The following is a 138,159-nucleotide window of genomic DNA, read 5'->3' on the forward strand; positions in this document are numbered from 1 at the left end:
GCGGCAGCAGCGGCGGCGCCTACGAGGTGCGGGGCCGGAGGGGGGGAGCTGCCCTCGGGGGTCCCCGCGGGGCCCGGCCGCGCTCCTGACTCGCTCTCTCGTAGGTGTTCGCGGCCGAGAGGGGGGAGCTCCTGCAGCCGCTGAAGCCCGCAGCCTCCCTGGGAGCCCCCGCCGCCTTCCTCTGCACCCCCGAGGCGAAGGGTAACGCGGGCCGGGCTGCGCACCGAGGGCTCAGCCCCGGGGGGGGGCCGCCGGGGGGCCGCTTTCGTTTGGGGGCTTTCGGGAGAGAAAACAAACGGGAATCCCCGAAACAAACGGGATCCGGGCGGGGAACGGGGCCGATCCTCCCCACCCCGGGCCCGGGGATGCCGCCGGGGCCGCGGCCGGTGCGGCGGGGATGGGCCGGCGGGGCCAAGCTCCTGCCCGCAAGCTACTTTCCAACGGCAAAGCGATTAGGATGTCCGCTAAGAAGGTTTTTATCGAGGGCTTTGTCCGTAATTATGTAATTAAGGATATATCAGGACCATACTTTCATTGCTTACGGTCGAAAATCGGTTTATTAACTTTAAGAGCAAGATAAAGAAGACAATCACTCCGCGGCGGAGGATTTAGAGGGCAGAAAATCCTATCAGGACCAAAGGAATGTCTCTCATCCCAGCCCTGTAAATACCGACAGAGGTAAGCACCGCTCCGCGGGGCGATGCGCGGCCCCTCCGCGGGGCCCCCCCGGCGGGGCTGACGCCGCTCTGGCCCCCGCAGGCGAGGAAGGGCTCGCCATGGATGTCACCGGGACGCAGCTGGTGGAGAAGGACATCGAGAACCTGGCCCGAGGTGAGGCGGGGGCGCGGCCCCGAGCGGGGCTCGGGGTGCGGGGCGGGGGTCGCGACACCCCCCGGCCTGTCCCCGCGGCTCGAGGTATTTGTGTTTTGTGCAGGAGTGATTAACTCCTGTGATTAATGTAACGTAATGCGATTAGCGCCGCGCTGAGCCGCCTCCAGATGGAAAAGTGCGGGCTCCCCTCAACCCCGCCGTGTATTTTTAAACAGATGAGTTACAAAAACTGGTCCTGGAGCAAATGGAGCTGAGGAAAAAGCTGGAGAGGGACTTCCAGAGCCTGAAAGGTACCGGTGCCCCATCCCCTGCCCACGCCCCGGCCCGGCCGGGCAGCGGCTCCCGCCCCGGGCGCGGCGCTGACCCCGGCCCCACAGATAACTTCCAGGACCAGATGAAGCGGGAGCTGGCCTACCGGGAGGAGATGGTGCAGCAGCTGCAGATCGTGCGAGGTGAGGCCGAGCCCATCAGTACTTTTGGTTTTGTTTTATTTATTTTATTTCCCTTAAAAAAATTTTATTTTATTTTATTTATTTCTGCTTTTTTGTTTGATTGGCCGAGGGGTTTTCAGTTTGATTTTTTTTGTTTTGTTTGTTTGGTTTTTTGTTTGGCGTTATTTTCGTTTTGTTGCTTTGGTTTTGTTTGTGTTTGTTGTTGGTTTTGTTTGGGTTTTTTGTTTCGTTTTGTTTTCGCTTTTGTTCCATTCTGCACCTTTTCTTGCCCTCCACCTCCCCTCGCGATTCCGAGCTGCCCCGCGAACGCCTGCGAGGCATCATCGCTCCCACGGCAGCGAACGAACCTCCGCTCCCGCAACCGCTTCCACTCGGGCCAAATTAAAAACCCGGGCCGTGAAACGATTTACCTGGCGAGCCGGGAAAGCCGCGCCCGGCTTCGCGCCCCCGTCCCCCGGTCCCCCGGTTCCCCGGTGCCCCTGCCCTCGGCGCCCCCGGGGCGGGCTCAGCCCCGTCAGCGCCGCTGCCCCCGCAGACACGCTGTGCAACGAGCTGGACCAGGAGCGGAAAGCGCGCTACGCCATCCAGCAGAAGTTGAAAGGTACCGGGGAGGGGTCTCGGAGGTCTCGGGGGAGCCCTCCCCTCCCCGCCCGGGGGGCTGCGGGGGTGACGGCTCGGTCCCTTGCAGAGGCTCACGACGCGCTGCACCACTTCTCCTGCAAGATGCTGACCCCGCGGCACTGCACCGGGAACTGCTCCTTCAAGCCGCCGCTGCTGCCCCAGTGAGCCCCCCCGGGCCCCCACCCCGAAGCCATGCGGGCAGAGCCCACACAAGCCATTCCCACGAGGAGCCACCTGTACATAGAGGACTCGGAGCCCGGCTTTGCTCGGACTGGCGCTAGGGCGGGGGGCGGCCCCCGCTCCGCCTCCCCCTCCCTCCCCGTGTGTCCGCTTCTTCCACCCTCGTCCAGACTGGAAACAAAAGTGGCTATGTGCAATGGATATAAATGTACTGTGATTCTCTTGGTACAGTATTTGTCGGATTTTTATTTATTTATGATGTATATTTATCTCCCCCCTCCCTTCCTTTCCCCCCACCCCCGTCAATTCTGGATGTAACGGCACTTTAACGGGCGGCCCGCGACTCCCGAGGCACAACACCGCTCGCCCGCTCTGGGGACAGCCCCCTCTGTACGCGATCTTGGTTCTTTAATAAAAACACGCTGGAAGAAGCCGCCTGGTGCGTGGGGCTGGCCCGGGGGTCCCCCGGTGCCGGGGATGGGCCGGGGGTGCCGCCCCGCCGGGCTGCCCGCTCCTCCCCGCGCAGCCGGAGCTCATTAATGCCCATTTATATGCTCGCTTCACACATGAAGGTATCGCGTTAATGAGCTCGGAGAGCGGGCGCGGAGGTGCGCGCACACCTATTAGCCCGAAATAGCCGTTTTTAGCCCAGAAATAACCTGGCACTGCAGCGGGGCCGGGCTGGGGAGCGGAGCGGGGTGAGGCGGCACCGGGGGAGCGCCGGGGCTCGGGGGGGATGCAGCGAGCACCGCGGGACCGGGACCGGGGGAAGGGATGCGGGCCCGGAGCATCCCGGGGATCAGGGCCGAGGGGGCAGCGGAGGAGCCGGGGCTGCGCTGCCCGCCGCGGGGTGGCTGCGCCGCGGGGCGGCCCCGGGAGCCCGGCGGAGAAGGAGCCGCTGTTAATTAGCTGCGGGGCTCATTAGGCCGTTCCGCGGCCTGGGCCGCCACCGCGTGGGCGCAGCCGGAGCTGCAGCTCCGTGTTCGCCCCGTAATCCCGACCTCGGGATCGGCTGAGCGGGAGCAGCATCGCCCACCCCGGAGGGGGAGGAGGCGCCTCCCAGGCAGCGCAGGTGGGCACGGTAGGGTGGGATGAAGGCTAAAAACCCTTGGGGCGGAAGCCCCGCTGAGCTTTTTGGGGTTTTTGTCCGTCTGAGTCTCAGAGAGCGTTCTCAAGGCTCCCCTGCTCCATCCCTGGGGTGCCCAAGGCCAGGCTGGACGGGGCTCGGGGCAGCGGGGGGCTCCCTGCTCATGGCAGGGGGGAACCAGATGAGCTTTAAGGCCTCTTCCCCGCCATTCTGGGACTCTGGGATTCTTCCTCGGGTCCCAGCCACCCTGCCCAGGACATCCCGAGTGTGACAGCAGCCCCTGAGCAGAGCAGCGGGGCTGGTGGCACCCCCAGGCAGGTGAGGGCAGGGGGATGTCACCGTGCAGGACACGGAGGGGACGTGTGACCCAGGGAGGTGAATTACGGGTCTGAGTTGAGCTGAGAGGCCCTCGCTTGAGGGAACGAAGCATTTGGACATTTTGGAGCTTGCAGAGGGGTGGCAGAACCTTTCCCTTTGCATTTTGTGCCTCTCGGGGGCGTTGGTGCCACCTCGCAGAAGTGACCCCGCAGAGGAGGTGCCCTGGGTGTCTCTGCAGCCCATCATTTCATCCAGGCCCCCCTGCGCCCACCTGCCCCGGCGGTGCCTCCCGCCACGGGCACAGAAATGAGCCATTCGGTTGTATTAATATTGCCCCACCACTTAGTGCTCATTAAAATGCGCTTTGCAGAATTTAATATGCGGCTTGAAATGACACAACGTATTAAGTGCTTAATATACTAGAAATTATGAAACTATTACAGTCTAAGTAATATGAAATAATTAGAGTGAATTAAACTTCACCGGCAGAATGAGGGAAAGGCTTCCAATTTTTTATAGATTTTTTTTTTAAACTGTTGTTTAGTCTCAAAACAGTTGAATGCGATAACAGCCCCCGAAAACAAACAGCCAGAGCCAGGACTTTTAAATAATTAAAGCAGGAAGGAGCCCGTGTGTGAGGAATCGGGAACGGGGGGAAGCAGAAGGTCTGCTGGCCGCAGCTGATGGAGCTGCTCTTTCGGAGCGGACCCGAGGAGCGGCTCGGCAGCCCCGGCCCCATATGCTGCTCCCGCCGTGCCCCGCTGGCCGCGGCGCGGCGGCTCCCGGGGCCGGAGCGGCTCCCGCTGCCGCACGGCCCGAGCCCGCGGTGCCCTGCCGGGGGCTGCAGGCACCGGAGACCCCCCGGGAAAACCCCCGCAGGGATCTCCCCGCTTTGGGGAGCGCTCGGAGCCATCGGAGTTGAATTCCAGGGGCTTTTCCCGGCGGGAGGCGATTCCCGGGGCCGGGGGATGCCCTCTGGAGCGGCTCCAGCGGCGATGCCAAGGGCCAGGTTGAAACAGGGGGTGGGAATGGATGGGACTGCGCCGCTGGGCACCGAGCGTGTCCCGAACCTCTGCTGTTCCCCGCGTGGATGGGTTTTAGATGGGATGTTGGGATGGAATTGATCCCTGGGAGAGTGGGGAGGGCTGGGCTGGAATTCCCAGAGCAGCTGTGGCTGCCCCTGGATCCCTGGCAGTGCCCAAGGCCAGGCTGGAGCAGCCTGGGATGTGGCAGGTGTCCCTGCCCGTGGCAGGGGTGGCACTGGGGGGGCTCTGAGCTCCTTCCCACCCCAATCCCCGATTCCAGGAAGGCGCCAGGAGGTGGCGGCCGCAGCGCCGCTCAGCCCGGCTGAGCTGGGACCGAGCGGAGCTTTGGCGCTCCTGCCCCGGGAGGTGCCAGGGCTGCCCCCAGGGCGCGACACCTGCCCTGCCGAGGTCCCTGTCCCCGTCCCTCGGGATGTGCCAGCGCTGCCCGCTGCCCCCGGCTCGCTGTCCCCCCACCAGGGCAAGGACAGCATCGACCCGAGGGACGGCGCTGCCCCCGGTGCCAGCTGGACTTGGTGCCTCGGACACAGCCCGGCCACTTCTGCTGCTCATTCCCCTGTCCAGTCCCCAAATCAGCGCTGTGGCCACGAGGATCCTGCGGACGCTGTGCCAGAGCCACGGTAAATAAACCCTGCTGTCCCATCCTTCCATCCTTCCATCCTTCCTTCCATCCCTGAGCGCCTCAGGGACGATCCGTGCCCGGGAGGCTGCACCGCCTGTTCCCAGCCGCCAGCGCCCGGCCCCTGGGAATGCATCCCGGCAGGATCTGCTCCATCACCTTCCCAGGGCGTCCTCTGGCCATCCTCCTCCTCTCCCAGACCTGCGAGCCCCAGGGGCTTTTGCCCAGCGCAGCCCTGGTGTGACCCTCTGGGGATGTTCCTGTGGTCCCACAGGGATGCTGGCAGGATCCTGCCCAGCCTGGATGTGTTTCTCCAGGATCTGAGGAGGATCTGGAAGGTTCAGGAGCGACCAAAATGGTCCCACAGGGGTGCTGGCAGATTCCCAGGATCCTGCCCAGCCTGGATGTGTTTGTCCAGGATCTGAGGAGGATCTGGAAGGTTCAGGTGTGACCAAAATGATCCCGTGGTCCCACAGGGGTGCTGGCAGATTCCCAGGATCCTGCCCACCCTGGATGTGTTTCTCCAGGATCTGAGGAGGACCTGGGGGGTTCAGGTGTGACCAAAATGATCCCGTGGTCCCACAGGAATGCTGGCAGGATCCTGCCCACTCTGGATGTGTTTCTCCAGGATCTGAGGAGGATCTGGAAAGTTCAGGAGTGACCAAAATGGTCCCACAGGAATGCTGGCAGATTCCCAGGATCCTGCCCACTCTGGATGTGTTTCTCCAGGATCTGAGGAGGATCTGGAAGGTTCAGGAGTGACCAAAGGGTGCCGAGAGCTGTTGGCTGCCTGCAAATCCAAAAAGATCTATCTTGGGGTAAATCCCAGCTGTCCCAGGGTCTGGCTGAGGACAAGGCGATGTTTAGTCCTTGCCTGGCTGGAGGTTCCTTCTGCCTTCTCTTCATTTTTTTGGGAAACCCATTTCACTTGAGCAGTGATGTGTCTGGCTGGCGTCCTTCGGGCTGAAATCCAGCAGTTTAGGGGTGAGTGTGAGCAGGACAGCAAGGAGCAGTGCGTAAACAGGGGCGTCCACGTGTGAGGAGAGGCAGGTTTAATTAAGCTGATTGAGTTTCAGGTGCTAACACGACTTTTTGTGTGTTGCTGTGTTGTGAGCAGGGCAGCCCTGCCTTGCTCATGGAATCACTTTTATTTTCACATAGCAAAGCGAACCCTGTGATTCTCCTGGAAACTTAAACCACGTTTTCCTGGAAACTTAAACCACATTTTCCTGGGTTTTTCCGGCCCCTCAAAAGCTGACAATCCCTCCCTTTGATCTCCTGACTCCTAACGAAGCTGTGGGATCTGCTCCTTTTGGAGGGATTGTTTTGGGGATCTTGCACCTTTAGACGCAATCACAAAACCTTGTTTGATGTTATTTTGGAGATCTCCAGGCTGAGCAGCTCCATCTCCTCCTGCTGCCCTCACAAGGGGGGTGTTCCAGTCCCCCCACCCTCACAGTCACCCCCTGGGCTGCTCCAGGAGCTCCTCCTGTCCCAGGACTCGGGACACTCCTGCAGCTGAGGGCAGGATCCCCTCCCTGACCCCCTGGCACGGGCGGGAGCTGCTGCAGAACTCCTGCCCCGAAGGAAAAACCCTTTGGAAAGAGGCCAGGAGCACATTTTGGGAATCCTTCGGAGCTGCCCCGGCTCTGGAATGGAGCTCAGCCCTGGGCTGGAAGGGCCATTACTGTCACCCTCCCCAGCCCGGGGCTCGCAGGGCCCTGCCAAGTCTCGCAGGTTTTAATTTGCTCCTTTCCCAAGCATTCCGGGGTTTATGGCTCTGCATGGAAAGCTCCCTCCAGAGGGTCACTCCACGCCACAACCTTTGCGGGCTCCCTGGAGGAAGCTGATGTGCGATTCCCTGGAAGGTTTCCAGCTGAACAGGGGCTTTGGGCTGGGTTTTGAGGGAATTTGGGCTTTGGAAGCTGGCAGGAGACGCGTCTCTGGTGATTCTGTCTGAAGCTGGGGCCGTTGCTCTGCTGCCTGCTTTAAAGGCGTCCTTGTTTTCAGGTAGGATGGATTTGGGAACGTGCTAATTGTGTAAAAATGAAAGGGAAAGGGGAGGAAAAAAAGGAGAAAATGGAATTGAGAGATGTCTGCACCACGCTGAGGAGCACATTTGGAGCTGGTTACCATCCCAGCACATGGCCAAAGCAAACACCACCAGCCCGCCCAGCTCTGGCTGCGTGATTGCCATAATCCACTGCAAGGGCATCCAGACTAGCACAGCCCTGGAACCACTTCTAGGATTAGGTCTCACTCCCTTGAAAAACAAACCTTGGCAAGAGCTCCGCTCTCCCCAATAAAAATTCCGTTTTCACAGCTCTAATCAAGTTTTCCAGAGCCGTGGTCCAAATTAGAAACTGCTCACAGAGTCTCTGACCTGGGAGAAGGAGCAGGAGCCTTGCCTTTTGAGCTGTGCCAGGCTGGAAATTTCCAAAGTTCTCGGCGTCTCGCCCGTGGCAGAGCTGTGGAGCGTCCCAGGAAATCTGCTCCTGGCACAGCAAAGCTCTGCCACAACCAAATTCCTGCTCCCAGGTGGGCGAGGCTCCTCTGCAGGGCTCTCCAGGGAGAGCTGGCATTGTCCAGCCTGGAGAAGAGAAGGTTCTGGAATATCTCAGAGCCCTTCCAGGAGAGCTGGAGAGGGACTGGGGACGAGGGATGGAGGGACAGGACACAGGGAATGGCTTCCAATTGGAATATGGGAGATTCGGGTGGGATTTTGGGAAGGGGTTGTTCCCTGGGAGGGTGGGGAGGGGCTGGGATGGAATTCCCGGAGAAGCTGCGGCCGCCCCTGGATGTTCCCAAGGCCAGGCTGGACAGGGCTTGGAGCAGCCTGGGCTGGTGGAAGGAGTCCCTGCCCACGGAAGAGGACGGTTCCAGAATTCCAGGGTTCCACGAACTTGTCCATTGCGCCTGCCCCTGACAGGAGCATCCACGCCCCGCGTGACCTTCGTGTCCGAAGACGCTCAGGAACAAAAGCCCCGGCTGGGATTGGGGCTGCAGAGCTCTCGGGGGCTCCCGGCTGCGGCAGCACGCTGGGCTCCGTGGCACCGGGGGCTACGGAACACCTTCCAGGGAGCTCTTGGCAGCGGAACAAGGCGTGGAAATAACAGATGTGGCAAATCACAGCCAGGCGCCGCGAGCTCCCTCCGCTCGGCTTCGGGCAAACGAGGGGCTGGGCTTAAACTGGTTTGGTTTTCTGGCTTTATCTTCTCCCAGGAAACGTCCACAGGGAATGAAGTGGTTGAAAAGAGGGAAAAGGCTGGAAGTGCAGATGGGGATTTGCCTAAAGGAGCTGAGATGGGATGGAGGGCTGAGCCTCGGAGAGCTCCCTGGTACCTGCAGTGAGGTTTTCCTTCTGAGGCCGCCGAGTTCCTGGGATGATCCCAAGGGAATGAGGTCATCCAGTGTCCCCATGAGCAACTGTCCTCCTGGGACATCCCTGTGGGAATGTGGCGCTGCTGAGGCTGGACACGCAGGGTGTGCTGGGGGTGTGTGCTCTGTCCCCATCTGCCAGAGCCGGGGCAGTTCTCCTCTGCTCATGGGGCAGCTTTCTTCATCTCTCCCACAGCCCATCCTCCCTCCGGGAGATCTCTGCTGTTCATGGGCCATTAATTATTAATTATCTATTAATTATCATGGCCAGTGAGTGTCCCTGCATGGCTGATACAATTCCATCATCCCATGGGGAGATGCTGCACCCAGGGGAGGAGCCAAGAATTCCTGCCTGGGTAGAATCTGACTTTGGGACACCAGAGACAGCCACTCCCACTGCATTCCCAGAGGAGCAGCTTTCTCCTGCCCCGCATTCCCAGAGGAGCAGCTTTCTCCTGCCCCGCATTCCCAGAGGAGCAGCTCTCTTCTCCCTGCATTCCCAGAGGAATTCCAGGCCCATCTCCAGCAGCCCTGGAGCTCCAGAGGAAAACTCCAGCCTTGTCCAGGATCCCTGCTGCAGCAGAAGCACAGCTGGCCCCGCAGGAGGGCTGAGCCACCGTGGAATGGCACTGTGCACCACCCTGAGCCACAGGGGCCAGCTCCTGCTCTGACTCTGGCAATGTTGCTTTGTATTACTGCATTTTAAATTTTATTTTAAATTTTATTTTAAATTTTATTTTAAATTTTATTTTAAATTTTATTTTAAATTTTATTTTAAATTTTATTTTAAATTTTATTTTAAATTTTATTTTAAATTTTATTTTAAATTATATTTTATTTTTAATTTTATTTTTAATTTTAAATTTTTAATTTTATTTTTAATTTTTTAGTTTTATTTCTAATTTCATTTTTAATTTTTAATTTTTGTTTTTAATTTTTTATTTTTATTTTTATTTTCAATTTTATTTTAAATTTAAATTCAAATTTTTATTTATATTTTTAATTTTATTTTAATTTAAATTTAATTTTTTAAAAAATATAATTATAATTATAATTTTATTTTTTTAATTTTTCCTGATAAAGAACTGCTATTCCTCCTCCCACATCTTCGCCTGAGAGCCCCCTAATTTCAAAATGACCATCATTCAGGGGGAGGGGGTGTCCATTTTCCATTTCAGGGGCGGCTCCTGCCCTCCTCAGCAGACACGCCTGTCCTTTCAGACCGGGACGGGCAGCGGGGACGCGGCTGGCGCTGCGGGGCTGGTGCCCGGACCCTTCAGGGAGGGATTTTCCAGCCTGACGGTTCCCGGAGGGTCCCTGCTGCAGCGCCCGCGGGTTGGGGAGCTGGGGCCGCAGCCGGGAATAGCCGTGGCGGTGTTCCCGGGCTTCCCGGGGCTCCCGGGACGGGCTGGCTCCGCGGCTCCTCGGGTTTTGCCCCAGAGCCCTCCCAGGGGAGCAGGGCAGAACGGGCTGCGCCTGCCCGGCTGATAAAGAGGAACAAACCCAATTAATGAATAACCACCACCCAACCCCTCAGCTGGGGAGGGACACGGTGTCCTGAGCCCTCCAACCCGACCCAGCCCTTCCAACCACAGCAACAATGGGATATCGCTGCCGCTTGACTGGTTTTTTTTTTGTTTTAAACCCATTTTTAAAAAATTTAAACCCCTTTTTAATTTTAAACCCCCTTCCTGGCCATCATTTTCCAGCTGATTTCTCCTTGGCCCTATGGGAACATCGCTGGTCCAGCAGGTCCCTCGTAACCCCGCTTCCCAGAGGGGAACTTGGCCTCCAGGCTGCTCCAGGATGTGCCATTGATCCGTAATTTATTGTTTGGGAGAGCCCAGATGTGAGCTCGGGAGCAGCCACTCCACAGCAGTTTTGGCCAAGAGGTGCCAATTATTCCTTGGTATCATTTGAAAGAATTTTGGGTCCCCAGACGGGAGAAAACTGCAGGACATCTTCAACGGGAAGGGAAAAAGCAGCGCTGACGGTCTGTCTTTATTAGCAGAGAGAAGAAAGAGATTTTAGCTCAAGGCTTCCAGCTTAAAAAAAGAAAAGAAAAAAAAAAAAAAAAAGAAAATCCAACTGGAAGAGAGAAGTTACTGTTTTGAAAGAGTTCTCTGGGTGGAGGCATCAAACAGAAGGGATCTTGTGTAATTCTGCTCTTTTGGTCTAATGCTAAATTCACCCCTTTATTCCTTGGCTTGCCCACAGGGAGGTGGCTGGGGAGTGCCCAGGGAGAAGCTGATTTTTGGGGAGGCTGGAGGCACGTGGCACCTCCCAGGACCAGCCCCAGCCACTGCTGTCTTTGCCCAGACTGCTGATATTCCCCAGCTCTTCCCATCCTCCGAGTCCTCTGCAAGTGTTAAAGTGTTAAGTTTTTTTTTTGTTTTGTTTTTTTTTTTTTGGTTTTTTTTTTGCATCCAGCAAATGGAACAATAAGGGAGGACTTAATTTTCCCATCTGTCAACTCATCCTGAACAAATTGTACGTCTTTCTCTTCGGACTGAAATCTCAGCTAAATTAAAAGCTTTACTGTTCATTTTCATGTAGCAGAGGCTCCGGAGGAAATTCTGTCATCACATTTCTACCTGGGGTTTTTTATTTTGTTTTGTTTTGGTTTTGTTTTTTTTTTTTTTTTTTTTTGGTGGTTTTTTTGGTTGGTTTTTTTTGTTAGTTTTTTTTTTTTTTTTCATTTTTGCTTTTTTTGGGTTTTTTGTTTTGTTTGTTTTGGGGGTTTTTTGTTCTTTTTCTTTTTTCTTTGATTTTTTTTTTCTTTTTTCCATGTGTTAGGAATGACGGATGGTTTGGTCCTGGACCTTGGGTGGTGGCTCTGTCTGAGGTCTCTCCAGCCTTAAACTGTGCTGCCCCAAAGCCATGCTGAGCAGCTCGAAGCCAGAATTATCATGGAATTCTGGAAGGATTGGACCTGGAGGGACCTTCAGTGCCATCCAGTGCCACGGCAGGGACACCTTCCCCTGTCCCAGGCTGCTCCAGCCTTGGGTGCCTCCAGGGATCCAGGGGCAGCCCCAGCTGCTCTGGGAATTCCATCCCAGCCCCTGCCACGCTCCCAGGGAACAATCCCTTCCCAAAATCCCGTCCCTCCCTGCCCTCTGGAGTGGGAAGCCGTTCCCTGTGTCCTGTCCCCCCAAGTCCCCCTCCTGGAGCATCTTTGGGCTCTGCCAGGAGCCTCCTTCTCTTCCCCAGGCTGAAATTTTGGGGCACAAACGCCGTGTTAGGGGAGGTTTGTGGCACTAGCAAGAACAAATCCTGGCTGAGGTTTTTTGGTTTTTTTTTGGAGATATTTCAGTGCTGCTGCAGAGCCCGAGGGCCACCAGCCCGTGGTGACACCCCAGGTGCCACCCTGCCCTGCTGAGGGCACAGCCAGGCCGGGCAGTGCTGCTCTCTTCTCCCTCTGACCCCGGGTCTGCAGCAGGGGCTGGCACAAGAAGCATTTCGGGTGTCCCAGGAGGGGTTTGGGGTGGCACAAGAAGCATTTCAGGCATCATGGGGGGCGTTTTGGGTGTCCCAAGGGGCATTTGGGGTGGCACAAGAGGGGTGTTGGGTGTCCCAAGGGGCATTTGGGGTGGCACAAGAGGGGTGTTGGGTGTCCCAAGGGGCATTTGGGGTGGCACAAGAGGGGGTTTGGGTGTCCCAAGGGCGTTTGGGGTGGCACAAGAGGGGGTTTGGGTGTCCCAAGGGGCATTTGGGGTGGCACAAGAGGGGTGTTGGGTGTCCCAAGGGGCATTTGGGGTGGCACAAGAGGGGTGTTGGGTGTCCCAAGGGCGTTTGGGGTGGCACAAGAGGGGTTTTGGGTGTGACAAGAGGCGTTCTGGGTGCAGAAACCCCTTTTTCTCTCACAGTTTCATCTCCTTGCAGATGCTGTCTGTCCTCCCCTCGTCCTGGCCCTCCTGCTGTCCCAAATTTGCCCAGCTGGCCGGCTCAGATAAGGGCTCCAGGGGCAGATAAGAAGTTCCTCCCCTTCTCCTCCCTCTCCTGGAGCAGCAGCAAAGGGCGAGGCTGAGCTTTCACAGCCCCTGAACACCCAGGAAAGTGAAACCAATCCCACCCCCTCCCAGGCTCTGGGAAAAACATTTGTCAACGCAAATCTTTGATGAGAGAAGTGAAATAATAACCCAAAAAATTGGTTCCCCTTCTCCTCGGCAGCCCTAAGCCACCCTCGAGGTTCCAGGGCAGGGTTACTGGAGCAAAACCCTGTCCTGTGATGTGGCAAGGACACACCCTGCAGGAGACAGGTAGGAATTTGGCTCCCGAGCTGCTTTCATGGGAAAACAAAAGGGTTTCTGTGGCGGTGCAGAACAAGCGGCAGCTCCAGGCTGAGAACTCTCTCCAGCCCGTGGGAACTGCAGGATGTTCCTCACAAGGTCCCTCCAAGGCAGCAGCAGCTTCTCCCACCCTTCCTAATCAGGCAGCTTGAGAGCAAGGTGGTGACAAATCCCAGGGAATTGGGAGAATTTCAGGGCAGATCAATGACTTCTCCTCCTTGGCTGGTGCTTGTCCCTCAGCGAGGCATTCCTGGGACATCCATGGATGCGGCAGGGCGGAGCAGCAGGGGCAGGAATCCTGCTGGGACACTCAGAGGAGCTGGGGGAGCTGCCCCACACTGATCGTGAGGTACAAGAGCGATGCCTTGGGCTGAGCTGGAGCAGAGGCTGGGCAGAGCTACAGAATAAAGCAGGGATTCATCCAAAGCATCTCCTCCATGGATCCACCTTGGGCAGCACCAGAGCCCAGCCAGGGCTGCCCCAAGATGAACCCAAATGGTCCCAAAATGCACGAGCGCTGCCGGGGTCTCTCCCCTGGCTCAGCTCTGCTCCATTTGCACCTTGCAGTTCATTGTCCCGTTCCAGCTTTAGCCCAGGCACTCCCACCCTGCTTGTTTTCCTCTCTGCAGCCCACGCTGTTTGTGCTCCTGGGCTGAGCTTTGGCTCATTTGTCCTTGGTGCCCAGCTGGAGCAGGAATTGTTTTGTGTCCCTGCTCTGTGCAGAGCTCAGCATCCCCTGATGTGAACCCAGCCCCACACACTAAAGCAGCACAGAGTGTGAGAAATAGAAAAGCCAAACCTGAGGCATCCTCAGGAGTGTCGGGAGCTGCTGGTGACCCCAGGCAGGATCCAGGCAGGAGCTCTGGAGCAGATCAGGTGCAGGAATTTGTTTTTTGCTGGCCGGTGCTGCAGCAGGGAAAGTGCAGGTGTCAGAGCAGGGGATGCTGGTGTCGTGTCGGAGCAGGGGACGCTGTCACACTGGTGTCAGAGCAGGGGATGCTGGTGTCAGAGCAGGGGACACAGTCACACTGGTGTCGGAGCAGGGGACGCTGGTGTCGTGTTGGAGCAGGGGATGCTGTCACACTGGTGTCAGAGCAGGGGATGCTGGTGTCGTGTTGGAGCAGGGGACGCTGTCACACTGGTGTCAGAGCAGGGGACACTGGTGTCGGAGCAGGGGATGCAGGGGATGCTGGTGTTGGAGCAGGGGACACTGTCACACTGGTGTCGGAGCAGGGGACGCTGTCACACTGGTGTCGGAGCAGGGGACACTGGTGTCGGAGCAGGGGACGCTGTCACGCTGGTGTCGGGGCAGGGGATGCTATCACACTGGTGTCAGAGCAGGGGACACTGGTGTTAGAGCAGGGGATGCTGTCACGCTGGTGTCGGAGCAGGGGACACTGGTGTCAGAGCAGGGGATGCTGCAGCAGGGGACGCTGCCACACTGGTGTCGGAGCAGGGGATGTTGTCACGCTGGTGTCGGAGCAGGGGACGCTGCAGCAGGGGACACTGTCACCCTGGTGTCCCCTGGGGGTCACGGCTGTGCGGGGCAGCCAGCAGCGGGTGCGAGAGCGCAGGGCCAGCGAGGGCAGGAGAGGCTCCGGAGGGTTTGGGTCAGAGCTCGGACAAAAGGCTCTTTGTGCCCAGAGCTGACAATGACAAATACAGAGGAACCTGTTGATCTAGGGGAGAAATAAATGGAGGGTTATGGAGAGATCACACGGGGAGGAAAGGACCTTGGCTGCTTGTCTGGCTGTCAGTCTGCCCTTCGTTGAAGCGCTTTGCTTAACTTAAATTTAAAAAAAAATTAAAATCTAAAGTGCAAAAAACTCCTCAAATTTTAAACCTATAAACTAAAACTTAAACACAAAATTTATTATAAAACCTCAAAAAAACTTTCTAAACTTAAACACTAAAAATATACATTTATAACTTAAAATAAAAAATAAAAACATTAAAAACGTGACATAAAAGCACATTATACTAAATAAAAATATTAAAATTAAAAAATTTAAAAGAGACAAAATTAAATAAGTACAAAAATAAAGAAAAATTAAAATACAATACTGTATAAATATTATAAATATGTATTGTATAAATATTATAAATATATATCTATATTTATAAAATATTATATTATAGCATGTATTATAATATTTATATAAATATTATAAATAGAAATATTGTAAAGGTATAAATATATAAATATTATATTCATAGATGTAAACAATATGTAATAATAATGTTATTATAATTATAGAAATAATACATAAACAACACATAATTATAAAATATTTGCAAATATAGGAATATTATGTATCTTATAAATTAAAATACAATAAATTTATATATCATAACACAACTAAGTAAAAACCCTTAGACTATAACATAAATACAGCACCAAAACTTAGACTCTAACACGTAACAGGAGCTGCTGAGCTTTTTTCCTCAGCAGAGGTGATCTGCTCCTCGCTGGCTCCCAGCCAGCCCGGGGGCATCAGGAGAAGAACCGAATTATATTTTTAATGATGAATTATCACTTCATACTTTTATTAAAATACTTTAAATAATATTTTAATGAAATACTTTTGCAAACCCCCGTGATGGCAGCAGCACGGCTCAGCCCCGCTGCCTGCCCAGAAATCCAGGGCACAAAGAAAAGCCGGGAACAAAACGCCTGTAACTCAGCAAAGTTCCTGGAAGGAGCCCAAAAGCCGTGTCTAATGCTAATAATAAGCGTATTTCCCAAAGGTAACATTTGATTTCTCTCCAAAACGAAACATATTTGAAGCTCTGCCTGGCCGGGGCTGGGGAGGGGATTAAGTGGGGGCGCTTGAATGTGAGGCTGGGTTTGTAAAGCCTCCAGCCAGCTCTGGAGGAACTGCCCCAGTCCTGAGCAGATCCACAAAACGCTTCCCAGATAATGTGGTGTTTTCCACGGCGAGCCTGGAAAAAGCCGGGGCAGGGCTCTGGGTTCGTGGCACGCACATCTGGCGAGCCAGGGCCCGGGCTGGTGTGCACGAGAGGCATTCCTGCTGAGCATCGATGGGCTGCCCAGAGTGACCTCCAGAGCCCCAGCAGAGCACCGCGGGCTTCTGAAAAATCCATCCCGGCCCATTATGTGCTGGAAAGCATCCGAGTGCACCAGCGCCACGGAGACCGATGGAAACGGGTGGGATTTGGGATAAATCAGGGTTGTGGGGGAGGAAATCACAACAGAATGCTCTTCCCCGGTTTTATTTATTTATCTTGATTTATTTATTTATCTTGATTTATTTATTTATCTTGATTTATTTATCTTGATTTATTTATCTTGATTTACTTATCTTGATTTCTTTATCTTCCCAGCTGGGGGAGGGGAGGTGAGCCCAAGGGAGGGGGCCCGGGCTGCCCTGTGCGTGTTTGCAATCAATGCAGATAATGCACTTGGAAGTGCTCTCTCCTTTCCTGGTTTTCCAGTAAATTGCTGGGCACAGCTTCCCAGTGATAATGGCAGAGCTGCGCCTGTGCCAGCAGGGATTGACTTCCAAATCGAAAGGGAGAGAGCGATTCCTTGGGGTGGTTTAGTCTGGGAGCTCCCCCGGGGTTCCACCTCTTCTTCCCGCGGAACAGAGCGTTCCTGCCTTCCCTGGAGTTTATCCCAAAGACACAACAAACCCAAACGTCCTCCTCCTCCTCCTGGAAGTGCCAGCTCGGGGAGGTCTGGAGCTCAGCCCTGGATGCTCAGCTTCCAGAGTCCTGGAATGGTCTGGCTTGGAAGGCACCTCAAAGCTCTCCTCATCGTCCCAGGTGTCCAAGGAATTCTGGATGTGGCACTCAGGTGACAAAGTGGGGATGGGGCACAGCCTGGACTCGATGACCTTGGAGGGCTTTTCCAGCCTCAGGGATTCTGGAATTCCTGCTCACCACAAGCACTGCTCTTCCTTCCCCCTCTGCCATCCTGATTTTCCACCCCGGCTGTGGGTGATACATTCCCAGAAGAGCTGGATTAGGCCTAGGGGTCAATTAGCCTCATTAAAAGTATAAAATGATAATTCCTCATAAAAAATATAAATTAAAAATTCTTTGTTCAAAGTGTAAACTAATAATTCCTACTTCCAAGTTGGTTTTCCACGGACAGCCCCACCAGGGGTTTAGTGCCTGATACTGGAGCTGGGGCTCAGCTTTTCTTTTAATACAATTTTTTTAACTGGAGGGTAATTTTGGAGGGTAATTTCTGGGACTCGATGACCTTGGAGGGCTTTTCCAGCCTCAGGGATTCTGGAATTCCGGCTCACCACAAGCACTGCTCTTCCTTCCCCCTTTGCCATCCTGATTTTCCACCCTGGCTGTGGGTGATACATTCCCAGAAGAGCTGGATTAGGCCTAGGGGTCAATTAGCCTCATTAAAAGCATAAAATGATAATTCATTGTTAAAAATATAAACTAATAATTCGTCGTTTCAAGTGGGTTTTCCATGGACAGCCCCGCCAGGGATTTAGTGCCTGACACTGGAGTGGGGGCTCAGCTTTTCTTTTAATGCTATTTTTTCACTGGAGGCAGCTCTGTTTATGTTTTTTTGGGAGGGTAATTTTTGGGACTCGATGACCTTGGAGGGCTTTTCCAGCCTCAGGGATTCTGGAATTCCTGCTCACCACAAGCACTGCTCTTCCTTCCCCCTTTGCCATCCTGATTTTTCACCCTGACTGTGGTGGCTTAGGCCTAGGGTCCAATCAACCTCATTAGAAATCAAAATTATTAAACTAATAATTCCTCATTAAAAACATAAACGAGCAGTTCCTCGTTCAGAATATAAATAAGAATTCCCGGTTCCAAGTCGGTTTTCCATGGACAGCCCCACCAGGGATTTAGTGCCTGGCACTGGAGCTGGGGTTCAGCTTTTTTTTAAATGCTGTTTTTTAACTGGAGGCAGCTCTGTTTACGCGTGCTTTGGGAGGGTAATTTAATGGGTAAATATAATCTTTATTAGTATTTTCTTTGTTAACTCATTGATGTTGGTAAAGAGCTTTGAAGATGAAAGCGCTGCGTGCAATAAATATTAACGTTATTCCAAACTTATTTCAGTGTTGCCAGCATTCCAGCTCCAGCATCTTTCATCCAAGAATCTCAAAGTGCTTTTCCAAACGTTAATTAATTTCCTCTCAGCAGTCCGGGGAGACACCTTTCATCAGCAGCATCTTCCTTTCCCCGAGGAGTTGTTCCGAGCGCATCCCACCCCACGGATTTGGGCAAACTCGGGGAATACGGCAGGAGATTTTTGGGATTGATCCAAGAATTCCTGCCTCCTGTTTTCCCAGCCTTGCTGCCCGACAGCATTCCCTTCCTGGGAGCGGGGTGTGACACTCAGCTGCTTTTATTGGTGGCTCTTGGGAGAAATAAAACCAGACAAGCCCCACCCAGGGCAGGGGGGGAAATGGAACTCTTCCAAATCAGGATGATCCCGATCAGGAATCCAGGAATCTTTCAGGATTTTTGATGGGAAGGAGGAAATGATGGGATCTTGAGTCAGAACCCCGTAATCCTTATTTGAAAGATCATTCCAGTGGAAATATTTTCTGGAAATGCAGCACAGGGGAAGATCTGAGCTGAAGGAAAGGGAACTTTTCAAGATCAGGATGAGCACAGCCAGGAATCCACGAATTTCCAGGATTTTTCATCTGCAGGACGAAATCTTGATGGGATGTTGAGTCAGGATCTTGTAATTCTTACTGGAAAGACCATTAAAAGGGAAATATTTTCTCAGGTGAGGATCTGAGCTGAAGGAAATGGAACTCTTCCAAGTCAGGATGATCCCAGTAAGGGATCCATGAATTTCCAGGATTTTGAGGTTTCATTTTTTGATTTTTCAGGAGGAAATCTTGATGGGGTGTTGAGTAGAATCTCACAATTCTTATTTAAGAGACTATTAAAATGGAAATATTTTCTGAAATGCAGCACAGGTGAGGATCTGAGCTGAAGGAAAAGGAGCTTTTCCAAATCAGGATGATCCCAGTCAGGGATCCCCAAATTTTTAGGATTTTTGATGTGCAGGAGTAAATCTTGGTGGGATGTTGAGTCAGAATCCTGTAATCCTTATTGGAAAGACCATTATAATGGAAATATTTTCTCAGGTGAAGATCTGAGCTGAAGGAAATGGAACTCTTCCAAATCAGGATGATCCCAGTCAGGGGTCCACAAATTTTTAGGATTTTTGATGTGCAGGAGGAAATCTTGATGGGATGTTGAGTCAGAATCTCATAATTCTTATTTAAGAGATGATTAAAATGGAGATATTTTCTCAGGTGAAGATCTGAGCTGAAGGAAATGGAACTTTTCCAAATCAGGATGATCCCAGTCAGGAATCCATGAATTTCCAGGATTTTGATGTTTCATTTTTTGTTTTTTTCAGGAGGAACTCTTGATGGGATGTTGAGTCAGAATCTGGTAATCCTTATTGGAAAGACCACTAAAATGGAAATATTTTCTGAAGTGCAGCACAGGTGAGGATCTGAGCTGCAGAGCAAATGCTGCAGGTGAAACTTCCCCTGAAAAACCCTCGCCAGCGCAGAGGTGAGTGAGTGATGAGCCAAAAAAAGAGGATTTCGAGACAATGTGACTCCAGCAGGCCATGAGAACAATGAGAAGTTCAAAAATAGCACTATTGACTGGTGGAAAAACAACATACATATAATTTTCAGGTAATTACTGCAGCATAATTAGCTGGGTTGTTTTCACATGAGCCATCTGAAATGAACTCTGCTTGCTGCTGGAGCTCAGCTTTATTTGCAGCATTCCCATGACTCAGGGGATGCTGGAAGAAGAGGGATTGGGTGAAAAAAGAAGATTTTTTTTCCTAGCTGAGCCCATCTCGGGGCACAGCCGGGCTGCTGCTGCTTTATCCTGAGTTTATCCTGCTTTTTAGGCAGAAAAAAAAAAGGAAATTTGGAGCAAAATCTACTCTGTAGGAATTCCACGCGTGGTCCACAATGGGAATTATAGCCCAGGAAACTCAAATTGGAACAGGGCTTTTTCTAGATCACTCTCTGGGAGAAATGATTATAAATTCAGATTATATGAAAATATCAGCATTTTACGTGCACTGTGTGAGTGGAGGGATGGGGGAACATCATAAGGACTCACCCTCCAAGTTCTGGAAAATGTGAATTATTTTTATTTCTTTGTTTTATTGCCACAGGCTTTGCTTGTTAAGAATCATTTGCTATCTGTAGAAACAACTGCTCACTTAAGCACCGGGGCCTTAAAAAAAATCACTTTTAATTGGAATGAGAGAGTTCCTCCCAGTGAAGCCCTGGGTTTGTTGATGCTGGGAGTCTGGAGAGTGCAATTAAAAGGCTCCCTCACCTCTGAGATGATATTTGGGAAATAAATGCAGCTTTCTGGAGTTCTTCTGCTCATGTTCCAATAGCTTTTTGGCCAATCTGAAGCTTCTGGAGGACCTGATGTTGTAAGTTTTGCCTGGCCTTGAGTTTCTCAGCTCCCCAGGACCTGCTGTGGCTGCTTTTTACTCTTTCTTCTTGTGCTGCATCTGCAAATTATGAAAATGGGTGCTAATGACCAAAGGAAAAAAAAAAAAAACAAATCCCAATCGTGATTCATGGAAATGGAATTTTGTTGACAAAAAAAAAGGGGATTTAGCTTGGCCAAAGGAAATGCTTTTCCAACTGGAGATGAATATCTCAGGAATGACCATTCCTTCTCAGAGGCAGAACTATTCCAGTTTAAATTTCAGAAACAAAAAATATTGAATAATTCAAATAAAAGCCTGGAGAAAAGCAGATCCACCCAGAAGGGGCAGTTTTTCCAGGCAAAGAAGCCCCAAAAGTGAATTTTAGGTGAGTGAAACGAAGGTGAGGAGGATGCTGGGGCAGGAAACGCTGTCACCTCCCCTGGGCTGGCCACACCTCGTCCCAGTACAAACCAGAAGCTTCCAGAATCCTGGAATGGTTGGGCTTGGAAGGCACCTCAATGCTCTCCTCCTCCACGTCATCCCAGCTGTCCCCAGATCTGCTCCCAAGGTCCCCAGGTGTCCCCAAACCCTGTCCAGGTGTCCCTTAGACCCTCTCAACCCCATTCCCAATGTCCCCAGGTGTTCCCAGCCCTGGTCCTGGTGTCCCCAGGTTTCCCCAGGGCTGGTTTTGATAGTCCAGGTGTCCCCAACCCTGTCCCCAGAGTGTCCTCAGGTGCCCCAGCCTCGGTCTTGGTGTCCCTTAGACCCCCCTCAATCCCATCCCCAATGTCCCCAGGTGTCCTCAACCCTGGTCCTGGTGTCCCTAACCCTGTCCCTGATGTCCCCGGGTGTTGTCAGCTGGTTTTGATGTCCCCAGGTGTCCCCACTGCTGTCCACAGTGTCCCCAGCCCTGTCCAGGTGTCCCCCAGCCTGTCCCCAGGTGTCCTCTGCCCTGGTCCTGGTGTCCCTAACCCTGTCCCTGATGTCCCTCAATGTCCCCAGCCCTGGTCCTGATGACCCCACGTGTCCACAGTCCTGGTCCCGGTATCTCTGGGTGTCCCCAGCCCTGTCCCCAACATTCCCAGGTGTCCCCAAACCCTGTCCAGGTGTCCCTCACCCTGTCCCTGATGTCCCCAGTGCTGGTTTGGATGTCCCCAGGTGTCTTCAGTGCTGTTCCCAACATTCCCAGGTGTCCCCAAACCCTGTCCAGGTGTCCCTCACCCTGTCCCCGATGTCCCCAGTGCTGGTTTGGATGTCCCCAGGTGTCTTCAGTGCTATTCCCAACATCCCCAGATGTCCCCAAACCCTGTCCAGGTGTCCCTCACCCGTCCCCGATGTCACCAGGTGTTGGCAGTGCTGGTTTTGATGTCCTCAGGTGTCTCTAGGTGTCCTCAAGTGTCCCTGGTGCTGTCCCAAATATCCCCAGGTGTCCCCAACCCTGTCCCCAGGTGTCCCCCCATCATCTGTGGGCAGGTGGCCCAGACCAGTACAGACATGGATGGGGGACTGGGGGATCCTGGGGGATCCTGGGAGCCCCTCCCACCCCACGGTCATCCCGAGGATGCAAATCCTGGGCAAGAAGGGGCTGATTGTTGTGGCCACGGCCATTGTCCTGCAGCTGCAGCGCCTTGCGGGGCTGGGGAGTGACAGGGGCCGGGCTGGGAATGCCGTCACTCTGGGCTGGGAATGCAGCTGGGAATTCTGTCATTCCAGACTGGGAATATGGGCTGGGAATTCTGTCATTTCAGGCTGTGAACACAGCTGGGAATTCTGTCATTCCAGGCTGGGAATATGGGCTGGGAGTTCTGTCACTCCAGGCTGAGAATACAGCTGGGAATTCTGTCATTCCAGGCTGGGAATTCTGTCACTCCAGGCTGAGAATACAGGCTGGGAATTCTGTCATTCCAGGCTGGGAAAAAGGGCGAGGAATGTTGTCATTCCAGGCTGGGAGTTCTGTCATTCCAGGCTGGGAATACAGCTGGGAGTTCTGTCATTCCAGGCTGGGAATTCTGTCACTCCAGACCGGGAATACAGCTGGGAATTCTGTCATTGCAGGCTGGGAGTTCTGTCACTCCAGGCTGAGAATACAGGCTGGGAATTCTGTCATTCCAGGCTGGGAAAAAGGGCTAGGAATGTTGTCATTCCAGGCTGGGAGTTCTGTCATTCCAGGCTGGGAATACAGCTGGGAGTTCTGTCACTCCAGGCTGCGAATACAGGCTGGGAATTCTGTCATTCCAGGCTGGGAAAAAGGCCTAGGAATTTTGTCATTCCAGGCTGGAAATATGGGCTGGGAGTTCTGTCATTCCAGGCTGGGAATACAGGCTGGGAATTCTGTCATTCCAGGCTGGGAAAAAGGGATAGGAATTTTGTCATTCCAGGCTGGGAGTTGTGTCATTCCAGGCTGGGAATTCTGTCATTCCAGGCTGGGAATACAGCTGAGAATTCTGTCATTCCAGGCTGGGAGTTCTGTCATTCCAGGCTGGGAGTTCTGTCATTGCAGGCTGGGAATTCTGTCACTCCAGGCCGGGAATACAATCCGGGTCTGCAGGGCAGTCCCACAGCGAGGTGAGCGGTGTCAGCTGCGGCCAAGGCTCGCAGAAGTGGCAGCGAGGCAGGGTTTGTGCAGAGCCCGGGTGCCAGCGGAGGGAGAAGCCAGGGAGCAGGGCAGGGAGGGATGTGTCACACCCTGACACTGCTGGCGGCAATGACACAAACTCATCTGCGTGCGCTTTCCACAGTGCCACTGCTGGGGTGACATTCCCAAGTGCTCCGGGATCGCTCCCTGAATTCAGGTCTGAACTCCCCCTCTGGGAGTTTCCCCCACAGGAAAGTTTCTTTTCTCAGCAGCAGCCCTCGCTTGGGCCCAGTCCGGGAGAGGATGGAAACACAATATGATATAATTTGGTCTGATATTGCTCTTGGATGTGGGTTTTGGGGAGACGTTTGTGCCAGCCCTCTCTACATCAACTTCCTGCTCGGCACAAGGAGCCACGTGTGTTGTTATAAAGTTAAAAATGGGTTCGTTTTATCAGATATTGGCCATTCCATTGTCTTCTCGTGCAGCCAAGTGATTTTCACTAAAACATTCCTCTTTCTGTCCCTCAGAAAAGGGTATTTCACACGTTTCATGCCTGCAACAACCTCAGCAAAAAAAGGGATTTTAATTGCTTGGTCATGTTTTCTATCAAGAAATAGTAACTGAGAGTCTCTCATTAAATCAGTTTTATTCAGGCTCAGAAATGCCCTTGTATTACTTTTAAGCAAAGAGTAAATGTGGATTATTAGGCAAAGAGGGAATTCTTGGATACTCAGACTAATGAAAACAACATGTTCACAGAAAAAATGCGTATCTTTTAAAAATATTATAGTGTCTGAACATGGCTTTGAGCATGTGAGCTATGTGACGCGATACATTTTTGGGGAAGTTACAGAATGGGAAAATGAAAGAAATGGGGGGGTAGGAGACAGATTCTCGAGTCATTTCTTTTACTGCGATACGGCCAAAAGGGGGAAATGCAACTTTGGAAAATAACATCTGAAAATAACAGAATTTTGGAGGGTTGAGGGAAATCTTGATCTTTCATTTTCTCTCCTCACCGAGGTTAAAAGTCAAAAAAATATGGTAGCTTTGTCTCAGAAGCAGGACAACTGGAGGACTGTTTAGGGGCTGTTCTCCCCTACTCCAGTTTTATCCCGGTAGTTTCTTTTGGAAATGGAGAGAAAGTGAAAGATTTAATTTTCTGACAGATCTGAGTGCTGCCATCACTGCCACAGCTGGAGCCACTGAGAGCACCTCTGGAAACGACTGCGTGTTGACAAAGGCTTTTTTTGGCAATAAACCATCATCTGAGCCTCGGGAGCAGAGAGGAACAAAATTTCACTACATGTAAATAACAGCCTAAAAATAGAAGCGCAGATTGTTTTTCTCATTAAGCTCCTTCTCCATCCTCCAGTATATTCTGCACTGAAAAGGGAGTGACTATCGAAAAGCCCAAACTGAAAAAAAAAAAAAAAAAATGAAGAGCCTGGGTGAGGTTTGGCTGTAAAAAACACTGGCAGGACCATTTTAAACCCGATTTTCTGTATCCCCTTTTTTAGTTTGCTTCCTTATTTTAATGCAGCCGAAGCCATTCTGGGGCTGTTTTATTTAAAGCAAGTTTTGAGAGAGGACGCTGTGGTTTATGGCCACACGTCAAGTTTGATAGTGTTGTGCCATGATTTAGCAAAACACTTGAAGCACATGTCCACATCCCACTGAATTTGGTAGGAAGTGAGGAAGCAGAGGAAAAGCTGTTTGGCTGTGCAGCAGCCTCATTCAGGGGGAAAAAAATACAGAAGTAATTGAAATAAACCAAGGATTTGTCTCCACACAATTACAGAGCTTTAAGGCCAAATTCTTTCAATTTGCCGTGAACTCATCGATCATATTAGATCATGATTATGACATGTATTTAATAATTTCAAATGAAAGGGTTCTGCACTGGGCTGCCTCAGACCACTGAAATAGACGGGCTAATTATGGGAGCCGTGGGCGTGCTGGAGTCATCTGACTTTTATTTTTTTTAGCAATCTCGCCGAGCACCCTGCCCCCTCCCCAAATCAGCCTCTCAGACACCGAGAGAAATCTTCATTACGCGCAGGATTGTCGGAGTGCTGCTCATCAGCCTCCTCTAATTGCTGCTCATTTTCCGAGCGCTCCCTCTGAGCGTGGCACAGCTCCAGGAGCACAGTGGCCATCGATGGAATTGGGGTGAGGGATGAAGAAAGGGGGGTGCCAGCCAGGAGTTCCCCCGATTTTCTGCCAGTCTGGAGAGTGTTTCTGGGTGAAACGCTTGGGAATGAGAAGTTTGGACAGAGATATGAGTTGTGTGCTTTGCTTGGTGTATCAGACTTAATTACATCCTTACCATAAACAGGATGCCATCAAAAATCTGTTTATTGAACATATGATTTATATCTATGTTCGTATCTTTATTTATTTGTGTTCATGTAATTGATATATGTTGTTTTTCTAGGTTAAGTATGTGTCACCTTGGCCAAAATCCATACAGTTTTGTCCTGGACTGATGGACTGTGACACATCCTGATGCCATTCCACTGTCATCCCTATTTACTAGGAGTTGTTTTCTTCAGGACTTCATATAAATATTCTTAGCAATAAACAGCATTGTATCAAAAAGCTCCTTTACCATATTTGACACCTCTCTCCTATTCTTCCCTTAACACAAACTACCTAATTTTAAATCCTGGGTAACCCTCTGAGTCAAATGTTTTAAATTCTGTAATTACCACTCATGGTTATCTTAGCCCAGGTTCCCTGCACGCCTTGTTTCAATCTGCAGAGTTGAAACATTGAAGCTTTATTTTCTTTTCAGTGCCCATAATCTAAGTGCTTTCTGAATGCAGGACAATGGATTTTATTGCAGCTATGGAAAAATAGGAAATTTTCCCTTCTTTGTTCCGTTCTGTGCATTAAGGTGAAGGCCAAGGAGAGACATTGTCATGGTGATCTATATTTACAGAATAACACACAGGTAGAAAGAGGCTGAATAAAGCTATAGTGACTTAAATACTAATATTTAATCTACCCAAATTCACAACTGATGCTGTCATCTTGCCAGGCAGAATTTTGGTGGATATTTTCCCCTCTGGCTTGCAGTTGGAAGAGCACAAAATTATTCAAAATTGACACGAAATGGGTGTATTTGCATCCCAACTCTCTGCTCTTTGGGGCTGCTGGAACACCTGCACTGCTGCTCCTCGGTAGCAGGAAAACCCGGGAGAACTCACGGTGATTCCTGAACTTCTCCGCACTAGCCCAGGGAAATAAAAATTATAATTCCCCGAAACAAAACTTGTAATTCACCGAAATAAAACTCCTCATTTCCCGCTTGAGGCAGACCAGGAGCCGGAGGCTCCGCCAGCGCCCGCTGAGGTACCCCGGCCCCATCCCGTTCCACTCCTAAAGGTCTTAAAATCGCGGATTAAGTAGCAGGGAGTTCCAAAACCCCATTTTAATCAATTTATTTATTACTGCAGGAACGCGCATCCGCCGCTCCCCTGTGGCGATCCGCGGGGCTGAGGGGAGCCGGAGCGCCCGCAGGGACCCGCGCCCCTCACGGAGCGCGCAGCGGGGCCGGCAGCACCGCGCACGGCGGAACTTTACGGGCAGGGCGGCGGCCCCGGGGCGGCTCGGGAGCCGCAGCGAGAGCCGGGCGGGCGCATCGCCCCCGGGGCTGGGGCTCGGAGCGGCGGGGCCGGCCCGGCGGGCTCGGAGGCACAAAATGGCGCCGCGATTCAAACGCTGCGCGCTGCGGGCGGGCGGGGCGGCGGGGGGGGGCGGTGTCCCGGCGGGGTTCACTGCGCCTGCGCGCAGAGTCGCAAGATGGCGGACAGTGCGGAACTAAAGGTAAAGCGCAGCTCCGGGTCCCCCCGCGGCGCCGCCGGGGCCGCGGCCGAGACCGGCCCGGGGCGAGACGAGCCCCGCCGGGGCGGCCGCGGCGGAGCCCCGCCGGCAGCGAGGGCTGAGGGGCGGGGTGGGTGGGGAGCGGAGCGCGGAGCTGCCTCCCCTCGCCGCCCCCCCTCGCCGCCCCCCCTCGCCGGCCGCGCTCCGCCGGGCGGCCCCGCCGGCAGCCGGGGCAGCGCGGGCGGCTCCGCTCCGAGCCCGCCGGGTCGGGCCGCGCCGCCGCGGGCTGAGGGCGGCGGCCGGGGGAGCCCCCGCGGGGGGCTGGCGCGGCCGCTGCCGGGGCGGGGGACGGAGCCCCGGGCGCCCCGCGAAGTTTGCAGGGGAGTCCGGCGGGAGCGACCCCCGGCAGCGGCGGTGCCCGCGGTGACAGCGGGGGCAGCGCGCCGGGGAGGCCGGCCCGCCGCCCCTCCGGTAAATAAAGAACGTCACAAGCAGATGTGGAGGAGTTCCGCGGTGTTGAGCTGGCGGCGGTCCCTGTCATCCTGCGGAACGCGTGGAAACGGGGCGCTCCGAGCCGGGCCGGCGCTGCCCGGGCGGGGGTCGCTGCGTTCGGGGCGTTTTTGGAGGATTTTTTGGGGGGGGTTTGGGCGCTCACCCGGGGGGGGCAGGAGCGGGAGGAGCTGTGCCGAACGCGGAACTTCGGGTTTCCTAACGCGCAGGAGAATCAGCAGTTTTGAGGAAGAGCAGCCGCAGGATGGAGGGGGGTAAGCATCCGCCCCAAAATCCGAGGAAAGGACCCCCCGAAACTTTGCGGGTGCTTTGGGGCCGCGCGTGGGTGCAGACTGCGCCCTGCACACCCTGCAGGGTGTTGAAAGTTTCCTCGCAGTTGTCACAGGGTCGATATATTCGCCAGGAGGGCTCCTGCCTCTTAAAGTTCGCAGAGGGAACGGCACGAATCAGGTGGATGTGAAATGTGTACGGGCACAGGCGTGTGAAATGTGTAGCATAAACTACAGAATATGTCAAGTATGACTAAGGAGATATTTTGTCTTTCCCTTGAGGTTTGGTCGATCTCAGTTTTCTGTGTATCAAAGGTACCGTGCGCTTTCATTTTTAGATGCTTAAGGAGCTGTCAGCAGGTGAAGAAATATCAAATCCCGGGTGTGTTCTGGCTTGTGTGGGTCAGGAGCCTTCAGATCCTCCTTTAAATCCTCCTCTGGCCTTCGTTTTTCTGGCTATCTTCAGACCACATTGTATTGCTTGAGCTGTGTAGTCCTTAAGCCTTTTTTTCTTTTCAAACTCTGCTTCCCACATAACGAGATCAAAGGGTTAAGATGTGATTCCAGTGCTCGACTTTTTGTTAATTTTAGCGTGGCAAATGGAGTAGTGTGTTTTGGTAAGTAACTGCGAGAGTTTCGTGGTGCACAGCAGCCAGCTTGGCTTTATGTGATGCCTTTATTAGCAAGGGGGACTCAAAAGGAGTTCAAAGAGATGGGAGACGGGGAATAAAGTCATTCCAAACCCTTCATTGATCCCCGTTAGAAATCTCCTTCTTGAGAACCAGCAGAGAAAAACCAGAGTTTTTAAAATTCATGTTTCCTAAAGTGCTGTTGCTGCCTCAGGGATGTGGAGGGTAAATGGCAAAGTTACTGTTTTATTCTCGATTTCAGCTTTCTGCTCAGGTTATGATTGGAGTGGTGCTTGCAGGCAGGGACTGGAGGGTGGCTCCCTGAAAAGTTGGGCTTTTTTCTGCAGCGACAGGAGCTTGGCTTAACAGAAAAGTAATTGCTTCACAAATTCATACTTGGAAGACCTCAGGACATTCTGGGTTTTTTTTTGTCTTTGGACCGTACAGAATTTAAAAGGTGTGTGGGTGGGTGCTGCTCTGTCAGGAGGGAGAGGGGGCACAGAATCTCCTGCTTGGGCTTGGAGCTGTCACCCTGCAGCTCTCCAGGCTCTCAGGTGCTCCTCAGAAAAATGTGGCTCTTGGAGAGCTCTGACATCCTGGCTGGGGACACTGGCTATTTTTTAAGCAGGAGTAAATCCCCAGAAAACGTGCTTTTAAGTTTTTTTTTGGGAGTTGAAAGGTAGCTAAGGGAGGGTTTGTGATTAAGACTCCTCTCTTTGAAGAATGACCAGTGAATTCCTTTAATTATTTTCTTAGGTAAAACCCTGTACGCTTCTCTGATTAATTAGCAAATGGGATTGATTTTCAGATTTAGTGACCTTTAAAAACTAAAATCAACTGTAGTACTTGGGCAGGGGCTCTTTTGCCTGGCCAGAAAAAGTTTGTCAGAAAAACTTACTCAAGTTTCTAAAACTTTGTTGCCTTCCTGTGCAAAGAACCCTGGGGCTATGTGTGGGAGCCTGTGGAAATTGGGGAATGTGATACGATGGGTGCTACTGCCAAAGGAAAATTAAAGTTCTTGCTCCCTCCAGAAAAACAGTGGTCAGTCTTGCTTGCCACAATTTTTCATGGAGTTTTAATCATGAAATTGCCTTTCCCGTAATGTATTTTCTTACCACAAGCCAGAGCCTTTCAGCCTTTTTTTTGCCCCCATTTGGGATTGTTTGTTCTGTGGGGGAAAAAAAAAAAAATCAGATAAGATGAAACACAACTTTGCAGATCGCAGCCTTGTGAGGTTCCTGAATTCCCGGGTACTCTGGAAGGTTGGGGTAAATTGAAGCAGTATGTTTCCCTTTCTGCTGCTGAAATAAGGTAATGCAAAGTTTGTTCTTCTGCGGAGTTCTCCCTCACTCCATAGGCTGAGGCATATGTGAATTTTCCTGATCTTAATTACTATTCCTGTCTAATTGCACCCAGACTCTAATTTATCTCAAGGTAAGCTATTTAAAGCTCTTTCTAATTGGAAGGAGTATACTTGAGTGATTAAATCTTTCCTTCAATATTTCTTACATCTCTTTAAATTGGTTATTAGATTGTTGTGATCTTTGCCTTCCACTCCAGCATTTTGGAAATCATTACACAGTTTGCAATAATCAATTCAATTAACCACGGATCAAAGAATGAAAAAGAAAAGCTTATGTTCAAGCATTGTCATTCTTGATACTGTCCTAAGGAGCTGGTTTGGAAAGCACATGCTGGGAGGTTTTCTCCTTTGTTCTCTCTCCTTTTAAGAAAGTGCCTTTGGGGATTGAAGAGATCCCTGGTGTGTTTCTTGTTAGACATAATTTATACTTTAAAAATAAAATTAAAAAAAAAAAAGTGAGCCAAGAGTTTGAATGAAAATTCATCACAGCATTTCCACACAATGGTGAGGAGCACAGACCACTTAGAAGTATTCTCAGTTGGGAAATACCCCTCCCTGAGATCCGGGGAGGCACTTCTGGGATAACAGTGACAAATGGACCTGTGGAATCGCATCCCTAATTTAATAAACATAATCTACCTGTTTCAGCGTTCAATTAGAATTTTACACTTCTGCATTACGAGCTCTTCCTGCTTAATCCTTTTCTAAGTTGCTGAGGTTGTGTGTTGCTGGGATTAAAGTAAATATAATCTACTTTTCATTGTTATCTGAGCCCCTGGATTACATTTGTTCATGCTGTAATTTGGACTGTGCCAGCACAATTGTATTTTTCACTGATTTTTGGGCTGGGTATCTTTTTTTTGAGCTTTAGGTCATCCGCACTGGGGTTGCAGATATCAGAGGGATAAAATTGGCAGCTGAACTGTCCAAGCCTCAATCCATAACCAGCTTTTATTGCCAAGAAACCCCAGATTGTTGCATGCACATAAATACAGTGCCAGAGAGCTTTGGGTAAACCTTCCCCGTCCCGGGAGGATCTCTGGCTCTGTGCAAGTCAAATTCACTCGAGGAGCAAGCCCCAGCATTTCGTAGTAGTTATTTTTAATGGATTTAGAGAGGATTTTCTTTGGGTTATAAAGGTGTTTAGGAATCTCAGTTAGAAGCAGGTAGGAGATGCACCTTATTCAGTTTTATTGCACGGGAAAAATGTTCCTGCAGGGAGGAGAAGTGCTCAGTGCCTGGCCATTGGTAAGAATATTCATGGATCAGGCACACGAGAGAAATAGTTAACAGCATCCCACGGAGCAGGGCGTGGGGAGCTCGGGTACCTCTGATATTGCAGTTATTTATAGGGATGGAGCCTGAGCGCTGCGGTTGATACCCTGCCCTGCATCCAGCAGAGCCTGGGGAGGGCAGGCTCGTCCCTAATGCGTCTGGCACGGTGGGATGGAGTTCCTGGAATCTCTTCTCGGGGAAATCAGCCTCTCATCAGTTCTCTTCAGTGCCATTAGAGTGAAAACCAAACCAGAGCTTCAGGCACTTGAGGCTCGAGTGCTCCCTGTAATTGTTCTGAGAGACCCCCAGCCCTGTCCTTTCTCTGGAGCATCTCTGGGATCCTTGCTTGTCCTAAAGCTTGGGGTGAGGTGAGGGCTGACCCTTTGGAGCATCTCTTGGAATCCTTGTTTGTCTTAAAGCTTAGGGTGAGGGTGGTTCTGACCCTCTGGAGCATCTCCTGGAATTCCTGTTTGTCCTAAAGCTTGGGATAATGTGGGGTCTGACCCTCTGGATCATCTCCTGGAATTCCTGTTTGTCCTAAAGCTTGGGATAATGTGGGGTCTGACCCTCTGGAGAATCTCCTGGAATTCCTGTTTGTCCTAAAGCTTGGGATAATGTGGGGTCTGACCCTCTGGAGCATCTCCTGGAATTCCTGTTTGTCCTAAAGCTTGGGATAATGTGGGGTCTGACCCTCTGGAGAATCTCCTGGAATTCCTGTTTGTCCTAAAGCTTGGGATAATGTGGGGTCTGACCCTCTGGAGCATCTCCTGGAATTCCTGTTTGTCCTAAAGCTTAGGGTGAGTTGGGGGCTTGACCCTTTGGATCATCTCCTGGAATTCCTGTTTGCCCCAAAGCTTGGGGTGAGGTGGGCTGCTGCTCTCCATCCTGTGGCATTGGGCTCTGCTGAAACGATGGAATTTGAAGCCCTCATCCCTTGGTTGCTTGGGAATCAGCATTTTGAGAGGGTTCATTTTTGGATCTCTCAGTGTCCCAGAGGATTTCTGGCTGGAGAATGGATTTTCTCTCTTGAGGCTTTTCTCTTACACGGGGTGTTGGTGTTTGGCTCTTGGCTCCACGAGGAAAGAATTTCACCTCCAGAGCTGAAGTTGTGTCAGAAATGTCCCTTTGCTTTTGCTGCTGTGCTTCCAGAGTAGAGACTTTTGCTTTACAGGTGCCCTTCTCATGGAAAACTTGGCTTCATCACCCTCCATAAAAAGCAGCAAAAGCCTTTTGAAAACCCCAGATTTCAGGGAAGAATGCAAACATGGCTTTTATGTGAAAAACTTCTCTGTAAATACCTTGTGTGCCTCAGCCCGTGCCGCCCCCCCTTCCCCTCTGATTAACAGAACTGTGCCTGCAAGAATCACAAATAAATGTTTGTGTTGTTCTTGAGCAGGAGAAAAGGGGAAATGCCCATCTGGAGTGACTGCTGGGGCAGCTGGGTTTTGGGATCCTCTTGCTGAAGCTCAGGTATTGATTGTGCTCTGTCACTGCTCCAGCTCTGTGCAGACCAGTAAGTGCTGAGAGTGTTGGTTTGGGCTTTTTAAAGTGGAGATGATTGGATTTTACGATGCAGAAATTGCACGTAGTACCTTCAATAGCAGCCTGTTCATGGAAACAAATGCCTTTCTTAAAAGTAGAGTGAGTAGAGAGAGCAGATACTCAAAAATCTTTTGCTAGGGAGGGGGATGAGGAGGAGAAAGGAGCTTATAAAAGACTGCTTATTTCTGTAATTTTACTCAACGCTATCAAAGCCATTTCAAACGTCGTCGCTGCCGTAAAATGTGGCTGTTTCAGAGTAAGTGAAAAGCTTGGGGGCTACAAGACAAACTAGAAGGTATTAAAGCTTTGAGAATGTATGGAGCTGAGGATGGGGCCAGGAGATGGTAGTTTCGTTCTGATCTTGCAGGTTTTTCAGGCAGCATTCCATGGAGCCAGGTGAACAGGATATTGTTGTCCCTTCACACCTTTTCTTCTCCCTCTTTGGCTGAGGCTCCCGTGCCTGGTGCAGCTGCATTGATCCAGGGGTGCTCAGCAATTTGCTTCATCTTCTTTTCCCTTTGGGATTGGGGCTGGCTCAGGATGTCCCTGCTGGTCTGCTGTGTCCCTCCAGAGTGCTCTGGAGATTGGATTCCAAGGCTAGGGAGGAGTGGGAGGGTATGACGGGCTTGTCTGGAATACGGGAAACAAAGAAATGAAAAGCCAGGGTACAATTAGACCAGAGGTCAGCCTGAGCTTGACCTTCACGTCTATGGGAGATGATATACAAGAGATTTATATGGGAAGTGGCAGGATAATTAATGGGAAGGAAGAGGAGCCTCCTAAAGGCTGTGCCTGGGGAGAAGGGAGCCCTGGGCTCTGCAGCAGAGCAGGGACTCCGTGGCCACGTGGAGGTTTATTTAGGGGACACAGATAAGTGCTGTCACCTCATGGGCTGCACTGCAGATGCTCTGCAGTGAACTTCCCGTGTTTGGGTTAGGAAATGGGAATGAGCTGGCTGGACACATGGGAGTAAACATGGAAGGGCCCTGCCTGGGCTGCAGGAAATGCTCCAGTGGCCACTTTCCATCCGGGAAGGACGCCTGACAGCAGGACAGGGAGCAGGGGGCAGCTCCTATCTGTGCCCTGCTCGGGGCTCACACAGCCAGCAACTCCTCCTGCACAGATGGTGGAGCATCCCTTTATCTCTGCAGAGACTTCCTTCCCTGCCCCTTATCTGTTCGTGGTGTATCCTGAGTGCTTTCTCCCCGTTTCCAGCCCCCAGATAAATTGTCATGCTGAATTCTTTACACCAGAGTTCAGCAGGGCTCTCCCATTGGTTTTTCATGGTGTTTCTTTCCGTTTGACACCTTCTTGCTCCTTGATCCTGACCACCCCGGCTGATTCAGTGATTCTGGCTGGGAGTGGGCAGTCTCCAGCCCAGGCAGGATCAGCTGTGGGGTCAGAACAGGTCGCTCAGGGCTTGGTCCAGTCTGCTCTGTGAAACCTCCAGGGGTGGAGATGGCACCACCTCTGTGGACAGCCTCTTCCCTGGCTTAGCTGCTGTCGTGGTGGAAACAGAGTTGGTTTGGCTGTTTTTGATCTCCGGCCTGAGCCTGCTGCTTCAGCTTGGGCTGTGTTCCAGTGGGAAGATCGTGGCTGTTTCCGTGGTGACCTCCTGGACACCCTGGAAGGTTGCCAGGAGGTTGCTCCGAAGCCTTCTCTCCACCAGGCTGAAGGAGCTCTGTTCCCAAACCTCCTGCCAGACCATCCTGCCGGACCTCACATCTTTGACAAAGAATTTCTGAGGATGGGATTTGGGCGGGTGATTCCCTGCCACGGTGTCGTTCTCGAGGAGTTTTTACTCCTGAGGATTTCTGTTCGTGCACATCCTCAGCAGTGTGCAAAAGCAGTTCCTGAGACTGTCCACTGATACCAGTGGAAAAGGTGGGAGTTGCTTCCAAAAATTAAAATTTCATGAGCAGTGAACCTTCAGAGGGGAGAAGGTGACACACAGCTCTTCACCAGGAGCCTCCATGAAATTATTGTCCATTTTGAAGCTCTCCCACTCCTTCCCCTTCTCCTGCTAAATCCATGGTTCTAAAGCATGTGGGAAACTGAGCTCAGTCTCCTCCTTGCTTGGCTGCAACACCTGAAATTGCATCTTTTGTGGCCACAGCCAGTGGAGTGTGCAAACACGTGAGCAATGTTCTGAGAAATTTGGGCTGGGCAGAACTTTGAGGCTTGGCTTTTCTAAGCTGGCCTTATAGAAGATATTCAACTGAAAAAATGGGATATACAGGATGGTTTATACAGGATATTCAACCGAAAATGGGATATATTGGATGGTTTATACAAGATATTTAACTGATAAATGATCAGTGTGCAAAATGGAATATAGGATGAAAATAGCAGCAAAGTGTTTGCCTTGGCAATTCAGCTTAGGTGCAGCTCCCTATTCTGTATTTTTATTGTGAAAAGCAGAAGCCAAATGCAGTAGGGATAATTTGGTTCAGGTAAAATCTGTGATCTGAGCTGCAGGAGAGTTGTGTGAAGAGTTGTGTGGATGAGAATGTTTTTGATACACTCATTCCTCATCGTGTTTCTCGAGACTCCCTTGACAAAATGATCTCACTTCTGTGCAGATGTTGTATCTCGTTTCCCTGGTGCAAAATAAGAGCCTTTGAAGCGGTCCAAGTATTTGTGGAGATTTTCAGCTTCTTGGAAAAGCTGTTGGAGGCAGCTCTGCTCAGGCTCTGGATGGAGCTGTGAGTGCACCTAGAAATGCACAGCACCAGGAACGTGGGACACAAACAAAGCTGTTCTTTTTGGTAGGTTCCGTGTTGATTTAACAGCCTCTCATCTGTGAATCTGCCGAGGCCACTCCATGGCAGGGCTTCAGATTTTTTATTTTATTTCAAGTATCAGAACTGTTGTTGGTTTGAATCGCAAGGATTTGAAGTAATATTTTTCTAAAGGGTGTCCACCCAGCTTTTCATTCAGTTAATTCCTACTTTTGCCTCTTTGCTGTTAAAATGTGTCTCTTTCTGTTCTGCAGTGACATTTTTTATTTGAGGCGCTCGACGATGTCGCTTGGCTTTTAGAGGAAATGGCTGAAAATAAACGTGTTAGAAACTGATTCCTAGGGATGGAAAAGTGCCTGTGGTGGGTCAGACCAGGGTCCATCCAGCCTGGTGGTGTCTCCTGCGGCTCCTAGAAATGTGTGAGGGAGGAAAACAGGGCAAAGTGGGAGAAATTCCTCCATCTGCAGCCACTTCCAGCTCAGCCCTCTGCATCCAGTGGGGTGCATCAGCCATAACAGATCTATTAAAGTGCCTTTCCAGGTTTCCTTGAACCTTTATAACCTGATTTTGTTCCCAGTGTTTTGGGAGGGATTTCTGACCCTGCTTGTGTTGTTTGGAGCCTGTTCCATCCCTGGGTGCTGTGATGGAGGAGGACAGTCAGCTCCTCCCTGTCCATCTCTGTGTGCTGCTCCTGGTTTTCCAGATTGGATCACAGCTGTCCCCAGGTGCTCTATTTTTAGGTTGAAAACTCTGAGCTTTCATTATTTCTTCATTAGGGAAGCCATGCTGGACTTCTGCCATGCTCTGACATTTCCACTTGTCATCTGTGTGTATATATGCATTTCTAATTATTTAATATGTTTTTTATGATGAGACCACCGAACCCACCCACACTTGGACCTTTGGGTGAAGCAGGAATTGACATAATTTAGAATAATTTTTTTTCTGCTCTCTGCTCCCTCCCAGCCATTTCTCCCAGTGGTTTGTGTGCTCGCAGCTGAGCTGCTGTTCTCATACCTGTGTTTATCTTGGGCCCAGCAGTGGCAAAGGTCACTCTGGGAAGCTCTGGGCTGGCTGCTCTGCTTTTCCCACAAGTTCTGGACGTGAAACTGGGCTCTGCCAGTGATGCTCCATCCTTCAAACCCTGCAGCTCCAGGCTTTTTTGAGTGTTCAGGAACAGGTTAAGCTGAGGATGCCGCGCATGACCTTCCCCTATTGTTTGCTCCTGGAACATTCAGCCTGATGGTAACAGAAGAACTTTGAATAGCAGCTGAGGATCCAGGGCCTGGCTTCATTTTCTTACCGGAGTTACTGATGCTGGAGGAATACTCAGCTTGTGTGTGCAGACTGGATTTTCATCCTTTCCTTTGACCTGTGCTGCTCTGTTGTTTTTAAACGCATGGAGGACTCTGAGGTGGTGCCAGGCTGCGTGGAGGGGAAGCTGAGATGTGTTGGAACTTGTTTCCCGTGTTCAGTTCACTCCAAAAGTTTGGTAGAATGTGCCTCTGTCTTTTAGAGGACATTCACACAGTTAGGTAAAAGGCTTGAGCTGATTGTTAATTAATGAACTGCATGGACCCCATTCCTTGGGCCCGCACGATGATGTCTCGATGTCTTTATTTTTATTTTTCATTTCAGTATAGAGGCTGAGCAGTATTGTGAAGCAATTAAAACATCCTTACCTGGAAATAGGAGCTGTTGGTTGTTACCTAGTGAGTGGGTCAGGAGGCACCAAGGTGAAGCCAATTCATCTCTGCTGAAACCCAGAAAATGCCTTGTTTTGTCACCAGACCCTAAATAATCCCGTGTGTGTAAAAGGGACAGGCGGGGTATAAATTCATGGACGTGTGAGAGTTTGATTCAGAGGCCATTAATGAGCTGCAAAAGCCTTGTCTGTATGCAAATTCCTATTCAGGGTGGATTTGGATGAGGTGGTTAATGAGGTGGGGCAGAGGTTTGGTCAGTCAGGATGGAAAGGAGCAGTGGTGGAACATCCTGCCCCCAGAGCGGGATGGGAATGGGGGGAGCAAGGCTTGGAAAAGTGAGGGAATGTTGAATCAGGAACTGCAGCTCTCTCGCTTGGTTGGGATTTTGGATTTTGATCATTTTGCCATCAGAGTTTTCGCTTTGGATCCTGGTTTATTCCTATGGCTGGAGCTTGGAGAAGTGAGGGAATGTTTGAATGAGAAAGATGGGAATGGGGGGAGGGAGGCTTGGAAAAGTGAGGGAATATTGAATCCAAAACTGCAGCTCTGCCTCTCTCACTTGGTTGGGATTTTGATCATTTTGCCATCAGTTTTCTCTTTGGATCCTGGTTTATTCCTGTGGCTGGAGCTTGGAAAAGTGAGGGAATGTTGAAGCAGAAACTGCAGCTCTGTCCCTCTCACTTGGCTGGGATTTTGATCATTTTCCCATCAGAGTTTTCTTAGGCAGCTCTGTGGATCCTGGTTTATTCTCGTGGCTGGAGCTTGGAAAAGTGAGGGAATGTTTAATTGAGAAAGATGGGAATGAGGGGAGCAAGGCTTGGAAAAGCGAGGGAATATTGAATCAGAAACTGCAGCTCTGTCTCTCTCACTTGGTTGGGATTTTGATCATTTTGCCATCAGAGTTTTCTCTGTGGATCCTGGTTTATTCCCAGGGAATGCAGGATCCTGTTGGAGTTCACTTGCAGTGGTTTTCATGGATTTGAAATCCTAGGTGTGGCTGAAACTTGGCTTCTGCAGATCCCCTCATTCCATCCAGGGGTTTGTTTCCGTGCAGGGTGGGGGTTATTGTGGGAATAAATTAATTGCATTCAGTCTGATTGTGAGGAAAAGTGTCTGGAGGATGAGGTGGTGGGTTTGAGGAATGAAATCTCCCTCTTCCCACCAAGCAATGTCCTTAGCATGTGCCAGAGTGCTGGGAAAATGTTCCTGAAGGCCCTGCTGAGCTCTGTGTGGGCCAGGAAAATATTGCATAGAGAATATATAGAATTTCCTAACTCACTGCGTGCTTGAGCCCATAGGTAACCCTCTGGTAATGCACATAAAAATGCAGTTTTCTGGCATGGACAGCTCTGGAAGCTGGAAGGACAGAATATCCCAGATTTTGAGGGCTGAAATAGGATTGTGGGGCTGGGATCAGCTTTGCCAGCCGTTCAGGCCTTGCTTAAGAGGCATCTTTGGCTGCATTTTCATTCCAATCCATTTTCTTTCTCCTCATTGAGGGCTGAAGAAAAGCAGGAAGATCTGCTTCCTCTGCCATTCTTCTGCCACCTCTGTGCATTTTGCACAGTGGGGAGAAACCCTGCCTTGAGGCTGATCTGAAAAACTGAATTTCCTGCTCCCCCTTTCCCTTTCCGTGTGCCCAGGGCTCTTGGAGCTCCTGGGATCTGCAGTCAGGCCTTGGCACGGGCTGCTGCCATACAGAATATAGAATTATTTTATTTATTAAATGTATTTATTTATTCATAATAAAGAAATAAATAAATGCAATTCTGTGAGGACAGGAGGTTTTCAAAGGGAGCTGAACTTTACACCTGGGCTTGAATTCACATCATAGAACTTCTTTTGCTGATTTCTCTAATCATAAAAATACGTTTTAGCACTTTAATATCTGTCAATATGTGATGTAAATATAAATTCTATACTATAAATATAGAATTTATTTATTTATTTATTTATTTATTTATTTATTTATTTATTTATTTATAATAAATAAATAAATAAATAAATTGCAATTCTGTCAGGACAGAAGGTTTTCAGTGGGAGCTGAGGAGCTCCCTGCCAGGGTTTTCACCTGGGCTTGGATTCACATCACAGAAATACTTTTTTTTTTTTGCTGATTTCTTTAACCATAAAATACATTTTAGCACTTTAATCAGTATCAGTATGACATGTAAATATAAAGCCTATACCATGTAATAGATAAATTGCAGTAAGTAAATCATTCCAGACTCATGGAAACATGAATTTCTTGGTGCAGGTAGCTGAAAACCCGACCCTGTGGATTCACAGGTGGATGCTTCTATAAAACAGAAAGGGACAGCAATTCCAATAAAACAATACAATTGTCTTTGCTGATTTTTTCCCTCTTCCAGTGTGAGTTGTGAGCTGATCACTCCAGTTTTGCAGTTTTCCCTCTCTTGGGGCATTAGCAGAGCCATTGGTTACTTTTCAGGGAAATGAGATTCAATTATGTGCTGCCTTCACCCTGCTGTTCAGCACTTTGCAATTCAGTATCCAAATTTAATATGATTCTTAATTAAACCTTCTTGAGATACCAGAATAATAGTCAGGGATGATGTCGTCTGTCTCCTGTGCTGCATCCTAGAAAATGGGACAAATGAGGAGAAAAAAGGGGGTAGTTTGGATATATTTGAGTGCATAATCTCATCTCTTGAAGTGTTAGCTCATTTGGAGCTAATTAATAGCAAAGTTTCAGTGGATAACTAATTTTTCACTTAGGCCACGTGGGGAATAAATCACTTTGCGAGGTACAGAAATAAGATTGTGTTTTCAAATCTTGGAGGCAAATCTGCATCTCTTTTGTCAATAATTCATTTTAATCAAGTTGGAGTTGACAAACACAAGCCCAGCAATGCTGGCTGTTGGTGCAGCAGGGATTCACGGAGTTTTACAAGCAAGCATCACCCCCTGCGTGTGGGAATGTTGGTCTGGGTGAGCGTGTCCTGCTGCTGACAGGCAGCTGCTGGAGTGCATTCATGGAATTCCAGGTGCATTCTTCTCCAGCTTTCCCTCCGAACTGACTCACAACAGCTCCCTGTGCTTCGTGCAGCTATTTGAGATATTTAGGAAGTGACCAGAGCTTATATCTGCTTGGGAAAGGATGGCTGGAAAGGAGTCTGACAGGAAAATCCCGTCTGGAAATCCCAAATCACTCCAAGAGTTGGTGGGACCATTTCTTTTGTGTTAATTGTGGATTCTAAAGTGGATATTTTATTGTTTTAAACCACGGAGGGGGGGGAAATCAGTGTAGATTTGTGAGCTCCCATGTGGCTTCTCGGTCCTGTCTTTTTTTACACACACAGCAGTTCAGACTATCCCTGAGTGCTCTGACAGTTGTTTTATTTTGGTTAGAAGCTGTGATCCTGAGAGGACACTGGCTTTAGGAAGCTCTGTGCACATCTGTGTGCATCTGCCCGGGGCTCCACTGCACCTCATCCCGCAGGAGCTCGCTCTTCTGGCAGCCAGCAAGGCTTTGGTGAAGAATGTTCTTCATAAAAAGTCAATTTGTCTGGCAGTGACCCTCTCCCAAATAATTGTCTTCACCCTTAGCCTCAGGTGTGTTCGCAGAGAGGCTCCTGTGTCAGATCCAGGAATTCCTGAACTGGAATTTCTGCCTTTGCTTGGTGTGGAAATCATTCCCAGCTGCTCAGAGAAAAAACACCAGGGACAATTAAGTTTAAGCGTGGCTGAAAAGAACCTGGAGTCTCCAAGAAAATGGAGATTACCACTGTGTCAGCAACCTTATTTAATACCAAGAGTAATAATATCCTTCACCTAGCAGGGAAATTCTCCTGGGCCTGGTAAAACTTTCGTTACGGATTAAGATAAAATGGGGCTTGCTTTAAATCAAACCTGCTTTAGACATGACTTAAGTCTTGGCAGACTTCTCCTAACAAATCTCTCTCACAGCTGGAGCAAATCCCTGCCCCAGCAGCTCTGCCCAGCAGGGTTGGTGCGTCCTCATTGTCACCAAACAAAACCCCACAGGGTTCAGTGGGGAAACTCTGAATTTGGGGGCTCTGGTCACACATTTGGGCTGGATCCCCCAAAAACCCCACAGGGTTCAGTGGGGAAACTCTGAATTTGGGGTGTGTGGTCACCCATTTTGGCTGGATCACCCTCTCAGAGGAAAAAAGTGTAGGAAAAGGGCTGGATTTGGGGTCCAGAAGGGCACTAAAGTGCCAGGTTTAGGTATTTCCCATCTCCCAGAGCACAGCAAAATCCCACAGGCATCTGCCAAAAGCACAGGACAGCCTTTAAGAGGTGGGGATTATGTTAAAAATTCCAAATTCTGCCTTTGCCCAGCAGCAGTTCGGGGAGCTGGAGCTGCCTCTGTTTGATTTCCAATGTCCTGTCACTCATCACTGAGTTTTGGGACTTTTATCACCGTGGGTTTTTGGGATCCAGGCAGTGACAGGCATCTCAAAGAACTCGGTGACATCACAGGGCTGGGATTAGCTGGAGAGCTCTGGCTGGAATTTACAGGCTGGTGTTTCAATTTATTGGTGTTCAGGTATGAAACAGCATCACTGAGCTTCCTAAAACTGAATTTGGGCATTTATTGGTGTTCAGGTATGAAACAGCATCACTGAGCTTCCTAAAACTCACTGAATTTGGGCATTTATTGGTGTTCAGGTATGAAAAAAGCCTCACTGAGCTCCCTAAAACTCACTGAATTTGGAGATAGTCAGGTTTTACCAGCATAATAGATATAAAGTAGAAGAAGTGCTTGCCAGGGAAATATTCCTTGGATTAATTACCTGTGGAATTCCGAGTTCTGTGCTTCCACGGGCTGGTACAGAAGGATTTTGGTGGGAGATCCTGTCCAGAAGCTTCCACCTCAAGTGCTGCAGTTTTTCTGATCTCCTCCCTGCCAGCTTCTTAATGTCAGCACCGAGCTTAAAGTTGGTAGGATCTGAGCTTAAAATGGCACAATCACAGAAAGGTTCAGGCTGAAAAAGCCTCATCGCTCCCAGGTTGGTTCAAGGGTCGGGATGTTTCTATAAATAGGATTGCAGCCATTGAATGGACAGGGAAATCTGCTGTTTGTGAGCCTGCGAAGGTAAATAACACCTGCTGGCTGCAGCTCTGTGGCAGGGAACGCATTACTGGGGGAAATCAGGAATGCAGGTTGAACTTAAGGAAGCCCAGATCTCTGGAGGTGCCATCAGCAGCTCTGCCCAGGTTTTTTTTTTTGGCATTTCCAGCATTGTTTTGTTGACTGATTTTTACTGTTTCGAGCCTGTTTTTCTTGTTAGCTGTTCAGTTTGCTCCTGCAGTTACAGCCTGGCCTTCCTGAGCGCTGATACCCTGTGTAAACAGAGCTTTCTTTGATGAGGAAATCCTCAATCCTCTTGTACGTGCAACAAAATCATATTTATGCCTGCTACTGCCCGGTTCCTTTACTCCTCCAGTTCTGCCTTCATCCCCAAAACCTTGCAGGTGCCACTGCAGCCAAAAAAGAGCTTTTCCTGGTGAAACCCTCCTTAAAGCCTGGAGGATGTTGCATATTTATGATTGTTCTCCCGTGCCTTTGCCTCTGCTCTGCTTTGAATTGCAGGGGCTCCAACCTGTGGCTGTTTTGGTTGCTGGGACAAAGGCAGGAAGTCCCAGGCTGTCCCTGCAGCTTCCCGGGCTTTGCTTCGCTCCCTCCTGCAGATTTTTGGGAGAACCAGCTCAATTTTTATAGCTCAGCCTTGAGAGTTTCCTTGGGTGAGCCTTGCAGGTGGGACGTAGGGTTAGGGGATGCGGGTTACTAAAAACGGGGATGTTTTTTACCTTTGTGATTGGCCAGGCTCACAAGTCTGAAATATGCAAGAAGCCAAGAGTTGCGTGTGAGTGTCGCTTTTCCAGAACATTCCTCTCAGGGGTTAAGGAGGCTGCTCAGAGCTTGCAGGAGCTGTATTTTTACAGCTGGGGCCTGGAGGTCGCTGGGATTCATTCAGAACCATTTCCATGCTCTTCTGACACTTCCTCGTTGCTTTTAGTAGAGAAAAAAAAAGATAAATTTCTTTTTTTTACCTGTCTTTTGGAAGTGATTACAGAATTCCTTTTTGATAAGGGGGAAATTTCCATTTGTGTTGTCCTTCAGCTTTGAAGGAATTTGCTGCAGAGCTTGCTCTCTTCTGTCATAATGACCATTAATTACTAGAAGATCACCGAAGCCAATCACTGTGTTTTTAATAACAAATTTACTGTCACTGCCTGAAATTCTTGTTTATAAATTGATGATCTCCCATTTCTTTTTTTTCTCTCTCTTTACTCGTTCTCTTCCAACTTTTCACTGGGGTTTGAGGTGATTTTTTTTCCCCATTCCTATTTCCCCCCCCCTTATCTCTCAGGTTAATGCTGGGAGGACCTGCTGGATTGCTTTAGGCACAGAATGTGGTGTGGGCCCAAGCCAAATGCTGCTTCTCGTGCTGGCAAATAATTGAAATATGTTTTGGAGCTTGTTCCCTGCTTCTGCTTATCATAAACATCCAGGAATAACTTGTTGGATTCTCCTGCTAGATCCTAGGGTTGATAACTGGAGAAAGGTCCTTTGTAAAAAACATGGATCAAACTTGGATTTGAGTATTTTGCTTTGAGGACAGTTTTGGTGCTGCTGGATGGGTGAAAAATGCTCAGCCTTGTCCATCACTCCGTGGATGCTGCTCAGTTTATTACAAATATAAATAAATATTGGTTTTTACCTCTCAGACAAGTCCCTCCTTTCTGAAAATGGGGAAAATAATTCAGGTTCACAGATTATTTCCCTGGATAATCAGTGCCTGTGAGACCAGCATCAGGTTATCCAGGGAATGTCCTATCCAGAGGCACCAACACTTGGATTTTATTTATTTTTAAGCTTAATTTCCAGTTTCCATAGGTCATGGAGACAAGATGCAGCTCCTGAAAATGCTCTGAGCTGCTAAGCTGTGCTGAGGGCTGGAATTCCTTGAGCTCGGTTTGGGAATGTTTCCTTGGCTGGAACAGCTGGGTCTGTGTGAAAAGCCAAATTTCATCTCTGCTGTTGCTGCTGCAGAGAAAATCCAAGTAAATGATGCTTACCTTCACCAGTTTTCACCTTTAATAGCTTAAAAAAAAAATCCTGATTATTTTGGGAAAGAGCTGTAGGTAGAAGATCCCTTCCCTGTGGATAATCGCCAGAGAGCCCGAGGGGAATGACACCAGTGCTGCCCATGGATTACTCCCATATATTTCAATTTTTTTCCCAAATCTCCTTGGTGGGAATACTCCTTGTTTCCAGGTGGGTTGTTTCAGAGTGCTTCCTCAACACACAGAAATTTGGGATGCTCCTGCAGCAGCAGGAATGGCATCAAGTGCTTGGGATGACACAGCGGGAAAAATGGCTCCCTGAAAACAGGGAGGTGGGAGAACAGCCTGGCCTCTTTCCCACCTCACACAGGCAGTTGTGGGGCTGGTTGGGTGGCAGCAAATCCCCGGAGGGGTTTGGGAAGGCTGCGGTGCTGGAGCTGGGATGCAGGGATAAGGAATCCATGAGTGATGCAGTTTTGGTGCGGTGGTTGGGTCGGGTTGTGGAGCAGGAAATGTCAGAGGTGTGTTCAGAGATCCATCCCTCACTCCAGGAAGGTCTTCACGGGCAGAGCAGAAATTGGCCACCACCCCCAGCTAAGTTGGATTTCTGGAAAGCTTCTTCTGACTTTCACTCTCTGAAAAATGTTTCTCACCATCCTCATGCTCTTTTTGAGCATTGAGTGTTGCCTCAGTACCAGAGCGCACAATACCAGTGTGTGCTTGATGCTGGGGTTTGTTGGAAACCACTTTGAAGCCAAGTGCCAAAACCTCGACCTTTTTAGAGCTAAACGACCTCAATTTGCTCGTGCACTGCCGTGCTGTTTGCAGAATGAATATTCCCACAACTGAGCACCTGGAATTGCAGCGTGCAGGATTTCTCTGCAGCCAGTCCTTGGGAGCTGGGCCTATCCTATCCTTTCATTTCTCTGCAGTTCAGCTTTTTGTTGTTGTTTTGTTACTTCATTTCCTGTTAGGATAGAGAAATCCCATCATTCTGGCAGTTCTGCTCAGCTGCCAGGGGTGGGGGCAGTCTTTGTGCTGGGGTTTGTACCTGGCAGGTGCCCGCGGTCTTTGTGCTCCACTGCTGCAGGCCACAGGAAAGAAAAGCAACATTTCCTGCAGCAAAACTCTTTGTGTCTTTGCCCTTCAGCCCTGCTGCTGCAGCTGAGCCAGCAGGAGCTTGGAGTTGAGACGAGGTGAGATGTGACAGGGAAAATGGGAGAAATGGAGGCTTTTTTGTGGATTTTCTGTGTGCGTTTGGCAGCGCTTGGGTTGTTTCTCTGCTGTGTTATCCTGCCTGTCCCGGGGTCAGGTACCATGGATCAGAGCATGGAGAGGGCTTGGATTTCTGCTGGTGCAGCTGGGTTGGTGTCAGATTATGCCCTTCTCTGACCCACAGATGGGGCATCTGAGAGGTGTTTTAAAACTTTTATTCTGTTCTGAGTCTCATGAGAAGGATGAGACAATACAGATGTTATAATTCACAGCATCACAATCAGAAGCCAACTATTTCCTAATTACAACACACTAGACGTGTTTCTTGGCCTATCAGCTTAGCCACACCATGCTGTAAGTGCCTTAAAGCTAATTATCTAAAATGACCCTCGTGGGTCCTGCTGCAATGCATCCTTCACAGTTCAGTTTCTCTGAAATTCCTAGTTTTATTTGTAAGGCCATCCTTTGAAACTTGTCTGCAATGTCTGTCCTGTTCCAGGGCATTTCTAAGTCAGCATTTCTTATCTCTTCCAATCCATTTCCCACAGGTTGGGTCCTGTAAACCACAGCCGGGTTGGAGGAGGGACAGGAATTCTCCTGTTGATGTTGTAGGAGACTTTTCCCAGCTCAGCTTCCCAGGGACACCGTCCCCTGGCAAAGCCCTGTGCAAGGTGGGCATGGTTTGAGGCATTGCCTCTCTGTGACGTGGACAAAAGGTTTATCTATAAATTATGCGAGTATAACAAACCCACCAGGCTTTATTGCTGGTTTTAAGGATGGATCTGTCAGTGCCCTGAACACTGCAAACAAAATTGTTCTTGTCCTCCTGTGCGAGGAATGCGCCGGGGTGGGGAAGATGTGGGGATTTTGTTTGTTTTGGGCTCTGCGTCTGGCTCCAGCACGGACCCTGCTCTCTGTGTGCTCATTCCAGCTCGCCTTTACCTTAAAAATGGAAATTATCCAGCGTGGAGCAGGAGCTTCTCCCTCGCCTCAGTTATTTCTTAATCCTCTTGTGCTCTTGGCGAGCCGAGCCCGTGAGTTTATCACAAAACAAGAACAGAGTGAAGCTCTGAGAGGTTCTGCCTGTTCAGGAAGTGACTTTTAATGGTGATGGCATTAAACCCTTCAGCTGTAACTACTCATTCTGCTGAAGAAGTGTTTGTATAGCATTATAAATAGTGTTTTTCCATGTTTCAAATCTATTTGTTTCACTTTCCTTTCAGCTGTCAACACTTCAGATTGGAGCTGAAATGCCTTATTCTTTTAAGACATCTTCATTTCTTACCAAGTACCTCGTCTGTTCTCATTAGTGGCTCTGTGACAGTCTCAGAGTTAAGTGTGAAGAAGGTTCTTGGGGTATTCAGGGAAATTAGACAACTCCAGGTCTATCCAAAGGGTTTGTGGAAGGCTGCAGCAAGGATTTGCAGCGAGGTTCCTGAGCTGTGGTTCAGCACAGCAGAAATCTTGTGGCAAATTTGACTTCAGTGTGGCTGCTGCAAACCTCATTAAAGACATGAATCATCTCATTTAGGGCTTGTAAATACCAGGAGCAGTTTCAGTGGAGGGAAAACCTCCCGTGGACACCAGGCAGTGAGGATCTCTTGCAGGTGCTGGAGCTCTGAGGAGATGATGGGAGTCTTGGGCTGGTTTTGTTAAAGCCAGGGGTAGCACCTTTCTAATCTTGGCACTTCAGGTTTGAGAATTAACGTGGAAAAAATCAGAGCAGTGTTTGAGAGTGACTTTGCACAGTTTGAAGGACCAGAGAGGATGGGAGCCTTTGTAGTAAAATTCAGAGATTCCAAATGCAAATTCTGGTTTGGGTCTTCACCCTTCAGTGGCTGGGAGATTGCAGAGCCCTCCCTCGCGTGCTGCATTAGCTGCTTTGGTCCCAAATCCATCCGTCAAGTGTTGTTTGGAATCAGATCTTCTGGGATTGACTGCAGAATATTCAGGGTGTTTCATGCTTTCTGCAGGAGATGCAGGCAGCTTGTCACGTCAGTGGGTTTTAGGCATTGTATTTCTTTATGATTCCTTGAGAATCCAAACTTCTGCAGGGATATCACCATTCCAACTGGTGTCTCAGGCCTTCTGATGATGAGCAGGCCCCTGCCGAGCACTGAAATGTATTTTTCAATAAAAACCAGGCCCTGAAGTTGATTTTCTGGCTCCTGGCTGCCCAGTTGATGCTCACTGCTGATGACTGGTTTCACTGGTTTGGGAAGTGTTTTTCTCAGTTCCGGCAGAAGTGGAACAGGTGACAAGTTGTACCAGTGTGATTCATTAGATCCTGTTGGGAGGCGCTAAATGGCTGTGTTAATGAAGATGCTAATTAACAGAGGGCAAAGCCCAGCTTCCCGTCCCAACAGGACACCCGGCTCTGGTGGGAGAGGAGCAGAGGTGGAATGGGAGGAAGTTCCCTTTGACCCAGGCATGGTGACAAGGCTCAGATGGGATTATATTCACTCTACTCTTAATGTCATTGCTCTCCTTTCTTTGAACCTGTGTGGATCAGTTCTGCATGGCAGAAGCTGAGGGAGGCTCTTGGAAGTTCTGTCTGGAGTTGAGGATTGGCACAGCTTGGATATTATCAGTGTACAACTGCTTTTACATCCAGCTAGAGCAAGAAAGATCAGCACCATCAGAGATTCCAAAAAGTGATTAAAAAATAATTAGAGTTACAACCTTTATTTTGCACCGAGCCCTTTTTGCCCACAGAATGGAAATGCCTTTAAAAATCTCTCATTGCAGACTTGCAAATAAACACTGAGCATTGTAATAAATACATGAGCATTGTAATAAATACATGAGCATTGTAAAAGGGGGCAGAGCAGAGGCACAGAGCCTTGAAAAACTTCATGTTCAGCGGGCTTCGCTTGGAGCCCTTTCTGGTGTCAGTCAGGGTGCTGAGGTCACTTGTTAACCCTTTGTTTTGTTTCTGGTGAGGGTGCTGAGGTCACTTGTTAACCCTTTGGTTTGTTTCTGGTGAGGGTGCTGAGGTCACTTGTTAACCCTTTGGTTTGTTTCTGGTGAGGGTGCTGAGGTCACCTGTTAAGCCTTTGGTTTGTTTCTTTGAAGCAAATGGTTCTGAGCTGTGGTGAAGGTGTTGAATTCACCTGTTAACTCTTGTTTTAGTTTCTCTGAAGCAAATGGTTATAAGCCTTGGCGAGGGTGCTGAAAGTCACCTGTTAACCCTTTGTTTTGTTTCTTTGAAGCAAATGGTTATAAGCCTTGGCAAGGGTGCTGAAGTCACCTGTTAACCCTTTGTTTTATTTCTGGTGAGGGTGCTGAAGTCACCAGTTAACCCTTTGTTTTATTTCTGGTGAAGGTGCTGTAGTCACCTGTTAACCCTGTGTTTTGTTCCTGGTGAGGGTGCTGTAGTCACCTGCTAACCCTTTGTTTTGTCTCTTTGAAGCAAATGGTTATGAGCCTTCGAGTTTCGGAGCTGCAGGTGCTGCTGGGCTACGCGGGCAGGAACAAGCACGGCCGCAAACACGAACTGCTGACCAAAGCCCTGCACCTGCTCAAGGCTGGCTGCAGCCCCGCCGTCCAGATGAAAATCAAAGAACTCTATAGGAGAAGGTTCCCCCAGAAAATCATGACCCCAGCAGACCTGTCCATCCCCAGCGTGCACTCGAGCTCCATGCCGGCCGCGCTGTCGCCTTCCGCCATTCCACAGCTGGGCTACGACGGCCACCCCGCCACGTCCCCCCTGCTCCCCGTGTCGCTGCTGGGACCCAAACACGAACTGGAACTGCCCCACCTCACCTCGGCCCTGCACCCCGTGCACCCCGACATCAAGCTGCAGAAACTCCCTTTTTATGACTTGTTGGACGAGCTGATCAAACCGACCAGCCTAGGTAAGGAGAGCTCCTGCAGCCTCGCTGCGTTTGGGGGAAAACGGTCAAATTCAGCTGCTGCTGCTGCAAGGGGTTAAATATTGCATCACAGCAGTGTTTAGAGAATTGCTATTTTGGGTAACTTTTGGAACAGATTGTTCTACATGGAGAGACGTCTTACCTAACACTCATTAGTTGCTTTAGCCGAGCCTCTAAATATGGTTTAAACATCCGTTATTTTAAGGGGGGGGCTCTGAGAAAAAATAAACTAAATCTTAGGGAAAAAAAGGGAAAAAAACCCCAAAAAAACAGTCTGCTTTCAGTAGTTCTTATAAACCACGGAGTTTCATTATTAAAAAAACCCCAAAGTAAACAGAACTGCCCCCAAATCTGTCAGGCTTCTAGAATGTTCTCATCCGTGCTGGGAAGGAGTGCCAGGCTGGAAATTTGCTGGATCCATTACAGCCTGAGCGTCTGAATTTAGGGTTCTTCTGCAGTTGTGGCTACTTTCCTTGCAGCTGATTTTTGTGTGAAGGCATAAATCACTGGTGGAGCTGCTGAGGAGAATGTGCTGCTCCCAGGGCATTATGTAATGTGTGATTTTCCTGGGTCCACTTCACAGCATGGTTAACTTTAATACTCCTCAATATTGCCTGAATGCACCAGGCCTGGTGATTGCTGTGTGGTGGAACCTTCTGCTGGCTTGAAACCCCAGGAAAGATTCCCTGCTGCTAGGAGGAGCAGATTGGTGAGAGGAGATCTGGGGAGAGAGGGTGGGTGAGTGAGAAAAAAAAGTCCCTTGCAGAAGAAATCCCTTGTAAACAAAGCTGAGCAGGTACTTTCCAGCGACAGTCTGGAGGGCTGGGGGATGTGGGAGGCCTGATGTGTGAGTGCTGAGGTTGTCTGTGCATTTCTGAAGGATCTGGCACAGTATTTTGCTTTTTTTTTTTGCTTTAGCTGCTGTAATTGAAGGAAAAGCTGAGAGATTTTGGTAATTTAATCTTCTGGTTCAGGTGTTCTTTGCAGAGGTGCAGTGTATCTGTTTAGCTTTAATCGAAGCCCTAATTGCTGAATAACCATGCCAGGCAGGGCTGGTGCTGGGAGCTAATGAGGTGCTCAGTATGTGTCTCATCACTTTACATCAGGAATCCTTCAGAGTAAGGCTGTAATTTCCACAAGACATTCCAGGGCAGGAGTGATGGTGTGCATTTATTTGTATTCCTGGATGTGGGAAGAGCCCTTTGCTGTCAGCTCTGAGTGGGACAGAGCACCCCAAATGCAGGGATCATCATTCACTCCCTGCCAGCTCTCAGGCCTCAGGAGCTGATGGACAATGGGATATTCCTCCCCTTTGTGGAGTGTCAGGGTGAGAAAATGGAAGTGCAATTCCAAGCAGATGCCTCTGGAAGCAATCCCTGTCCTTTCTGGTAATTGCAGGAATGTTTGGGGCTTATTTGTGTGGGAATTCTGTTTGTCTGAAGGAATCCTATTAAAGAGCCTTTGAGTTGAGTGTTTGGGGGAAGAGCTTCAGTATCCATCATAAAATTCTGGAATGGTTTGAGTCGGAAAGGACCTTAAAGCCCATCTGCACATCTTCCACTATCCCTGGCCTTGGACACTCCAGGGATCCAGGGGCAGCCACAGCTCCTCTGGGAATTCATCCCAGCCCCTCCCCAGCCTGTTCAGACTCAGATTCATTTTCTCCATTTATGCATTTACTGATACTTTGACGAGAAAATCTGAAATCATTCGTAGAATGTTTGCCCCAGATGGTCTGGGCATCCTTCCGTGTGCTGCCAGCAGTGTGGGTTTCCTCAAGTGTCCCATGTGTGGGTTGCCTGGTTTGTTTTCCACTGGCAGATATTACTGCAGCCACTCGGAGCTTGGAATTTAGCCAGTGTTTCAGCATCTCCTGCTTGCTTTTTCCCATCAGATTACTCATGGGATAGGGATAAAGGACTTTTGAATTTACTCTGCTTCCCTCCCCCACAAGGATGAACTGATGACCCGATGTGGGGTTTGGAATAATTCTCTGCTCGCTTGAAACAGAAGGGAAAGAAAATGTGTGTGAGAGAGAGAGTTTGTGTAATTCAAACTTCACAGCCCCCTGAAATGACATTAAACTGGGCAAAGCACATCCCTGGGTGCTGGGCTTGCCCCTGGTTGTTCCCAAGCGCAGGTGGCACAGCTGGGAAGGTTTGCTCCAGTTTTCTGTCCCTTTTGAGAAGTGGTGGTTGGTTGAAGAAGCAATAATTTGAGCAAGCCTCAGGGCGGGGAGTTGCCCAGCAGGGCACTTGAGCAGGCATTCTGTACCCAAATATTTCGTGTGGGTGGGTAGCACACAGCTAATGTGAGGAACAGATGAGGAAATGAAATCTGCTCGCTCTTATTTGTACCATCAGGAACAAAAGGAGGAAACAGAAATTCTTACATTTGACTGCAGCTCCAGCCTGGGATTCAGAGGGATGTGCTGGGCTGGGTTCGTGGAATGCAGGGATTTCTCCATCCCTGCCCTTCTCACCAGCAACCTGGGGTTCTGGGCCGAATCCCAGCATCCCTGAGGCTGGAAAAGCCCTCCAAGATCAGAGTCCGGCCTTTGATCATCACCTTGTCCCCAGCCCAGGCCCTGAGTGCCACGTCCAGTGCTCCTTGGACACTGCTGGGGTGAGACAAAGAGCCATTTGTTCCTTTGCAGTGGAGCTGTTGAATTTGATCCACGTTTATTAGTCACCCTCCCTGCCAAGTGCAGAAAGCATGGGGATGGGATGGGTTTGTGTCCCAGCCAGCCAGCAAAGCTCCTCGTTCTGCAAATGTGTGCTTGCGGCTCTCTGCCCCTGCTTAGCCACCATTTTCAGGGATTTTTAATTTTTTAATAAGGATTTTTTTTTATGTTTGGAGGAAAAGCTGTCCACTCTGGCTTTGATGGAATGTTTGCCTCATTCCTGTGCTTCTCTGTTGTTCTCCTAATAGGATCTAAAGAGGAGAATTGAGGTTGTTTGTCAAGTGAAGCTGCAGCTTAATTCCCCCATTTCCAGCCCCCAGAGCACAGACATTGCTAATTGGTTGTTTTTTAAGCACATTTTCTAAAAGTAACTCCTAACACACAGATAAGATCTCATTTGTGTGCTGAAATGTGTTTACTGTGAGTAGCAAGGCCCAGAATTTGCCAGATTATTGTGGAAGGGACATGAGATAGTTAAGCAGCATCTTAAAAATGCCTCTTGTTACAGCAAATGTCATTCCTAATTGCCAGAGCTGTGTAGTTGTTCCAAAAAACATTTTAACTGGCTTAGGGGTCTTTACTTACCTGTAAGGGAAATGAAGCTGTTTTATTTTTTTTTCCAATTGAAAGCATTAAAGAGGCTGTGAGCTCTCCTCCTGTTTAAAATCAGTCCAAATGGCACAAGGATCATCCTCCTGCAGTTTATTTGCTGTGCTTCAGCTCTCAGGGATACAAGCACAGCACTGGAAGTTGGATCCGAGCCAGAGAAATGAGAATTTTTACCTGCAGCCTCCTGGAAGGAGGAGGCACAGATCAGTCATTATCCCTCAGAGGCAGCAGAATTCCAGCTCCATCGGAGCTTCCAGTGAGGAGCTCTTGATGAAGAGCTGGCTTTAATTCCTTCATTTCTGTGCTCTGCTCCCAGGATTTCTGCAGGCAGCACAATTTCCCCCTCAGGGGTTGGTTCCATGATTCCCACCCCGCAGTTGTGCTCCCGCCTTGCGCTTCCCGTGGATTTTCCTGTGGCTGTGAGCGATCCTGGTGCCTCAGACGTGGAGCCAGATCTTGCAGCTGAGCTGCCTAAAATCTTGAGGGTGCCTGTAGTTCAAGGTACAGCCATTAAACAATTAAACAATTCAGTGCACGAGAAAGCTGGGCTGGAACCCATGAAAGTTTTGTTTGGCAAGAGTTTCTCCTTTTGCTCTATCAGCGAGCTGATCTCGTGCTCTGTGCAATTGCTATTATGGTTTATATGAAAGTCACGCTTTTACTGTCTGCTGTGTTTATTATTTTTTTGAAATGTACTTTGTGGGAGGAAGTTCAACACAACACTAAATTCTCAACTCGGCTTTGAGTTCTCTGACTTCCGGCCCTGCAGCTTTTAATTGTGCAAGATCGGGGTGAAATATTGGCTCTGTGCTGGGGCTCAACTGGAATTACAGCACTTTTGGGGTTCTTTATTTGGATTTGCGTGTGCTGGGCCTCAGGTTGGGGTTTCCGCAGTCAAGAGTTTCTTTTGAGGGAGCTTTAAGCAACTGGGTGACTCCTAAAAAAGGATTTATTCAGGTTTTCTCCAGCTGATTGCTCAATCTCCTCATGCGTGGAGCCGGGGTCACTGAGGGTCCAGGACATGGATGTCCCGAGATTCCAGGGCATCTCCCGATATTCCAGGCCCTGACAGGACACGGATGTACTGACATTCCAGGATGTGGATGTACTGAGGTTCCAGGCCATGGATGTCCCAGGATTCCAGACCCTGATGGGCCATGGATGTCCCAAGATTCCAGGCCATGGATGAACAAGATTCCAGTCCCTGATAAAGATTCCAGGCCCTGTCAGGACATGGGTGAACAAGATTCCAGGTCATGGACATACTGAGATTCCAGATCCTGACAGGACGTGGATGTCCCAAGATTCCAGGACATGGATGTCCCAAGATTCCAGGCCCTGACAGGCCATGGATGTCCCAGGATTCCAGGCCATGGATGTCCCAAGGTTCCAGGCCCTGACAGGACATGGATGTTTCCGGACACAGCTGGAATGGAGCTGGGAAGCCACTTGGCTTCCAGAGAATCGCAGAGAATATAAAATATCCTGAGTTCGGACAAACAAGGGACAAAACCCATCTCCCTGGCCCAACAATCCCATCCTGGCCTGAGGAAAAAACTTTGCTTGTTGAGAGGAAAACTTCTCCAGAGGCAGGATCCAGCAGGGATGTGGCAGTGCTGCTTTGTGCTGCTCCTTTCAAGTGGCTGACTTGGTGCTTTTAGCAATAAAAGTTAAAATATCGAAGCCTGAAGGCAACATTGGAGTTGTGGGACACAATTCAGGTGTCTGAAGGAATCAAAGGGCTGAACTGGAGTAAGGAGGATCCTGTGATGTTCCTTCCCTCTGGAAAAATGATGGGTCAGGCGAGGTGCAGGGATACAGGAGAGGAGAGCTGGGATCCATCCACAGAGGTGGTTGGGAGAGTGAAGAGTTTGGCCATGGAATGTTGGCGTGGAAGTGTCCCCTGATCTTCCTGCAGGTCTTCAGGAATGCTCCACCCCATGAGTGATTTAAAGAATGAATAATCAGACATAAATGTCTGTCCAATTGCACATAATTTCCAGCTGATCTCTTCTGTCTTCTGTTTATACAACATATCAGAAAGAGTTATAAAATCCATAATATTTATGGATTAATTGTAGCCCTTGGAGTATTTCCAGGCTGTTTTCATGTATATCTTTAGGCACAATTTCAAATAAGCTCTTTCACATCTCTTTACTCCCTTCCTTTCCCACCCCCGGGGTGGCTCTGCCTGTTCCTCCTGAGGATTAACTGTGAGTTGAACAGAATCTAAAATTGATTTGAAGGCATGAATGCAGCAACTGACCAGAACCAGGGTTCAGTTTTTCACCTGTTCCACGGTGGAGAACGTGGCCCTGGCACTTCCCTTTCCTCAGGGTGCTTGTGGGCACAGCTGTGACCTGTGGGGGTGCCAGAAGGGCTCACTGAAATGCTTCCCCTCAAGTGGTTTTGCAGGGTTGGGAAAGGTCAGGGGTGCAGCATCCATTGGGATAATGGGAATGAAGCAGAATGGCCAAGGTGGGACAAGAAGCAGTGGGAATTTGGGATTTCTCTTGGCTCTGGAGCTCAGATCTCCTGAATCCCACAGCTTGTGTAGGGCATGGCTGAGGGGTGTCAGCTGTTGGATTTTGGGGTGCAGAGCCCTGCTTTGGCATGGCCTGGGGTGGATTTAGTGGTGATTGAGGGGCTCCCAGCCCCATCCTGCTCACCCCAGCTGCATCTCATGCAGCAGGAAATGCAGGAATGGTGGAGGTGGGCTGGAAATGCTGCTGCTTCCAGAAGATGGCAGAGCTGGGGGCTCAGAGCTGGTGGCTGAGAGGCAGGAAGTGTTGATGGGTAGATAAACACTGGGTTACTGGGGAACTCCAGAATTTGGGGTGGCTTTAAAGGCCATCCTGAGATCGATGCCTCAGGTTTAGATTTTATATTTTTCACATTCTGTGCTGCTTTAGTGTGTAGTTCTGAGCTTCACATCAGGGGATGCTGAGCTCTGCACAGAGCAGGGACACAAAACAATTCCTGCTCCAGCTGGGCACCAAGGACAAATGACCCAAAGCTCAGCCCAGGAGCACAAACAGCGTGGGCTGCAGAGAGGAAAACAAGCAGGGTGGGAGTGCCTGGGCTAAAGCTGGAATGGGACAATGAACTGCAAGGTGCAAATGGAGCAGAGCTGAGCCAAGGCAGAGACCCCGGGAGCGCTCGTGCATTTTGGGACCATTTGGGTTCATCTTAGGGCAGCCCTGGCTGGGCTCTGGTGCTGCCCAAGGTGGATCCATGGAGGAGATGCTTTGAATAAATCCCTGCTTTGTTCTGTAGCTCTGCCCAGCCTCTGCTCCAGCTCAGCCTTCTCAAGGCATCACTTGCAGCTCTCCCATCAAGGTGGATTTTCCTCCCCCAGCCCCCCTTGGATTGTGCTTCTCCACAGCTCCAGCGCAGCCTTGGCTGCTGTTCCAGGGGCAGCTGGGGAAGGGAGCCCTGGGCAGGGGGATCCCAGGGGCTCCCCACGCCTGGGGTGTCCTGGATTTCCTGCCCTGCAGCAGGCTTTGCCCTCAGACCTCTCTGAACTGTCGCATTTTCTAAGCTCAGGTGTTTGCTGGGCCTTTTTCTAAGCAGTTTTGGTCTGGTTGGGAGGCCCAGGTGAAATTTTCAGCAGTGGTGTTTGATAGAGGATTGAGTATAAATTGATAATGATGCCTTCTGTTGTTTAAAGGGAAAGCAAAACGAGGCACCTCACCTGTCTGGGGAGGGAAAACAAGAACTGGGGAACGTCCTGAGCTGGGAAGGATTCTCCAAAGTCAGGACACCCCAAAATCCCCCCTGTGCATCCCTGAGAGCATTGCCCAAGTATTCCTGGAGTTGTTGGGAATGTGCCCATTCCCTGGGGAGCTGTCCCAGTCCTCCCCACCCCCAGGGGAAAATCCTTGTCCTGATTCCCATCCCAATCCTCCTGCCCCTGGGCACAGAGAGCAGAGCTCCCCTCGTGAGGAAGTCCCAGGAAATTCCAATTTCTGGTTAATATTGGGTCAAATTCGGCTAATCCAGACCATTAGCTAGTGAATAACCAATTGGGCATCTCTTGTTTTTCTTACAGCATGCAGCAACTTTCCTCTGCTCCTCATCCTCTTCCTTACAGCTCTTTCTGCCTTTGGAAAGAAACACAATTATTGGGAATCGTTGGGAATGGGCCCGTGCAACGATATCTTAGATGATTCTTGTGCAAAGTGCAAGTTTAATTTTAGTCCAAGCCTTTCTTTAATACGTTCCCTTCAGCATTGAATAATTGGTGATGCTGCTGGGAAGATGAACCCCAGCTTATTGCTCTGCAGGAAGCATCACCACCCCAACTCCTTGATCCCAAAAAATTCCTGCGAGATCTGAAGGTGTCTGTGCCTGAGTGGAGATTGAGAGAGTGGCTTTTTCTCAAGACAGCAAGAGGTATTTTACTGCAGAAAGATTGTGTGGCTATTTTTAGCCCTGGGTACTGGTGAGGTGGAACAGAATATTTTTAGAGCTGTAGAAAATGCAGCCACTCAAGCTGGGCTCTTTTCTGCACGCTGGTGCTGGAGGGGTTTTCCAAAATAAAGAGCAGAATTAGTAGGAGATGGCTTTTCTCTATCATTTCTATTTATTAAATAGGTGATCTGTGGATACACATATATATTTTTATATATATGTACATAAACAGTGTGTGTATATGTATATTTATATTTATATTTATAATTTTATATTTTATATTTATATGTTTTATCTTTATATTTATATTTATATATTTGTTCCTATACAATTTTAAGTGATTTGACCCTGTGAACACCATCTATTAAAAGAGTTTTCCCTCAATTTTGGGAAACTTTTTACCTCAGTGAAGTGTTTTAAGGAAATCCACAACCAGCAGGGCATAATTTCGTCCCTCAGTTAATCTGTACCGATCCTGGGTCGTTCCTGGAGTGAGGTAAGCCTGGAATAGTTCAGGAAATGGTGGTGAACTTTGGAAAAGTTAGGGAGAAAAAACTCTTAACTTTTTAGGTATTTTGACTTTTCCAAACTCTGTTGAATTCACAGTGCAAAATAAAATGTTTTAATATTTAATAAATCATAGTTCTGGAAAAGAAACAACAAGCCCAACCCCCCAAAAACATTCCTGGCATCTTTCTGAAGAATGTCCATATTAACTCTGTTGTCCTGGCTTGATTCCAGCTTTATTGGATTATAAACTCTATTTCCATCCTCCTGGTTTTCAATTGCAGATCTATTTTTACCTTTCTTTTGTTAAATAATAATCGCTGTTTGCAGGGCACAGTTGTGTTTGTAGCCATCAGAATGATTTTTTTTTTGTCTAAAACGATATTTTTCTAGTTTTAATCATCCTCCAGAACTTCTAAAAAGTAAATTATGTGCTTGATTTGCCAGGATCTGTTTGGTGTTTTAAACACAGCAGATACACCAGATGAATTAACTGAAATCTGTCAGCTTTTCTGCACTCTGAAATTCCAAATTCCCAATGTTCCTGCCTTGGAGAACAGGTCTTTGGGAATAGAGGAGTTGGAGCCAGAGATAAACGCAGAAATTTGGTGTTTAGGGGGAAAGGTGAGCTCTGTTTCGTGTGGTTTGGTGGGACCTGCAGGCATCATCTGTAGGGCAGGCAGATCTGGGAGGACTAGATGTGGGCTTGAAAAGATGATAAGGGAGAAGATCACAGAAAACCACAAAGAAAAATCAGATTTTGTCTCTTTTTCAGAGGCAGCTGCTCATGCAAGGGGCAGAGTAGTGTGCTGGGAGTAGCTGAGGAGCCTGACCATGGCTCAGTTGTAGTTTCAGGGAGCTCCTTGCCTGCCTCCCCGTGCCGCTCTGCTCCGTCTGTCAGGAGTTTGGAAATATTTTGATTGCCTTTTGGAGCATCTTTGCCTAATTAACAGCTTTTTTTTTTCCCTTCCCTCTTTGCAATCTGGCAATCTCAGCGTGGCTGCGCTCAGAGCAGGGCTGGGGAGCAGGGGAGGCAGAGCTGCTCCCCAGGGAATGCTCTGGGATCGGGGATCCAGCAGGGATCGGGGTTTGCTCACAGGCAGTGGGACACAGTCAGTCAGCACAGAATTCCAGGAGGGTTTGGGTTGGAAGGGAGCTGAAATCCCATCCCCATCCCATGGATCCCATCCCCATCCTGTGGATCCCATGGATCCCATCCCATCTCATCCCATGGATCCCATCCCATGGATCCCATCCCATCTCATCCCATGGATCCCATCCCATGGATCCCATCCCATCCCATCCCATCCCATCTCATCCCATGGATCCCATCCCATCTCATCCCATGGATCCCATCCCATCTCGTCCCCACACCCTCCACTATCCCAGGGTGTTCCAAGCCTTCTCTTGGACATTCCAGGGATCCAGGGAGCTTCTCTGGGAACTGCACCCCAGCCCCTCCCCACGGTCCTAGGGAAGAATTCCTTCCCAAATCCCATCCAGCCCCACTTCCGGCCATTTAAGCCCATCCCCCTGTCCTGTCAGTCCCTTTCCAAGTCTGCTCTTGGAGGCTGCAGCAGTAACTGCACAAAAGACTCTGAAAACACCAAAAACCCCAAATCTCAAGCAGGAATGTCAGAGGCCTTTTTGAATTTAGGTTCTGGTTCCAGCAGGGGCTGTTGTTTGCCCTGGCACGGCTCCTGAGGGGAGCTGGAGTAGGGAAGGCTCCCGTGGCAGCACTCAGGGACGTCCTTCCCCATTTTCACCCAAATAAATGTGTAAGTGCTTTAATTTGACCAGTACAACAGTCGGATGTTAGGAAGTATTTCTTTCCTGGCAGAGTGGATAAGTATTGGAACAGCTTTTCCAGGGAAGTGTGGAATCCCCATCCCTGGAAGGTGATAAAATCCAATTCTGATTTAATTGCCGAGGTGCTGCTCAGTCAGGAGTTGAACCTGGTGAACTTTGAGGTCTTTTCCAACCATAGTAACTCAGCGATTCTCTGAATATGGGAGTTCAAACCCCACTTTTCACATCCCCGTTTAGTGAAAATAAATCTGTTATCAACATGAGCAGAGGGAAAAGGATTGAATTCCAGAACCTTTGGTCCAGACTTTGTCACCGTCTTCCTGCTGCACACAATTCCAGTTCCTCCTGTTTGCCCGTTTCCCTGCTGGAGTCACCAAATTGGAGCTGCAAAAAAGATGGGAAAGGGAAATCTTGGGAAATCCAAGGAGTTTTGGTAGCTGCTGGTTGGCTTCTCTGGATGATTGAGCTTTAAATGAAGGTGGCATTAGTTAAATAGTCAGCAGATTTTAGTTAGTGAAGTGCTGGAGTTCACACCAAAGGTTCCCAAAAACCTTCCAGAACTTTTTTAATAAAGCCAAAATTGACAATTTCCAGGCTAAAGCAAATAATACCTGGGAGAAAAACCAACCCAGCAGAAAAAGCCACGCAGAAGCAGGAAATCACAACTGGAATTCCCTCATTTCTCTGCAGTGCACGAGCTTGGCTAATTCAGCTTTAGTTAATTAGAGTTTGTAATTGTGATCTTGCCGTTTATAGCTAAAAATAGGTGTCAAATTCTATGGAGGAGCAAATGTGAAAGCAGATTCTCATTGTTAATTGTATACATTGTGTCTGTTTCCTGCAGACATTGTGCTAGCAGGGAGGAAATGTATATGCATTTCAAAATCTGAGTTATTTATAAAACCCAATTCTTTCTCAAAGATTCCAAACAGCAGCTTCATGTCCCTGCTCCTGCTCATGCACAGCAGCAAGTAATGGGATAAGTGAAGGATTTTGGAGCAGTGTGATGCAGGAAAGATAAAAAAAAATGGAATTTTGGGAGGTTCCTGCTGTAATATTTACACTCAGTGTCTTTGCTATTGTTGGTTCCAACCCACCACACGCTGCTTGGAGCAAAATCTCAGTTCTCACCCTGAAATACTCACTCGGCTGTCACTCAGGGATGAGTCAAGAATGCATTATAGTAAACCAAGAAGTGGGAAATGTACCCAGTGTGTAGTGCCCAGATAATTCTATTGATTTATTCAGAATATTTCTATTATATTACATAATATTTATTCAGAACTTACAAATTCATTCAGATATTTATTCAGAACGTACAGAATTATGAAGAATAATGAGGTTGAAGTGCAGCTTACAAGCAGCTTTTCATTCATTGTGTGTTGGTGAGTGTGTGGAATCATTCTCTGGGGAGATGATGCTTTCTTTCAGTTTATTATTTAAAAAACCCTTTTCATTGCTGCAGTGGCCCTGTGAAAGGCTGGGTTTTAGCTAAAACCACTATTTTAGGGATATTTCACATCAGTTTCCAGCAGGAGCATTTTACTCTTGAGCACGGTTTGGTTCTGGAGCGCTGTGGCACAGAGTGGGAAGGCTTTAAAATCAGATTTTATGGCTGCAGATCTCACGAGTTCTTGGCTTATTCTGGATATATTTGGTGCATTGAAATCCAAAAACCCTCAGACTGAAATGTGAGATGTCCCACGTGCTGCGTTCAGCCCCTCTGTGAACTTGGACAGGCCGAGCCTGATCGGGTGCACGGAGGGAAATAAAAAAGTGATTGATGAGAAACCCTCAGATGTATTTTTATTTCATACCAGAGCACGTTTGACATGAAATTACAGCGATAAAAAGCCTTGATTTGCCTCAGCTCTGCTGTTATCTCCAGCCCTATTTTAATGTACACTTTATAGGCACATAAAGTTTTTTCATTGTATTTTTATTTACAGGAGGCTTCCAATGGCAACTTCCTCAAAAGCTCTTCAGAGCCAGATGTGTCTGATGCTGCTGGAGTTAAAAAAACCTGTGTTCTGACTTGATGTAATTATTTCCTAATTGTCCTGGCTGCTTTTTGATGCTCTCTGCTCTCTTGCAGCCTCAGATAACAGCCAGAGGTTTCGAGAAACCTGCTTTGCCTTCGCGCTGACGCCGCAGCAAGTGCAGCAGATCAGCAGCTCCATGTGAGTGGCTCCAGCAGCCCTGAAATCCAAATAATCCACCCCAAATCCACCCAGCTTCCCATGGCCCTGCTTGGGAACGGCAGGGAAAACTGCTCTGGGGAATTTGTTTGTCTCGTTGTATGGGGAGGAGAGAATTCAGCCCCACCACTGAGTTTGGGGTGGGTTTCTCTGGTGTTAAGCTCCCTGCAAATGCAGAATTCTGCTTCCTGCAGCTCTTCCTTGCCACCAGTTTCTCTGTTAATTCGTTATAAAGTTGGAACTTTAAGGTGAGCCATCAGAATTTTCTTTCTAATATACAAAAAAACCCCCCCAAAAAAACCCCAACAAAAACAACCTGTAAAACACATAACCCCCCCAAAACAAAAACCAAAACAAACAACCCCCCTGAAAAACCAGAAGAAATGCAAACAAACAAACAACAACAACAACAAAAAAAAAAATCCCCAAAACCAACAAAAAACCTCAGACAAAAACTCCCACAAAAATGGAGGTCAGACACAAATTTATTTATTTACCTCAAAAAATAAAAACTCTTCCTTTCAACCTCTCTTTTGGTGGTTTGAGCAGGAGCAGCAAAGTCTGGTGTGCATTATACATACCTGAAAGTGTGAATTTTCCATTTTTTATGTAAAGATGAAGTGTTTTCCATAAACTGAGCTTCCAGCAAACTCTGGGGGAATCTATATTGCAATACTGAGGGATCCTGTGAACAGCAGGGTATTTTAATCCATTTTCTCTTGTTTCCAGGGATATTTCTGGGACCAAATGTGACTTCACAGTACAGGTCCAGCTAAGGTAGGGATTTTGTTGCCTGTTGGTTTTTAGGATTGATCAGCAGGTCCTGCCCAGCAGCTTGGGAATTCCTGGATGGAAAAGAGCTGATTTTCCTCATCCTGGCTGATTTTCTTGTCAGTGAATCCTTCCTGTAACTCCACGTTGGTCATTCCGTGTCCTGGGGCTGGAAATCCATGAGCAGGGAGGGTTGTTTTTCCTAGCATGGGCATTCCTGCTTCTTCAGGCACTTTGGGAATCAGCAGCCTGGTGAATTTGGGGGTTTTTAATCAACTATAAATGGATTAAATCCTCTGTCTCAGCCTGGTGGGGTGGGATGGACCAAGGATGAGGAGGGAATGAGCCAAACCCCTCTTGGATTATCCATGGACAGGGATGGGGCAGGTCCCTGCAAGGAGCCCGGGGCAGCTGAGAGGTTCTGCTGCTCCTTGGAATGCTCATTGTCCTGCTGGCAGCAGGAAGGGTGTGTCCTGCTGGCATCCAGCAGCAAAAACACCTCTTTGAGCTGGAAAGAAAGAAACTCAGCAGCAGAAACTGCCTGGAACTGCAGCTGGGACGGGGAAATGTCACTTGTGACACCTTGGTCTTGTGTGGAGAGGTCAGGCTGCAGAAGAGGCAGAGAAGGAGCTGGGGGTGGGATGAGTCAGGCTGAGGAATTCCAGGGCTGCTGCTTGAAGCACTGTGATTTTGGGGGGTTTTCCTGCTCCGTGACATCTTTGGAGGGCTGTGTTTAGCAAGATCTGTCATGATTTCAGAGCTCAGTGGAAACACAGTTCCTTCTAGGAAGAGATGATCTTTAAATCACTTTGAAAGTGAAAGATGATGGCAGCTCTTTGCTTTCAGGTTTTGTTTATCAGAAACCAGTTGTCCACAAGAAGATCACTTCCCACCCAATCTGTGTGTGAAAGTCAATGGGAAACCATGCAGCCTTCCAGTAAGTAAAATCTCCTTTTAGTACTCACTTTGGGGTGCATTATTAGGAATTACCTGCCTGAAAATTTATCCCAATCTTTGTTTTCACATTCTGGAGCGTAGGAATAAACAGAAAAGATCAAAGAATTTGTTTTAGCCAGTAGATCAAGAAGTTCATATGGAAGTTAAAAACCCCTTTTCAAGATCACATATTTAATAATGCTAACACGAGCAGAGGAAAAAGGATTGAATTTTAGAAACTCTGGTCCAAAGTTTGGGGTTTTTTGTTTAGTTTTGCTGAGACAGGAGAGGTGGCAAAGTTCCCTTTAATATTCCGTGGGCAGGGTTAGGATTTTGAATTTCCATCAGGAGAAAGAGCTTCTGAAATGCTCAATATTTTATTGTCTGATCCCTCTCTCTTTGAATTAAACACAAAGCCTGGTCCAGGTGTACTGAGAGGGCCAGGAGACAAAAGCACTGTGGGATTCTTTTTTTTTTTGAGAGCTGAAATTTCGTTTTTCAGGGCTACCTGCCACCAACCAAAAACGGTGTTGAACCAAAGCGCCCCAGCCGACCAATCAACATTACCTCACTCGTCCGCCTGTCCACCACGGTCCCCAACACCATCGTCGTGTCCTGGACTGCAGAGATTGGCAGGGTGAGTGCCTCTGGGCCTCTTCTGCCTGCTTTAAAGATAATCCTGGGCAGAAGATCCTTTCTGGGGTGGCCGTGGATGTCCTCGCTCAGCTGGAATTCCGTGTGGGCGGGATGTGCTCCCTCCGATCCTTCCCTCACCTTCGGGGTGGGATCTCTCCCTCCTCATCTTTGTGACTCAGGGAGGGCCCAGATAAAGAGATCAAGGCATCCTCTAAGCCTTTTGTTTGTTGATCTGGCCAAACTTCAGACTTTGAAGCTCTTCCTGACTGCAGGGACTTGACAAAGCTTGGCTTGGACTTGCAAGGAGCGGGTGCCTTGAGCCCAGGGTGGCCCTTTAGAGCTGAGTGTGAGCACAAAACAGCACAGCCCAGCTGATCCCATTGACCTTTTCTACATTTCTCCCAGCTGCTCTCCTTATCCTTCACGTGTAAAACCTCACGTTTTTATCATTTTTTGTGGCTGTGGGGAGGAGGTTGCAATGGGTGTCAGAAAATCGCTGATGTTCCACCGGGCTAATGAAAGCTGGAACGTGCTGCAAAAAGTGACTTCAGTGAATCAGCCATGAATTACTGAGCTGCTTTCAGTGCTGGCACCAAAGCTGCTGGGTGGGCATTCCAGAGGCACCGTGTGCTGCTGCCACTGCCCCCATCCTGTTTTTAGAAGTGCCCAGAATTGTCCTGAGGTGAAACTTTGGCCAAGAATTTGTCAGCGTGCAAAGCCCGGCGTGGAAAAATGCTTACGCTCCAGTCAGGGACAATGGGCAGCTCTGAAACACCAGGGTGGGATTTCGTGGTGGATTTCTTGTGGAGCAGCAAACAATCTCCATTCAGATGATGGCATAAAGGATGGCTGAGTGATTCTGGGCCAGAAAATCCTCTTTTATCGAATGAGAGCTGCAGGTATCAGAAAGAAGCAGTTCCAAATCAGCCTGCTGGGGTTTGCGTGCTGAACTGCAGGTGGCTGGGTCCCAGATGCTGCTCTGGGGGATTCCCAGTTCAGGATTTAGGGACAAAAAGTGCCCCAGGTTTGGGTCAGTCCCTTGGGAACTGGCTGGTTCTCAGGTTTCACAGATTAATCAGGTATAAAGAACATTTTGGGGGACTTCTGGCATAAATAAGCATTAGATCCAGAATTGTAGGACAGGGTTGGAGCAGCCTGGGACAGGGGAAGGTGTCCCTGCCCACGGCAGGGGTGGAATGGGATGGGATTTAAGATCCTTTCCAACCCAAACCATCCTGGAATTCTATAAAAAACAATCCTTCCTGAATAGATTCTTTAAGACACAGTCCTTCCTAAATTGATTCTTTAAGACACAGTCCTTCCTAAATTGATTCTTTAAGACACAACCCTTCCTAAACAGATTCTTTAAGACACAACCCTTCCTAAACTGATTCTTTAAGACACAACCTTTCCTAGTTTGATTCTTTGAGACTTTGGCAGTGAAATGTGAAGAATTATTTTATATTTGGCTGTGCCTGTGTAGCACAAAATGTGAGTTCCCCTCTCCCCCTTCCCTCAAGAGCCAGTTCTGGTCCCGACTGTGCTCCCTACCTTTGCTGGAGTCCTCACTGTGATTTTTACACAATCTGTTCCAAGAGCCTTCTGTACAAGATGCCTTGGGCAAGCTCCTGCCTTTGTAGATTCAAGCTGTCGGTAAATAATTTCACAACGTTAATTAGCATTTTTCTAACTCCTCTCCTAATTGAGGCATTAAACAAACAAGTTAAGGCAGTAGTGGTTTTTAACGATGTGAGAAGCGTTCATTGTGAGAATAAAATATTGAGAATGTGGTGTTTCTGATGCTGCTCCAATTGGTGTGATTTTGTGGTGAGATATATCACTGAGATCCTGCCTTCAGATCCTGAATAAAGGATGGGGGGATGTCACAATTACATGGATTTTTTTAAAGTGGAAACGTGCGGCAGTTGCTGAGGGAAGCCTTTTATTTCTCAATTAAAATTGTAAGAATGCAGCTCCAGGTTTAGCCACTGTTCAAATCAAAATCTAATTGACGTACCCTAATGTGAGAGCACGGATTTGGTCCTTTCCGTTCTGGGGATGAAAGGTGTTGCTGCTGAGTCACATTTTTAGAAAGACATTTCTAACCTGATTTTTTTTTGAGATTATAAGAAAAATGAGAGCTTCAGAAATCCCAGGAATTTGGGCTCCATGGCAGGGAGAGCTCATTCCATGAGGGAAGGTTCCTCTGAGTTGTGGCACTTGACAGAGTTGGGTTCTGCCTCTGACCTGCTTTGGTGATGAAATTCACATTTCAGAGACAATTGAGTGCAGGAGGAGAAGAAAAAGATGGCCAGTGCTTGCAGATACTGCAGGTGATGCATCTTGGCAAGAGGCATCGCTGCTCCTTTTCCTATGTTGAAAACAAAACAGGCTTTTATTAAAAAAAAAACAACTTCTGATCATATTTGACCTGACAGCTTTCCTTAAATGCACTGACACCAGTGCAGTGCTGAACATTGTACATATAAAATTAAATATACTGACACCAGTGCAGTGCTGAACACTGTCCATGTGAAATTAAATATACTGACACCAGTGTAGTGCTGAACACTGTCCATGTGAAATTAAATATACTGACACCAGTGCAGTGCTGAATATTATCAGTATAAAATTAAATATACTGACACCAGTGCAGTGCTGAATATTATCAATATAGAATTAAATATACTGACACCAGTGCAGTGCTGAATATTATCAATATAGAATTAAATATACTGACATGAGTGCAGTGCTGAACATTGTCCATGTAAAATTGAATACTGACACCAGTGCAGTGCTGAATATTATCAATATAAAATTAAATATACTGACACCAGTGCAGTGCTGAACATTATCCATATAAAATTCAGTGTACTGATACAAGTGGAGTACTGAATATTATCAATATAAAATTGAAGTAGCTCTCCTCCATGGTTCTCTGCAATCCCATAACAAACTGTCGTGTGCTGCAGACAGGATTTTCCCTGATGTTTTTGGCATTTTCCCTGATGTTTTTGGGGTTTTCCAGAAGCAGCTCTCCTCCACAGTGCCCTGCAATCCCATAACAAACTGTTCTGTGCTGCAGACAGGGATTTTCCCTGATGTTTTTGGTGTTTTCTCTGATTTTTTGGGGGTTTTCTCTGTTTTGTGTTGTTTTCCAGAACTATTCCATGGCAGTGTACCTGGTGAAGCAGCTCTCCTCCACGCAATCCCATAACAGACTGTTATGTGCTGCAGAATTGGGATTTTCCCTGATGTTTTTGGGGGTTTCTCTGATGTTTTTGGGATTTTCCCTGATGTTTTGTGTGGTGTTTTCCAGAACTATTCCATGGCAGTGTACCTGGTGAAGCAGCTCTCCTCCACAGTGCCCTGCAATCCCATAACAGACTGTTATGTGCTGCAGACAGGGATTTTCCTGATGTTTTTTGGGGATTTTCCCTGATGTTTTGTGTGGTGTTTTCCAGAACTATTCCATGGCAGTGTACCTGGTGAAGCAGCTCTCCTCCACGCAATCCCATAACAGACTGTTACGTGCTGCAGACAGGGATTTTCCCTGATGTTTTTTTGGGATTTTCCTTGATGTTTTGTGTTGTTTTCCAGAACTATTCCATGGCAGTGTACCTGGTGAAGCAGCTCTCCTCCACGGTGCTCCTGCAGCGGTTGCGGGCCAAGGGCATCCGGAACCCGGATCACTCCAGAGCACTGAGTATGTGTCTGCCGGCCTTTTGTAAAAAGGGAAAAAAAAAAATCACTTTTGTGAGGGGAGATTTGGAATTAGGACTGTGCTAACCAAGCTTTGGACTTCCTACAGCCCTCTGGGCTTTGGGAATGTGATAGTGGTGCTCTTTGTGTTCAGCTGCAATTCAAAGACTCGGAGCCTTTGTTTGCACTAGGAGCCGGTCCAGGAACCCTGTTGACACTGCGAGGGGAAAAATGCAAGAGAATCTCTTTCAGCTCAGCCATCCTGGCTTTGTTTGTGCAGAATGGCACAACTGTGCTCTGCAGTCAAGTGGGCATTCAGTACCTCAGGAGAAGAAATCGGTGCAAGTTTGTGGCGTAAAATCAGCACAAACCGCTGCGGGTTTGGTTTTCAGGGAGAGGGGGAAATCCCAGCTCCTGATTGGGGTGTTACTCTTTAATTAATGCTCACATCAGGGGTTGTACCTTCTCCAGAGGGGAAAAATGAGTGCAGCAGTAAAAAATGGTGCAGAATGGCACAAGTTTTACAACATTTTACAGTGAACTTGGCATTTCTGGGCCTGGGTCTGGCATTTCTGTTCCCAAAGCTGTGGGGTGAGCTTGGGGACAGTGCCCAGCACAGAGCCCCTGCTCCCTCCAGAGTGAATTTGCTGCCTTTTTGTTCCCTCTGACAACAAATTGGGGCAAGTTTGTGGCATAAAAACAGTAAAAACTGCTGCAGGTTTGGTTTTCAGGGAGAGGGGGGAAATCCCAGCACCTGATCCATATAAAATTACTCTTTAATTAATGCTCACATCAGGGGTTGTACCTTCTCCAGAGGGGAAGAAATGAGTCCAGCACTAAATAATAATGCTGGGCATTAATTTTTCCTAATCCAGTTTGATGATTTATGCACAAAATGCATTAAAAATGCACAAAAATCTACGGGTTTATGCACAAAATGCACAAAAATCTCCCAAGTTCCAGGTGGCAGCTGCTGTGCAAGGTGAGGATGAAGGTGTAGGTCCAGTATTCCTTAGGGCAGGAATAAAAGGAGCCTGACTTGTTCATTTTACCAATGGCTGCTCATGAAACAGGCCTTGGAAATAAAACTAGAGGATGAAAAGCTGCAGGAATTCAAGAGTTCAGTATTTCACTGCAGTTATTTAAATCTCAGATTTTGTCAGGGTACTGCTGATTGCTCAATTTGCTTTTCAGTTTGAAGTCACTTGTTGAGGATTTGGGGGTTAGAGTGGTGCCTGTCCTTGTGAGAGTCGTTAACGAGTTTAGCTTGGAGTTGGAAGTGAAATTTATGTGATATTAAATACTAAATAATGGTCAGGTCCAAAATTGCATGCAAAGGAGTTAAGGCATCTCTGGATAAACACATTTTTAGGGGTCATGAATTCAAAGTTTACCACGCCATTTCAGACTTATTTTATTTCTTTATTATCCAATTCATGCTTGAATTTAATTAAAATAAACCTTTTCTTCTTTCAAATGCCAGTTAAAGAGAAACTAACTGCTGATCCAGACAGTGAAATAGCAACAACCAGCCTAAGAGTGTCTCTGCTTTGTCCAGTAAGTTGATTTTTTATTCCCTCAAAAGTGATTCTGATGGAAACGTGGCTGTTGTGGTGGAAATTACCTCGTGTTTACCTGGTGTGACTTTGTGGGGACAGAGAGCAGCTGAAATTCTCTGTCTCTGTGCTGAAAAGCTTCTGAAATGCCCCCGGGAAAATGAATATTCCATTAGCTGGGAAATGTTACTCAAAATAAATGTAAGCATACATTTAATGTGTCACTGGATCTTCTCAGAGTGCAGGCTGGGCTTGGGTTGATAAAAACTCTCCCAGAAAGGGGGAGAAGGGGAAAATCTGCTGTTCAAGGCAGCCAAAGGAGGCAGCTCCTCCTGGAATTGTGCAAAAACACACTTGGATTTAATAATCTGAATTTCAAACCAAAGCAGGGTCCTGGAGTTGTTCACACAGAATGTTTTGATCCAGTAGAAGTGAGAGGAAATAATTCCAGTGAAAATGCAAGGGGCAGAGATCTTGATGTTGGTTTTAACCCAGTAGATGCACTATTTTATTCCTGGATTTGTGTTACCAGTGATAAATCAGTGATAATTCATCATTTTAACATGATGTGCTCTTCTCTGAATCTCTGGGACTCTTTTCAGGTGCAGGGCACCTTCAGAAGATTGGAATTCTGCATTGATGGACAGAGTCCCTTTATTGCAGCACTGCTGAAATCCTTCCCAGCTCTGCATGGAATTCCATTTACAGCCCTGTGTTTTCCCTTGCTAATCCCCAGTCTTTGGGCTCAGGGAGAAGATTTTCTCTGTTTTTTGGGGTTGTTTTCTGATGTTTCAATGCTCTGAAGGTGCACCCTGAAAAGACTGATTTGCATGGGAAATTCAGGAATTGAGCATCACTCTGGGATGGGGAGGGTGCTGCTCTCCCCTCTGCTGGCTGTGATTCTCCATGGGAATAGCCAGGAAATAAAGGAGGGGTGGTGGGTTTAGGATTTATAATTTTAATTTTAATTTTACATTTAATTTTAATTTTAATTTTAATTTTTAATTTTACCCTCCATACTGTCCGAGCTTCCTTGGAATTTGGCATCCAGGATCCAGAGGTGCTGCTCTGAGCCTGGACTTCAGGAACACACTCAAATTCATGTTCATTCTTCCCCCTGCAAGCACAAAGAAATGAATCCCCAGGCCCTGCAGCCAGACCAAATATTTAACTGGAGAAAAATTCCAAATCCGGGGCTCCGCTGGAGGTTCTGCAGCTTTGTTTACAAATCCTGAACTCCTGGTTTTTAGCAGGGAAATGGAAATGTTTTGTGTGCTCGTGAAAGAAATTAATGCAGTGTTTTTTTGGCTGCCGGCAGGCAGGAATGGGTCCCAGTGATGGGAATGCAGCTTTTCCACACTCGGGGTGCATCCCTGCTTTTTTGGGTTTTTTGTGGCAGAGCTGATCCAGGAGGTTCAGTGCCAAAAATGGGAAAAAAAGCATCAACCTGGGAGCTCTGAGTGGGGTTAAATCCCATCTCAGGCAGAGGTTTTCTACCAAAATCTTGGGAAAAATATTCCTGGTTTTTAAATATTTTTCCCCCTCAGGGACATCACAGGCTGAAGTTTTTTTTACCAAAACCTTGGGGAAAATCTTCCTGGTTTTTAAATTTTGGGGTTTTTTTCCCTCAGGGACGTCACAGGCAGAGATTTTCTACCAAAGCCTTGGGAAAAATCTTCCTGCTTTTTAAATCTTGGTTGTTTTTTTTCCTCAGGGACAGCACAGGCAGAGGTGTTTTTTACCAAAATCCTGGAGAAAATCTTTCTTGTTTATAATCTGCTTTTTTTTGTTGTTTTGTTTTCTACCGAAACCTTGGGAAAAAATATCTTCCTTGCTTTTAAATCTGTTTTTTCCCCTTCCTGTCTTTGACCTTCCTTATTTTCCTTTTGGAGCATCCAGGTTTTCCCTCTGATGCTCCTGAGCTGGGGGACTGTGCCCAAAAATGAGATGAGCCATTGCCCCAGCACCTGGGAGATGAGAATTCCTGACACACACAGAGCAGGGGGGAGCTGGTTTTGGGATGGGAATAACGTGATTTTGGGATGGGAATAACGTGATTTTGGGATGGGGATAACGTGATTTTGGGATGGGGATAATGTCATTTTTGGGATGGGAATAATGTGATTTTGGGATGGGGATAATGTCGTTTTTGGGATGGGAATAATGTTTTTGGGATGGGAATAAATGTCATTTTTGGGATGGGAAGAATGCCATTTTGGGATGGGAATAATGTCATTTTTGGGATGGGGATAATGTCATTTTTGGGATGGGAATAATGTGATTTTTGGGATGGGAATAATGTCATTTTTGGGATGGGAATAATGTCATTTTTGGGATGGGAATAATGTGCTTGGTCATGGATTTGGAGGGAGGAGGTGCCAAACACCTGGCACCAGAGCATCTCCTGTGGGAATTCTCTGTCCCCAGGGAATTCTGTGTCCCCTCCCATTGCTTTAGGGTGACAGTGACTGAGAGCCAGAGGGAAGGAAAAGAAAATAAACACAAAAAATAAACAAAAAATAAAGATTTCAGTTCAGAGGGAATAAAAACAAGCCCTCCCCATCGGGCTGGAGGAAGGGGTGGCCTGTGAGAAGAGCCTTTGTTTGCGGTGTGGGTTTGGGTTGGGGATATTCTGGTGCCATCCTGTGGCATCCTCCTTGTACTGCTCAGCATCAGCTGGATCGAGCCACGCTCCCAAAACCTGCACGGCCAGCCCTGGGAGCAGCCAGAGCTGCTCGGGTGCAGCCTCGTGGGTGTTTGAGTCCCGTAAACACACCTTCACACTCCTCAGTGGGAGCAGGGCTCCCCATGCCTCAGGTTTGGCTTTTCTATTTCTCACATTCTGTGCTGCTTTAGTGTGTGGGGCTGGGTTCACATCAGGGGATGCTGAGCTCTGCACAGAGCAGGGACACAAAACAATTCCTGCTCCAGCTGGGACCAAGGACAAACGACCCAAAGCTCAGCCCAGGAGCACAAACAGCGTGGGCTGGAGAGAGGAAAACAAGCAGGGTGGGAGTGCCTGGGCTAAAGCTGGAACGGGACAATGAACTGCAAGGTGCAAATGGAGCAGAGCTGAGCCAGGGGAGAGACCCCGGGAGCGCTCGTGCATTTTGGGACCATTTGGGTTCATCTTGGGTTCATTTTGGGACCATTTGGGTTCCTCTTGGGGCAGCCCTGGCTGGGCTCTGGTGCTGCCCAAGGTGGATCCATGGAGGAGATGCTTTGGATGAATCCCTGCTTTATTCTGTAACTCTGCCCAGCTCCAGCTCAGCCCAAGGCATCACTCCATAAATTATTGCTCTGTTGGGTTTTCATGTGGTGAAAATCCCCTTCAGACCTTGCTGCTCTCACCTTGGGTGGGGTCAGTCCAGGCCCCTCCTGAGCTGCACTTGGCTGCAGCAATGCTTAGAACAAGAGCAATGATTCAAATAAACAAAAATATGTATTATAGCAGAGCCATGTGACGCGAAGTAGTCAATAAACAACAAAGGTCAAAGAGTTTCTTTTTAGTTGTACCAAGAGGAGGAAATGTAGGAAATAATAAGGGTAAGAAGATTTTCAGAACGCTGTAAAAAACAAGCCTTAGAAACAGAAAGAGCAGAGAAAAAAAGAACTAACTACAGCTGGAAAATCTGAAAGTAGAAAAGTTCCAATAGTATAGCAAGCAAGAACATTTGGGGTTTTTTGAGCAACTGCTGGGGTTTTGTGAGGAGATTTTTGTTTCAGATTAAAGTGAAATTCCTTTTGCTGTCTGCTGTCCTTTCAGTGTAATGATACTTTCATGATAATGTAGGGTAATTCTGTTTTTGGTCCATGTAATACATGAAATAATATATAATAATTCTATTTTTGGTCCATCCAGGACACTGCTGCTTACAGGTGCTCAGTGCATTTTGTTACAGGAATATGGCAGGACGTATTCTTCAGCTCCCTGGATCAAACAAAACTCAAAATTCACTTTTATGCCATTTCAAGCATACAGGAAGGAGGGAACTGTGTGTATGTGACAAAACTCAGATTTCTGAGAACTCTTTCTGGAATAGCACTCAACCTAACTCTTGTCTCTTTTCAGGCAGGAGAGCCCAGGTGGTTAATTGAACTCCAGGGTAATAAAATCCTGTTTTTTTTCTCTTCCAGCTTGGCAAGATGCGCCTGACCATCCCCTGCAGGGCCCTGACCTGCTCCCACCTGCAGTGTTTCGATGCCACTCTCTACATCCAAATGAACGAGAAAAAACCCACCTGGGTGTGCCCTGTGTGTGACAAGAAAGCTCCTTATGAGCACCTCATCATTGATGGGTGAGTGAAGCTGCAGTCAGAACCCAGATGGGATGTTCTGTCTGAAACTTGAATGGATTTCCCTCCTTTTTGGAGCTCCCCGTGCTGAATTTCCCTGCTGCTGCTGCTGCAGCTCCTTCTCAAGAATTCTGCTCCTTCAAACTCAGCTTGATAACGATGAGAGCAGTTCTCAGTGAATTCCTGAGCTTTCCTGGGTGCAGACAGCACCGTGTTGGGTTTACCTTTTCATGGAGCAGCTGTACAAATCTGGCAGGGCTGGTAACAGACAGAGCAAATCAATGCTGCCACCCCTCTGAGTGCCTGCACAATTCCGGGTGCAGTTTCACACTCGGGGGGTTGCTATCTGTAGAAAGTGACACACAGATTGATTCCCTGGCTCTGCCTGCTTGCAAAACACCAAAAAAATAAATAAATCTCACCTCGGGCTGGGCCAAGTGTGGATTTCTGTGTTTGCATTTTAATTTCTTTGAGAGAGAAATATTTCTTCTTTTTTATACAGAGGGAGAGAACAAGTAGAGATTTCTGAGCATACTCTCAGTATAAAAACAAATCCCAAAAATTGATGAAACACGCACACAAAAACCCCGAGAGCAAAGCTGAAAACCCCCAAGAACCCCCAAAATGTTAAAAAACCACCTCATCAACGATGAGTCTTTTAGGGAATGTGTGTTTTGTTTTGCCAGGGAAGGGTGAGGTCACTCAGGATCCCTTTAGAGCCCTGCAAGAGACACTCAGGCTGTTCTGGACTCCTGCATCCCAGATTTCCAGGGATAAATCTCCTTGGATCAAAGAGCTGGGGGCTCCTGCTTGAGGTTTCTGCCTAAAACAGCAAAGCCAAAAAAACCAGAAATAATGCAAACCCCACGTTTCCCTTACTTCTCCTGGTGCTGCCAGGTGCAGATGTTTGGTCTGATCTAACTGGAGCATCCCAAAGAGAAGAATTTCCACCATTTCCATTGGTGGAAAATGCTCCAGTCTGAGAAGGAGGGAGCTGATTAAAGCCAAGTCTAATTAAAGCCAAGCTCTTCCCTGCAGAACCACATGAATGGGCCTGGTCAGAAGCTGGAATTCCCACTGGCAGTGGTGTGCTGCCAGGATCCTAAAATTTTAGGGGGTGCCTGTGGGAGAAGAGGCTGCAAATTGAGATTCTCGTGCTCAGCATTTGGCAGGAAGCTTCACAAGGCCTTAAATCCTCAGATTTAGGAGAGGTTTCCTCAGTTAAGTTTTGTCAAAGGGGGTAAGGAAAGGATTTTTTTATCAGCTCTGGTTCACAGAATTCCTTTGTTTTGGGAAATGGAGAGTTCTGTGTCATGAGCTCTGCAGGATTCCACCCTCAGTGCTTTTAAATAATTTTTGCAGATTTTTATTTTAGGCAATACTTGAATTTTGTCAGTGATTCCTTGTTTTCAAGGAGGGATCTGAAGGAAGAGCAGAGCAGTCAAAGCTTCACCACAACTCCAGACTTACACTGACTAATAAAGGAAAAAAAGCTCTTTTTTAGGACTGATACGAAATGTTTTTATGGACAGGTTGTTCATGGAAATCCTGAAGTTCTGCACAGATTGTGATGAAATCCAGTTCAAGGAGGATGGGTCCTGGGCTCCCATGAGGTCCAAGAAGGAAGTGCAGGAGGTGACAGCGTCCTACAACGGAGTGGATGGTGAGCCAGGGCTGGGCTGTGGAGGCCACTCTGGGATCCTTCACCTCCCAAAATGCTCGTTTTTAAACATGTATTTATAGCTTTAATCATTTCTGTTCACTTTATGGGGTCACTCCTGTCTGGGGCTGATGGTGTTTAAAGTTACCAGCATTCTGCTATTATTTAATTGTGATCTTTTTAACGAGCTGTGGTTGTAACTGACTGTTGGTTCTGTGCAGGATGCATCAGCTCCTCCTTGGAACACCAGGTGTCCTCTCACCAACAATCCAACAAAAACAAGAAGGTGGAAGTGATCGACCTGACCATCGACAGCTCCTCAGACGAGGAGGAGGAGGAGCCCTCAGCCAAGAGGAGCTGTCCCTCCATATCCCCAGCATCACCCATGAACAACAAGGGGTGAGCACAGGGCACTGCAGGGGCCCCTCAGAGATTCCAGAATCAATCAGCTCTGGAAACCTCTGGGGTTGGGTCAGAGCCTCGTTTGGTGGCTCTGGGTTTGCTCCCAGCACGAGGATGGGGTTGGAATCTCAGCTTTGGGTGAAGTGAAACATTTCAGTTGTGTCTGTGAAACGGTGCACAGGGAATCAAAGATCTTAGTGTGGAATACAATGAGATATTTCAGTTGTGTCTGTGAAACGGTGCAAGGGGAACCAAAGATTAGAGTGTGGAACACAAGGAAATATTTCAGTTGTGTTTGTGGATTGATGCACAGGGAATCAAAGATTTGAGTGTGGAATACAATGAGATATTTCAGTTGTGTCTGTGAAATGGTGCAAAGGGAATCAAAGATTTAAGTGTGGAACACAAGGAAATATTTCAGTTGTGTTTGTGAATTGGTGCAAAGGGGAATCACAGCTTTGAGTGTGCAACACAAATATTTCAGTTGTGTCTGTGAAATGGTGCAAGGGAATCGAAGATTTAAGTGTGGAACACAGATATTTCTGTTGTTTTTGAAATGGTGCAAAGGGAATCAGCTTTGAGTGTGGAACACAAGGAAATATTTCAGTTGTGTTTGTGAAATAGTGCAAGGGGAATCAGCTTTGAGTGTGCCACAGAAGTATTTCAGTTGTGTTTGTGAAATGGTGCAAGGGGAATCACAGTTTCAAGTGTGCAACATCATAAAATATTTCAGCTGTTTGTGAATTGGTGCAAATGGACTCCCAGCTTTGAGTGTGCAACACAAAATATTTCAGTTGTATTTGAGAAAATGAGTGTAAAATGGTGCAGAAGGCAGAGAAGTGTGGATTATGCAAATCTGGGAATGTTTTTCTTCCGTAGGGAAATGTGGAAGCAGCAGCCAGGGAGGAGCAGGGCTGTGGGAGTAGGGAGTGCCACAAGCACCTGGGCACACCTGAGCAGCCAGGCTGGAAATAGCTCCTGGTTTGCATAAATATTCTGGGATGGAAGGCAGGCATCCTGCGGGAAGTGTTCCTGCTCCACAGTGGGAATCACTCAGTGATCCCTCGAAGCCCTCGAGGCCTTTTCCAGCTGGAATCACCTTGTAGGGTGTCCGTGCTGTGGGGTCACACGGGTCCCCTCTGGGGTGTCACAGGTCCCCTGTGGGGTCACACGGGTCCCCTCTGGGGTGTCACAGGTCCCTCTGGGGTGTCACAGGTCCCCTGTGGGGTCATACAGGTCCCTCTGGGGTGTCACAGGTCCCCTGTGGGGTGTCATAAGTCCCCTGTGGGGTGTCACAGGTCCCCTGTGGGGTCACACAGGTCCCCTGTGGGGTCACACGGGTCCCCTGTGGGGTGTCACAGGTCCCCTGTGGGGTCACACAGGTCCCCTGTGGGGTGTCTCAGGTCCCCTGTGGGGTTTTGGGTTCCATATTCCTTCAGGATTGGCTTGTCCCTGTTGAAAACACCTGTAACGCATTCCCAGAGATCCCAGCACCATTTGCAGTTTCTGCTCTTTGGGGCTGAACTTTCCTTTCCCAGATTCCAGCTGTGCTGGACCGAAGGGATGTTCCTGGTGGGATATTGTGAGGAGAAGCTTGGGGAGTGGGTGGTGCAGCTTTGGGATGGCTGCACATCCTCCAGGGAGCTCAGAATGTGTTTGGAGTTGAAGTCCAGTTTGAAAATAAGCATCCCTTGATGGGACAGCAGTAAACAAGAGTGCATTTTATGCTCTTAACAAGCTTTTTTTTCCCCTTCCAGCATTTTAAATTTACCCCACCAAGCTTCTCCCGTGTCAAGAACCCCAAGCCTTCCTGCTGTGGACACCAGCTACATCAACACATCACTCATCCAGGACTACAGGCATCCATTCCATATGACACCCATGCCTTATGACCTGCAAGGTGAGTTCTGGCTGCACCTGCACAGCTCTCCAGGCACAAATTTAATCCTAAAATAAAAATAATGAGGTTAATACTGCTGCTAGCAAAGAGAATTTGGGGTGTCATCAGCGTTAGGCTGGTTTTATTTCAGTGTAAGTGGTGACAGAATGGACAGGGGCTGCTTTGAGAAGCTGAATTTTGTTTTTTGTCTCTTGACAGGTTTAGATTTCTTCCCTTTCCTGTCAGGTGACAATCAGGTAAGTCAGGGAGAGCCAAATGCTGTGGCAAACACTTCTCCAAGCGGGATTTGCTGTGTGGGAAGCAGCAGCAGCATTGTCTGAGCACAGGAGTGGGATGAGGCACAGCAAAAAGAAACATCTGGGGAGTTCCAAACTTTTAAACTCAGCAGCCACTTCACTGTGGAATGAAGGTGCAGCTTGATCCCTTTTCCTCCAAAAAAAGGGAGCTGGGATATCCCCCTGCCCTTCTGCCCTCCCAAGAGGGAAATTGCACTAAAATTGCTCTGAAAGCTGAGGGACACTTTGCTGTCCCCATGGAGAGCAGAGCCTGCTCTGGGAATTCGGGTCAGGAAATCTGGCTGAATACCCAGGGTCTGGGAATGCTTCTGATCCAGGGAATGCTGCTCTGGTTGTGGAGAAATCTTTGGCAACAAGGCTGGGACAGCCTGGATGTTGAGCCGTGGTGGGAAGGAGCACTGAGAGCAGCGTTCCCCTGCAGGGGGGTTGTGTGTAAATGGGATTTTTGGCTGCTCAGGCTCCTGCCCTTCGGGGCTGCAGCAGAGAGGGACAGCCCCTGCTCCACCCCGCGGGCCAGGCTGGCCCTAAATGCATTTCCCAGGATTGTGCCTTGCTGCCAGCAGGGATCAGCACAGCTCCACCTCTCAGCTGGGCTCTCCCTGGCTTCTGGGGGCTGGCAAAATGAATTTGGGGGAATTTCACCCCCAAGGGATTTTTTGAACAGCTAAACAAAAAAAAAAAAAAAAAACCAAAACAAAAAAACCACAAGTGCTGCTGCTTGCCCTTTTCCTGGTTTGGGCTCTCTGATCCCATTCCTGTCCTTTTCCTGGTTTGGGCTCTCTGATCCCATTCCTGCTTGCCCTTTTTCCTAGCTAGGATTCTCTGATCCCATTCCTCCTTGCCTTTTTCCCAGCTAGGATTCCCTGTTCCCATTCCTGCTTGCCCTTTTTCCTAGCTGGGATTCTCTGATCCCATTGCTGCTTGCCCTTTTTCCCAGCTGGGATTCCCTGATCCCGTTCCTGTCCTTTTCCTGCTTTGGGCTCTCTGATCCCATTCCTGCTTGCCCTTTTTCCCAGCTAGGATTCCCTGATCCCATTCCTGCTTGTCCTTTTCCTGCTTTGGGCTCTCTGATCCCATTCCTGCTTGCCCTTTTTCCCAGCTAGAATTCCCTGATCCCATTCCTGTCCTTTTCCCAGCTAGGATTCCCTGATCCCATTCCTGTCCTTTTCCTGCTTTGGGCTCTCTGATCCCATTCCTGCTTGCCCTTTTTCCTAGCTAGGATTCCCTGATCCCATTCCTGCTTGCCGTTTTTCCCAGCTAGGATTCCCTGATCCCATTCCTGCTTGCCCTTTTTCCCAGCTAGGATTCCCTGATCCCATTCCTGCTTGCCCTTTTTCCTAGCTAGGATTCTCTGATCCCATTCCTGTCCTTTTCCTGCTTTGGGCTCTCTGATCCCATTCCCGCTTGCCGTTTTTCCCAGCTAGGATTCCCTGATCCCATTCCTGCTTGTCCTTTTCCTGCTTTGGGCTCTCTGATCCCATTCCTGCTTGCCCTTTTTCCCAGCTGGGATTCCCTGATCCCATTCCCTCCCTGCTGCTCTGTGGGTTTGGGTTTACAAACCATGTTTGTGACCCCAGCATCCCCAATTCCTTCCCGCTTTCAAAACTGGGGCACCACAGAGCTAAAAACCCATTCCACGTCCCGCTGCCCGAGCTGCTGTGAAACCCAGAGCTCCCGAAACCTCCCCTTGACAAAACCCCCTTTATTTACTTCCCTCAGAAGAATTTTAAATTTTAAAAACGAATTTGAACCCTTTCTCCCCCCCAGCATTACAACACCTCCCTCCTCGCCGCCGCCGCCGCCGCCGTGTCGGCCTCGGACGATCAGGAACTTTTGCACTCCCGCTTTTTCCCCTACACCTCGTCCCAGATGTTCCTGGACCAGCTCAGCGCGGGGGGCAGCGGCTCCCTGCCCGCCACCAACGGCAGCAGCAGCGGCAGCAACAGCAGCCTGGTCTCCTCCAACAGCCTGCGGGACACCCACGGGCACCCCGTGGCCAGCAGGAGCAGCACGGACACGGCCTCGATCTTTGGTATCATACCAGATATTATCTCCTTGGACTGATTCATTTCTATTTTATTTTTTTTTTTTTTAGGGGGTTTGGGGGGACAGAGGAAATCTTCGTGCTCGGTTTTCCTTTCTGTTCAGAGAGAAAAAAAAAACAAAGTTAAGACAAGGTGGTTTTTTTTTTCCTTTTTTTAAAAAAGGGGAAAAAAAAATTTATGTGTACAGAGAACAAAAAAAAAAAAAGTCTATTTTCAGTTTTACTTTTGTATATAAACCTAAGATGGCCTCGCTGGTAAAAATAAGAAAAAAAAAAAGACAAAAGAGAAAAAAAAATTAAGAAAAACAAGGAGCTTCAGTTCATTTTTATGGATGCTGAAGATTTTACACCTGTGCATTTGTCATGTGAGTTTTTTTTCCTTTTCTTTTTCCCCCCCTGTAGTTTGGACACCAATGGCATTATTTTCTCCACAGTTAAAGAAACAGGAGAGGAGCTGAGCTTCTAAAGCTCAGCCTTGGGGAGAGGGGTTTTTTTCTCCTCTTGGAGAATTTCCCTTGGCTGGTGGAATCTGATTCCCCCATCCCATGTTCAGTGCAGATTTTGTAATTCTGGCAGCAGAGCAGCCCCTGCTCTGCCTGCAGCCCAGAGCCTTTCAGGAGTGGGGTTGGTTTTTTGGGATGTTTTTGGCATTTCTGGTCCCGTGTGCCCCTCTACCCAGGCAGATTCTCCTTTGGAATTCCATGCTTCAGTCAGGAACGTTGCAAATTCATCCAGGGAATTACATGAAGCTGACTGGGAGGTTTAGGTTGGATTTCAGGGAAAATTCCACCTCCAGAGGGTGTGGGGCACTGCCCAGGCTCCCCAGGGAATGCTGACATTCCCAAGGCTGCCAGAGCTCCAGGAACGCTGGGACAAAGCTCCCAGGGATGCGCAGGGTGGGATTTTGAGGTGCCCTGTGCAGGGACTTGGATCCTCGTGGGTCCCTCCCAACTCGGAATAGTCCAGAATACTCAGAATATACTCAGAATATTTTTGGGATCAGTTACTCCTGAGGGCCTGACCCCATCAAATCTCAGCTGAGCAGTGACCTGTGGGACAAGGTGTTCCATTCGTGTGGAGCAGAGCCCCAAATCCCAGCTGAGGAATGATTTGAGGGACAAGATGTTCCATTTTTGAGGAGCCCCAAATCAACATCAAATCCCAGCTGAGGAATGACTTGTTGAGGAATTCATTGGGAAATGAATTCGATTTGGACAATGTGTTCCATTTTTATGGTGTTAGAGCCCCAAATCCCAGCTGAGGAATGACTTGTGGGATGAGATGTTCCATTTTTTGTGGAGCCCCAAATCAACATCAAATCCCAGCTGAGCAATCACCTGTGGAACAAAGCTCCAAATCCCTTCACCTGTGGACGTGAAGCTCCAAATCCCATCTGAGGGATGATTTGAGGGACAAGATGCTCCATTGGTGTGGAGTGGAGCCCCAGATCCCAGCTGAGGAAAGGCTTGTGGCACGAGATGTTCCATCCTTATGGAGTTAGAGCCCCAAATCCCAGCTGAGGAATGATTTGAGGGACAAGATGCTCCATCTTTATGGAGTTAGAGCCCCAGATCCCAGCTGAGGAATGATTTGAGGGACAAGATGCTCCATCTTTATGGAGTTAGAGCCCCAGATCCCAGCTGAGGAATGGCTTGTGGCCTGAGATGTTCCATCTTTATGGAGTTAGATCCCCAGATCCCAGCTGAGGAATGGCTTGTGGCACGAGATGTTCCATCTTTATGGAGTCTGTGCCCCAGCACACCCTGCATGCTCCGAGCTCAGCCTGGATATCCCTGATATCCCCAGGAAAACCCAGATTGTTCCTCCCCACCCTGCTCTTGTAGGGGTAGCGGCTTCCAAAATTCACTTTTCCCCCCCGGAGTTCTTTGGATTCCCTGGATTTTTTTCAGCTGTTTTTGGTTCCTGGTTTCTTTTCTCATTGTTTTTAAGTTGTGCATGACATAGGAAATTTTTTTTTTTTTGGGTCATTTGGGCTGATCCGTTCTTCTTTAAGGAGTGGAATGTGTAAATAGCTGGAATGCAGATTTTTTTCAGGAGATTCTTTAAAGTCAGAGAAAGGGGGAGGGAAGGAAGTGATTCTCTTGTGTCCCAAAGTCCATGTCAGAGAGAGTAAATATTTCCTCTGGTGTGAAAAATATTTTTATAACTGGTTGAAAGTGCAGGTATTGAGTTTATCAGGAAAAAGAGAGTTAAGGAATACTAAAATTAGCAGATTCTTGTCTGAATTTTTTTTTCATGTCCAAAAAAAAAACCTGTTGATTGCAAATAGTTGCTTCAAGCATTGACAAGGGCCACCTTTTGCCTATGAAGTCGTCTCAAAAAAAAAAAAATTAAATATAAATCTTGCATTGATTAAAAAAAAAGGAAAAAAAAACAGGAAAAAATTTTAAAAAAACCAAGAAAAAAAGCAAAAAAAAAAAATCTTTAATCCAAGTAGCATTAGGTATTGCTGTCTGATCAGTCGTATGGTTATTTGAAAGGTTCACATGATGTGGCATCAAAAATTGTTTTTAGTGTTTTTACAGCATCCCTCTGCCACTAAATAGTTGACTTGAATTTTGGAAAAAGGAAACTGTTGGTGTTTATATGTATATGTGTGTGTATATATGTATTTATAGATCCGTGTGTGTGAGTTCCAGGTGAGTTCAATAGTTTTTTCCCATGCATGTGTATTTCATACATATCTGGCTGATATATTCTATTTCACCATACACCGATTTTATAATTTATTAAATGTCAGTTTAAAAAAGGAAAAAAAAAAAGAAATAAAAGGATAGAAAATGGGAAAGACTTACTTTTGAAACGGTCTGATTTTGAAATGATTCAGCCTCTGCTGGGAATATCTCTTTCCCAGTTGAGGAGGAGATGTTCATGGATGAGCTGGAGGATTTTTCTGGAATCGGGGGCGTGAGTGCTGTGGTTTGCCTGGAGCCTGCCTGTCCCAGCCCCTGGAGCATCCAGCAGGGATTTGGGATTGCTCACAGCTCCTTTCCCTCCTTTCCATGGAGGCTGTGAAGGGTGACCCCGAGAGCAGCGGGATCAAAACCCCGTAAATCCCATGGGAAATGGAATGTGGTGGTGCTGGTATCCTGGGGTTTGGCACTTGGGAATGGCAGCTTGGACAGGAGCATTCCCCATTCCCTGTGATCCCAGTGGGAGGAAGGCTCCCTGTTCATCCCATGGGAAATAGAAGGTGGCGGTGTGGGTATCCTGGGATCTGGCACTTTGGGAATGGCAGCTCGGCTTGGTGTTCCCATTCCCTGAGATCCCTGCTGGGAGAAAGGCTCCGGGTCCAAAACCCCTTAAATCCCATGGGAAATGGGACTTGGTGGTGCTGGTATCCTGGGGTTTGGCACTTGGGAATGGCAGCTTGGACAGGAGCATTCCCTGTGATTCCAGTGGGAGGAAGGCTCCCTGTTCATCCCATGGGAAATGGAAGGTGGCGGTGTGGGTATCCTGGGATCTGGCACTTTGGGAATGGCAGCAGCGTTCCCCATTCCCTGTGATCCCAGTGGGAGGAAGGCTCCAGGCTCAGGGCTGGCGTTTGTGACCTGTGCCCTGCAGCCCTGCAGGATCCCGGGCCTGGGAGCATCCCTGTTCCACGCTCTGGCATTCCCGAGGCTGGAATTCCTCCGTGCCTGTGGGCACAAGTGAGCCTTCAGCCTGCTTCTCCCCATTCCCTGCGCACGTCATTCCCAAATAACTCCCAAATGCCCAAACTCCTGAATTTGGGAGTTATTTGTGGATTTGGGAAATCCCCGAACTCCCAAGTGCTCCAAGTCCTAAACTCCCAAATTCCCAAACTCCCCGACTTCCAAACTTCCCAATTCTCAAACGTCCAAACTCCAGCTCTGTCTGCTGCTCGGCAGTGGTGGCCTGGGCTGTGCTCCTGCTGTGATCCCTGGAATTGCAGGTGGGATTGTCCTCGGGGTGTGCCACCTGGAGAGGGGTGTGCACGGCCACGGCCGGGGGGCACACACCTGGGGGCAGATGTGCTGGGATGGGCACATCTGGATGGGAATGTGCACATCTGGCTGGGGATGTGCACACCTGTGGGAGGTGCAGACACACCTGTGGGAGGTGCAGACACACCTGGGGGAGGTGCAGACACCTGTGGGATGTGCACACGGGTGTGCAGACACACCTGGGGGATGTGTAGACATGTGTGGGATGTGCAGACACATGTCTGGGACATGCACGTGTGTGTCTCTGGGATGTGCACGGGTTTGGGATGTGACGCGTGTCTGTGGGATGTGCACACACCTGGGATGTGTTTGTGTGGGATGTGCACACGCCTGGGATGTGCACAGGTTTGGGATGTGACACGTGTTTCTGGGATGTGCACACACCTGGGATGTGTTCGTGTGTTTGGGATGTGACACGTGTCTCTGGGATGTGCACACATGGGATGTGTTCGTGTGTTTGGGATGTGTGCGGGTGTGTGGATGTGCACACGCCTGGGATGTGTTTGTGTGGGATGTGACTTGTGTCTCTGGGATGTACACACGCCTGGGATGTGTTCGTGTGTTTGGGATATGACATGTGTCTCTGGGATGTGCACGGGTTTGGGATGTGACACATGTCTGTGGATGTGCACACCTGGGATGTGTTTGTGTCTCTGGGATGTGCACACCTGGGATGTGTTCGTGTGTTTGGGATGTGCGCGGGTGTGTGGGATGTGCACACCTGGGATGTGCTCGGGTTTGGGATGTGACACGTGTCTGTGGATGTGCACACCTGGGATGTGTTCCTGTGTTTGGGATGTGACACGTGTCTGTGGATGTGCACACGCCTGGGATGTGTTTGTGTGGGATGTGCACACACCTGGGATGTGTTGGTGTGTTTGGGATGTGACTCGTGTCTGTGGATGTGCACGCCTGGGATGTGTTCCTGTGTTTGGGATGTGACTCGTGTCTGTGGATGTGCACACCTGGGATGTGTTCCTGTGTTTGGGATGTGACACGTGTCTGTGGATGTGCACGCCTGGGATGTGTTGGTGTGTTTGGGATGTGCGCGGGTGTGTGGGGGTGCCCGCACGTGTCTGGTCACACACCTCTGGGATGTGCAGCCCCTGTGGGACACGCACACGTGTGTGGGGCGTGCCCTGACCCGTGGGACAGGCAGGTGTGTGTGGGGGGACATTCCTTGGGTCTGCTGTGGCTGCCAGGATTTAATTCCTGATTATTTCACGGATGGAGCAAAGAGGAGACTCAGGATTAAAAAAAGGGTGGAGGGAGAGGAGGAGGCTCCTGGAGCAGAAGCCAGAGCAGATTTATGGGAATGTGGGAGTTTCCCAGGTCACTGCTTGTGCCACCATCCCTGTGAAACTCCTCAGCTGAATCCAGGGAGAGCTGCCCGAAATTCCTGACACCCCTTTGAGGACCTGCGGGGGGCTCTGAGATCCAGGTGGGACAAGAATGAGGATCAGAGGGGCTTTAATCCACCTGGAAAACGAGGAGCAGGGGGGGCTTCATCAGTCTGGAGTAGGGGAGGTTTTACCTGGTGTGGAAAAGGGGAATTTCCCTGGGGAGGTTTTTCCTGGTGTGGAAAAGGGGAATTTTCCTGGGGAGGTTTTTCCTGGTGTGGAAAAGGGGAATTTTCCTGGCCCTGTTTTTCCTGGTGTGGAAAAGGGGAATTTTCCTGGCCCTGTTTTTCCTTTTTCCCTGTTTTTTCCTTTCTGCAGACACCAAACACCTGCTGGGCTGTGCTGACTTCCTGGAAAACCAGGAGACCTTGGCCATGAGTTCCTTCTGCCACAATCCCAACACTTAAATGCTTTTTTAAAATCATTTTTTTTAGATCTTGACACGCGTTGTCACACTCGGTTTATTTCAATAACAGTTATTATTGCTATAACAACATATATTTATATATTATAATATTTCGTGTTTTTCCAGCAATCAGGGCGGAACCTGTGGAAGTGTCAGCGCTAAACGAAGGCAAAATCAGGATCTGAAAGGCAACTGATGGTTCCTGAGTCTGACTAGGAAGTGGGAAAAACAGAAACAAAACCCCTGCGGGTGCTGCTCTTAGCAAATCCCCCTCTGGGTTTCAGTAGTCGACCGAGGGAAGGCAAATGAGGCGCACAAACTCCTCGTATTTGATCATTCCACTTGGCCCAACTTTGGCTTCTTTCAGCAGGTCATCCACTGGAAAATGGGAAAACATCGCTGGGATGGGATGTTTGGGGCTGTTGGGGCGTGCAGAAGGGAGGCAGCACTGCAGGATTGGGGGATTTTTGTTGGCAGGCACCTCTGGGATCAGGGGGGAGTTTCAAACTGGCACCAATCAGCACCTGGATTTTAATTCCATGTAAAATTCTCTGGAGCAGGGATATCCATCGGTTTGAGTTCCACAGGGGAGGAAAAAATCCCCCACAAATTTAGTCCAGATGGAGTTTGGGGTTTGTTGTGCCCCTCGGAGCCGAATTTGTGACAAACTGGAGGCGTTTGGGGTTTTTGCCTGTTTTTACTCCGGGGTCTCCTGCTGGCACCGGCCCTTCCTCACCCCAGAGGCAGCGTCAGGGAGCAGGGGGAAAGAGAGGGGGAGAGGGAGAAAGGAAAGGAGAGGAAAGGGAGAAAGGGGAGGAAAGGGAAGGGAAGGAGAGGAAAGGGAGAAAGGGAAGGGAAGGAAAGGAAAGGAAAGGAAAAAGGAAAGGAAAAAGGAAAGGAAAAAGGAAAGGAAAAAGGAAAGGAAAAAGGAAAGGAAAGGAAAAAGGAAAGGAAAGGAGAAAGGAGAGGAAAGGAAAGGAAAGGAAAGGAGAAAGGAGAGGAAAGGAAAGGAAAGGAAAGGAAAGGAAAAAGGAGGAAAGGAAAAAGGAGGAAAGGAGAGAAGGAGGAGAGGAGAAAGGAGGAAAGGAAAAGGAAAGGAGAGGAAAGGGAAAGGAAAGGAGGAAGCAGGAAAGGAGAAAGCAGGAAAGGAGGAAAGGAAAAGGAGTTTGGTCCCAGTGGGATCTGCAGGGTACCTTCCTCCTCGGAAAGCTTCTCCCCCAGCCGGGTGAGCTTGGCGCGGAGCTCGGGCACGGAGATCACTCCTCTCTTCTGCCTGTCAATCATGGCCAGGGCTCTCAGGATCTCCTCCTCGGGCTCCTCCTGCTTCATCTGCCTGTACATGATGTTCAGGAAGGTGGAGAAGTCCAGCTCTGCGTTCCTGTCTGCGGAAGGAAGGGCAGATCCTTTGGGAATGGCTCGTCTGGGGGCTGGATCCAGGATTAAACAACCCCCTCCTCCTCCTCCCCCAGTTCCCTTTCCTGGGGTTTCTTTCCCTGTCCCTGGTCTGGATCAGGGCACGTCACAAAGTGGGGCTTTTCTCCTAAATCCCGTTTATAACTCTGCTCAATTTGTGCTCTGAACTCGGATCCTGAATTTTTCATTCCCCCTCCCCACCTGGTTTCACAATCCTTCGCTTTTCCTGCTTTGTTTTTCCCACGGATTTTCAGCTGGACACCTTTCCTTTGGTGCTCTTCCACCTCCGTTGCTCGGCCTGGGCAGTCTCCCACCCTCCAAATCCATACTGAATGTTTGTCTCCTGCTCTTGGGGGGATTTTAGTGGCGTTGTTTTAGCCCGTGGGCTGGATTTAACACACCACAGCAGCTTCTGGACACTGCTCTGGCTGGACGGAACACCCTGGCTCCAGAAAAACGGAATTTTTCCATGTTTGATCCCCGTTTTGTGGCTGTGCAGGGAGCTCACCGATCCTGTGCAGCTGCAGGTGCCTCTGCACCTCTCCCGGCGTGGGGCTGGCTCCCAGGCACCTCATCACTGCCAGCAGCTCCGAGGCTTTGATCTTCCCTTTCTGTTTCTTGTCGTACAGGGAAAAGCATTCCTTGAACTCTAATTAAGAACCAGAGCCGGGTCAGGCCGGGATCCCATTGAGCCCCGCTCGGGGCCGGGCACGGCTCCAGCCGGGATCCGGTGTCGGCCCCGGGGGTGTCGCCTTTCCCGGAGGGTGATGGGCACGGGGGGGAAGCAGGGGGAATTAAGGGTAATTAAAACCCCGAGCGGCGCTAATTGGGGCCCTCCCGGCTGAGGAAGCGAGGACGGGAGGGGGAAAGGGCTGAGGAAGGGGAGGGTTTGGGTTAAAAGCGCTTTGCCTGCCTTGGAGGGGCGGGAGAGGCTGAAGGAGCGAGGGGGAGGATGGTGGAGGGGAAGGAGAAGAGGAAGAAGGGAAAGAAAGTGGAAGGAGGGGAAGAAGGAAACGAAAGGAGGAGGAGACTGCAGAAGGAAAGAGGAGAGGAGAGGAGAGGAGAGGAGAGGAGAGGAGAGGAGAGGAGAGGAGAGGAGAGGAGAGGAGATTTTGGAGGTTTGGTGCCATCCCCGTCCTTGTCCCCGCTGTCCCCAGCCCTCGCTGCCGGGGCGGCTGCAGCGGGCCGGGGGTGCCCCGGGGATGCTCCGGGGGTGTCCCGGGGGTGCCCCGGGGATGCTCCGGGGGTGTCCCGGGGGTCCCCGTGGGCGCCGTGGCCTCCCCTGGCCCGGCCGCCTCCTCCGCTCGCCAATCCCTCGGCGGAGCTGATCAGATTTGCAATAATAATACTCCGATTAATAGCCTCATTAATAGCCTCATTAATAGCCTCATTTCAGCTTCCTTGGGCCACTCCCGGAGCAATCCCAGTCCCGGGCGCGGCTCCCCGTTCCCAGGGCGGCTCGCAGCAGGAATTTGGATTCCCTGCGCCGCCTCCTTCCTCCTCCTCTTCCTCCTCCTCCTCTCTCTCCCCTCCCGCGGCCCCGCACGCTCCCGGCCGGGGCCGGGGCCGCTGGAATCCGCGATTTTCCCGGGATTGGCAGCGGTGCCCTGGCGCTGCAGCATTCCCTGGAGCCGGGACATTTCCCTGCTTTTCCAGGCAGCAGATCCCGGCAGAGCCGGGACAGCGCGCCCGCACTGAGACACTCTGGGGGGAAAAACACCATTTTTATATAAATGTAACTTTAATCCCGCTAATTAACGCCCGAAGCGGAACAAACCCGCACCTACCGTTGATTTGATCCTGGGACAGGAACTTCGCCTGGAGCAGGAACGGAGAGGGGAAAGAAACAAATCTTTAAAACGGTTTTAAAAACGGAGCATCTTTGAAATGAGATCCGGGGGCGCGGAGGGGCCCGGCCGAGCCCGCAGTCACTCACCATGGCTTTGGGGACAATCCCGGGGCTGGGGATCCCGGCGGGAGCGGAGGCGGCCGCTGGCACTGGGAGCTTTATCCAGGGCTAAAGTCCGGCGGGCGGAGGTGAAATGAACACCCGCTGCCATGGCTACGGGGCGGGCTCGGCTCCCGCTCCCGCTCCCGCCGGGAAAAGCCGCTTCCCGGCCCCGGGATGGGCTGTGCGGCTCCCTGGGGACCCGAAACCACGGGTTCGGTCACCCCGAAGAGGCGCACCTGGCACGGAGCCCGGCTGCTGGGAGAGGAGGAGGAGGAGCATGGAAAAATCCAAAAAATTCAAAAAAAATCCTAAAGTTCAAAAAATAATAATTAAAAAAAATTAAAAAAATAAAAAAAATCCAAAATAAAAAATCCAAATATTCAAAAAAAAATCCCAAAATAAAAAAATCAAAATATTCCAAAAATCAAAAAAATTCTAAAAAAAAAAAAAAAAATCCAGCAATTCCTGCAGCTGAGCGAGAGCTGGAGGTGCTGGGGCAGAGACCCTTGGAGTTCCTGATTGATTCTGGGATGTTTTTGGGAATTCTGAGCAATTCCAATGTCTGAGCGAGAGCTGGAGGCGCTGATGCAGAGACCCTCGGAGTTCCCGATGGATTCAGGGATGTTTTGTGGGGAATTCTGAGGGATTCTCATGTCTGAGTGAGAGCAGAAGGTGCTGGTGCACAAATCCCTGGAATTCACCCCCTGCCCGATGGCTTTTGGGCTGTTTTGTGGGGAATTTCCCCTTTTGTGAGAGCTGGCAGTGCTGCTGCAGAGATCCTGGGAATTCACCCCCTGCCCGATGGATTTTGGGGCTGTTCATGGAGAATTTGCCCTTTTGTGAGAGCTGAAGGTGCTGGGGCAGCAATCCCTGGAATTCACCCCCTGCTCAATGGATTTTGGGTTGTTTTGTGGGGAATTTCCCCTTTTGTGAGAGCGGGCAGTGCTGGTGCACAGACCCCTGGCATTCCCCCCTTTCCTGATGGATTTTGGGGCTGTTTGTGGGGAATTTGCCATTTGTGAGAGCTGAAGGTGCTGCTGCAGAGATCCTTGGAATTCCCCCCTTTCCTGATGGATTTTGGGGCTGTTTTGTGGGGAATTTGCCATTTGTGAGAGCTGAAGGTGCTGGGGCAGAGATCCCTCTAAGTTCCCCCCTGCCCAATGGATTTTGGGGCTGTTTGTGGGGAATTGGCCTCTCCGGCCCCATCCCTGCGCTCAGCAGTGACAGCGAGTTAATTAATTCTAATTAACCCCCTCCCTGACCAGCCCTAATCACCACGCAGCCACCACCACTCTCAGGAATTTATTCGAAACACGTGAATCTACATTAGAAAAACTAGATTTCTTCTTTAATATCAATATCTTCAATATCTTCTTTAATATCAAATACCAAAAGCTTCAGAAAGCGCCCTTGGCTGCGTGCAGGTTGTTCATGTGCAGGGTGTAGAAGGCCCAGGGCTCGGGGATGTAAATCACCCCGGGGTACTTTTTCCGCAGGATTTTGTCATTCCAGAGCCAGCCCACCCAGGCGGCGATGAGGAGCAGGGTGATGATGAAGGAGAGGAAGAGGAAGAGCCCGTTGCTGTCCAGTGCCAGCCCCTTGCGCCTCTGGTGCATCACCAGGGCCATCATGGCGAAGAAGGTGAAGATGTAGAGGATGAAGATCTGGCCCTCCGTCACCAGGTACCTGCGGGGAGAATTCCTGCGGATCCCGGGCTGCCGGGAGAGCCTGCCCAGCCGCTCTGGGATCAGTGGGATCCTGGGATCACAGGGAGAGCCTGCCCAGCCGCTCTGGGATCAGTGGGATCCTGGGAATTACAGGGAGAGCCTGCCCAGCCGCTCTGGGATCACTGCTGATCCTGGGATCACAGGGAGAGCCTGCCCAGCCGCTCTGGGATCACAGGGAACAGGGAGAGCGTTCCCAGCCACTCTGGGATCACTGCTGATCCTGGGAATCACAGGGAGAGCCTGCCCAGCCGCTCTGGGATCAGTGGTATCCTGGGAATTACAGGGAGAGCCTGCCCAGCCGCTCTGGGATCACTGCTGATCCTGGGAATCACAGGGAGAGCCTGCCCAGCCGCTCTGGGATCAGTGGTATCCTGGGAATCACAGGGAGAGCGTTCCCAGCCGCTCCGGGATCAGTGGTGATCCTGGGATCACAGGGAGAGCGTTCCCAGCCGCTCTGGGATCACAGGGAACAGGGAGAGCGTTCCCAGCCGCTCTGGGATCAGTGGTGATCCTGGGAATCACAGGGAGAGCCTGCCCAGCCGCTCTGGGATCACTGCTGATCCTGGGATCACAGGGAGAGCGTTCCCAGCCGCTCTGGGATCACAGGGAACAGGGAGAGCGTTCCCAGCCGCTCTGGGATCAGTGCTGATCCTGGGAATCACAGGGAGAGCCTGCCCAGCCGCTCCGGGATCAGTGGTGATCCTGGGAATCACAGGGAGAGCGTTCCCAGCCGCTCCGGGATCAGTGGTGATCCTGGGGATCACAGGGAGAGCTTTCCCAGCCTTTCTGGGAATCACAGGGAGAGCTTTCCCAGCCTTTCTGGGATCAGTTTTGATCCTGGGAATCACAGGGAGAGCGTTCCCAGCCGCTCTGGGATCACAGGGAGAGCGTTCCCAGCCATTCTGGGATCACAGGGAGAGCTTTCCCAGCCACTCTGGGATCAGTGGTGATCCTGGGAATCACATGGACAGTGTTCCCAGCCTTTCTGGGATCAGTTTTGATCCTGGGAATCACATGGACAGTGTTCCCAGCCTTTCTGGGATCAGTGGTGATCCTGGAATGCAGGGCGAGCATTCCCAGATTTCCTGGGATCAGTTTTGGTCCTGGGATCACAGGGAGAGCATTCCCAGATTTCCTGGGATCAGTTTTGATCCTGGAATGCAGGGAGAGCATTCCCAGCTCTTTTGGCTTCAATTTTGATCCTGGGATCGCAGGGAGAGCATTCCCAGCCCCACAGAGCAAAAGCTGCTCTGGGGAGCCCTGGGGAATGGAGCAGCTCTTCCTGAGGTATTCCCGGAACATTCCTGTGGGATTCCCTCCCTGCCCCAGGCACTCACCAGTAGTAGAGGCCGCTGGGCCCCACCAGGAGCAGGGCAGCCAGGGGCATCCGGCTCTGCTCCGCCGCGGGCGTGAAGCAGCCGGTGAAATAAATGAACAGGATCAGGAAAAACGGGATGTACCTGGAAAAACCGGCAATTCCCGGCGCTGTGATGAGCCTGGAAGGGACTGGAACTCCCCCAGACCCACCCCACACCTGGAGATGCTCCTCTGCTGGGCCTGGGGATGGAGCAGCTGTGGGATTCCCGCTGCTGTGGGATTCCTGCTGCTGTGGGATTCCCGCTGCTGTGGGATTCCCGCTGCTGTGGGATTCCCTGCTCAGGGATTCCTGCTGCTGTGGGATTCCCTGCTCAGGGATTCCTGCTGCTGTGGGATTCCCTGCTCAGGGATTCCTGCTGCTGTGGGATTCCTGCTGCTGTGGGATTCCTGCTGCTGTGGGATTCCTGCTGCTGTGGGATTCCTGCTGCTGTGGGATTCCCTGCTCAGGGATTCCCGCTGCTGTGGGATTCCTTGCTCAGGGATTCCCGCTGCTGTGGGATTCCTTGCTCAGGGATTCCCGCTGCTGTGGGATTCCCGCTGCTGTGGGATTCCTTGCTCAGGGATTCCTGCTGCTGTGGGATTCCTGCTGCTGTGGGATTCCTTGCTCAGGGATTCCTGCTGCTGTGGGATTCCTGCTGCTGTGGGATTCCTGCTGCTGTGGGATTCCCTGCTCAGGGATTCCCTGCTCAGGGATTCCTTGCTCAGGGATTCCCGCTGCTGTGGGATTCCCTGCTCAGGGATTCCTGCTGCTGTGGGATTTCCTGCTCAGGGATTCCTGCTGCATCCGCAGGGCACAGAAGGGCCGGGGCAGGGGCTGGGCTCATCCTGGGCTCTGCAGATCCTGAGAATTCCCAGCTGAGGCAGGAACAGCCCGGATTTGCTGATGGGAACCAGCAAAGCTGGGCTCCAGTGCTGCCTCGGACAATTCCAGCAGGGCATTCCCAGGCTCCCGTGCTGTGTCTGGGATGTGCAGCAGGATTCCAAACCCCCTAGGAGCCCTTGTTCCCCTTTAAGGGCTCTGAAGAATGGGGTTTGCTCCTTCCCAGCACTCCAGGAACCCCAAATCATCCAGGAGAGATTCCCCCAGCATCACCTGGAGCAGGTCCAGGCCCTCCTCTTGGGATATTTGGGGTGTTTGGGATATTTGGGGGGTTAGAGGTGTTTGGGGTGCTTGGGATATTTGGGGTGCTTGGGATATTTATTTTAGGTGTTTGGGGTGTTTGGGATATTTGGGGTGTTAGAGGTGTTTGGGGTGTTTGGGGTGCTTGGGGCACATCTGGGGGTGCTGGAGGAGGATCCAGGAGGAACCTTCTGTCCACCCCTGGAAGGACAAACTGTTCCTCTGGCCCTCCAATCCCAAAATATCCCTGAGCAGAGGGGATTTTCCAGCGATTGCCAGATCCACCCTAATCTGGATCCTAATCCAGCCCTGGCCAGCAGAACATTATCCCCAGCCAGCTCTGGCTCGGGGGTTTTTTTTTCCACTTTAAGCTCTGCCCTTCCCCCTGTGCCATCCCATAATCTCCGGGCCTGCTGGGAATCACTCACCACATGGAGTGCCCCAAATATTCGTCGTAGTAGTAGAGCAGCTCGAAGGAATCGATCTGTGACAGGACAGGGGAGGAGAATCCCATCAGCAAACGAGCTCGGCTTCATCATTCACAAACTCAGATTTTAAAAATGCTTGAGCCCAGCTCAGTCCCCACCCAGGTGATTTATAAATTCAGATTTTAGAAATGCCTGGGCCCAGCTCAGCCCCCACCCAGGTAATTTATAAATTCAGATTTTAGAATGCTTGGGCCCAGCTCAGCCTCTTACCCAGGTGTCATTTATAAATTCAGCTTTCAGAATGCCTGGGCCCAGCTCAGCCCGTTACCAGGGTCTCTGGCTTGATGTATCTTTATCATTTATAAACTCAGATTTTACAAACCCAGCTCAGCCCCTCACCAAGATCTCTGGCTAAAGGTTCCTTTACAATCTGTAAATTCAGATTTCAGAACCCAGCTCAGCCCTCACCAAGGTCTCAGGTTTGAGGTTCCTTTATCATTTATAAACTCAGATTTCAGAGCCCAGCTGAGCCAGGTTTGTGGTTCCGTTACAATTTATAAATTTAGATTTAATAAACCCAGCTCAGCCTCTCACCAGGGTCCCAGGTTTGAGGTTCCTTTACCATTTACAAATTCAGGTTTCAGATCCCAGCTGGGGCCTCACCAGGGTCTCAGGTTTGAGGTTCCTTTAGCATTTACAAATTCAGGTTTCAGATCCCAGCTCAGCCCTCACCAGGGTCTGGGGTTTGAGGTTCCTTTAGCATTTACAAATTCAGGTTTCAGATCCCAGCTCAGCCCTCACCAGGATCTCAGGTTTGAGGTTCCTTTAGCATTTACAAACTCAGATTTCAGATCCCAGCTCAGCCCTCACCAGGATCTCAGGTTTGAGGTTCCTTTAGCATTTACAAACTCAGGTTTCAGATCCCGGCTGGGGCCTCACCAGGGTCTCGGGTTTGAGGTTCCTTTATCATTTACAAATTCAGGTTTCAGATCCCGGCTGGGCCTCACCAGGGTCTCGGGTTTGAGGTTCCTGATGATGGGGTTCTCCCTGACGGACAGGTGGTGCTGGTACCCGCTGAAGATCAGCCGGTGGTTCACCGAGTCTCCCACCAGGTGGATGCTGGCGCCCATCACGAAGGTGATGATGCTGACGTAGACCATGGACCGGGGCAGGGTCTTGGGGGACCTCTCGATGAGCTGCAGGCACAGGGAGGGCGTGAGCAGGAGGAGGAGCAGGGATGTGGCAGCTCCTGCCCTCGCTGGGTTTTGGGTTTTTTTTTTTGCCAGAGCGCTCAGAAATTCATCACCAAAAATCCCAAAATATCCTGAGTTTGAAGGGACCCAAAAAAAAAATCATCAAGCTCAACTCCTGACTCATAGTGAGGTCAAAGGCACAGGTTTTGTGTTTTTAGCACCAGGAGCTGATGGACTTACACTGTGCTGAAGAGAATGGATTGCTTTCTGCAGGTAAGGCACCTGCATCTCACCAAAATCCCATCTCAGGCACTCTGCCTTTCACTGGAAGCTGCTGCTAAAACAGATCCCAAGAGTTTAATGTCGTAACAGCAACAGACAGCCTTGGTTTATCGGAACAGGAATCAGAAATGGCATGAAGTGTAATTTTAAATGAACTCAAGCTAAATATTCCGAGACAAATATTGTCATTCCGCCAGGGTGCTTCAAATCATGTCTTACAGGCCTGGTTTTAACATTGCCCCTTAGGTTCTAAAGGTGTAAACTCAGGAAAGTTCAGCAAATCCCTTTTTCTAAAAGATGTAACAACTTGTCCTGGTTCAGGCCAATTTTGGGAGAAAAACCTCTGAAGAGGTTTCTGCTGCTTTCAACCCCAAGAGTTCATTTGGCTTGCTGCTAACGAGGGTTGCCTCATTAAAAGGCCGTGGATCTCCTGCCTCTGGAGAGGACTGGGAGGTTGGATGTGCCCTCCAGTGGCAGCAGAGCCTCCAGCACAGAGCTCCTCAGGCTTCCCACCCTGTCTGGACACTTCAGCATCCCCCAGGTGAACATTCTGGGGTCCTGTGCCCTTTCTTCCCCATGGAATGGGACTCAGCTCCACAGAGAGCTTCAGGACACTCCAGCATCCCCCAGGTGAACATTTTGGGGTCCTGTTCTTTTCTTCCCCATGGAATGGGACTCAGCTCCACAGAGAGCTTCAGGACACTTCAGGATCCCCCAGGTGAACATTTTGGGTTCTGTTCCCTTTCTTCCCCATGGAATGGGACTCAGCTCCCCAGAGAGCTTCAGCATCCCCCTACTGAACATTTGGGGTTCCGTCCCTTTCTTCCCCATGGAATGGGACTCAGCTCCACAGAGAGCTTCAGCATCCCCATAGTGAACATTTTGGGATCCTGTTCCCTTTCTTCCCCACGGAATGGGATTCAGCTCCCCAGTTTGACCCCACAGCCAGGAGGAGCTGAGTGCCACAGAACCACTCAGGGCAATTCTTGGGCACTGCTTTCAGTGCTGGGCTCTCTCCCTGCCCCATCTCGAGCACCTGGGGCTGGCTCAGGGCCCGGGACAAGCCTTGGGACAGCAGCAGGAATTTTGGGATGCAGCTCCACGCTCAGCTTGCACAGCAGGGAAGAGCTCCCGAGGCAGATCCCAGCTCCAGGAGTTTTCCAGCTTTGGCTGGGTCAGCTCTGGGATCAGCCAGGGCCCCCCCTCTCCCTAAATCAGCTTTGCAGCCCTCCCCAAGCGGGGAAAAGCTCCTTATTTGTGTTTAATTTTGACCTTATTTGGGTTTAATTTGGAGGCTTAACTTTCCCTTCCCCTGAAGCTGCGGCACGGACGTCACAGGAGGACAAGGAGAGCACAAGGTCCTGGAGGGGACAGGAGGGAGGGACACGTCCCTGGGCCAGGAAAAATGCATCCTGGATTTCCCTGTGGGTGAGAAATCACCTGGGAAAGGTCAGCTCCCACACCCTGGATATTCCCTTTTTGCCCCCAGCCTTGAAATCCTCCTGGAATATCGAGAGGGAATCATTTGCACCTCAGGCCATAATCCAATTCCCAGCTAATGAAGGTTAAAATAGATTTATAATTGCTTTCTCCCGAAGTGTTTAATGGGAAAAGATTCCTAATGATCTGACAGGATTTCACCTGATGAATGGTCCATGGGATCCAGAGGCTGGCAGCTGGAGCCAGATGAATTCCAGCTCCAGCCACAATTCCAATGTCAAAGATCAAGTGCAATTAAGCTCTGAACAGTTTAGAAAATCCACTCTGCTCCCAGCTGCCTTTTAAGCCAAAGGTGGATGTTGTCCTAAAAATATCATTTGGGAAAAGGGCTCTGACTCCTCCTGGAGCCAGAATTCCAGGGGGAAGTGATTTGCTTTGGATATGCAGGAAATTGAGGCGCTCTTTAAAAGGCGGCACCGCAAATCCCTCCTGGAGTGGGAAATTCCTCCTTGCTGGAGGGAATTTGGGAATAACCAACATCCTAAAATCCTCTGAGCCTTTGCAAAACCTGGAATGGAAAACCCCTGAACATTCCCAGGTTTACCTTCAGCTCTGACTCCTCCTGGAGCCAGAACTGCAGGGGGATTTGCTCTGGACATGCAGGAAATTGAGGTGGCATCACAAATCCTCTTAACTCTTCCTTCCTGGCAGGAATTTGGGAATAACCAACCCCCTCAAAACCTCTGAAACTTTACAAAAGTGGGAATGGGAAACCCCTGGACACTGCCAGGGTTACCTTCAGCAGCAGGAAGGGGGTGATAACGTTGTAAGCCATGTGGAAATAATCTCCAGCGCTGGGTTTGTTCAGAGGAAACCACTCCAGAGGGAGGATGATCTGAAGAGAGAGGGAAGAGCAGCACATCAGCCATCATGGGAGAGGGAAAACGTTGGGATCGCTTGGGAATGCTCGGCTGGCCTTCAGGGGGGTGGTAGGGACCAAGCTGGGCAGCTCAGCTGGGAGCAAACTTCCCGAAAATCACCCTCTGGGAATTTTCACTCCCAGCCCTGCCCGGTGCTGGCAAGCTGTGGGGTGAAGGAAGGCATTGGGATTCCTGGACCTTCCTGAACCTTCTGCTCAAAAAAATTCCATTGAAATGGAATGGCCACTCCTGGAAGCTGCAGCCCCAAGCTCTGGGATACAGGCAAGAGCAGGAGGAACCTCCCAGGTGTGAAACGAAGGTGTGGGAGTGAGAACAGGGAACAGCTTTCCCAGAGACTGGAGCTGGCTTGGCCCCAGTGCCACCAGAGCAGGGCAGTGGTGCCAGCTCCTCCAGGGCACCCCCCTGGCGCAGGGGACAGCCCTGGGGACCCCCCGGCCCTGTCCCCTCACTCACCATGGCGATGGGGCGCCCGAAATCCAGCACCCAGTTCTGCAGGGTGAAGTAGAACCACAGGTCCAGGTGGAACGGGGACGTCTTGAAGGTGTCCTCGGCCTTCACCGCCCCGTGCCTGGAGGGGACAGAGGGACACGGAGCCGTGGAGCAGCTCTGGGAGGAGGCAGAGCTGTCACCCCACGCCAGAGCTGCGCTTCCCTGGCTCTGGGCGCTGCGGGATAACAAAGCTGGGGAGCAGGCAGGACAGGAGAGCACGAAGCTGTCGCCGTCCCTGACCCGTCCCTGTGGGGAGGCTCTTCCCGGTCTCTTCAGCAAGGTGAAAAGTGCTGAATTAAGTGCAACTATTTTTAACTTTTGCATGATGAAGCAAAATCCCAAGTCCCAGGAGTTGAGCTGAGGGCTAAAAATGCAGCACTGCCCGGCGGAATTCCAGCACCGGGATGCTCGGGATGCAGCGTCACCTTCAGCTCCTGCACCCAGCACCCTCTGCCTCCGCCGAGGATCCAACCCCGACGGAGCCTTTCCATGAAATGCCCCCCCAGCACCTCTGGACCTTCACCTCCCCGCAGGAAAAGCGGATCAATGCCTCTCCTGGTGCCCAGACCAGAACGGGATCAGCTGGAGCAGCCTCGAGCTTGGGCTGCCCGTGGTCCAAAGTCCATGGAAGTGTCCGTGCCCATGGACTGACAGGACCTTTAAGGTCCTTTCCACCCCAAACCACCCTGGGATGATTCAATGAACCCCGAGAGCTGGAGGGTGAGGATGGGGTACCCTGGCTGAGCTGGGAATGCTGCGGCTCCCTCCAAGAGTCTGCCAAACCCTGGATCGGCTGGGATAACCCAGGTACGCCGGGATGCCCCGGACAAAGCCGAGTGGGGGAACCTTGGGGGCCCCGACCCTGGGGGTATCCCGAACCCCGACCAGGGGATACCCCGAATCCTGACCTGGGGGTGTTCTGGACCCCGACCCTGGGGATATCCCGAACCCCGACCCGGGGATGTCCCGGACCCCGCAGCACCCGGGGGTGGTACCCGCGAAGGGGCCGGGCTGTCCCGGGGGGTTCGGAGCGGGCTGAGCCGGGGGAGTTGGATGGGGAGAGGATCCCCAGTGAATCCGGGATGGATTTTCCCGTTCCCGATCCCCCGAGCCCCGGCCGCGCTCACCTGCCCGGGTAGAGCGGCCCGGCGGGCGGGGGCGAGCCCGGGGCCGCGGCCGGGAACGGCCGGCGCCGCGCCGCGCCCTGCATCCGCCCGGCCCGGGGCTCCCGGGGCCGCTGCCGGAGCCCTGCCGCTCCTGTGGCGCTGCCGGAGCCGATGCCGCTGCCGGGCGCTCCCGGCCCGGCCCGCGGAGCAGCGGCGGCTGCGCGGGGGCGGCCCCGGGCCCGCCCGGCGGGGCGGGGGCAGCGCCGGCCCCGCTGCTCCGGCCCCGCTGGCCCGGCCGCGCCTCACGGCGGGAGAGCTCCGGGCTCTGTGAGCCCCGGTCCGGCCTCTCCTCACGCCGGGAGAGCTCCGGGCTCTGTGAGCCCCGGTCCGGCCTCTCCTCACGCCGGGAGAGCTCCGGGCTCTGTGAGCCCCGGTCCGGCCTCTCCTCACGCCGGGAGAGCTCCGGGCTCTGTGAGCCCCGGTCCGGCCTCTCCTCACGCCGGGAGAGCTCCGGGCTCTGTGAGCCCCGGTCCGGCCTCTCCTCACGCCGGGAGAGCTCCGGGCTCTGTGAGCCCCGGTCCGGCCTCTCCTCACGCCGGGAGAGCTCCGGGCTCTGTGAGCCCCGGTCCGGCCCGATCTCGACTCAGGGTGGGAGAGCTCCGGGCTCTGTGAGCCCCTGCCCGGCCCGGTCTCGCCTCACGGCGGGAGAGCTCCGGGCTCTGTGAGCCCCGGCCCGGCCCGGCCTCTCCTCACGCCGGGAGAGCTCCGGGCTCAGTGGCAGCTCCTTGCTGTGACGGGCACACCGGAATGCTCCAGACTGCGAGCAGAGAGGCTGGCAGGGAACGCTCAGGGCAAATTCCGTGCAAATCCATGGCTCCGAGCCGCAGGTTTATTGGGAACGAGGAGCTGGAGCTCTCCGTGGGTCTGGCCACGAGCAAATGCTGCTTTTGCAGAGTTTCCATTTCCCTGGGTCGTTCACGGTGGACGCTCCACTCTGTTCGCTGCTCTCGATTTTGGCTGTCTAAATCTGTCAGGATGGGGTCATGTCCAGGCAGGGAAGGATTCGCAGCCCTCGGCGCTGAATTTGCACTTGCTGGGGTTTGGATTTTGGGGTCTAAATTGGGAGGTGCATCCTGCCATGGGCAGGGACGTTTTCCCAGGTTTATCCCAGGTTGCTCCCAGCCCTGTCCAGCCTGGCCTTGGACACTTCCAGGGATGTGGCAGCCACAGCCAGGGCCTCCCCACCCTCACAGGGAAGAAAGTCTGAGGCACCAAACCCCTCCTGGAGGGCTTGGTCTGGGCACGGAGGCTCCATCACCCCTGGGATGGGAGCTTCGTGTGTCACACCCTGTCCCTGTTCCCTTGGATGTGCACGGTGTGACACGGGATGGGAACAGGACAATCCCTGGGAGCTGCTGTGTATTCCACTGAGGAATTCTGGCCTGGAATTCCGGTCCTACCGAAGCTGAGGGCGCTCCCAGAAGCAGCAGAAGGAAGATCTTGGTCCCTCTCGAGGAGCAGGGGACGCTCCCCACGCCATCCCTGCTCCCCCAGCAGGGCACGGGTGACGCCTGGGAAAACATCCCTGAAAAGTGGAGGAGATCACTGAGATAACGGAGCCACTTAATCTTACCAGGACCCTGCTTGTCACCCTGTGCCTGACACGGCTACGTGGCTCTAGACAGGGCTGGCCGTGGCCTGGCTTGTGTCCCCTCGTGTCCCCCGGGCTCTCCGGCTGCTGCTCCATGAATAATGCACATCCCACAAAGAGCCGCGGCTCCGGTGTCAGGGCTCCAAGTTAAAAATTAACGGGGCTGAGACCGGATCCCCCCGCAGGACAATGGTGCGGCAGACGGGCCCGCGGTGGTGTCCCCTTACTGCCGGTGGCTCGTGTCACCAGCAGCCAGGGAGGTGGCCCAGCAGGGGGTTGAGGTGACAGGCGTGTGACAAGGTGTCCCCAAAAGCAGGGGTGAGGGTCCTTGCATGTGTGGGGGCATGGCTGAAGTGCTGGGAGCTGCTGGGTCTGGCTTAAAAACCCCAAACTGAGCCAAACCCAGCCCAACCCAGCTTAGCTGAACGCGACTGAGGTCAGTCCTGCCTAACCCAACCCAGCCCAACTAAACCCAGCTCAGCCAAACCCAGTCCAGCTGAACCTGGCCCGGCCCAGCCCAAATGAACAAATTCCAGCCCAACCCAACCCAATCCAGTCCAACCAACCCAACTAACCCAGCCCAACCCAGTCCAACGCAGCCCAACCCAGCCCAGCCTTGCTCTCCACACTCCCTGACAGGAAGGGGCAGCCTGGGAGGGTCGGGCTCAGCTCCCAGGGAACAGGGACAGGATTCACAGATATTTTCTTGAACTGCACCAGAGCTGAGGTTTAGGTTGGATTTAGGTTGGACATCAGGAGGAATTTCTCCATGGAAAGGGTGGTCAGGCACTGGCAGGGGCTGCCCAGGAGGGTTTGGAGTCCCCATCCCTGCGGTTGTCCAAGGAATTCCTGGATGTGGGACTCAGTGACCTCGCAGATATTTTCCAACCTCAGTGGTCATGCAGTGGAAATGAGGATGCCAAGCTGAGCTGGTGACAGCAGCAGTTGTCTGTGTTATCGTGTTTTGGGGACATGCCCTGGCGGCGCTGCTGATGCCTTAAGTTTCGGCTTTCCTGTTTTCCAGATTCTGTACTGCATTGGTGTATGTCTGAACTCCATATAAAGCATTAGCCGGCTCTCTTCATGGTTCAGACAAGCAAAACAATCCTTTTCCAGCTCCAGAACCAAGGACACCGCTGCAGCTTCAGGCCTGAAAACAACAAGGAATGGAGGAGAGCAGTGTCGCAGGATGGGACTGCATCACCTGAAGCTGGAATTGCATAATTAACCCCAATATGGAAACGGAAACTTATAAAAGTGTGAAAAACTTAAAAAAAACTTATAAAAGTGTGAAAACTTAAAAAAAAAACCAAAACCAAAACCGTATAAAAGTGTTATAAACGCGTGACCTGGGCTCCAACTTGGGTGTAGCCACGGCCGGGCTCTTTGACTTTCCGAGGTGTATCCTTGAAGGCCTTTTAATAAACCCCTTCTTTATTCTTTAACTCTCCCCGCTGCTCCACGCAGCCCCTCGGCCCGCGCTGCCCCGGCCCGCGCTCTGGGGAGCGCCGCGGCTCCCGGAACGGCCTGCCCGGGCCGCGCTGCCGGCCGGCCCCGGCGCGGCGGGCGGGCGCTGCCGAGCGGTTCCGGGGCGGAGCGCGGCGGTGCCGGCCGGGCCCGCGCTGCGGGCGGGGGGGGCCGCGCCTTGCCTGCCGGGCGGCGGCTGCGCTCCCGCCGGGGCCGGGGCAGGCGCCGGGGCAGGGCCGGGGGCGGCGGGCCCCGGGGCGGCCGCATGTGCGCCCCGCGGGGCGCCGCGCCAGGACGGAGCGGGCCGGGGCAGAGCCGGGCCGGCCCGAGCGGGGCCGTTGCGGGCGGCGGGGCCGCGCGGAGGCGGAGGCGGCCATGGAGGGGCTGGCGGGGTACGTGTACAAGGCGGCCAGCGAGGGCCGCGTGCTCACCTTGGCCGCGCTGCTGCTGAACCGCTCCGAGAGCGACATCAAGTACCTGCTGGGCTACGTGAGCCAGCACGGCGGGCAGCGCTCCACGCCGCTCATCATCGCCGCCCGCAACGGGCACGCCAAGGTGGTGCGGCTGCTGCTCGAGCATTACCGCGTCCACACGCAGCAGACCGGCACCGTCCGCTTCGACGGGTACGTGAGGCCCGGCCCGGACGGCCCCGGGCGCGGCCCGGGCTCGGCGGAGAGCGGGCTGGGAGGGCCGTGCGGGCCGCTGGCGGCTCCCGCTGGTGTGGGGCTGGGCTTGTGGGGCTTGGGAGCCTTCTCCAGCGCAGGGAATCCCGTGATCCGATGGTTCTTGTGGGTTCTGTGGCTTGGCGGCGGGTTCTTTTCAGCTCCGGCTCTTCTGTGACATGCTGGTCCTTGTGGTCCCAGCTCAGATTATTCCGTGGTCTTGGTGGTCCTTGTGAGCCGTTCCAGCTCAGTGTTCTGTGACTTGGTGGTGCTTGTGGATCTCTTCCAGCTCAGTATTCTGTGACTTGGTGGCCTCTGTGGGTATTTTTCAACTCGGGCTGTTTTGTGATTTGGTGGTCCTTGTGGGGCCCTGCCAGTTCTGTGTTCTGTGACTTGATGGCCCTTGTGGGTTCTTTTCAACTTGGGCTCTTCTGTGACTTGCTGGTCCTTGTGGGCCCTTCCAGCTCAGTATTCTGTCACTTGATGTCTGGGGAGCCCTTCCAGCTCAGGATTCTGTGACTTGATGGTCCTTGTGGGTTCTTCCTCACTCAGACTATTCTGTGACTTGGTGGTCCTTGTGGGTCCCAGCTCAGATTATTCTGTGACTTGTTGTCCTTGTAGGCCCTGTCCAGCTCAGTGTTCTGTCACTTGATGTCCTTGTGGACCCCTTCCACCCCAGGCTATTCTGTGACTCTGTGCCTTACTGGCCCCCGTGGGCCTCCTGCAGCTCAGACTGTTCTGTGACTCGATGGCCCCTGGGAGCCCTTCCCAACCCAGATTATTCTGTGACCTGGTGGTGCTTGTGTGTCCTTTCCGCCTCAGATTATTCCATGACCTGGTGGCCCTGATAGGCTCCATCCATTCTGGGCTTTGGTGGCCCTTGTGGGTCCCTTCCACCATCAGGTTCCACGAGCTGGTGGCCCTGGTAGGCTCCTTCCAAGGCAGATTATTCTGGCCCTTGTGGGTCCCTTCCAGTGATCTGTGATTGCCTCCTGCCCTCTGTGGGCCTCGGCAGAGCTCCCGGGGGATCTGATCTCTGATTTTCCCAGGCACAGAGGGCAGGCTGGCAGTGCCCAGGGCCCTTTGCTGCTGTTTTTAGCAATGAGTTCATGACACCCACACCTCAACATCCCGTGGGGGTTGGAGGCCACAGTGAGGTCACAGTTTGGTGATTTTCTGGTAAAAATGCCTGAGTGCTTGGAGATCCCACCTGGTGCCTTATGAGCCATAAATTCCTTTTCCATTTAGGATTCCCCATGTGAAGCTGTGGACAGGATAATATTCACAGCCCAGAGAGCTTCTGCTGGGCCCGAGTGGCCTTTTTGGGACATTTTTGCTGCTGCAGGTGACAGTGCCATCAGGAGAGGTTCTCACACAGCTCAGTTTTCACACACAGAACCACTTCCCTGTGTGGTTGGATTTTTAATCCTTCCTTTTCCCTTCCAGCTGGGTTTGTTGGTTTTTTTTTTTGGTGTGTGTGGTTTGTTTTTGGTTTTTTTTTTTGTTATTGTTTTGGGTTTTGTTTGGTTTTGTTTTTGTTGGTTTTTTTTGGTGTTTGTTGTTGTTGTTTTTTTTTTTTTTTTCCCCAGTCAGAAGCAGGCTGAGAATTCCCGGGGTGAGAATTCCTGGAGGAAGGACCTCCTGACAGACAGCAGATGCTGGATTTTTGCCTGGCTGGGGTGGGGATGTTTTCCAGAGGCTGTGCCTGGCACGGATTGAAGGAGGAGTTGTGGGAGGCACAATGGATGCAGGGAGAGGAGCAGAGCCCATGTGATCCCCAGGGATTGTTGTTCCTCAGATAAGGTGGCTCAGCAGCTCCTCTCCCTCGGAACCTCAAAACACCAACAAATCACCTCGTGTTCGTAAAAAATCCCCGCTCCTGACTCTCCTCCTGCTTCAACACATAAATATTTCAATGGAGTTATTTACAAAATCGGGAACTTCTCACTGGGAATTCTCTCTGAGATCTTGAAGAGCCTCTGGAGGTGTTGGATTTACAAACAGTTGCTGCAGAGCTGCGAGGGCTTTATAATAATTAAAAATCCCTGTGAAAGTGAAATTTCAGCTGATCTGACCATATTTTAACTTTGGGGAACGTGGCTGTTTGAAAATATTTGTCCTTCCCGTGTGTTTGGGACGTGCCTTGAGGGTGTGTGAATCCTGCCTGTTTTCTTCATTTAAATCCTTCAAAAACCAGGGAATGGGAAAGGGGCAAATCCTTTATTTCGTGCGCTGGGTTTAAGGGAATGAAAACAGCTTAAAAAGAAGGATCTGTCCCCTCATTTCCTCATCATTCATGTGACACAGATCTGTGGAGTCCAGCCCGGCCCAGAACTTCTGCTTTTTTGGGGTTTGTTTTCTTCCCGAGGTTCCGTTTGTGTCCCCAGGTTGCCGGGCTGGTTCAGGGCACGGGATCCCGAATGGGGAAGCGCTGGGGAACTGCAGCTCAGGGAGAGGGGGCAGGGGAAGTGATCAGAAATTTTGAAGCTGGTTTTGCTGCCAGGGCTGTTGCTGGTGTCTAAATCTGATTTTTTTGTATCGAAATATCCATGTTAAGGTTTTTTCTTGGTCTGTAGTGTGTCACTTTGTGACACTGGAGGGGGAATTCTAGAACTCTTCTTGCCAGACCTCTCTAAACTGAGGCTGGAGTTTGCAAGTGGGATCTTCAAGGTGGCCAAACCCCTTTGGCTGCTTTGAGGCTCCAACTTCCAACGCTCCGTGTGCTCCCTTGGCCTCATTCCTTGGCCGTGGGGATCCTGGTGAGTTCCTTAGAATCCAGGGATGGGCTGGCTGTGAAATCCCCACTGATGGCAGGGTGTGGGATGCTTTTGGAAGAGCGTCCGCCTAATTCCCTCTCCCCGTCCTCTCGTCCCCAGCTTCGTCATCGACGGGGCCACCGCGCTGTGGTGCGCGGCCGGCGCCGGCCACTTCGAGGTGGTCAAGCTGCTGGTGAGCCACGGCGCCAATGTCAACCACACCACGGTGACCAACTCGACGCCGCTGCGGGCGGCCTGCTTCGATGGCCGGCTGGACATCGTCAAGTACCTGGTGGAGAACAACGCCAACATCAGCATCGCCAACAAGTACGACAACACCTGCCTGATGATCGCGGCCTACAAGGGCCACACGGACGTGGTGCGCTACCTCCTGGAGCAGCACGCCGACCCCAACGCCAAGGCCCACTGCGGGGCCACCGCCCTGCACTTCGCCGCCGAGGCCGGCCACCTGGAGATCGTCAGGGAGCTGGTCAAGTGGAAGGCGGCCATGATGGTCAACGGCCACGGCATGACGCCGCTCAAAGTGGCCGCCGAGAGCTGCAAGGCCGACGTGGTGGAGCTGCTGCTGGCTCACGCCGACTGCGACAGGAGGAGCAGGATCGAAGCTCTGGAGCTGCTGGGGGCCTCGTTTGCCAACGACAGGGAGAACTACGACATTTTGAAGACTTACCACTATTTATATTTAGCCATGCTGGAGAGGTACCGCGACAGCGAGAACGTCATCGAGAAGGAGGTGCTTCCCCAGATCGAGGCTTACGGAAACAGGTCGGAATGCAGGACCCCTCAGGAATTAGAGTCCATTAGGCAGGACAGAGATGCCCTTCACATGGAAGGCCTCATAGTGCGGGAGAGGATCCTGGGCTCGGACAATATCGACGTCTCCCACCCCATCATTTACCGGGGCGCGGTCTACGCGGACAACATGGAGTTCGAGCAGTGCATCAAGCTCTGGCTCCACGCCCTGCACCTGCGGCAGAAGGGCAACAGGAACACCCACAAGGACCTGCTGAGGTTCGCTCAGGTCTTCTCCCAGATGATCCACCTGAACGAGCCCGTGAAAGCCAAGGACATCGAGAGCGTCCTGCGCTGCAGCGTGCTGGAGATCGAGCAGGGCATGGCGCGCATCAAAACCACCCCGGACGCCGACATCCACACGGCCATGGACAACTACGAGTGCAACATCTTCACCTTCCTCTACCTGGTGTGCATCTCCACCAAGACGCAGTGCAGCGAGGACGACCAGTCCCGCATCAACAAGCAGATCTACAACCTGATCCACCTGGACCCGCGCACGCGCGACGGCTCCAGCCTGCTGCACCACGCCGTCAACTCGGGCACGCCCGTGGACGACTTCCACACCAACGACGTGTGCAGCTTCCCCAACGCCCTGGTCACCAAGCTCCTGCTGGACTGCGGCGCCGACGTCAACGCCGTGGACAACGAGGGGAACAGCCCTCTGCACATCATCGTGCAGTACCACCGGCCCATCAGCGACTTCTTGACGTTGCACTCCATCATCATCAGCCTGGTGGAGGCCGGCGCCCACACGGACATGACCAACAAGCAGAAGAAAACCCCTCTGGACAAAAGTACCACCGGGGTGTCCGAAATCCTCCTTAAAACTCAAATGAAGCTGAGTCTCAAGTGCCTGGCTGCCCGCGCCGTGCGGATCTACAACATCAGCTACCAAAACCAGATCCCCAGAACTCTGGAGGAGTTTGTCCAGTTCCACTAGGCCGCGTCCAACCTTTTGTGGTGGTGCTATCCCGGGACAACACCAGACAGCAGAATACACCCGTGTCCATGAAGTTGTTTTTCTCCATTCCTTTGGTTTTGGGCTCCTCTGGATTCCGTCTGCGGCCTCAGTTCTCGGGTGGAGATGGTGGAGGGCGGGGGGCAGGAAAAGCCACGTCCTTGTCCTGTAGTTGAATCCGATGTTTGAGATTCTGGTCCTTTTTATGATTAAATGAATCCCTTGTTAGCTCTTGGTTTTCTAAATGATACAAGAAGAATCCCCCAGGTAACTCCCGTCGAACGCTTCGTGTCCGACACGATTCGCACAATTGGATTTCAAACTCCTCACAGTGAGGTGGGAAAAGAAAAATTGGGAATTCTGTGGTAGTTGGGTTAAAAGTGGAGTGTCCACCCCCAGGGCAGTGCGTTGCTCTCATACCTCACCCTGTTTTTATGCCTTTCAGCTCGTGCTGAAGATGTTGGTAACGTTTTAAAAGTTGTGTTTTAAATCAAAATTTACAGCTACAGACGTGAGGGGTGCTCTGTTAGGAAATGCAGGTGACAATTCAGCTCTGGGGGGCTGAATTCCATTATCAAGCTCCTCACTGACACCGCTCCAGTAAGTATTGAATAACCTATGGACAAAAGCCACTTCCACACTGACCGAAAATAACCGCAATCATCGTTTCTTTTTCTGTAGCTCTGTCACTCCTATCCGAGCATCATGCATGGATCCCTAGAAACTGGGTAGGGAATTTGTGTTCGTGTGTGTCCCAACATTTCAAACTGCTTTGGACTTGGGTTTTTTTTCTGTTGTTCCGATGCTCAACACGCACCTTTTTTTTGACTCAAAGTCTGTCCAGCTGCACTCTTGGATTCCAGATGCTGTATCTTCCTAACGGAGCCGTCTGCCGCCAAAGAGAGTCTTCCTTGAACCTGGCTTTTCCAAGAAGCGTTGGAGTCTGTGCCTCCCTGAATTGGACTCGAGGATTTTTCATGGTTTTTACTCCTTCCAGTAGGAAAATCTCTTCTTAAAACTGATTTTTACAAAAAAAAATTAAAATATTCTCCTCTCATCAACCTCTTTGCTGACGAGCGAGTGATTGTATGGGGACGTTGTCGGTTGAGAATTTTGGGAGAAGTGGCAGATGCTCCGGCAGGAAAATGTCACTTGTTGGGACAAGGCTCCTGAACCCTCTGTTCCTTTCCCACGCAGCTTTTTAACCGTCAGGATGAACGAATGTTCCGTGGGGTTTTTTTTAAAAACAATCCAGGTAGAACTTTCAGGCGAGATTTGGGGCACACGTTTCTATTTGTATGACAAAGAAATAAACATTGAATGTGGAATTACCTCGGCATTCCTGGTTTTTGTTCGGGGTTTGTGTCCTTTGAGGGAGAAGCTCTGGGGTCAGGTTTAGGTTCTCCAAGGAAGCTGTGGCTGCTGCATCCCTGGAATTGTCCTGAGGCCAGATTGGAGCAGTCTGGGATGGTGGAAGGTGTAATTTTCCCGAGGAGAATTCCAAAGTCACAATAAAAATTCCTGGCTGTTGATTCCAAAATACTTCCAAGCAGGTCAAGATCTTTGCTGTGGAGAAGCTGCTCCTGCTTCCAGCCTATTCCCGGTTGTTACCCTGCTTCCCAGTGAATTCCTGCTGCCTGGCGTCATGGAATGCTGTCCTGCCACCTTCCCCTTGTCACCAAGAGCCCTTGGCAAAAGGTAGGGAATACCTGTGGGCGCAGCCTTGGGAATCCTGGGATCTTCTCCGGGATCTGGAGTCTTCCTCCCACGCATTAAGCCCTGTGAGGTTGCCCCTTGCTCTCCCTGTTATTTAAAGCCCCCGATAAAATTCCTTGGAGCCTCCAGGTGCTGTTTTCCCTGGAAAAGCACGGAGTGACGTCCCGGGAAGAGCCGGGGTTGGGATGTTGATTATGGAGCGGGATCAGCACTGGGAGAGGCAGAAATAAACCTGGCCTAGAAATAAACCCGGAGCTGAGCCAGGCTTTGGAATGCCGAGGGATCCAGAGGGACGGAGCCACCCGGGGACTGGGGACAGCCACCTCCAACCCCGCCCCTGCTGCTGGCAGCCGTGCCCAGGGTCCTGGAAATCCGGGATTCCCAAATATTCCTTGGGAATGGCGGGGAGGTCAGCAGGATGGGGCAGGTGCACCCTGAGCGCCGTGGAAAAGCGGGAATTGTGTCCCGGAGTGTGCCCAGGCGGCCCTGCAAGGGAGGGGAACCGGGCACTGGGTGGGCAAGGAGGGAGGAAGTTCATAGATATAATTTATATATATACATATAGAAAAATGGGTTTATATATATAAATATATCAGCGTATTTATATATATAAAATACATCAGTGTATTTATATATATAAATGTATTGTTGTATTTATATATATCAATATATCAGTGTATTTATAAATATAAAAATATCAATGGATTTATATATATATAAAATATATCAGTGTATTTATGTATATAAAATACCTTCCTGTATTGATATATATATAAAAATAAATCAATGTATTTATATAAATTAAATATATATATCTCAATGTATTTATATGAATTAAAAAATATAAATATATCAATGTATTTATATATATAAAACAAATATGTGTATTTTTATATACACATACATATCAATGTGTTTATTTATATAATACATTAATGTATTTTATATATATAAAATATATCAGTGTATTTATATATATAAATATATCTGTAGTTACACATATAGTGTGTGTAGATAGATGTATAGCAATAGATGCAAAACTACATATATATAAAAATACATGTGTGTGTGCACATATATTTTAAATATAGGTACATATATGTAAATATATAATATATATAGATATGAGTAAAATATATAAACAATATATATTTAAATGTTTATGTATTTGTATGTTATATATATATTATGAACATATATATATATATTGTATAGATATCTATTATATACGTATACAAATAACTAGTGTATAATTATAGATAATATATAATATACATTATATATACACATATGTACATATATATGTTAGGTACATATACATATATATAAATACAAAAATTAATGTAATATAATATAATATAATATAATATAATATAATATAATATAATTAATATAATTAATGTAATGTAATATAATGTGATGTAATGCAATATAATATAATATAATATAATATAATATAATATAATATAATATAATATGTATATTTATACTGTTATGCATGATTATATTATATTATATTATATTATATTACATTACATTATATTCCATTATGTTCCATTATATTAATACATTATATGTATATAGTATATATATTATTTTATATAGAATATATAGTACATTATATATATATAAATATATAAATATATATATATAATTATCCATATGACACATATAATATATATAATATATGATGTAATACACGTAATATTTTATTAGATTTAATAGATATGGAATATATACTTATATATACACATAACATATTTACTAATATGTAAATACTATATTACAATATAAATAAAATTAATAAGAAATATGTGTATATATAAATATATGTAAAATATATTTAATATACATAATTAGATATATATTTTATACATATATATTACACACATGTATGCACATATATATACATATTTTAATAAATATGTGTGTACATATATGTACATACATATGTTATATGTACATATATATATGTATATATAATATATATATGAATATATAATATATATGTACATACACACATATATATTTATACACATTTTTATATATATATACACACACATATGTATATATACACATATACATATATATACATATATACATGTATAAATATAAATGTATAGAAATGTATATATAAAAATAAAAATACACATATAAAGATATAAAAATATATAAAAATATATTAAAAAATCTCTATATCTATCTCTCTGTGTGAAATCCGGAGGGATCCTGCCCCTCGCTGGCTGCTCCTGGTCTCCTTCCCTCCATGCGCTCCAGCTCCGGGAATGTGGAGGGCAGGCTCCTGTGGGATGCTCCGTGGGCATCTCCGGATCCCTGGGCCAGCCTCTCCGGGGTTCCCCTGCGCCCCCAGTCCTTCAAAAACAGGGAAATGCGGAATTCCCGCTCCGCCTGAGGATGGAATATCTGGTTTGGGAGGGTTTTTATCCCATTTTTTCCCCAAGTTTGGGTCTCCCAAAGGCTTAGCTCGCCTGCTCATCCCTTTCAAACATCCCGGGAAAACCTCACATCCCATAGGAATAAATGATGGGGAAATTTCACCAAGTTTGTGTCTCCCAAAGGCTTCGCTCGCCTGCTCATCCCTTTCCAACATCCCGGGAAATAAATGATGGAAACAAATAAATGATCTCACATCCCATAGGAAGAAATGATGGGAAAATTCCAGGATCCATCCTCCCCTCAATCCCAGAGCAGCCCCCCCTCACATCCACAGAAAAAAAAAGGGAACAGACACCAGGAGTTTTTAAAATACCATATTTTTAATCCTTAAAAAATACCAGGAACGGTATTTCCCGAACCTCGCCCCGCATCCAGAAAAATCCGCTTCCCTCTCCTCCATAAAATTAATATTAGCATAAATAATTCCGCTATGCCAAGGGCGCCTTCCCGCCCTTAAAATTCCATGATTTCCATGGCACCAGCTATGTACAGGTATGATACACGTGGGCTCCCCAAACTGCTCTGCTGGGACAAATCTCAAACAGCTTTTTAATTAATTTTTAAAATTATTTAAATTTTTTTCGAAATTATTTCTAAATTAATTTTAATTTTAATTTTTTTTTGTTTTTTTGGGCAGGGTTTTAACTTTTCTTTCCCCCTCCTTTCCTTCCTGTTTTCAGAAGAATTATGTACAGCTGGACACCGGGGATGTGGCGTTTAAGGTGCTTGAAATCACAAGAATTTCATTCAGTGCATTCAGACTAATTAACGCCTCCACTTAATTACTCCTCTTAACGAAGGCAGTTTGAGAGCCGCGGCCAGCGGAGCCCGGGAAGGAGCAATCCATGGGGCTTTTTTTTGGGATAAATTATTATTTTAAGGAGTTTTCCAGCTCCTCATCAGGGACTCCTCACGTTGGTGTCCCCTCGTCCCCACTGCTGCCACCTTGGTGAAATCCCAGTTGGAAGCACCTCTGAGGATATTTTTTGGGACTTTTTTGTTGGTTTGAGGGGTATTTTTTATGGAATCCCAGTTGGAAGCACCTCCGAGGAGAATTTTGGGGAATTTTGGTTGATTTGAGGTCCTTTTTTATGGAATCCCAGTTGGAAGCACCTCCGAGGATATTTTTTGGGACTTTTTAGTTGGTTGGTGATGTTTTTATTGGAATCCCAGTTGGAAGCACCTCTGAGGATATTTTTGGGGCATTTTCCATTGGTTTGAGGGGTATTTTTTATGGAATCCCAGTTGAAAGCACCTCCGAGGAGTTTGGTTTTTTTTTTTGGGGAATTTTCAGTTGGTTTGAGGGGTTTTTTATGGCTTTTATGTGCTGTCCCACAAGGGGTGCTCTCTCGTCCTGCTGCAAAGCCAAGCTCAGCCCCCAAATCCCTCGGGATCCCGGGAATCTCCGGAGCTGGGAGGGGGCTCCTGGCCCCGGCAGAGTCACTCCATCCCGTGGGAATCCTGCTCCCGCTCGGCCGCGCGCCGGCGGCTCCCGCTCTTGAAGAACCCGAGCTGTGGGGAGGGAAGAGAAACAACATCCCGACGTTATTCCAGGAGCTTTTAACGGGATACCAGCTGGAAGTTGGTCCTGGATATCATTTAGATATGGAAAAGGGGATTTTGGAGGAGGTTTTGAAGGTTTTTGGTGGTGTTGAGGAGCTCGTGGGGCGCTGGACGCGGATCCAGAGGGTTCCTCCACGCGTGGGAATCTCCAAAAATCCCCCGAAAGCTGCTCACCTTCCAGAGCGCCAGGACCAGCAGGGCCAGGAGCAGGAGACCTCCGAAGGTGCTCCCAAGGATGATCCAGATGGGAATCTGCGATTCCTCGGGCTTGGAGATCTCAAACGTGATCTGGAGGGGAGAAAACACCGCGGATTCCAGGCGGGAATGGCAGGGAAAAGGGGATAGCGGGAACGCCGAGCAGCCCTTCCTGTGGGAATGCTGCACCAAGGATTTGGCTCGGTTTTCCCTGTGGAATCCGGAGATTCCAGGATCAGAGCTCGGCTCCAGCCACAGCTGCACTGAGTTTTCCCAGACCTGGGTCCCTCCATCCACAGGGATTTTCCCAGTGGGATCAGGGCAGGGGGTGGCAGCATCCCGAAATTCTGCATCCCTCCATCCCCAGGGATTCTTCCCAGTGGGATCAGGGCAGGGGGTGGCAGCATCCCGAAATTCTGCATCCCTCCATCCCCAGGGATTCTTCCCAGTGGGATCAGGGCAGGGGGTGGCAGCATCCCGAAATTCTGCATCCCGAAATTCTGCATCCCTCCATCCCCAGGGATTCTTCCCAGTGGGATCAGGGCAGGGGGTGGCAGCATCCCGAAATTCTGGATCCCCCCCATCCCAGGGCTGACCTGGCGGCTGGGATCCTCCTCCCGGAAAATGAAGGGGCTCCGGAAGCGCCGCTGGAGCGCGGCGATCGTGGTGAGCTTCAGTGCCTTGAACTTCAGCTGCACGGAGAGGGCTGGGATGAGCATCCCACGTGGAAAAGGAGCCCCCATTCCCCATGGGATCCATCCCATCCGCATGGGCTGGGATGAGAATCCCACGTGGAAAAGGAGCCCCCATTCCCCATGGGATCCATCCCATCCCCGTGGGCTGGGATGAGAATCCCACGTGGAAAAGGAGCCCCCATTCTCCATGGGATCCATCCCATCCCCGTGGCTTTGTATCCATAGGGATTCTCTTTGCATCCATGGGAGAGGAGGATGCAGGGCAGGCAGGGAGCGGGGCAGAACAACAGCGAAAAGGAGTTTTTAGATTAATTAAATGTGAATTAATTAATAAATTATGGAATTAAATAATCCATAATGAGGCGCTGTGGATGCACGATCCAGTAGGATAAGTGGCTTTGGGAACAAAAACCACCCCACACATTCCTGGGCTTCGGGGGAAAGGGAAAAATCCCACATTTTTGGGGTGCGAGGGTTCCCTTGGGGGATTTGTCCCTGAAATCCACGTTTTCCGGGGAGCACTCACTGCTTTCAGAGTCTGCATCCACAGATTCCCACGCAAGTGCAGGTTCAGCTCCTCGTTGGGGGCCAACTTCACCTCGCAGTCGATGGAAACCACGTCGGAGTTGCTGTGGTTCTGCAAAGGGAAATGCGGGATCACGGCTGGAGAAGGAGGGAAAATCCCACTGGGATTCGTCCCCAGGGATGGATCCCACGCGTCCATCCTCCTGTGTGGGCAAATCCCCGCATTCTTTAAATTTTCTCCCCCTTTTTCACCCCAAACTTCCCAGTTTTGCTGGTTTTTGTGCTGTTCTTTCCCTCCAGGTTTTCCCTCGGAAAAAAAATGATCCTGATCTTTGTGAGCTGGAGAATCCCCTCACTCCCCACAAATCCTGAGTGTTAACAGGGCTGAGAGGAAAAATAAACTGAACTGAAGGGCTTAAAATTCTCCTAAAAAATTCCAGCACCCACGTGCCCCTCGCACATCCATGGGCCATCCCAGTTCCTGTTTTTTCCCTGTTTTGGGATATCCTGGAGCCAGGATCAGCCCCGTGCAGGCGAGTACCAGGTGTGGGGTGCGGGACAGGTCCTCCTCCGCCGGGGTTCTCCGGTAGTCAGTGGTGTTCCCCCAGATGCTGCAGGTTGTGTTTTCCTGGGGGAGAAGCCGATGGAATTCCAGCATGGACACGGGACCGTGGCAGTGGCTTCCCTGTGCCCCCATCCTGATGGAATCGGGGATCCCCAGCACCCCCCAGGATTTGCTGGAGCTGGGATTGAGTTTGGCTCGCTGTGGGATGTGGCTGCAGGGCTAGGATCCCATCCTAAACGGGGCTGGGATCCCATCATAAACTGGGACAGAATGCCATCCTTAAATGGGCTGGAATCGCATCCTAAACTGGGCTGGAATCCCATCCTAAACCAGGACAGAATCGCATCCTAAACTGGGCTGGAAAACCATCCTAAACTGGAACAGAATCCCATCCTAAACCAGGCCTGAATCCCATCATAAACTGGGATGGAATGCCATCCTAAAATGGGCTAGAATCCCTTCCTAAACTGGGCTGGAATCCCATCCTAAACCAGGACAGAATCCCATCCTAAACCAGGCCTGAATCCCATCATAAACTGGGATGGAATGCCATCCTAAAATGGGCTGGAATCCCTTCATAAACTGGGCTGGAAACCCATCCTAAAACATGCTGGAATTCCATCCTAAACTGGGACAGAATCCCATTCTAAACCATGCTGGAATCCTACCTTAAACTGGGCTGGAATCCCACCCTCAACCATGCTGAAATCCCATCCTAAACTGGGCTGAAATCCCATCCTATACTGGGACAGAATCCCACCCTAAACCCTGCTGGAATCCCACCCTAAACCGGAATCCCGTCCTACCTGGTCTGCCCGGAATTCCGTGGGCAGCAGGAGCCGGTTGCCCGCCCGGGTGGCCACGGGCACGGTGATCTTTAGGGTCACCCCTTGCACCGGGAAGAATCCCAGGTTCTGCAGCTGCCAGGGAAGAGCACAGGGATGTGTTGGGATCGGGATCCCGGCTCCCAGGGCAGATCCCAAATCCAGGAGAACTCAGGGATCTGGTTCCTGCTCACCGTGAAGGTGCAGTGGAAGGGGGGCCCGATGGGGTTGGATCTATCCAGGGAATTGTTGGATCTGATCTCGAAATAGTCCAGGCTTGATGTCCTGTGGGACAAAGGGTGACAAAGAGGTTTGTAGGATTTCCCCTTTCTTTATAGGATTTCCCCTTTTCTTTGTAGGATTTCCCCTTCCTTTATAGAATTTTCCCTTTTCTTTGTAGGATTTCCCCTTCCTTTGCAGGATTTTCCCTTTTTCTTTGTGGGATTTCCCCTTTCTTCCTTTCTTTATAGGATTTTTCCCTTTTCTTTGTAGGATTTCCCCTCCTCTTTGCAGGACTTTCCCCTTTCTGTATAGCATTTTCCCACTTCTTTGAAGGATTTCCCCTTTTATTGCAGAATTTTCCCTTTTCTTTATAGGATTTTCTCTTTTCTTTCCAGGATTTCCCCTTCCTTTGCAGGACTTTCCCTTTTTCTTTGTGGGATTTCCAATTTCTTCCTTTCTTTGTAGGATTTTCCCCCCTTCTTTGAAGGATTTCCCCTTTTATTGCAGAATTTTCCTTCTTTGTAGGATTTTCCCTTTCTTTGTAGGATTTCCCCTTTTCTTTGCAGGATTTTCCCTTTTTCTTTGTGGGATTTCCCCTTTCTTCCTTTCTTTTTAGGATTTTCCCTTTTTCTTTGTGGGATTTCCCCTTCTCTTTCCAGGACTTTCCCCTTTCTGTATAGCATTTTCCCCCTTCTTTAAAGGATTTCCCCTTTTATTGGAGAATTTTCCCTTTCTTTGTAGGATTTTCCCTTTCTTTGCAGGATTTTCCCTTTCTTTGCAGGATTTTCTCGCCTCTTTAATAAAGCAGAGCCACCCCAGGCCCTGGCTGAGGTTCGGATGTCACAGGAGGTAAATCAATCCCTGCTTTGCAGCTGGAGAGGCAGGAAAAGAGCCAGGAATATCCTGTGGGAACCCATTCGGGAGCACCTGTGCTGGCCCCAAATCTCCACATTCTTTCAGATTCTCTCCCTCCTTTTCCACTCCAAAATTCCCAAATTCGATATTTTCTGTGCTCTTCTTTCCCTCCAGGTTTTCTCTTCATTCCGAACTGGAGAATCCCCTCGCTCCCCATAAATCCTAAATATTGAAGGAATTTTATCCGCGGCGTCTGAGTAAAAAATATAAAATGACCGAAGGGCTGAAAAATCCCCGAAAAATTCCAGCGAGCAGCGCCAGGGAATGTGCTTTGGGATCCCTGATTTTCCCATCAGCAGCTTCCTAAATTATCTCTGCCTTCATCCCTGGCTGTCCCAGACTTGAATTCCCGGTGATTCCAAGCTCATCCCACAGCTGAGCTTCCCCCCGACGGTTTTGTGGGATGGCCACTGGCCCAGGCACTGGGAACACCTGTTGTGGCCATTATTACCTCCAAGAATTCCCTTTTTTTTTTCCCATAAAAGCTCACCCTCACACCTCTTTAATAAATTTTATGCCTTTAACCGTTGGCAGGGTCCAGCTCTCCGTGGCTCGCCAATTTTTATAAAAAGCTCTCCCTGGCTTTGTGGCTCCTGGTTTTTTTTCCCACTAAATTCCCAAATTAAACCCGGCTTTGAAGGCTGCTCCCAGCTGCTTTTCCCAAGGGGTTTTCCCAATCCATGACCTCCCAGGAGCCGCATCCCCATCCCGAAGCCCTCACCTGGTGAAGAGCAGGTCGGCCTCGTACTTGAGCTGGAAGTTGAGGTGGGCAGCGTTGTCCTCCTTGGTGCTCTCCTTCTCCTCGCTGTCACTGCAACAGCAGCAGGGCCGGGGGGTCAGGCAGGAGCCAAATCCCCCTGGGAATTTATTTTTTTGGGAATGCTGAACTTTTTTTTGCTTTTTTGGTCAAGGCAGGATTTTATTCTGGGATTTTTATCATTAAAAAGATTCGGTGGGAGGTGTCACCCCCAGCAGCTTAAAGTGGTGCAGGGGAATCCTCGTCTGCTCTAATAATTGGTGAATTTGTTTAAAAATTAATTATTGATATTAATAATGCAGTCAATTAATTCAATTATTTATTAACAATTTAATAAATGTTAAGTTGATTTACTTTTCCCCTTTCTTTGCAGGACTTTCCCTTTCTTTGCAGGATTTTCCCTCTTCCTTATAGGCTTTTCCCTTTCCTTATAGACTTTTCCCTTTCCTCATAGGATTTTCCCATTTTTTTTTCAGGATTTCCCACATTTCCCGGTGGGAAATCTTTACCTGTGCAGGAATGGGGAATAAGGAGAACTTTGTAAAATTGTTAGGAGGTATTTTTCCTGGGAAATATTTGCAGTGGGAGTGCGGATGAGGAAGCAGCAGTGGCTGGAGATCCAGCAGAGCCCGGCGGCTTCCACAGGCACAGATGGATGTAAATTCCCGGATAAATAAAAATCATGGATGTAAATTCCCGGATAAATAAAAAGAGGCAGGTTTGGGAGCACAGGGCTGGGATAACCCACAGCAACTGGGCCTCCATGGGGTTATTCCATGGAAAACCTCTGGCTGTGGAGGAAGGAATCCCAAGGAAAGCCAGCTGCATCCTGGGGTGCCCAGAGAAAATTCCTGGAACTGTCCAAGGCTGGGCACCCTGAGATCAGGGAAGGGGCGGGGCTGGGTTGTTTTTTCCAGCCCAAACAATTCCATGATTCCGCGATTCCAGAGGGAGAAAGCATCCCCACACCTGCTGGCAACCATGTAGACCTCCATGCTCTGCAGGAAGACGGACTTGCTGAACTCAAAATCCAGGCGGAAAGCGACCTGCGGAGAAGGGAACAACACCGGGAAAAACACCGGGAAAAGCATCCCAGGGAATAAAATCCCGAGCGCTGAGCAGGGCCAGTGTGGGACCCTGTGGGAGACAATTCCCAATCCCACCAGCACCGAGCAGAGCCTTTCCAGGCAGAGAGGATTTGCAGGAATTCTCTCAGCCCTGTGACAGGAGCAAGGAGCAGCCCTTTGGAAGCAGATCTCTCCAGAGGCCCGGGATCGGCGGGAAGGGGAGGGAGCTGGAGAGAGCCAACACCAATAAAACGGGATAAATGTGATAAATGTCACATCTGTGGTGACCTCAAACCGTCTGGGCCGGCACAGCTGACTGGAATATTAGAGCTCCCGCGGCTCCGGAGCCAAAATTCCATTTCCAGCCTGTCTTTGTTTTGGCAGGAGCGGCACTACCTGATGGCTCGCGGACGCATTCCCGACCCCGTAGGTCATGGGGAGCCAGCTCCTCGTGCAGCCACAGGCATCCCACTGGGATTTTTGGGAGCTTTAAAGCCGAGCCTGGTGCCTGAGGCTCATCCATCATTATCCAGGAAAGGTTTCAGACGGATACAGGAGCTGGGGAGATTTTATCTCCAGATCCCGCTTGTGCTGGTCCCTTTTCCCACGAGTGGCAGGGAGCGTTCCATGCGGATCCTGAGCGGATCTCCCCACCATTCCTTCCCCCACCTTACCCTTGAATTTGATGTTTCCCAAGGGTTTGTGCCTTATAAAAATGATAAACTGGATCTGGGCTCATTCCAAATACTGGGAACACTGTTTTGGAGGATGCCACCACCCAGGGAGGCTGGGACTGGCTCTGGCAGGATCCAGAGGCACCTCAGAGCAAGGAAAACCTCTCAGGCCTCGACAACCCATCATCATCAAGGGCAGGTTTCGGATGGATATGGAAGCTGGGGAGATTTTCTTTCCAGATCCTGCTTGTGCTGGTCCCTTTTCCCACAGGAGTATGGGGTGGGTCTGGAATTCCGCATGGATCCCGAGTGGCTGCAGCTGCCCGCTTTTCCTTCCCCCACCTTACCCCTGAATTTGATGTTTCCCAAGGGTTTGTGCCTTATAAAAATGATAAACTGGATCTGGGCTCATTCCAAATACCGGGAACACTGTTTTGGAGGATGCCACCACCCAGGGAGGCTGGGACTGGCTCTGGGCAGGATCCAGAGGCACCTCAGAGCAAGGAAAACTTCTCAGGCAGGGAAGGAGCCTCATCCTGCAGGGAATCAGCTCAGGGAAGTTCCCGTCTGTGGTTTGAAGCCAACAAGAAATTTTTCCACAGGATTGGAGGCAAATTCCGTCACCTGGAGGAGCCGGGTTGGATTCTGGGGCTCTCCTGAGCGCCAGGGCAGGATCCCAACCATCCCAGCTTCCCTAAGATGCCTTTCAAACTCCAAGAGGGAAGAAGCCAAAAGTTTATCTTCAAAATCCTGCTCAGGGTTGCCCAGCTGTGACCCTGGGGGCAGAAAGTCCCTGTGACAGCGCAGCGGGAAGTTGGGAATGTCCTACCTTGGCTCTGGCTCGGAAGAAGGGGTAGCTGACGTTGCACACCCGCCTGGTGGGGTGTCTGTCGTCACTGGCACAGTCGATGTTGATGTCGGTGTCGTCCTGAAATGGGACACGAAGTCCTGTCCATGGAGTGTCCGGGACACCGGGAATGAGCCCCAGGAACTGGCTCTCAGGAATCTGGGAACACCCGAGGGGCCTAAAACAGGCCTTGGCTTTGGGGAAACCACCAACCAACCAACCAATGCCAACCAACCAATGGCCAATGACCAGCCAACCAAAAACCAACCAACCAATGCCAACCAACCAATGGCCAATGACCAGCCAACCAATGCCAACCAACCAATGCCAACCAACCAATGGCCAATGACCAGCCAACCAATGCCAACCAACCAATGCCAACCAACCAATGGCCAATGACCAGCCAACCAATGCCAACCAACCAATGCCAACCAACCAATGGCCAATGACCAGCCAACCAATGCCAACCAACCAATGCCAACCAATTGACAACCAACAGCCAAAACCCAACCAACAACCAACCAACGGCCAATGAACAACCAACCAAAAAGCAACCAACCAATGACCAACCAATCAGTGACCAACAGCCAAAACCCAACCAACAACTAACGTCCAACCAACCAATGGCCAATGACCAATCAACCAATGCCCAACCAACCAGTGACCAACCAATCAGTGACCAACAGCGAAAACCCAACTAACAACCAACCAATGGCCAATGAACAACCAACCAAAAACCAACCAACCAGTGACCAACCAATCAGTGACCAACCAATTGACAACCAACAGCCAAAATCCAACCTACAACCAACCAATGGCCAACCAACAGCCAAAACCCAACCAACAACCAAGAAACCAACAAGAACCAATGACCAACCAACCAATGACCAACAAGTGAACCAGCCAACCAACAACCAACAAACCAATGACCAAAACCCAACCAATGACCAAACAACGAATGACCAAAACCCAACAAAACACCAACCAACCAATGACCAAAACCCAACCAACCACTGGCCAACAAACTAATGAACGAAGGAAGGATACAACCACCAACCACCCACCAACCAAAATCCAACCAAAGGAGCAAGCAAGCAAGCAGCCAGTTGTCCAAGGCAGCCTGCTCGCAGCAGCTGGGAATCCTTCCCATGCATGTGTTGATGTTCCTGGAAAGGGGCCTCTCTGGGAAGCAACTCCCAGCTTCCTGATGTAAATCCTCTCCATGAATTTAATTACAGCGGTGAATGAATTTAACTGTGGTGAAGGAACGAACCTGATCATTCCCAGCATTCCTGATTTTTCTGCCATGAGGGGTTGTTGGGAAGCACTGAGAGACAGCATGAGCTGTTATCCTGCATGGCCACCAGCTAAGCTGGAATTCCCTCATCTCAACACCGACATTCCTGCTGCTGGAACACCTTCCACCTCTCCAGCCAGGCAGAGATGGGCTGGGTGTCCATCCTCATGAGAGGATGAGCTATTCCAGCTTTTATCCCGCAAGGGGTCAGTTTGAGCTGCTGCCACTGGAAAAGTCCTACCCAGGAGCCGGAATATCCCAGCACCAGCCACCAGCAACAGCCTGGAGCTTCCTCCCACTCATCTGCTGAAATTATGGACTTTTTGGGGCCACAGACACTTTTTATTTATGAGACACAGATTATCACCCCCTCTGGATGCTCCTTGAAAAGGAGGGACAGCCTGTTATCCGTGACTCCTCCATGACCAGCTGCAGATATTGCCTACAACCACTGCTGCCCGGTGCTCTCTGTTCCCCACCGTCCCGGGGATTTTCCCCGCTCCCCTCACTTTGTTTGGAATAATCTCCAAAAAATGCATTTTTTCTTATTTTGTGGGCAGCGAGCCCCACAATTTTCCCTTGGCACAGCTCGGAGAAAAACAAAGGAGATGGGATCTGCGGGCGGGGATGAAGTCATGGGGGGGTGAGGGAAGGCTCAGCAGCATCAGCACATTCCCAAACCTCGCTGGGAACAGGGGGGAGTCGCACCAAGATCCGAGTGAGCGGGGCAGAGAAATTTTTGGGACACAGGGACCATCCGGGGAAAGCCATGGAGAGGTGGCATCGCCTGGCTCGGTGCTGAGCTGTGGCCACATTCCCATGATCAGCTCCTGCTTCCAGGAGTTATTTCTCAGCTGCAAAAACTCGTTCCTGACAGGAACTTGGCCATGCGCAGGGAGTATTTTTAAACAACTGCAGGAGAAAAATAGAGGGAAATAATTTCCTCTGTGTTTGACCTTCGCTCAGGCTCTTAAAACTCAAAAACGTTTTTGTATTTCCAAAATAAAGAGCTGGAAGTGCTTAGAAACGGAGCCCATAAACAGCTCTGATTTATGAGGGATGGAGACAGATTTGGGCTCTGCTTTAGGCTGCAGCTTTCCCATCCGGCCGGGATTAGCAGCACCTCTGGAAAGGCCTGGATCTCCCCCGGGAGCTCACCTTGGGGATCAAGCTGGCGAACTGGAGGTTCCTGGAGAAGGAGATGTTGAGGACGGTGCTGTAGGCGTTCTCCCCGCGGTTTTCCAGCGTGGCTTCCACGGCCACCCTTCTCCTGCTGCTCTCGATGACGAAGACGGAGGCGTCGAAGGAGAGGCTGAAGGCCGAGCAGTCCCCCCTCCGCAGCGCCCTCCGGCAGAATTCCCTGCAAGAAGGGGCATTCCCGGGATTTTACGACCGTGGAAATCCCTGCTCTCCCTCTGTCCTGCTGTGCTGAAAGAGGAATTACGGATTCTTCCCATTGTCCATAATTTAGGGATGTTTGGCCAATGGTGTGATGATTTCTCAGACATTATCAGGGATGCTCGGGACAGCTGGGATGTAGGGAAGAAACAGATCCCATGACAATAGCAAAGGTGGCTCCATGCTCCAATGTCCAACCAGGCCTTGGGCACTTCCAGGGATCCAGGGGCGGCCACAGCTTCTCTGGGAATTCCATCCCAGCCCCTCCCCACCCTCACAGGAAACAATTCCTTCCCAATATCCCTCTTTAACCTAAAGCCATGCCCTGTGTCCTGTCCCCCTATCCCTCTCCAGCTCTCCTGGAGCCCCTTTAAACTCAGGAAGGGCCTCTGAGTTCTCCCTGGATCCTTCTCTTTCCCAGGTGAACATTCCCAGTTCTCCTAGCCCTGGCCCCAGAGGGGCTCCAGCCCTCGGAGCAGCTCTGGGGCCTCCTGTGGATGCAGGGATAACCTTTAATGGCTCTGTAACCACGGAGCTGCAGTGTGGAATTATTTCCATGAGTCAAGCCCGTAATTGCCAGGTGGGTAATGCCAGCCTTGCAGTTATTCCCTGCTATTTCCTGATTTGTATCCCTGGAGCTCATCACCATGGCACCAAATATTCCCTGGTTTGTGGATTCCCCGAAAAACCACGGATTCCTTCCAGGCCGGGAGCAGGGAGAGGCTCAGAAGTCCCAAGGAGCAGCACCTCATGGAGGGCTTGGATGAACCTTGTGGTGACGCTGGACGAAGGACCAGCGACGTCAGAATTCACGGAACACGGACTGGGGCTGGATTTTTGGAGCCTCCCCCAGCTGGTGACACTCTTGGAGGATGCTCTGGGTCACCTACTCACATGGCACTGGGAATGTCACTTCTGGCATCCAGCACCAGATCGGGGACACAGTGCTCATCCTCGTTGCAGCCGTTCCAGAAGGGGACCTGAGGGGACAAGGAGAGCAGCTGGGTGACAGTTCTCCCCGGGGTAAATCTGCCCCGATGCCCTGGGAGGTGGCAAGCTCTACCCTGGGAGGCAGAACTGTGGGAGGTGGCACTTTGGGAGGTGGCACCAGGGGTGTGGCACTAGGGATGTGGCACTGGAGAGGTGGAACTCTGGGAGGTGGCACCAGGGGTGTGGCACTTGGGAGGTGGAGTTTTGGGAAGTGGCACCAGGGATATGGCACTTGGGAGGTGGAATTTTGGGAAGTGGCCCCTGGGAGATGACACTTTGGGAGGTGGCACCAGGGAGGTGGCACTTGGGGAGGTGGGACCGGGGAGGTGGCACCGGGGAGGTGGCACTTGGGGAGGTGGAACTTTCGGAGGTGGCACTGGGGAGGTGGCACCGGGGAAATGGCACTATGGAGGTGGAGTTTTGGGAAGTGGCACCAGGGAGATGGCACCGGGGAGGCAGAACTTTGGGAAGTGGCACCAGGGATATGGCACTTGGAAGGTGGAGTTTTGGGAAGTGGCCCTAGGGAGATGACACCTTGGGAAGCGGCACCAGGGAGATGACGCTTTGGGAGGTGCCACTTTGGGAGGTGGCACCCGGGATGTGGCACCCGGGATGTGGAGTTTTGGGAAATGGCCCAACGGATATGGCACTTTGGGAGGTGTCACTTTGGGAGGTGTCACTTTGGGAGGTGTCAGCTGCTGCCTACCGAGACCCTGAGGGAGGTGGGCCACCCATCGTCCAGCATGGGGCCGTGCTCGGGGTGCTCCAGCTCGTAGTCGATGGAGAACGTCACCGGCTTCACGTAATCCGCCGTGTCCTGCGGCACGTGGAGAACGTGGAGAGGAGCCCAGGGCAGCCCGGCCTGGGGCAGCCCCTCAGGGTGTCCCCAAAGGTCACAGGTCTGTCCTGCAGCCCCAGCCCAGGGCTGGGATGTAACAAAAACCAGATCCCATCTCCAAGGTTGCTCCAACTCCCTTCCATCCTGGCCTTGGATGCTGCCAGGGATCCAGCGGCAGCCACGGCTCCTCTGGGAATTTCATCCCAGCTAGGAATTCCTTACCAATATCCCACCTAACCCTGCTGTCTGGATGCCCCTAGGAGCCCCTCCCATGCCTTGCCCCGGGGTGCAGAGGGGTGCTCTGGAGGGAGATGTTTTTTGGGCTAAATCACGAGCTCCAGCTCCAGCTCCAGCCTCCACTTTCCCAAAAGTTCACAGCAGTTCAGCCGGGGCTTGGGGCTGGGCCAGTCTGGCAGCCCAGGCCTGCCTGGCTTCCATGAGATTCTCCTCATTCCCTGGGAATGTTTGGGTTTGGCCAGGTTTGTGCATCAGCTGTTCCCTGCCAGCCAGGGATCCACCAGCTCTGCACCCCGGGGTGGGACCTGGGGGACACCACCAGGGACTGGCACGGCGACGCTCCATTCCCGATGGGAAAAACAACGAGCATTCCCGATTTTGGAGCAGGAAAAGCAGCCCTGACCCCGTGATGAGGAGCTCACGCCCTCCCTGAGGACACGGCTGGTGGAATGGAGCACGTGGAAGCTGCAATGATGTCACCGCCTGGGGACCCAGCAGCTGCCACGTGCTGGCAGCTCCGTCCCTGACCACATCAAACCGGCGGGGAGGAAGCCAGCGGGACGAATCCAGCGGGATGAGGCTCGTTCCCACCCCGGGAAGCCACCGAGGGGTGCTGGAGAGAACACCTCCTGCTCCACACTCACCAGGACGTGGAAGGGGAGGGTGTGGCAGAGCTCCTGCCCCGCGGGCAGCAGCAGCCCCCGCGGCGCCGCCCGCTCGCCGCCATCGTCCAGGTGCGCGCGGGGCGAGTAGCGGCGCTCGTCGATGGTCGTGTTGTACCTGAGCCCTGCAAGGACAGGCCCAGCTCAGGCCTTGGGGCCACACGCCCCAAACCCTGGGCAAAGAGTGGCCCCGGTGCCCGTTCCCTGCTGAGGGAAATCCGGGGAAATCGCAGGCAGCTCTGGGAGAAGGTTCCCCTCTCCAAGTGAGGAGTTTTGGGAATGAATTACTGCAAGGCCCTGTGTAAAATCTGTGCAGGCGTGGAATTGTTTGCCTCTCAAGTGTTCCCGTGCTGGTCTGGAGGAACTGGAGCTCACCCCTCACCTGGATGATTTGTGGAGATCCTTTGGTTCCTGCACTGCCGTTGGAAAGCAACTGGAGATTCCCAACCGAGCAGGGATTTCAGAGAACCACAGAATCTCAGAAAGGTTTGGGAAGGGACCTAAAATCTCATCTCACTGCAGCCTCTGCCACGGCAGGGACACGTCCCGCTGTCCCAGGCTGCTCCAGCCTGGCCTTGGGCACTTCCAGGGATCCGGGGGCAGCCACAGCTGCTCTGGGAATTCCATCCCAGCCCCTCCCCACCCTCACAGGGAACAATTCCTTCCCAAAATCGGATCTGTCTCTCTTTCAGTTTAAAACCATTCTCTGTGTCCTGTCCCTCCATCCCTTGTCCCAGTCCCTCTCCAGCTCTCCTGGAGCTCCTTTAGGCCCTGGAAGGTTTCTCTGGATCCTTCTCTTCTCCTGGCTGGACACCCTCAGCTCTCCCAGCCTGGCTCCAGAGCAGAGGGGCTCATCCAGGGGGCGACTCTTTATTTCCAGGGGAAATAAAGGTAAAATCAAATAAACAAGGAAATCCCACTCAGATTTTATCCCACAGGGACAGCAGCAGGGAGAAAAATGCTGGATTTGACAGCACGAAACAAAACTCTTGCTCTGGGCACTGGGAGTTTTTCCTTTGGCTTCGGATCCTGATTTTCCTTGGACAGTGTTTGCTGCTGGCTTGCAGGGGCTGAGCCGCTATCGCCTCCCCGCTCCGCTGACTCCCGGGAATCCGCCGGGGATCGCTCGGGGTCACGGCACCATCCAAGGGTTTAACGGGAGAGCTGGCCAGCTCCACAGATTCCCTGGGATGTTGTGGAAAACGCACATCTGGCCAGCAGATGTGTCCTGCTGCTGCGGGAGGCGGGAGGGATGGGTGAGCCCTGTGGAAGGCGGGCCGGGCACGTCCTCTCCTGTCCCTCTGCGGGGACATTCCCGTCACACAGAGCACGCAAAGGCAAATCCCAGGAGAGCTCAGCCCAGGGAACAGGTGAGGGATGAGGTGGGATTTATCCTGAGGGTGTCTCTTTGGCAGAACCACCACCAGAACCCAGAGACTCTGCCGGGACAGGGACAAACGCGAGTGACGCCAAAGTGGCAGATGGACGCGTGAGCTCCTCCAAGCTCCTGGATGGTTTCCATCCCAAAAGTTGGGTTTTCCATGGGGCTGGGGACCCGAGCAAGGCAGGAATTGGGATTTTGTCCTTACCCACGCTGGCAGTCTGGAAGTGGGCGGAGAGGAAGAGGGCGGTGAAGCAGACGAAGGCCCTCATGCAGGTGGCCTCCTTCCCGTTGCGCCTGCAGTCCTTGGTGAAGATGTTGATCTTGGAGGGCTCGAAGCGGAGGCTGGCGTTGACCTGGACCACGCTGCGGGACCTGCGGGGTGGGGAGAGGGCATGGGATGGGCTCTGGCTCGGGATGGGACATCCTGGAGCCTCCCACAGCTCCCGGTTTGCCTTTTCCCCTCCTTTTCGCGGAAGGTTGGGAAGACCAAAGGCGCTCTCCAAGCAGAGCCCAGGGCGGCCCATCCTGGCTGGGCACAGCCACCCTCGGTCCCAACAGCTTCAAGGGACTCCCCAAACATTAATTAACATTTGAAAATATTGCTCTAATTAAATCAGACTGGAAGGAGCCCAGGCGAATCCCCGCAAATTAATTTGGAACTTCTGGAGAGCTATGGATGAAACTCAGTGGAAAACCAACTCTGGCATCCTTTTAGGGCCCGAGGGTACTGAAATCCCACAGCCCCGCTGGACAGGGGGTGGTTATCCAGGCAAGATGGCTCAGACTGTTGGGACACCAGTTTTTCCTGGAAAAATTTTGGCATGATTTGGGCGGAGGGAAGCAGGAGAGGGCACCAAGGATCCCTGGCTCACCACAGCACCACGGCGTTCCCCAGCGAGCCCACAGCCAAGTCCACGAGTCCGTCCTCGTTCAGATCCAGCTGCCCGTGGATGCTGCATCCAAAATACATCAGGCCCGGAGCGAGGTCAGCGGCCGCGATCCGCTGGAAAGGAACGGGAGTAATCCAGGCTGGATTCCAGCAGGAGCATCCCTGCCTGCCAAGGGTTTGCCCGGCTGGCTCCGCCGAGCCGCTGAAAATGGCCCGTTCCAAGAGGTTCTGCTAAACATGGTTTTCCAGGGAATTTCTCTTTGGGAAAGAGAAAGCATTTGCTTCGAAAGCAATTTCTCTTTGGAGACGCCACCCAAGGTTGCTACTGGATTTACCCTGCCTATTTAACATTTATCAAAAGTGTAATAAATAAATAAATAAATAAAAAATTATAATTAATTAATCTATAGCAATCCCTTGCAATGGTTGCTAAACACTGCCTCTAATTTCAAGCCTTTTCCCCTGCTATTCCATGGAATAATTCAGGTTGGAAAAGCCATCCAAGATTGTGGAGTCCAACCATCCCCCAGCACTGCCAAGGCCACCACAAAGTGTCCCCGAGTGCCACATCCACACCTCTTAAGTCCCAGCAGGGATGGGGACTCCACCAGCGCTGTTCCAACACTTGAATTCCAATGTTTTGTCTCGGATGCCTCAAAAGAGGAAATATCTGGCTGTAGCAATTAACAATTAAATCCCGGGTGCGGATTTGCCCTGCTGCATCATTCCTTAAAACAGGGACAAATCATATTTACTCCCATGAAAGACGAGGAAAACCAAGCACGGGGAAGCCCCACCTGCTTGTACTTCTTCAGGATGGTCTCCTGGAATCCGAGGAAAACGTAAATGGCTCCTTGGTGCTCGTCCTCCAGAGGGGCCCCCACCACCAGGTCGTTGTAGGAGTCCTGGTTGAGGTCGGGAACGGCGGCGATGCAGGAGCCGAAACGGGAATTCTGGTAACTCTGGAGGTCCACCAGGGCTCCGCTGGGAACGAAGAGGTTCTGCCAGGCAAGGAAAGGAAGGAAGGCAATTCCCAAAGCATCAGCAGCAAGGCTGGGAAGAGGAGACACCCTCGAGCGAGCAGCGCGGTGGTGTGGGAGGGATGCTCCAAGGAAGGAGGGGGGAGCGTTCCCAGGGATGGGGGATTTTGGAGCACATCCCTGGGGAATGAGGAGCCCTGGGCCCCCCCGAGCCAGTCCCATATCTGATGATGATGATGATGATGATGATGATGATGATAATAATAATAATAATAATAATTCTATAGTAATATTAACTTCCATAATAAAGACAAATTCCAGAATAATTAATATTCCACATTAATTCCACGCAAGATCACCCAGAACTGGGGATTTGGTGGTTTTTGTTCCGTAATTCCAACTGGGGGAATTCCCCATCCAGGGCAACTTCCACAGGGAAGCACCTTTAGGTACTGGAAGGGGCTCTGAGCTCTCCCTGGAGGGAGCAGGTTCGGAGGACGCCGCGTGGCTGGAGATTGTTCCTCCAGAGGGACACCCACATTCCCACGTGGCAAAGATCCCATTCTACCCGTCCCTTGAGACCCCACCGGGGGACACAGCGGCCACGAGAGCGCCCCGATGTCCCTGTGGTGTCCCCAGGTGCCACTCACCCCGTGCAGGGTGTACACGTAGACCTTGCCCCTCTCCCTGCCCTCGCTGAAGAACATGGGCGCTCCCACCAGCAGCACGTCGGTGACGCCGTCGCCGTTCACGTCCAGGGAACTGATCTCGCTGCCGTAGTAGGAGCCGATCTGGGGCAGACAGGACGGGCTGGGAATGATGCCACCATCCCCCTGGGTCCGCAGGGACATCCCACTCCTGCCCCGGCCGGGCTGTGGACGCAGCCACAACCGGCTGTCTTAGGTTGGGAATGGGGGTGTGTAGTTATAGTATTTTATGAAAATCCCTTTGCTAGGATTTTCTTCTCCTGAGAAGCTGAAGGGCCTCAGCTTCAAGTGTAAACAATTTGTTATCTGCTGCTGGGGAATGCGGCAGGTGCTTTCTTGATTAGTTGATGTAGGATGTTTCTACTTACTCTCCAATCCAGGGGGCAGCAGCTCTCGGGCTCTCTGGGAGTCACAGAACTTTGTTATTCATTCCTTTCTATTCCTGTTTCACCTTCTGATGAATCTTTCTCTTTATTCTTTGCAGTACAGTTATAGTGTGGGTTTTTTTAATGTAATATATTTCATAATATGATAAACCAGCCTTCTGAAATGGAGTCAGGATCTCTCCTTCCCTTCACCAAGTCCTGACTGCCCTGAAGAGCACCGCACATCAGGGGTGTGTGCTCTGTCCCCATCTGCCAGAGCTGGGGCAGTTCTCCTCTGCTCATGGGGCAGCTTTCTTCATCTCTCCCACAGCCCATCCTCCCTCCGGGAGATCTCTGCTGTTCATGGGCCATTAATTATTAATTATCTATTAATTATCATGGCCAGTGAGTGTCCCTGCATGGCTGATACAATTCCATCATCCCATGGGGAGATGCTGCACCCAGGGGAGGAGCCAAGAATTCCTGCCTGGGTAGAATCTGACTTTGGGACACCAGAGACAGCCACTCCCACTGCATTCCCAGAGGAGCAGCTTTCTCCTGCCCCACATTCCCAGAGGAGCAGCTCTCTTCTCCCTGCATTCCCAGAGGAATTCCAGGCCCATCTCCAGCAGCCCTGGACCTTCAGAGGAAAACTCCAGCCTTGTGCAGGATCCCTGCTCCAGCAGAACCACAGCTGGCCCTGCAGGAGGGCTGAGCCACCGTGGAATGGCACTGTGCCACCACCCTGACCCACAGGGCTCAGCTCCTGCTCTGACTCTGGCAGTGGCTTGTTTTCTTTTTTGTGCTATTGCATTCGTGTTTTAGTTTTCCTAGTAAAGAACTGCTGCTCCTCCTCCCACATCTCTGCCTGAGAGCCCCTTAATTTCAAAATTATACTAATTTAGGGGGAGGGGGTTTCCATTTTCCGTTTCAGGGGAGGCTCCTGCCCTCCTTAGCACACACACCTGTCCTTTCAGACCAGGACAGCGGCACACCCACGGCTGCGCGGCGCTGCCGAGCCGTCCCAACTCGGGAAAATCAAGGGAGAGGGATTTTTTTCCGCAGGGGAAAAAGCGGCGCAGCATTCCCGTCCGGAATTACCTGCTCTCCCTTGAGGGCCTGGTGGATGGTGAGGTTCCTGTTGCTGTGCATGTTGAACAGGATGACCTTGCCCGTGTGGTTGAACCGCGGCGCTCCCGCCACGTAGATCCGCTCGTGCTTGGTGGAGACCACGGAGGAGACGGTGTAACCTGGAAAGGGATGGACACGGAGCGAGAGTCCCCTGCCCGCTCCCAGGGCCTGCTTTCCATTAGCCCCCAGCTGCTGACACAGCTCTGGCCGCTTCCCAAAAAGGGAAGCTTAAAAAAACCGGGATATTTGCAAAGATGAAATCGCGCCGACGGACCCCAGCGCCTCGGAGCCGCCTGCCCGGTGCTGCCACAGCCGGGGCTGAGCCGGGAGTTTTGGCACTGCCTGATTCCCACTCCCTGTGCAAATCCTTCTTTTATTGAAGGTGAATCCAATTCCTGCAATTCCCAGAGTTCTGGCTGTTTTATTTCATGGCTCACATCAAGGTGGACGCACGCTCGTGAGGTGCTGAGTGTTGGGAAGTTGCAGCTCCTGCTGCTCCGGGAACACCAGGCAGGAAAAGCTTTCCTGGTGCTTGGTGTCAACATTCCCAGTCCAATAAAAGCCATGAATCCATCAAAACCATTCCTCCTGATGGAAATAACCCTGCCTAAGCCAATGACCCTGAGCAATCCCCTTTTCCTACTGGGATCACCCCTGGGGCTGCGGCACTTCCATGGCAGCAGATGGGATTTTGTAGGAATACATAGCTGGGGCTGCCACATCCCGGATTTCAACCCCAAGTCCAGGTTCCTGAACCTTCAGGCTCAGGTTTAAATTCCAATCAAATCCTTAGAAGTGGGACAGGGTGCTCAGAGAAGCTGTGGCTGCCCCATCCCTGGAATGTTCCAATCCCAGGCTGGATGGGGCATGGAGAAACCTGGGATAGGGGAAGGTGGAATGGGATGAGCTTTAAGTTCCTTTCCAACCCAAATCATCCCAGAATTCTGGGATTCTCTATCTGACCAATCATGAAACTGAATCAGATTCCCTGGGATCACATCCAGTTGAATTTTGAGTATTCTCCAGGGATTTTCGGACCGCTTTCCCTACTCACCAGCCTTACCTGGGGTCCCTCTTTCCCTAAAAATGCCCCTCCTGGAGGGATATTCCTAAACCAACCATCAGCCCTGAGCCCCCCAGGCTGCTCCTCAGCAGGATACACCAGCATTCCTTAACATTCCCAGATTTCTCACTCCAGGCAGTGCTAAAGAGAGCCCAGCTGAGCTCCCACAGTGATTCCCATGGGACACCCACAGCCATCCCAGCTCGGGGGACACTCTGCTGTCACCCCACGGATGATCCACGTGTCCCCATTCCCAGGGAAGAGCCTTGAGGTGCTGATCCCACAGAATCCCACCTCTCTCCCCGCCACGGGACAGCCGCATCTCCGAGCAGAGGCTGCGTTTCCCCATCCAGGCTGATATTTTTATTCCAGAGCTCCCGTGGCTGCACATGGAATGGATTAACCCAGCAGGTATTTCCTGCCTAGGCATGAAATTCCATCACTGCTTTGAAACCATTCCAAGGAAAGCTGCGGATAGCCCGCCGCCTCGGCTGCTCCTGAATTTAAATCCCATTTGTGGGATTTAAAAATCCCATCGGAGCCGGGCTCTTCCCAGGTGAGGATGCTCCTGTGCTGCATCCCACAGCTCTCCCATGAGGAACGCCCCCTGCTTCCTCTTTCTTAAGGATAAAATCCTGAATTCCCCTGGCCTGTGGCAGCTCGGCCTCGTTCAGCTTTCCCACCTAAATAGGCTCCGTGGTTTTTCAGCTCCTCTGGGAATTCCTGCAGGTAGGATTCCCGCAGAGGGATGACCTTCCCGCTGCTGGTCTCCTTCAGGACAGCTCCGTTCCAGTCGTAGGCTCCCACTGCTCCCAGCAGGATCCCGTCCTGTGGGAAAACGGGAGTGGTTTGATGGGGGTTCTTCCCAAGTGGAGGCGATTCCATCCCTCTGATCCCACACAGACCGTTCTTCCAAAAACACCTGGAACGCTGGAGGGTGTTAAAACTGCTGGAATGACACTTCCACCCTATTCCTGATTTTCCAATGGGTTTTTTCTCCCCAGGAAATTCCCAAGAGCTTTTTCCACAGGCATCCCAGCACGTCCTTCCCGAGAGGCCATGGCATCAGGAGGATCTGCCGCAGATCCTGAGGGATGCTCGGGTCTCCCAACACCTCCCTTTCCCATGGGATGATCCAGCAGCATTTCCTCATCCTCATGTTAATTATTTAACTCTGTAATTAATAATTTGTCCCAAATCCCAATCTCCCACCTGGAGCGGGGGGTGATAAAAAGGACAAGGCAAGAGCAAAAGAAAAATCCCCACATTTCCTCTCTTACTTCCACAATGTGGGATGAAAATCCAGTCTGGGACATTTCCAGCCCAAAGGAGATCTCGTTCTTGTTGGTTCCTTAAACACAAAAAAAGGGAATTTGTGTTTAATGGAGAGTTTGCTTTCCTGGAACAGCTCCGGGGCCTCCTCTGGAATCGCTCCAGCAGCTCCACGTCCTCCTGATGATCCCATTTCTCCCCAGATCCCCCAATTCCACAACCTCGTGCTGTTAGGAGGTCTGGGAGCTCTGCTGGGGTGCAGCTTCTCCCCTTGCAGAGCTGCAAGATCACCCAAAACTGGGGATTTGGAGGTTTTTTTTCTTCGTAATTCCAACTGGGGGAATTCCTCATCCGGGACAACTTCCATAGGGAAGCACCAGGCTGGACAGAGAAAACTGGGAAACTTGTGGGGAGTTTGTGAGCCGGTTTGAGCCAAAATCCCCCAAATTGAAGATGTTTCATTCCCAGTGCGGGCCCTCCATCTTCTGTTCCAGTTGCTCATTCCAGGCTGCATTTTTCCTCTGAAATTCGGATAAATTTAGTTTGGGAGAGCGACAAAGTTGTCACAAGAGCTGACATTTAAGACAGAAATATTTCCTGATATTTCATCTCAGCCAATGAACCCGAAACCCCGACATTATTCCCATAATCTCCCGATGTCTGGCACCCCAGGAAGCTCCTGTGTGTGGGTTTTCCTGTTTACAGCCCTGGAATTTGATGGATGAGGAAGACACCGACGCCCAAATTCCCCCCATACCAGATCCCCAAGGTTTTCTATAAAAAGGAAAATCAAAGCCACCAGAATTCCTCTGGCTGGAGTGAGGTGTGTCCTTTGGAAAAGGGATCTCTCCTGATATCTGAGGGGCCCAACCACTCCAAATAAAGACATTTCCTCCAATCTGAAGATACTCCAAGCAGGATTTTAGGCTCGGATATTGCGGGAGACAAATTCGTGGAAAAGAAGGATCAGCAGCACATTCCCAGCCCTGGGACGCGCCGGGGAGGAGCACCCCTCACCTTCCAGGCTGAAAATCCTTTCTCCCAGAGCATCCACGATGTCCTTGAGGGCCGCCTCGTCGGTGACGTTGAAGAAGTGTTTGTCGTCGGGGTCGCTGGCGATGAATTTGATCTCGTTCAGAAAGGCCTCGGGGTTGATTCCTCTCCTGTTGTAATAACCCAAGACCTGGTTGGGAATAAAACGCGAGACTTTCATGGAATTAGAGCTCCTGGATGGTTTGGGTGGGGAGGGATCTTACAGCTCATCCCATTCCACGGGCAGGGACGCCTTCCTCTATCCCAGGCTGCTCCAAGCCCTGTCCAGCCTTGGACACTTCCAGGGATGGGGGGTCAGCAGCTCCTCTGGGCAGCTTTTCCAGGACGGATAAAACCATCCCAAAACCCTCTGGGGTGGGAGAAGCCCCATCCTCGGATTTGACAACTCTTTGTAGGGAACAAATAGAGGAACTGCTGCAATTCCTCCCGGCTGGACATTCCTCATGGAATTTGGTGTCCTGCCTGTCCCTGGTCCCGGCACCTGCTCTGGCAGCCGAATCCCGAACTGAGCATCCCAAGAGCAGCAGCAGCCACGAGGAGCTCTTGGAATGCTCCAGGAGCAGCGGGGATGGACAGGAGCTCTTGGAATGCTCCAGGAGCAGTGGGGATGGACAGGAGCTCTTGGAATGCTCCAGGAGCGGTGGGGATGGACAGGAGCTCTTGGAATGCTCCAGGAGCGGTGGGGATGGACAGGACCTCCTGGAATGCTCCAGGAGCAGTGGGGATGGACAGGAGCTCTTGGAATGCTCCAGGAGCAGTGGGGATGGTCTGTCCTGGTGCTTTGGGATTCCTGGAGCACCACCACGCTCCGCAGGACTCCCAGGACCCAAAAGTCGCGCCACTCACCGCCACGGCGTATCTGGTGACGTTGTCCCTCTCGCTGTCCTCAATCACCTTCTCCAGGTCTGGGCTGTCGTGGGACTCTCCATCTGTGATGACAATCATTACTCTCTTTGCCCCTTTCCGGCCACCTTTCCGAAACGCTTCCGAGCTGCAAGTGAAGAGATGCCCTGGGCTGCTCAGCCCCGCCAGCTCCGCGGTGGCTCCGCCGCCCCACCGAGCCCGCCCCGAGGGGTCTCTGGGGCTGCTGCCCCTTGGGGAGGTGCGGGAACCCTCGGGAAATGCTTTGGGATGTGGATTTCCCCGCTTTTTGCGGGAAAAGAGGCTGTGATTCGGCAAAATTGGATGGGGGAATGGATTTGAGCTGGCCAGCGGAGTTCTGGCCTTGGCCTGTGGGGCTTTTCCCTGTGAGGGAAAATTTCTTCATCCCGTTATCCACCCCTGCCAAAATCCCATGATTTTGACGGTCCCAAATTCCGGCGTATTTATGGAAAAGGGACGCTGAGCAGGGCTGGGGACTCTGCGTGACACGAATCGTTCAGGACCTTGCTCGGATCTGGCCAGGATCCATCTAAAACCCATCCGAGCTGCCCAGGGCAGTGCTGGAATCGCCATTCCTGCAGGGATTTCCAAACCACATGGATGTGTCACTTGGCACATGGTCAGTGGTGGCCTTGGCAGTGCTGGACTTGATCTTTGACCTCTTTTCCAACATAAAATGTCATGATTCCCAGCAGGAATACCGCTTGGGAAAAGGGCAGGAGCAAGGATTTTTCCCTGGGAAGGGAGGAGGTGGAGCTGTGCTGAGTTCCTGGGGACTCTCCAGAGATTTCCAGGTCCTGTGGCTGAACTTGGGGGCTGGGAGCTCATCCCTAGGTGCTTCCATGGAGAGGCCACAATTCCAGAGCCTGCCCCAGCCGCAAACGAGGACGGAGCAGTTTTGGGAAGCGCCACCCTGAAAGCTTCCCCCAGATCACATTTTCCGACAAACCCTGGCGATTCCCCCACTCTTGAGCAGCAAGGAAAACAAAAGGAGAGGGGAGGAAGGAAAAAAAAAAAAGTGGAATGGAAGGTTTTCCTGGGGATAGGACCGGGAGCGGGAGGGGTGTTACCGAGCGAACTCGATGCCGTAGGCAGTCCTGGTCTCGGTGCCCCCGCGCTGCTCGATGTGGCTGGCGGCCGCCACCACGTCCTGCACGGACCTGTAGTCGTTCAGATGGAACTCATGGACCACGTCCTCTCCGTACTGGACAACTCCCACCTGGGAACGACGGGAATGGCACCAAGAAGGCCGGCGGAGCGAGGTCCTGTCCGCCACCAGCGCTGGAGTCGCCAGCCACGGGTAAAATTCTCTACGCTCATTCCCAGTTTTGCCTCAGTGGGATTAATTCCCAGTTTTATGGCTCTCCCCTTGGGTTTTGGGGTGATCCAGATGTGCCGCGCTGCACTGTCCCGGTTTGGACCCACAGCATCTCCAGGTGGGACCAAACTGGGCTATTTGGGAAAATTTGGGATGTTCCTGCTCAAATTCCTGCCTAAATCATCCCATGATTACTCGGAGCAAGAGCATGGAGAGCTCCTTTCCATGGGGTTTCCTCCTCCCTGTTCCCACTGGGATGTGGGATGTGACATCCTTCCATAGCTCACTTAGGGACATTAATGGGAGTGTTTTTCCCCATGGGATGAGTCAAAAATCCCAATATTTTGACAAATTCCAGCAGCTTGACAGAAAAGGGACATTGGGAATGGCCCTGGGATGACACAAATGGTTCAGGGCCTCACCTGGATCTGTCCAGGACCGATGTAGAACTTTTTCAGGATATTTATCAGGAAGTGCTGGACTTCAACCCACGGATAAATGCTGTTGGATCCATCCAGAACGATGATGATGTCCATGTAGGTCTGGCATCCTGTGGAAAATCCAGGGATTCGTTAAAAGTGCGCTTGCAAAGGGGCAGATTTATGGCTTCACTTCCAGCCAGGTACTTCCTCTTAGGATTTCTCGGGAAAAAAAAAAAAATCTGATTTCCATAATTTTGGAAAGAACTTTGGGCTCCAGCAAGGTGGGGAGAAGCCACAGGAATCCTCTCTGCTGTGAAAAGATGGGATCGCTTCCTAGGAATAACACTCAGCGGCATCATTTGGGATTCAGCTTTGGAATTTGATCCCGTTTAATATCATTCCACACTTCAAAGAGGAGCAGGATCCGGCTCCGTTCCTCCCGCAGAGCCGTTCCTGATCCCTGAGTCATTCCCAGCCCTGCCATGGAAAGCAAGGCGGGCATTTCCTCCCTTCCCATGAAATCCTCGTCTCCGAGGCAGCCAAAAACCCCGGAGGGGACCCCAGGGCTCGGCTCTGCAGCCGGAGCAGGAAGGATTTAAGGATTTTTTTCCAGTGGGGAAAATTGCTCAGGATCATCTCAGTCTCGCCGATGTTTTACAGCATTCCTTGGTGATCCTGGAATTCAGAGATTTATCGGCTGCTCTTTCACCCCACGGGTTTTTATGGATGAAAGAATCCGTGGATTGGAGTCACTCATGGATCACTGGGATCCTCTGTGTGCCTCCATCTCCATCCCATCCCGGGAATCAGGGGCAGGAGCTGACCCTGCATCCCATTAAATAAACACTTCCCAAAACTCCCTAAAACCCCAATTATTCTTTGCAGCGAACGTAACAAGGGAAGTGACACTGGGAATTCGTTGATGGCTTTACTGCTTTGATCCCAAAAATCCCGTTTTTCCAAGCCCCTCTCTATGCCCTGGGAATTTGGTGATTTGGTTCTGCCTTTCCTGCCTTGATCCCCACAAATCCCATTTTTCCCAGCCCATCTGCCCTGGGAATTACCAACACCAGAGGGGTTCTGGAGCTGGGGAATCACATCCCATGGGATGAGGAGCTCCCAGGAGCAGGACAGATCTCTGGGAATCCTTCCCAGCTCCAGGAAAGACAGGAAACTTCACTGCAACCCTCCAACATAAAATCCCGGCTCCAAATTCCCGAACTCCAACATCTTTAACTCCTGGTCAATGAGGGCTTTGTTTTGTGCAGTCAAAGTGGGATTGGAGACGGGATTGGAGCTGGGATTGGAACGGGGATTGGGAGCCGGGAATGGGAGCGGGGATTGGGAGCCGGGAATGGGAGCCGGGAATGGGAGCCGGGATCTCGGTCCTCACTCTGCAGAGCCGGAGCCA

At 50.5% G+C, this 138,159-nt stretch overlaps 6 protein-coding genes across 12 annotated transcripts in view; 3 read left to right on the forward strand and 3 right to left on the reverse strand.

Annotated features, from left to right (window-relative positions):
- SKOR1 (SKI family transcriptional corepressor 1) overlaps positions 1-2,427 on the forward strand; it is a 5,544-nt gene extending 3,117 nt beyond the window's left edge. For both annotated transcript variants that reach the window (XM_038146940.1, XM_038146941.1), the window contains exons 2-9: positions 1-26; positions 105-201; positions 571-678; positions 760-831; positions 1,047-1,121; positions 1,209-1,283; positions 1,819-1,884; positions 1,972-2,427. The exon at positions 1-26 is cut by the window's left edge and continues 1,971 nt beyond it. In XM_038146940.1, the coding sequence (XP_038002868.1) occupies positions 1-26; positions 105-201; positions 571-678; positions 760-831; positions 1,047-1,121; positions 1,209-1,283; positions 1,819-1,884; positions 1,972-2,069 (617 nt within the window). In that variant the 3' untranslated portion in view covers positions 2,070-2,427. The remainder of the gene's footprint in view (positions 27-104; positions 202-570; positions 679-759; positions 832-1,046; positions 1,122-1,208; positions 1,284-1,818; positions 1,885-1,971) is intronic.
- Positions 2,428-12,542: 10,115 nt separating this feature from the next.
- On the forward strand, positions 12,543-79,475 carry PIAS1 (protein inhibitor of activated STAT 1). Of its 5 annotated transcripts, XM_038146762.1 has the most exons (16): positions 12,543-12,788; positions 18,383-18,558; positions 19,204-19,492; positions 48,390-48,834; positions 60,969-61,053; positions 61,801-61,848; positions 62,689-62,779; positions 63,281-63,415; positions 67,015-67,120; positions 68,600-68,673; positions 72,810-72,970; positions 74,500-74,630; positions 74,849-75,026; positions 76,787-76,929; positions 77,128-77,165; positions 78,993-79,475. In XM_038146762.1, exons 4-16 carry the CDS (start codon positions 48,393-48,395, stop codon positions 79,287-79,289), a joined length of 1,929 nt encoding a protein of 642 aa, XP_038002690.1. In that variant the 5' UTR covers positions 12,543-12,788; positions 18,383-18,558; positions 19,204-19,492; positions 48,390-48,392; the 3' UTR covers positions 79,290-79,475. The 5 variants fall into 5 exon arrangements, with proteins under 5 accessions (XP_038002690.1, XP_038002689.1, XP_038002692.1 ...); XM_038146761.1 differs by lacking the exon at positions 18,383-18,558; XM_038146764.1 differs by lacking the exons at positions 12,543-12,788; positions 18,383-18,558; positions 19,204-19,492 and adding an exon at positions 26,605-26,671.
- A 5,604-nt stretch (positions 79,476-85,079) lies between these two features.
- On the reverse strand, positions 85,080-88,537 carry CALML4 (calmodulin like 4). The gene is made up of 5 exons (XM_038146950.1): positions 88,411-88,537; positions 88,262-88,292; positions 86,983-87,123; positions 86,255-86,443; positions 85,080-85,439 (listed from the first exon to the last, which is right to left on the reverse strand). Exons 1-5 carry the CDS (start codon positions 88,411-88,413, stop codon positions 85,342-85,344), a joined length of 462 nt encoding a protein of 153 aa, XP_038002878.1. The 5' UTR covers positions 88,414-88,537; the 3' UTR covers positions 85,080-85,341.
- Positions 88,538-89,712: 1,175 nt separating this feature from the next.
- Positions 89,713-98,762, reverse strand: CLN6 (CLN6 transmembrane ER protein). Its single transcript, XM_038147552.1, has 7 exons — positions 98,550-98,762; positions 97,387-97,501; positions 96,789-96,887; positions 94,085-94,273; positions 93,078-93,133; positions 91,490-91,612; positions 89,713-90,111 (listed from the first exon to the last, which is right to left on the reverse strand). The coding sequence occupies exons 1-7, from the start codon at positions 98,630-98,632 to the stop codon at positions 89,823-89,825; spliced, it is 954 nt and encodes a 317-aa protein (XP_038003480.1). The 5' UTR covers positions 98,633-98,762; the 3' UTR covers positions 89,713-89,822.
- A 3,096-nt stretch (positions 98,763-101,858) lies between these two features.
- FEM1B (fem-1 homolog B) lies at positions 101,859-108,169 on the forward strand. The gene is made up of 2 exons (XM_038147350.1): positions 101,859-102,269; positions 105,185-108,169. Exons 1-2 carry the CDS (start codon positions 102,022-102,024, stop codon positions 106,818-106,820), a joined length of 1,884 nt encoding a protein of 627 aa, XP_038003278.1. The 5' UTR covers positions 101,859-102,021; the 3' UTR covers positions 106,821-108,169.
- Positions 108,170-111,312: 3,143 nt separating this feature from the next.
- ITGA11 (integrin subunit alpha 11) overlaps positions 111,313-138,159 on the reverse strand; it is a 46,064-nt gene continuing 19,217 nt past the window's right edge. For both annotated transcript variants that reach the window (XM_038146989.1, XM_038146988.1), the window contains exons 5-30: positions 138,142-138,159; positions 136,749-136,876; positions 136,079-136,227; positions 134,973-135,117; positions 134,091-134,256; positions 133,082-133,152; positions 132,485-132,629; positions 130,709-130,857; positions 129,186-129,326; positions 128,353-128,556; positions 127,539-127,669; positions 126,872-127,038; positions 125,265-125,407; positions 124,252-124,362; positions 123,450-123,535; positions 122,316-122,517; positions 119,843-119,941; positions 118,242-118,318; positions 117,237-117,326; positions 115,573-115,663; positions 115,361-115,474; positions 114,531-114,617; positions 113,991-114,101; positions 113,366-113,461; positions 112,749-112,862; positions 111,313-112,523 (exon numbers count right to left, since the gene is read on the reverse strand). The exon at positions 138,142-138,159 is cut by the window's right edge and continues 97 nt beyond it. In XM_038146989.1, the coding sequence (XP_038002917.1) occupies positions 112,452-112,523; positions 112,749-112,862; positions 113,366-113,461; positions 113,991-114,101; positions 114,531-114,617; positions 115,361-115,474; positions 115,573-115,663; positions 117,237-117,326; positions 118,242-118,318; positions 119,843-119,941; positions 122,316-122,517; positions 123,450-123,535; positions 124,252-124,362; positions 125,265-125,407; positions 126,872-127,038; positions 127,539-127,669; positions 128,353-128,556; positions 129,186-129,326; positions 130,709-130,857; positions 132,485-132,629; positions 133,082-133,152; positions 134,091-134,256; positions 134,973-135,117; positions 136,079-136,227; positions 136,749-136,876; positions 138,142-138,159 (3,107 nt within the window). In that variant the 3' untranslated portion in view covers positions 111,313-112,451. The remainder of the gene's footprint in view (positions 112,524-112,748; positions 112,863-113,365; positions 113,462-113,990; positions 114,102-114,530; positions 114,618-115,360; positions 115,475-115,572; positions 115,664-117,236; positions 117,327-118,241; positions 118,319-119,842; positions 119,942-122,315; positions 122,518-123,449; positions 123,536-124,251; positions 124,363-125,264; positions 125,408-126,871; positions 127,039-127,538; positions 127,670-128,352; positions 128,557-129,185; positions 129,327-130,708; positions 130,858-132,484; positions 132,630-133,081; positions 133,153-134,090; positions 134,257-134,972; positions 135,118-136,078; positions 136,228-136,748; positions 136,877-138,141) is intronic.

This window comes from Motacilla alba, chromosome 10, assembly GCF_015832195.1.
Source record: "Motacilla alba alba isolate MOTALB_02 chromosome 10, Motacilla_alba_V1.0_pri, whole genome shotgun sequence".
NCBI lineage: Eukaryota > Metazoa > Chordata > Aves > Passeriformes > Motacillidae > Motacilla > Motacilla alba.

Coding starts and splice junctions, on each gene's coding strand:
- CLN6 (XM_038147552.1), bottom strand. CDS start 98,632: ATGCAGGGCGCGGCGCGGCGCCGGCCGTTCCCGGCCGCGGCCCCGGGC. Junction 94,274..96,788: donor CCCCCTTCCTGCTGCTGAAG/GTAACCCTGGCA, acceptor CTGTGCCTGCAG/CTCATCGAGAGGTCCCCCAA. Junction 91,613..93,077: donor TATTTGGGGCACTCCATGTG/GTGAGTGATTCC, acceptor CGGTTTTTCCAG/GTACATCCCGTTTTTCCTGA.
- PIAS1 (XM_038146764.1), top strand. CDS start 26,648: ATGGCGGACAGTGCGGAACTAAAG. Junction 62,780..63,280: donor GGAAACCATGCAGCCTTCCA/GTAAGTAAAATC, acceptor TTCGTTTTTCAG/GGCTACCTGCCACCAACCAA. Junction 63,416..67,014: donor GGACTGCAGAGATTGGCAGG/GTGAGTGCCTCT, acceptor GTTGTTTTCCAG/AACTATTCCATGGCAGTGTA.
- CALML4 (XM_038146950.1), bottom strand. Junction 87,124..88,261: donor GTCCCAGGATCAAATCAACG/GTAGGTGCGGGT, acceptor GTTCTTAATTAG/AGTTCAAGGAATGCTTTTCC. Junction 85,440..86,254: donor GAAGCTTTCCGAGGAGGAAG/GTACCCTGCAGA, acceptor CCCATTTTCCAG/TGGATGACCTGCTGAAAGAA.
- FEM1B (XM_038147350.1), top strand. CDS start 102,022: ATGGAGGGGCTGGCGGGGTACGTGTACAAGGCGGCCAGCGAGGGCCGC. Junction 102,270..105,184: donor GGCACCGTCCGCTTCGACGG/GTACGTGAGGCC, acceptor TCTCGTCCCCAG/CTTCGTCATCGACGGGGCCA.